At 40.0% G+C, this 109,271-nt stretch overlaps 2 protein-coding genes across 6 annotated transcripts; both read left to right on the plus strand.

Moving 5' to 3' along the window:
- The first annotated feature begins 12,006 nt into the window (after positions 1–12,006).
- LOC128608566 (mitogen-activated protein kinase kinase kinase kinase 4) lies at positions 12,007–92,645 on the plus strand. Of its 4 annotated transcripts, XM_053626383.1 has the most exons (32): positions 12,010–12,346; positions 12,715–12,780; positions 34,582–34,638; positions 44,122–44,247; positions 46,567–46,677; positions 53,327–53,417; positions 55,785–55,915; positions 56,366–56,420; positions 56,813–56,891; positions 60,047–60,222; positions 60,308–60,380; positions 63,928–64,138; positions 64,290–64,451; positions 66,448–66,534; positions 67,715–68,293; positions 69,050–69,232; positions 72,712–72,879; positions 73,142–73,248; positions 73,336–73,466; positions 75,555–75,649; positions 76,418–76,596; positions 76,755–76,857; positions 77,602–77,826; positions 78,675–78,786; positions 80,630–80,797; positions 81,138–81,281; positions 84,615–84,749; positions 86,293–86,393; positions 86,769–86,918; positions 87,036–87,195; positions 87,356–87,495; positions 88,806–92,645. In XM_053626383.1, exons 1-32 carry the CDS (start codon positions 12,290–12,292, stop codon positions 88,887–88,889), a joined length of 4,446 nt encoding a protein of 1,481 aa, XP_053482358.1. In that variant the 5' UTR covers positions 12,010–12,289; the 3' UTR covers positions 88,890–92,645. The 4 variants fall into 4 exon arrangements, 3 of the variants coding, with proteins under 3 accessions (XP_053482358.1, XP_053482359.1, XP_053482360.1); XM_053626384.1 differs by lacking the exon at positions 72,712–72,879 and having other exon boundaries at positions 12,011–12,346; XM_053626385.1 differs by lacking the exons at positions 72,712–72,879; positions 77,602–77,826 and having other exon boundaries at positions 12,011–12,346.
- A 3,243-nt stretch (positions 92,646–95,888) lies between these two features.
- On the plus strand, positions 95,889–108,869 carry LOC128608569 (interleukin-1 receptor type 2). 2 transcript variants are annotated; one of them, XM_053626389.1, is made up of 11 exons: positions 95,889–96,169; positions 97,016–97,075; positions 97,840–97,912; positions 98,984–99,239; positions 100,436–100,607; positions 100,758–100,935; positions 103,473–103,541; positions 104,343–104,408; positions 105,463–105,598; positions 106,783–106,916; positions 107,232–108,869. In XM_053626389.1, exons 1-11 carry the CDS (start codon positions 96,050–96,052, stop codon positions 107,372–107,374), a joined length of 1,407 nt encoding a protein of 468 aa, XP_053482364.1. In that variant the 5' UTR covers positions 95,889–96,049; the 3' UTR covers positions 107,375–108,869. The 2 variants fall into 2 exon arrangements, with proteins under 2 accessions (XP_053482364.1, XP_053482365.1); XM_053626390.1 differs by lacking the exon at positions 97,016–97,075.
- The last annotated feature ends 402 nt before the right edge of the window (positions 108,870–109,271 follow it).

Below are 109,271 nucleotides of genomic sequence, written 5' to 3' on the forward strand. Positions count from 1 at the left end.
CTTCACCTGCAGTAATCAGATGGGAGAGTGTGACACCTCATTAACCTCACTTCATTAACCTCACCACACACCAAACACACAGACAACACACACACACACACACATTGCACAAACAAGATACTGTTAACATTCCACCTACACCCACTAACACAACAGAGTTTACACCAACACAACAACATGTGGAAACAAACCCCAGCCCTTCACATGGACATGGAAAAAAAAGAGGAGATAAACAGTTGTGTGAAATGTTAAAGTAAATACCTTAGGGAAGGAGGTCTGAAGGTTTATTTGAATTGTTGTTCTCTTTGTAAGAATGAGTACAGTTTATATTGTTTATGTCTATATTGTGCAGAATGTTTATCTGCCTGGTGACAGGTTGTTGTTTGTTGTGCATGATAAATGTTGAATGTCTATAAGAAAGAGAAAAAAGAGAAAGAGAACAGGGAAGTTAAGACTTTTTTTCTTTTTTTAAAAAAAGGGGAGATATCATGTGAAGATATTGTTCATTGTTTAACAATGTCACTTTAAGTCTTTATGACAATGAGAGAGTGAAGTCACAAAAAGATGACACCACATGTTATGTAGAGACAAGGAGTTATAGAGAGCTGATGTATGATAATAAAACTGATTGTTAATAAATTTATCTGATTGAGCTGATTGTTAATAAACTACAGAGTTATGTTAGGAAACTCAGTCATTCTACATATTGAACCTTCTCAGAAGTGACCGTCCTTCCAAAATTCCTCCAAGAGTACAGCAACTACTCATCCAGGAAGTCACAAAAGAGCCAAGGACAACATCAAAGGACCTACAGGCCTCGCTTGCATCAGTAAACGTCACTGTTCATGACTCCACTATCAGAAAGACTCTGGGCAAAAATGGCATCCATGTAAGAATGGTGAGTCGAAAACCACTGCTAACCCAGAAGAACATTAAGTCTCGTTTAAATTTGGCCAAAACACGCATTGGTGATCCTCAAACCTTTTGGGAGAATATTCTGTGGACTGATGATTCAAAAGTGGAACTGTTTGGAAGACAGGTGTCCCATTACATTTGACATAAACCAAACACTGAATTCCACAAAAAGAACATTATAGCATGGTGGTGGAAGTGTGATGGTGTGGGGATGCTTTACTGCTTCAGGGCCTGGGGAACTTAATGATTAAAGATCCTAAAGGAGAATGTCCGGTCTTCAGTCTGTAAGTTGAAACTCAACTGCAACTGGATTATGCAGCAAGATAATGATCCAGAACATAGGAGTAAGTCCTAGTCCTAGAAGTATAGTAAGTGAAAGACTGATCTCCAGTTATTGGAAGTGTTTGGTTGCAGTTATTGATGCTAAAGTTGGCACAAACAGATTTTAAGTTTAAGGGGGAAATTAGTTTTTCACATTGGTGATACATGTTGGATAAACTTTTTGCTTCAATTAAAAATAAAAATAAAAACTGTATTGTGTGTTTACTCATGTTGCCTCTGTTTTATGTTGTATTTAGTTCGAAGATCTACACATGTATGAGATATACACAAAAAGAGAAGAAATACTTTTTCACAGCATTGTACATGCAATTTCAGTCCCTCGCTATTGTGCAGATGTGATGGATCATGCTGAAAAGTGCTGTAGTATTCCTTTAATTGCTACCCTAAAGATCTGCACACCACCACCATCTAGTGGAGGGGCCAGGTCCTAATGCAGAGATGCCTCTGGAATACATAACACCTTATGTGGGCTGTGTTTCCTTTGAACATTGCAAAACAGCCCCTCTAATATCTCTGCATGTTTGCAGCTCCAATAGTTGAATTGATGAGACATATGTACTGTAATGATTTATAATCCCACTATCCAGTGTCACCCAGAAGTGTGAGTTCTATTTTAAGTCTGGTTATTCTCAATAGACCTCATTACCAAGCTGGATACAAACTGATTTATTTGTAAATTGTCTGTTCGAGCGAATACCAAATAAATTCTTTGTCAGTACATGCAAATGGGCTGTGTTGGCTTTGTTGGCACTTTATGGGAGATCAAAATATGCATGCAAGTACAAAGAAAATCAGCGTTTACACAACTTTTGTAAATGCGTTGGAAAGTTTCAGTTTGGTCTGGCTTACATGAACATTTACACCACATTTCTAAAAGATTGATAACTGAGGCACAAGGTTTCTTCCTCAAGTTTTTCTTTGACACTGTTGTGTCTGGCTTTCTCATTAGGGCTCTAAAACTACATACACTCAGATTTATTTTGAAATTTACAGACAGCCCACCACAGCAGTATTGCCAGATTGCACAGGTTTCTTTGATTCACACAGAAATAAATGCTACATTTCAGACTGATTTAGTTAAATAACAGTCAATCAAACTGACAACCCTGCATCTTCATCTCACGATACAGAGGTTTTATAACTCACTTCACTGGCTCAAGTTTTTCAAACAAAGCCATTTAACATAACTAGACTGTTGGAAACTAAAGACAGGTAGCATTTAAGAAGATGGGTCTTAATTCCAGTTTTTGTTTTGCCATTGATAATAAACTCTACACATCTGCTAATTATTAAGTCATTTCAAAACCAAATAAGCTTTATGTTTGAGCCTATATATGGAAATGTGGGTGCATCATTGAGTCTGCCCTTAAGTCCATGTATGAAAATGTGGGTGTATCTATGTGTCCATTAGGCTCCAGGCTCCCCATGACCCTGTATATGATAAGCGGTACAGAAAATGGATGGCTGGATGTATCCATGTGTCCATATATTTTTTTTATTCAATTATGAAGAAATAAGTTAGTGCAATTTATTTATTAATTTATTTGAACAAAGATTTGTGAGCACCTGACCACCACACCAATGCAGTCTCAAAAGTCTCCATACATAGGGGAAATTGTGTATCCCTAATATTTAGTTTCCACAAAGTTGGGAGCACACAATTCTACAGAATGTCTTCATATGCTCTAGCATTACAATTTCCCTTCACTGAAACTAAGAGACCCAAACATGTTCCAGCATGATAATATCCTTGTGCACAAAGTGAGCTTCATGATGACATGGTTTGCCAAGGTTGGAGTGGAAGAACTTGAGTGTCGTGCACAGAGCCCTGACCTCAGCAGAATACCTTTGGGATGAACTGGAATGCTGACTGCACCCCACGCCTCCTCACCCAACATCTGTGCCTGACCTCACTAATGGTTTTGTAATTGAATGAACACAAACCTCACAGCCATGCTCCAAAATCTAGTGGAAAGCCTCTCCATAGGAGTGGAGGTTATTATAACAGCAAAAGGGGGAAGTACCTGTGAAATGGGATGTTCAACAAGCACATCTGGGTGTGAGAGTCAGGAGTACATATACAGGTGCATCTACAAAAATTTGAATATTGTGGAAAAAAAATTTTTTTCAAAAAAGGTTTTGTTACATTTTTAATCACCTAACCCGGTATTGTCAGGAGGAAAATGAGAGACACCAGACCCAACAACAGACGAGCTGAAGGCCGCTATCAAAGAAACCTGCGCTAAAATAATACCTATGCAGTGCCATAGGCTGATGTCATGCCGCATTGATGCAGTAATTCGTGCAAAAGGTGCCCCGACCAAGTATTGAGTGCATAAATTAGCATACTTTTCAGAAGGTTGACATTTCTGTATTATAAATTCTTTATTCTAATATTTTGAGATACTGGATTTTGGATTTCGATGAGAAGTAAGCTGTAATCATCAAGATTAAAACAAAAAAAAACTTGAAATATTTCACTTTATGTGTAATGAATCTAGAATATATGAAAATTCCACTTTTTGAATTAAATTACAGACAAAAAAATTACTTTTCCATGATATTCTAATTTTTTGAGATGCACCTATAGTGGTCATACATACAGGTCATACTCTTCTGCTTTCACAGATATCATTAAGATGAGTGTGTGGGGTAGGTGGCATTAAGCTGCATTTGTGAATAGAGAGTGGAGTCCAGGACTAGGACGGAGTAATTCCATGAAAGAACATACACCTGTGTGTGAGTAACATGACTCTATTCGCAATTGTGTGTCTTGCAGTGAAAAAAGAGAGGTCGCACAGGCAGTGGATAGAGAGCCAAGGACAGCAAAACCAAGTGGAACCGAAAGTAGAAAAGTGTGTTTGTGTGAATACTTAAACGTGCTCCATGTAACAAAAAAAAAGTGACAACTCAGTCATGCTCTCCAAAGACTGCATCTCATGGCCTAGACCCTGGGAGAGATCATAAAGACCCTTGCTGGCCTCCACAAACTCAACACCAGACCATCCCTAACCTGCAAGCTAAACAACAACAGTGTGTTGAGATTATCCTCTGGGTGGAGACTAAAGATTGACAGGTGCTGTCAGGTCCGGAGCTTGGTCCCACCCTGAAGTACTCCTGTGGCAGCTGTGGTGGCTACAGCACCCATGGCCCATGTCATTGTGATGAACATGGCACCACAGGATGATTCCAAAACATTCAATGAGTTCTTTGAGTATGTGATGAAGCACAGTGGGAGATCCAGCTGTTTCCCCTATTGTCAGGGAAAGTCCAGTCTCAACCCAACAGTTGCCCCTCACTAATCTGGTGGAGCACTTGGATCTAAAGAGAGAGATCCTGCAGCAAGTTGGCCATACCCCCAAACATAACCATCAGTGATATCAATCACTGACTCAGAACGAGATCGGACACCAGTCGAAGGAGATTGCTGGTTGAGAAAGTGACGCTGATGAAGTTGTGAACCTGCTGGTTCTGAGTAGTTCATTGCCTGACTGCCTCCAGGGATAATAGAATGGTTCTACTGCCATGGCAAAGTTAATGGGGGCAGTCCAACTGGCAGAGGATCACATGGTGTCACATGCAGCTCCTCTGTTTCTCTTTCCCCTCTCTCTCTCCCTTTTCATCTGACCCGTACCCTTTGCCTTTTCCTGCTCCTTGGAAGTAGGGCATGTTTCCCTTCCCTGTTTCTCTGTCTTTGTTTTCCTCCACAATCCTCCTTCTTGACCCTTTCAACTCCTCCCTCTCCCTGTATTTGTTTTAAGGCTAAAGGTGACCGGGCTTTCTCGATAGCTACTCCTAGGCTTTGGAATAGTCTTCCTCTTCACATTAGATCTTCCTCTTCCATTTCTGTGTTTAAATCCTCTTTGAATACTCATTTGTATTTTTTATGTTTTAATTGAGGATGTACATTTTTCATTGGTCTTTTCTTTGGTTTTGTTTACTCTTGTAATTTGTTTTAATTCTGATTTATATTAATTGTACAGCACTTTGGTTTCAACAACTGTTGTTTTAAATGTGCTTTTTAAATCAATAAACTAAACTAAACTGAACTACTCCTGTCTCTATTCCCACACAGGTCAGACGCTCAGTGTTCATGAGTGTAAGGCTAAGGCGTGGGTTGGTATGCTGCCATTCAGAGAAGTCCGGGTATTGCCAGGACCAATGCCACATGATGGAGGTCAGGGAACTGGTCCAGGTTCCTGGCTTACACCAGGGTTCACCAGACCGAGCTGGGATGTACAACATGCCTGTGAGTATTCAAGGGGATATTCAAGGGACAAAAACAGAGAATAGAGGCAACCAATCCTTGCGTCAACCATCTACTTACTTTAGGGACAAATTAGCTGGAATTTCAGACATTGTTAAAGGGAATGTTTGTGGATTGGCTTGCATTAGCGTATCATGGTGCGGGATATGCAAGCATTGGCTGGGGAGGCACTGCCTGTGTCGATTCCAGCTCTGCATCAGACAGAATTGGAGGGTGGTGGGGGATTCCCGTTGGGGATTTCCTCTTGGAGCAGTCACACAATGAAACCCTGAGGCTCACCTTCAACCAAGGGAAAGTAATTGATGGTCAGGGGATCCTGCCAAATGCTGCACTGTCCTATCCTTATTTTTCTGTTATTATATTATTATATTGAGTGATGCAGGACACTCAAATAAAGGAAGAGCAGATGTTGATCCCATGGAACCACAGGGAAATGCTTTTCCTTTGGCTATAATCTTATGGAAGGGCCTGTTTCTATTGGCTGGGCATTTGCAGTTGGGATAAGTGGCTTGAACCCTTGTTATTTGCAGTATAAAGGATCCTGCAAGCCTCCACTGGGTACTCCCCATCTGAATTATTATACGGCCAAAAGCCTCGCTGCATCTTAGATGTCGTGCAGGAAAATTGAGAGGAGGGACTTTTACAAAGCAGAAACTAATTCAATACATGATGGACCTGAGATGAAAAGTCCACACATTGGGACAATTAACACAGGAGAATTTGCTATAGGCTTAGAAATGTCAATCCCAGCTGTATAGCGGGTGCTAGGCTATGTGATTGTGGCAGGTGGTGGCATGGTTTAGCATTAAAGGCTTAGGTTAAATGCTTATAACATGCTGAGGTTTTTTTGGTTTGTTTGGAGACCCAGACATGTTTCAATGGATATAATTCTTTGGCCCCATGTCGCCTATATTGCTGCCTATTTGTTTGACATTATTATTTATAGTAATAACTGGGATGGCCATGGCAGGACCTTGATTTTGTGGTCAGTAAACCATTTTTGTGTTGATTTTGATGTATGTTTTGGATTATTGTCCTGCTGGAAGATCCAACCACAGCCCATTGCATGCTTTCTGGCAGAGGCAGTCAGGTTTTCATTTAATATCAGTTGATATTTGATAGAGTCCACGATGGCATGTCTCCTAACAAAATGTCCAGGTTCTCTCGCAGAAAAACAGCCCCAAAACATTAAAGAGCCGCTACCATATTTAAGCATGGGCATGAGGTACTTTTCCATATGGCTACCTTTCTGTGTGTGCTAAAACCACCTCTGGGGTTTATTGCCAAAAAGCTCTGTTTTGGTCTCATCTGACCATAGAATCCGATCCCATTTGAAGTTCTGAAACTGAAGATGCTTGAGTTTCAGATGAGTAGAGGCTTTTTTCTTGAAACCCTTCCAAACAACTCGTGGTGATGTAGATGGAGACTTTCTGAACCCAAGATGCAACTAACTTCTGCGATTCTCCAGCTGTGACCCCGGAGATTTTTTGGCCACTCGAACCATCCTCTTCACAGTGCATTGAGACAATATAGACAAACGTCCAGTTCCAGGTTGGTTCATAACATTTCCAGTTTACTGGAACTTCTTAATTATTGCCCTGATGGTGGAAATGGGCATTTTCAATGCTTTTGCTATTTTCTTATAGCCACTTCCCATTTTGTGAAGCTCAACAACCTTTTGCAACACAACACAGCTATATTCCTTGGTCTTACACATTGTTATGAATGACTAAGGGAATTTGGCCTATGTGTTTGGCCTCATATTTATACAACTGTGAAACAGGAAATCATGGTTGAACAATTTCCTGTTCTTAGTTACCCAGGTGTACTAAAAATGTAAAATATCAATCGGAATATACTTCAAATATATTTTTCTCATATGAATTCATGAATTAATTGTTGCAGACCTATATTTAACAAAGATATTTGTTATACAGTGGGGGAAATAAGTATTGAATGCGCCAACATTTTTTTCAGTAAATATATTTCCAGTGAGGCTATTCACATGAATTTTTCACCAGACTTTGGTATTAACTCAAGAAATCCACAGATATAAAGAAATCCAAACATTAAAGTCCATAAATAAAGTGGAATGACACAGGAAAAAAAGCATAAGTTAGCGTGTTCAGTACTTTTTTCCTGTGTCATTCCGCTTTATTACGCATAACTTTATTATGTTATGTGAGTTTATTATGTTATGTAAGTTAGCATGTTCAATAGTTTTTTCCTGTGTCATTCCGCTTTATTACACATAACTTTATTTATGGACTTTAATGTTGTGGATTCTTTATATTTCCAGATTTCTTGAGTTAATACTGATGTCTGGTGAAAATTTCATGTGAATAACCTCATTAGAAATACATTTACTGAAAAAAAATGTTGGCACGTTCAATACTTATTTCCCCCACTGTATAAAAATGTATTTGAGTGCACTCTCAAACTTGTTTGACTGGTGTGTCCAAAAGTGTGTGCAAGACTAAATATGGGCCTAAACTCATGCCTCGCATATAAGCTGATTCAGACCTGTTAGAGCATAGAAAACACGAACCGTGCAAGATATTAGTCATGGGAATGTGAGGTCATGATGACAGTGTCTTATGGGTGATCTTCCATTTTATTGGGGTAAGTCAGTCATTTAGTGAGATAGCCAGCCTAGCTAGGTGATGAGTTTTCATACAGAGTGAGTCTTCTGAGTGTTGAGTTATGATGATGGACAGCTATGTTTGTGTTATATACTGCACTGTGAGGTTACTCGACTGTTTATAGGTACTCTAAAGTGAATTAATTTCTCAAGTGAATTGATTTATTTTCTAGATATTGTGCAACATGAAATGTACTGTAATTATAAATATATAAAAAATATGCCATGTTCTATAATAAAAAAAAATCTAATAATTGGCAATTGATTATGGTCTGACGAATGTTGTAGTATAATATGAATAAAACATTTCAAGACATGTTATTGGAAATGATCTCAGGCCACATCGCACCACACTGTCTTTGATTATTTTACTATACTAGCTGTGTTTTATTTTATGTTCTGCAGTGTTTTATTTCTTACACAACACAGAAAGGAAACATTAATAAAATTGCTGCACTACATTGCATACACTGGTTTGAATGACTGTGTTATCACATTCATCACAAGTATGGATCCACGTTGTCAAGGCTAACCCATAAACAATGGCTTGGAATCCCTCTGGAGTCTTTAATGATACAACACATTCATAAAAAATCCACAGTTTGTAAACAAATAATTAACCCTGCCATGGTGGGAAAATACCCATAATGCAGTGCAGCTGCCCAAGCGCTATAGAAACTCCATTAGTTACTTCCACCAGTTAAATGCAAGTTTGATCGTAATCATTCCACCATAATGACTCAAAACTCACCTTGTATGAAAACATACATAAATGAATGACTAACCCCAAGAACACAGAAGATCACCCATAAGACACTGTCTTACTACTGTGGTCACATAAACATAATTGCTTTCACCAAGCAACATATTCAAGTCTGCGTCGTGATTCTTTGCAGAAGTGGCTGGGCCTCTGTACTTTTGGACCTTAGTTAAGAAAATAAACATAGTTATTTTAAAGTCTTTTAAATTATATAGCTTATTTACTTTTACATTTGCACATTTTAATCTTATTTAATATCATATGGGGCAGGGCTCTACGGTAACAATTTCTTTTAGAAGCACTTTTGCTTCTCATTACAAAAATTTAGGAGCACAGTTAAAAATTTAGGAGCACGGTTGAAGTTTATTTTGTTTTTTAGAGATGATAAAGTTAATGTGCCACAATATAACACACAAGTATGCATGAGAAAACTTGAGCTTGTCAATTATGACAGAATTTAGGAACAGAGTCTGAGCCATGACAAAATAATTTACCTTCTGATAAACTAAATATAATAAAAAAAAAAAAAAAAAATATATATATATATATATATATATATATATATATATACATATATATATATATATATATATATATATATATATATATATATATATATATATATTCAGTTAAATTTACAGGCTGTATGCAAAAAAACTACAACCGTTAACCTGTTCCACATTGTAAACAAATACAACAAACCTCAATGTTCAGTCTTTTAAGTCTGTTCCTCTTAAATATATTTAAAGCTACACTATTAGCCATTTTTGGCTGGAGCCAATTCTCGAACCACTCTGCATATATTGTGTATATATCTGAATAATCTCATATAGGATGTGATTGGGTGAGTTAATTTACCCATTAGATGCAAAGCACTTTAGTTTAATGGTGTTCATTAGGGACGCACCGATCAGGATTTTTATGACCGATACCGATCCAGATAGCAAACTTTTTTTTGTTTAAGCTTTAATCAGGAGGTCTATCATAATATGTTAAATGTAAGCTCTCTGCTCATTGTCACAGTTAATTGAATTAAAATAATAGCAATGAGAAATACCGTTGGTTAATTGATAAATAAACAAGCATAACATATTTATTTTTAAATATTTTAAACAATAAAGAGTCCTAATTAAAAGTAGACTAACACATCCATGACCCATATTAGGAAAAAGATTAATAGCTTTCTAAGGAGATAGCTTACTAAGCTTAATGTCAAACTGATATTAAATGCAACCCATAGTAATTAAACATCATTTAATTTCTCATTTTTTTTAATATTTTATGAAGTTATTATAATATCTATTTTATTATATTAAATTACTTATTTATAAATAAGCACATTTTCTGTCTTTACATTATTATTTTTTTGTTTGTTTGTTTATCAGTTGTTCCTTTTAGATCGGTCCCCCAGTACAGTGTTGCCATGTCTGCTGATAATATTGAGTTATTTTGGGGGATTGAATCAAAACATGGAAACTGGAGTTGACTTTTCTAGTGATATCAGGCAACCCTGAGTTTAAATGAAGTGAATGCGCTATTAGAGTTAGTGAAGGAGAACGGCAGTATGTGTACAGACTGAACAGTTGCTACGCTTGATTATGATTGGTGAGGAATTATTTAATAAAGAAGTTTGAATTAAAACCCACCTTGTAGCGTTAGCATTATTATTAATTTACCACTGTCTCTACACGAGCAGGTCGCAGGTGCAGGTCATTTTGTGGGATCAATAAAAGATGGCGGTTATGAGATCGGGAAGTTAAGAGGAGCAGATGATGTACAGAGTTACTCTCGTCATCATAATGGCTTCTTTGCAGTATTTACACACTTGTTTGGTTGACTGAGTTGATGAAAAGCAGTGTGAAAGTAACTGTTGCGCAGTGTAGATGCATTTTGGAGTTGTAGTTTTTATTCCAATTGCATTATACAACTCCGAACAGGTCACTCGCACCGGTGCTCCTAAATATTTTTTCACAGTCACACAAAGAATTTTTCAGTCACAAATGCAAGTGAAATGGTCGTACTGTAGAGCCCTGATATGGGGCATGGTAGCTTAGTGGTTAGCACGTTTGCCTTGCATCTCCGCCCTGTGTGCGTGGAGTTTGCATGTTCTCCCCACGCTTCAGGGGTTTCCTCTGGGTACCCCGGATTCCTCCCCCAGTCCAAAGACATGCACTGTATATTGATTGGCATCTCCAAATTATCCATAGTGTGTGAATGGATGTGTGAGTGTGTGTGTGATTGTGCCCTGCGATGGGGTGGCCACCCCGTACAGGGTATCCCCCGACCTGTGCCCTGAGTCCTCTGGGATAGGATCCAGGCTCCCTGCGACCCTGTGTAGGATAATGGATATATTTATATGCCACCTATTATTTTAAAGGGCACCTATTATGGTTTTGAATCATGCCTAATTTTGTTTTAAAGGTCTCATACAATAGATTTACATGCATCCAAGGTCAAAACCACTTTAATCTACTCATAATTTAAACTACAGCATTACCTTTTTTCCCCAGTGTCACAAACGACTCGTTAAATTATCCGTTCTAAAGGATTCATTCGAAACTCCTCCTTTCAGAGAGCATACTCTGCTCTGATTGGTCAGATGTCCCCGTCTGTTGTGATTGGTCTACCACTGTAAGCAAGCAGCCAATGAAGTCCAGAGGCGGGGCTTTTTCTTACAAACCTAGGTAGGTATGTACAGGAAGTAAGTCTGGAATTACTAATGACTCGTTTCAGCTGTTCAGAATCGGTTCCTTGTTTTGGGAGTCAATAACTCCGTTTGTTGTGAGTTTTGATTTTTATTTTTTTAAACTTTGCAAACGTTTTTACATTCACAAACAGCCATATAACACACTACATGAAAGGTAATGTTTGAAAAACCATAATAGGTGCACTTTAACATTTTACTATATACTTATGGATGTTTGACATAGTGCTTTTAAAATGATAAAATAACAAACCAAAAACGACCCCAACAAATACACTATAAAACATAAAAATAAAATAACAGACGAACAGATATCAGGATTCGTGCGTTTGTGTGAATCGATTCACCAACTGCCTGCACGGAGTCGTTCAGAAAAAGAACCGATTCTTTGGGACTCGTTGTTCCTCTGCTTTCCTATGTGCGGCGTCGTCCGTTATTCCGTTATGGACTAAAAGCCTCATATCTACTCCACCTACACAAACCGGGGCAAGGGAAAAAGCGGTGCAGAGCCTTGCTGCGTCCGGGGGGGGAAAAAAAGGAACAAAAGGGTAATTCCCAATCGCCAAAACGATGATATACGGCGTCTCGGATGCACCCTCGGTGTGAAAACTCAGTAGGAGCGTAAGCTAATATCGCAGCTCGGCTACAACAAGCGAGAAGATGGCGAACGATTCTCCAGCTAAAAGTCTGGTGGATATAGACCTCGCCTCTCTGCGGGTATGTGCGCACTGCTAGCTTTAGCCTCTTCTCTCCAGCCTGCTGCTCCTGTCTTACACCGTGTGTGTCGCCTCGAAACACTGCCTAAACCTTGTTAAAACAAACAAACAAACAAAAAAGGCAAAACAAATCTGCATTTGTTTTGTGTTTTTGTGTTGTTGCTGAAAGCCTGTGTGTGTGTGTTACTGATGTGGCTCGCCCAGGACCGAGTAGTCCTTTGTTTGCAAATAAAATAAAATAAAAGCATTTAGCTTTTATGCAGAAATCTCAGTTTCTCACTGTCACACATGCTGAATATTGAGGCTTGTATAGGCTGTGCATGATTGTGTGTGTGTGTGTCTGTGTGTCTGTGTGTGTGTGTGTTTCAGGACCCCGCTGGGATTTTTGAGCTGGTCGAGGTGGTGGGCAATGGCACATATGGACAAGTCTACAAGGTGGGTCTGGGCCTCTAGCCTCACTCTCTGCTATACAGCTCCATTTATTACAGCTTCCCATTAAAGGCAGTTTTTATATGCACCAGTTTGTAATGTTCCTAGCTAAAGCAGTGTTAGTCTCCTCCAGTGATGGTGCATTTAATCCAGCTGAGATTTTTAGGATCAGATGGGCAGTGCCCTATATTTCCACTCCCCGGGACTTGACACTAATATCGAACCACATACCGGCGTAAAACCGTCACCGTGATGCATCGTCCACGGCTCTGCTCCCTTTGCGCCAGTGGTGGGTGTGATCAGCTCTGCGCATTTCAGCTTCACTCTCTTACTGCAGCACCATACGGCATCACACTACTGGAGCAGGGCAAGAAGGCATTACCAACCATTAATACAGCCCTTTCAGCTGGGGTTCTTCCGCTTGAATAACGACTGCTCCCTGTTCGTCAGCGTGGGCGCTCTCAGGGCGACATCACATCCTGTCGGGAAGCCGCTGTGGAAAGTGATGGCGCCAAGTCCATGTGTGCGTTAGATTGAATAAAGTGCAGGTTTCTGATCTTGACAGGATCCCCTCCCCCCATCCTCAAATCAAATGCCTCTTCAGACTGGATTAGTTTTACACTAATGTGTCTCTGTGAGTTTAGTCCCATCTTTCTGAAACTCAATTCGTCTTGTTAATAGTTTATACATACAGCTTCTTCTTCTGTAAAATTTACCCCCCCAATAGCTAGTAAACAATCCCAGGTATTATATATTATGACATGCTGGAAAAGGTAGCACTATATGCTATGGGGAAAGTGTGGAAACACGAGAGGAAGTGGCCTTTTTTTTTTTTTTTTTTGGGTATTGTCTCTTATAGCTGAGTGCTAGATGATATATTACTGTCACTATCCAGGATTGCAGAGTAAAGTGTTTGTGTCTAGGGCTGGGTGATGTATCGTTATAATATCAATATCATAATAAATGATTATGCGATACAGATATCGTTGGTATAGTGATGCATTTTTTAAAATATTTTTAAATAATTTTTGATGTAAACCAAATTAAATTCGGTGTACTTTCTTAAAAACTTTGTCTTTGTAGGCATTAAGGAAAAGTATCGTCAAACTCGGTTAACCGTTTTTTGTTATTTTACTACTGTTTTGTGAACAGTGTTAGCTGAGTTACATATCGTGATACACATTGTGTATCGTAGAAATGCCCTCAAGTATCGTATTTTTGCCATATCGCCCTGCTCTTTTTGTGTCTCGTTTATTTGGCATCATCAGCGTTCGATGAGTAGCTGTATTGCTGTAAGTTCCTTTCTCATTCATATATTTGTAGAAAACTATAGTCACATATGACATATCAAAGATTTAAAGTTAACTATAGCCCATTTAATCAGCCTTTGGGATTTTATTTTCTTTCTCCTGAGAATACGCTCGCAGTGTAGACAGTATGGAGATGAGGTTTTATGTTCTTCTATGTTGTTGAAGTACTCTTCCAAAAGCATTCATCTCGCATTTTGCTGTGCAGGAGGTGGACACGTCTGCTAGGCAAATAAATATGGTGCTTAAATTTCATCCTGTCTGAATAGGGCCGTTGTCTATATTCATCTATAAATGTGTTTGCTTTTTGATAATTAGGTGCACTGATGATTAGGGCTTACAGCATACATCACATGTAAATGTGTAATTATGAGGGCTTTGTATGAAATATAAAAAGTTTTAACAATGTGTAGTTTCAGGCTAGAAACAATACAAAAATACATAATTCAACATTCAAACTAGTGTAGTCACAGTCTAGCCCTATAACCTACAAACCAACGTGTCTTCTTTTACTGCAGTGAAAAAATACAATTCTAAATGCTACTGACAATAGTGGGGGTGTAATGTTGCATGAAAAATATAATAAACAATGCAAAACTATGTGTATTTTTGTCTGTGTAAAACTAAATGCATCAAAACTTGCTACAAACATGTTTAATATTGTAAACAAAACGTACTACGGATTCACCATATCCTAAATGGTAAATTTATTTATAGTTGTATTATAAAAAATGATTGATTGAAACATAATGAGCTCCAAAGTTGGCTAAAATGCCGGTTTCCGCATTTCCGCTTCCTTAGGCAGCGTAGATCACTGAGGCGTGGGGATGGTGTTATAATGCGGTCGTATAACTGTATAACAGATAACCGATTATTCAGAGTGATAACGGCCGATGCAGATAGTTCTGCCTTTTATGCCTTCTTATAAATTAATAATCATTAATTCCACAATTCTGAAAGAAATGCAAATAAAAACTTTATTCTCTCCATTTCAAAAAGTTGATTCACAGTAACTGGTCTCATAAACAGAAAACACATTACTCTAACATTAACACATGAACTAAATTCTGAAGATTAAAGTAAGATTTCTTAACTTCTGAATATTATTAATTCATATTAAAAGAATTAATTGACTGAATTCTTAAAAAAAAAACCCCGGATAGACTTCACATTCACTCACCACAAACAAAAGCATTTCTACTTCTGTCACGTTACGGAAGGTAATGGAGGTTAGGATGGATGCAACTGCAGATAAGAGCTTTATTAGAGTAGAGACAGGCAGACAAATCCAAAACGCGAGACAATAGCGTGGTCAAAAACAGGCAGTAGGTCAGGCGATCGGCAGACGAGCATAAATAAGACTAAACAGGAATCGAGAAACGTGGACGAGAACAGGATCAAAACTATGACACAAAACACGATAACCAACGGCTTGGTACACGGAAAACTCACGTAATACAAAGAGACACGAGGGGTTTAAATGACAAACGTAATCACGGGTGAACACAAAACGACTGAGATTAATGATGACACATACGGGAAACAGCCAATAACAATACTGGGGCGTAGACAGGACATAAACCATAACAGATGCACGTGTAGAAAGTAAACAGTCAATGTGACTGAAAACCCGGAAGTGAGTGCTTACTCATCAGGGTGCGCGAGGGGAAATCGTGACAATTTCATTATTGAACATCAAACTGGTAATATATAATATAAACTTTTTTATATATTAACATTAACTGGATATGAAATGTACTACCCTACAAATATATTTTTCTGTGCAATATATTTTTTTGTCACCTCATCTTTATTTAAATCTTTCAACAGTGTACTGGCCCTTTAATTCAGCTCGAGCAGCTCGGCAAAAAAAAAATTGACTCGAGTCCGAAACTCCTGCTTCACTGCTGTTCACTTCCGGTGTAAAATTTTAGGAGTGTAGAGCTTACAGAGCTTACAAACTGTAGTTTTGTCATCATGCCACACAAGAGTCGTCTTTATGCACAGAACGCAATTGATTTTGATTGATTGACAGGATATAATCAGCCCTGATCATCGGATGTTTGTGAAAACAATTTAAACTAACATGAAAAATCGCCTTTATCGGCAGATACGTCGGTGCATCTCTTTTTTATATATATATATATATATATAAGATATACACACAGTACCTCTCAAAAGTGAGTACACCCCTCACATTTTTGCAAATATTTGATTGTCTTTTAATGTAACAACACTGAAGAAATGACACTTTGCTACAATGTAAAGTAGTGAGTGTACAGCTTGTGTAACAGTGTAAATTTGCTGTACCCTCAAAATAACTCAACACACAGCCATTAATGTCTAAACCGCTGGCAACAAAAGTGAGTACACCCCTAAGTGACAATGTCCAAATTGGGCCCAATTACATTTTCCTTCCCCGGTGTCATGTGACTTGTTAGTGTTACAAGAACTCAGGTGTGAATAGGGAGCAGGTGTGTTAAATTTGGTGTCATCGCTCTCACACTCCCTCATACTGGCCACTGGAAGTTCAACATGGCACCTCATGGCAAAGAACTCTCTGAGGATCTGAAAAAAAGAATCGTTGTTCTACATAAAGATGGCCTAGGCTATAAGAAGATTGCCAAGACCCTGACACTGAGCTGCAGCACGGTGGCCAAGACCATACAGCGGTTTAACAGGACAGGTTCCACTCAGAACAGGCCTCGCCATGGTCGACCAAAGAAGTTGAGTGCACGTGCTCAGCGTCATATCCAGAGGTTGTCTTTGGGAAATAGTTGTATGAGTGAAGCCAGCATTGCTGCAGAGATTGAAGGGGGGGTTCAGGCTGTCAGTGCTCAGACCATACGCCGCACGCTGCATCAAATTGGTCTGCATGGTTGTCGTCCCAGAAGGAAGCCTCTTCTAAAGATGATGCACAAGAAAGCCCGCAAACAGTTTACTGAAGACAAGCAGACTAAGGACATGGATTACTGGAACCATGTCCTGTGGTCTGATGAGACCATGATAAACTTATTTGGTTCAGATGGTGTCAAGCGTGTGTGGCGGCAACCAGGTGAGGAGTACAAAGACAAGTGTGCCTTGCCTACAGTCAAGCATGATGGTGGGAGTGTCATAGTCTGGGGCTGCATGAGTGCTGCCAGCACTGGGGAGCTCCAGTTCATTGAGGGAACCATGAATGCCAACATGTACTGTGACATACTGAAGCAGAGCATGATCAGTATGCAGTATTCCAGCATGATAACGACCCCAAACACACCTCCAAGATGACCACTGCCATGCTAAAGAAGCTGAGGGTGAAGGTGATGGACTGGCCAAGCATGTCTCCAGACCTAAACCCTTTTGAGCATCTGTGGGGCATCCTCAAACGGAAGGTGCAGGAGCACAAGGTCTCTAACATCCACCAGCTCGGTGATGTCGTCTTGGAGGAGTGGAAGAGGACTCCAGTGGCAACCTGTGAAGCTCTGGTGAACTCCATGCTCAAGAGGGTTAAGGCAGTGCTGGAAAATAATGGTGGCCACACAAAATATTGACACTTTGGGCCCAATTTGGACATTGTCCCTTAGGGGTGTACTCACGTTTGTTGCCAGCGGATTAGACTTTAATGGCGTTGTGTTGAGTTATTTTGAGGGGACAGTAAATTTACACTGTTACACAAGCTGTACACTCACTACTTTACATTGTAGCAAAGTGTCATTTATTCAGTGTTGTCACATTAAAAGATATAATCAAATATTTACAAAAATGTGAAGGGTGTACTCACTTTTGTGAGATACTGTGTGTGTGTGTGTGTGTGTGTGTGTGTATGTATGTATATGTGTATGTGTATATATATATATATATATATATATATATATATATATATATATATATATATGTGTGTGTGTATGTGTGTGTATATATACACATAAATATACTCATATACATACATACATACATACATACATATATATGCATATGTATGTATATATATAAGTATATATGTATATATAAATATATATATATGTCTATGCATAATATAAAATCTCATATACGCACACCCCAAAAGTTGTGGTCAGAAGTTTACATACTCATCATGGACATGAATGTCATGGCAATATTATGGGTTTCAATAATTTCTTTGAACTTTTCTTTTCTGGGGCAGAGTGATTGATTGTACAACATACATCTTTAATAAAATAAAACTTTTTATTTTTAGTAATTTGTGGTATCAACACAGGACCAAAATTATACATACAGGGTCAAAAATATACATACAAACAATTAGATTATTAAGTGGTGTTGAAAGTTCCAAAATGTCCTTTAATTTGCCAAGACCCAGGCCTCTTATTTTCCTGTTAGTGATCATGATTAACTACAGCTGGCAGCTTCTCTGTGCCAACATAAAAAGGGTTTGTGTGACAGCACTCATTGGATTGACTAACACACAGTACTATAGGAAAGTCCAAGGAGCACAGTGCAGATCTGAAAAAGAGCAGGGTGGATTTATACAGGTCAGAAATGTCTCTTGGGACCATTTCTAAACAATTGCAGATTCTAAGATCATCGGTTTAAACAATTGTATGTAAATATGTTATTGGGAAGTGTAACCACTTTGCCAAGGTCTGGAAGAAGACCCAAACTGTCACCCTCAGGTGAAAAGAAATTGGTTCCGATGGTCAGGAGAAATCCAGGAACCACCAAAGTACAGGCTTACCATGAACTGGAAGCTGCTGGAACATCACTGTCTACAGTCAAGTCAGTTTTACATCGCCATGGACTGAAAGGCTGCTGAAAGAAGAAGAAAGAAGCCCCTGCTCCACAATCGACACCTTCAAGCCCGTATAAAGTATGAACACCATATGAATAAAGAAAACGCCTTCTGGAGGAAAGTTTTATGGTCGGCTGAGACAAAGATTGAGTTCTTTGGCCACAATGACCAGAGGTATGTTTGGAGGAGTAAAGAACACTGTACCAACTGTTAAGCATGGTGGTGGTAGCATTATGCTCTGGGGCTGTTTTACTGCCAGTGGAACTGGTGTATTGCACAAAGTGGATGGAATAATGAAGGAGGACTGCCTTAGAATTATTCAGCATAATCTCAAACCACCAGACAGACGGTTAAAACTTGGACTTAATGTTGTATTCCAGCAGGACAATGACCCCAACCACACATCAAAGCTGGTTGTGGAATGGATAAAGCAAGCTAACATTAAGCTTTTGGAATGGCCTTCCCAAAGTCCTGATCTCAACCCTATCAAAAATTTGTGGACTGTGTTTAAGAGTCGAGTCAAGTCCAGGAAACCAACAAATGTCACTGAACTTTACCAATTCTGCCAAGAAGTATGGTCAAATATCCAACCAGAATTCTGTCAGAAGCTGGTGGCTGGCTACCAAAAGCGTCTGCTCGAGGTGAAACTTGATAAGGCACATTTAACTAAGTATTAGGTGTGCTGTATGTATATTTTTGACCCTGTATGTATAATTTTGACCTTGTATTGACTACAGAAAACCCCAAATAAATAAAAACTTGTGAACCAAATTCTTGTTTTTGTTTTTTTATTAAAGGTGTATGTTGTACAATCATTCTGCCCCAGAAAAAGAACAGTTTAAAGAAATTATTGAAAGCCCAATGTTGCCATGGCATTCATGTTCATGATGAGTGTATGCAAACTTCCAACTGTATATAATGATAATCAGCTATATCCAGGTGTGAAATACATACAGCGGGGGAAATAAGTTTTTCAGTAAATATATTTCCAATGAGACTATTCACATGAAATTTTCACCAGACTTTGGTATTAACTCAAGAAATCCACACATATAAAGAAATCCACACATTAAAGTCCATAAATGAAGTTATGTGTAATAAAGAGGAATGACACAGGAAAAAAAGTATTGAACACGCTAACTGAAATTTATTTAATACTTAGTGGAGAAGGCTTTGTTGGTAATGACAGCTTCAAGACACTTCCTGTATGAAGAAATTAATGGGCCGCAGTATTCAGGTGTGATTTTGGCCCATTCTTCTAAACATATTGTCTTTAAATCTTGTTCAATTGGATTCAAGTCAGGTGATTGACTGGGCCATTCTAACACCTTGATTTTTTTTCTCTGAAACTAATTGAGAGTTTCCTTCGCTGTATGCTTTGGATTGTTGTCCTGCTGGAAGGTCCACCCACGTCTCATCTTCATCATCCTGGTGGATGGCATCAGATTCTTCTCAAGAATCTTCCGGTAAAGGGCTCCATTCATCGTTCCTTCAATTATATGAAGTCTGTCAGTACCATGTGATGTCTGCCAGTACCAAGAGCCCCACACCATGATGCTTCCACCTCCAAAATTCACTGTTGGTATAGTGTTTTTACGGTGATGAGCAGTTTCTTCTCCAAACATGGTGTGTAGATGACATCCAAAAAGTTCAATTTTGCTCTCGTCTGACTTGACTCTACACTCCCAGTATTTCATAGGCTTGTCCAAATGAATTGTAGCAAACTTTAAACAAGCTTTAATATGTCTTTTCTTTAGTAATGGAGTCTTGCGGAGTGAGCGTGAGCAGTGGAGTGCATTGCCTATTATTTTCTCTGTGACGATGGTACCTGCTGCATCCAAGTGTTTCTGGAGCTCTTTCCGAGTGGTCCTTGACTCTTGGGCTACTCTTCTGACTTTTCTTCTGACTCCCTGGTCAGAAATCTTGCGAGGAGCTCCTGTGCGTGGGTGGTTGCTGATGGAGTGATGTTGCTTCCACTTGCGGATAATGGCCCCAATGGTGCTTACTGGAGGATTCAGAAGTTTTGAAATACGTCTGTATCCGATTCCATCAATATGTTTCTCAACAATAAGGTTACGAAGGTCTTTGGAGAGTTCTTTGCTTTTACCCATGATGAGATGTTTCTTGTGTGACACCTTGGTAACGGAAAGCTTTTTTTAAAATAGTTTTTATAGACCATCAATTTACCAATCCAGCTGATATTAATTTGCACAGATATGGGGTATAATTATTTTCTAAATACTTACGGATTTCAGCTGGTTTTCAGCTTTTCTTAAGAGAACAGATTTTTTTAGCGTTTTTGAATACTTTTTTCCTGTGTCATTCCAATTTATTACACAAGTTTATTTATGGACTTTAATGTTGTGAATTCTTTATATTTCTAGATTTCTTGTGTTAATACTGATGTCTGGTGAAAATTTCATGTGAATAGCCTCATTTGAAATATATTTACTGAAAAAAAAAATCTTGACATGTCCAATACTTATTTCCCCCACTGTATTGTTTGCACCAAAATATCATCAAAATATTGCGTATGGTACATATATACATTCTGTAGTGTGTATTGCTTGATTTTCTGTTAATTTCTTTGATTGGAAAAATGTGAAATCCTGGAGAAACTGACTGTCACACAATAGCTATCAACCAGGGAAGGTCTTTTTGAAGCTGCTGCTCATACGGCCTCACAGGGTGGCGTAACACACTGAGGAAAGCACTATCTGCCCTATTGTTCATGCATTAGCTCAAGGACACCCGTGGATGGCTGTGGCAGCTCGCAATTTCAGGATGATGGAGCAATCTTTTTTCCGTTCCACTGTTTAGGAGCTCTTGAATTCAAACATTTGAAAATATGGGCTCATCCCCAGTTTGAACAGAAAGGGTTAATGGAAAAAAAACAGGAAAAATGAAAAGATTTTACTGGCTCTCCCTTTGTTCGTCGCTAGTACATGACCACAAAACTACATTTCTCCTGTCTCGTGTTTGTGAGAGATTACATTTCTGTAATATAATTCAGTTCAGGTTCAGTGTGCAGTTTTGCTTGTAGTGCATTTCTGATCATTAAGTAATAAAAAAAGTGCCAGCACTTTAAAATCCTTATAAAGACAGCCTGAAGAGGGATTTTGTTGACTAATAGTTGCACAAATTTTTCTAACGAATGATGCTTATCTGCAAATGATTCATATTCAGTGTGCAATCAGAAAAATCTATTTTGCAGATCGCCTATTTGTTCCATTTTTTATATATTTATATATATATATATATATATATATATATATATATATATATATATATATATATATATATATATATATATGTATGTGTGTGTGTGTGTGTGTGTGTGTGTGTGTATGTATGTATGTATGTATGTATGTGTGTTTATATAGCTTGCCAGTTTATATTTATAATTTTTTTATGATATAAAATGTGTAGGAATTTGCGACAAAACACCTAAATATATTTGTCCTGTTGTGAAGTAGTGGTGCAAAGGCTTTAAAAAAAGATTTGGCAACATAATTTTTACTCTTCATACATGTTTACAAACTCGTATCCCACCTCTTCAATACCATAATATTTAAAGTAAATTGTTTGGGGGTGTTCTCCCTGTGCTACGGGGGTTTCCTCCGGGTACTCCGGTTTCCTCCCCCAGTCCAAAGACATGCATGGTAGGCTGATTGGCATGTCCAAAAGTGTCCGTAGTGTATGAATGGGTGTGTGATTGTGCCCTGCGATGGATTGGCACCCTGTCCAGGGTGTACCCCGCCTTGTGCCCGATGCTTCCTGGGATAGGCTCCAGGTTTCCCCGTGACCCTGAAGAAAGGATAAGCGGTATAGGGGATGGATGGATGGATGGATGTTTGGGGGTTAGGAAAGGAGATGTCACAATAATTAGTTTTATAACTGTTTTAGTGAGCAAATATTATATGCGTAGAATCTAACATACAATATTAAGTTGTGATATTTGCACGTCAATGCATTGTGGGTAAAACCTGGTCACCTTTTTATGAATATATCTGTATTTAGTCTTCTCTGGATTGAGTAAATGTATGCGTCTGATCTTTAGGAGAAGATGGTCATTATTTAATGAGCTACTTGATGGTGCATTCCTTAAATATACTAAAGCCTGTTATATTGTTGCACTCCATCAGTATACAGTTGCTGACTGTAATCTGTTACTGTGCACAAATGATCCTAATTTAACCCCCACCCCCCCCCCCCAATTCACCTGTGGTGTTATTTTTTGGGTTCCTGGTTTCCTGGTGTCCTGAACTGGCCATGAACTGGCGTCCCATCTAGGGTGTATCCTCCACCTCATGCCCAGTGTTTACAGGATAGGCTCTGGATCCACCACAACCTTGACCAGGATAAAGGGGTCAATAAATATGGGAATAAGGGAATGGTGCAGTACTATGAGCATACATCACAAAACAGCAGTTCTATGGGATGTAAATCTGATCCCAAAGTTCATTGAGAGTTTACAGTTTCCTGAGTTTTTATGTTTGACCTAGATTATGCCTGTACCATAGTCATTTGTTCATTCATTTATTCACTTTTGGCAATCGCTTTACTCTGGTCTGGGTGGTGGATCTGGAGTCTATTCCACCATAACACATCTTATAGTGTGTTTGTATTTTAGTCATAGAGGGGTTTGATTTGGTTGCAGGAAAGGCAGGGGTTAGATGCATGGTGAAATTTAAACTGATTTCATCCATGGAGCAAATGCTGAGGTGCCTTCACAGATGACAAGCTCATGCCGCTTTAGTGGCATGATGGAGGGCAGACTTCATCTGAAAAATCTGCAAGGAGAATTAAGACTATTACACTGGAGCTTTAGGAGGCCACAGATGATTCTCCCAGTTGGCATGTTCTTGACTTTGGCTGTTAGTCCAGTTCTTCAGACACCGTCTTTAGGCCAGTCATGTGGGTGGATCACAGTGATATCACTCTGCTTGTGTAGAGTCATCTACATAGGCAATGAGCATTGTCACGTTGACATGTCGCTGAATATAGTTGACGTGATATCTATCCGAGAGGGGTGGCTGCATCGCCTGCTCCTCTCCGTCAGTTCTGTGGGAAAATGTTTGGACTTCAAACTGTTTCTAGGTTGCAGGAGTTCGCTGTCCTGCATGTCCTTGACAATTACACACTTCTCGCAGGTAGGCCACCAGTTTGAGGGTGGTAGATTTGAGGTATGGAGACATTTCTCCTCTAGGTGCTTGCTTACCTCATCCCTCAGTTGTGGTGAAGGTGGTGCTAAGGACCATAAATATCTTGTGGATTCTGAATAACTTGTTTTGTTGTGGCTTTCTTAAGTGCCAGGCTTTTGGGGTAGCTTGTGGTTTATTTGATTGTCACCAGGATGTATTCTGACCGGGTGCTAAAAGCTTAAGAGGTTCTGCCTGCTCTGTCCACAGATGTTTGAAGAGCACCTTGATAGCTGTAGTTTAAAAACAAACGCATGTATAAGTCTCAGCCACCTAACTGGTGATCAACTTGTCCATTTAAAGCTGGTTAAATTTTTGCCAGATGTGTATCACTACACATAATGATGGATAATACCTTGTGTAAGGATTTTAGGTTTTAATTTGTTGTACACCCTGGTGCCAGGTACGTTTGTTGCACTCTTCTGGTGAGGGAGAACCCACTAAACTGGGTATGAATCCATGACTCCATCTTGTGATCTGGATTGAGCTTGGCGGATGCTTTCAGGTGGTGCTGGGTAACTGGATCCATGGGGAATTTGTGCTTCAGTGCAGCTTGAAGGGATTCCTTCCGTCGAGGAAATGCTTGGGTAAGCATTATAATGCTATTTTAGCTGCGGGCAAGGTGAATTTAGAGCGAGAGAGTGTTCGATTGTGCAGCTCTTTTTCCTCAGAGGTCTGACAAGCTCTTTGCCCTCCAGTTCTGAGTGATTGTGCCCAATACTGTATCTGGCACAGGTGGTACCGCTGGCATTCTGGGAATTGTCGCTGGCCTTGGTGCTGATGTGTTCCAGTGGTACTCCAGATGTGCTTACACTTCCCCAATGAAGCTTGACGATACCTTTTGTCTTGAGCAGCTGTGAAAAGTTATCTAACCTCAACAAGACAGCGTAAATGTAGACCTATATATGAACAGGTTTCTCCAGAACTCCAGAGAAATCCAGTTCAGTTAGCATGGCTGAATTGCCTTTTCTTAACAGTCAAGTCTCCATTTCTTTAAAGGTGTAAAACTGATTCAAATAAATAAATCCATCCATACATACATACACAAGCCACTAAGTCACCACAGTAAGGAATTATGTTATGTGTTGACCTGGTGTTCCATGTGGACCAAATTAGTAGCTGTGCTGCGTACACAGTAGGTAACGTTTTGTAACGTTAATGAATATACACCATACAGGCTTGTGTTTGAGTGTTGCTAAATATTTTCAGGTTTATTAAGTTTGATTTGACTTTTCTGATTTGTGTTTACTTGTGCTCGACCTGCCTGTGACAGTTTTGTCTATTTTATATGTAACTACACAGTGTTAAAATGGTTTGAGAGGTGAAATATTATTCCATATGTTGACCTGTTTCCTTTTGAAACAGGAAGTCAGGGAGTGTGTATGAGGGCTGGACTGATTTCCCATTCAAGGTACACCATACGTCACGCCGCATCTAAACAGACTCATAAGTGGCTTGACAAACTAGCTAAATAACAGAGCTAGTTTTCTCACTGCCAATTATCCTATTGCGACTTTGTCACGTTCAGTATCCAGACACAACTCCGGATTGGTACCAGGTTATGGCTCATTTTGTGCCTGCAGCACAGTTTTGCCTCTTTGCTGCAGCAGTGAGAGCATTAGGCAAACCACAGGAGAGAGGGAGAGACATTTGACACAACTTTTTCAGCAAAACTCGCACATGCACGCACGCACGCACACACACACGCATGCCTTGATGTATCTAAATGCTTACTCACTGCTTCATACACACACATTAGCTGTATGTTATATTATGTAACACATAAGGGATGGTTTTTAAGGGGAATTACATGTAGGAAGCTTCACTATCACAACTACATGAAAGACCCATGTTTGAAGCTATTGTACCTGCAGGGTCAGAGTGATACCTGCAGGGGTGTGTTTTCTGAAATGATGAACTGTAAAATAAAAATAGGACTATAAAACCTGTCAATCATATTTTAGATCTAAAATTAATTGGACAGTTAAGGAAAGAAAGGGGGGCTACTGGGGGGGTGTCTCAAAATAATGTCATTCTTAAATGTGGGTTGCAATCGCAAAAAGGTTAAGAACCGCTGCTTTAAACAGACACACACACATCCATGTTTATTGAGGTTTTTCGTCTGAGCCTGATTCCTCTTTCTCCTCCTCTTCTTCCTGGAGATGGGGCTGGGTGTCAGCTGACTGAAACCGAAGCCTGTGATTGGATGTGGAACAGTTTGCATTTATCCTGTAGCTAGGCAGACTCCTCAACTCTCATGAGAACCCAGGCCTAAATTCCACTCTATTCAAACTCTCTCTCTCACACACACATACAGTTTACTGGCACATTTAGTAGACAGAGGTAAATGTTTTCAGAGTTTTGATTTGCAGCACTCAAGCAGACAGCTGTGAAAGGACAGACTGATAGTTCAGGCTTTAAGCATGTTTACATGTGTATATGAATCTTAAACGGTCGTCCTTATGAACGTGTGATCTTTGTAGGACACCTTATGCCTGAATGTTTATTTGCTTCTTTGTGAGATGGGTATATAGGGTGTGTTGTTTTACTCATGCTGACCCAGCTCACACTCTCCCCTGCTTTCCATCAGCTTTTCTGACTTTGTAAAACGATGTGATCTTGTTTTGATAAATACAGTATATTTGTAGACACACAGAAGACATTAGTATATGTGGCCAAATGAGTAGTGATGCCGAGTATTGCATTTTTGACTAATGTAGGGTTTTTTGTTTGTTTGTTTTTTTGCTGATTATGTTTCTTGAACATAAAATTCATGTGAATATAATTAAAATGAATTGAATGTGCATAGATGAGTCATATGTACAAGCATAAATACCAATTGTTCATAGCATGTGCATGTCACTTATTTATATAAATATACACCCACAATTAACTGTATAAGGTATTTCGGCATCGCTTCAAAGCCTGCCATCGGGAAACGCACATGAATGAGTGAGTGCTCAGTGAAGTGGGGAGGAATTAAGCTGCACTCTTTAGTATTATTGTGTTTGTCATTTTTAATGTAATAAAATTTAATGTTGAACAGCAACAGATGTGCGTTGCTACTCCGCATGTTCACAAGAGGATACTGTTGGGATTTATGTAACTGAATTTATTCTCTAGTGGCGCTTTCACTGTGGCAAGAATGCAGTCAAGCTTCTGACATTGGGAAAACCAGCGATTGCATGGAATTCTGTTTCACATGTTTGTGGCATATTGGCCTGAGGGATATGGTTAAAACTCAGGCCAATAGAAATGATGACAGTCCAGTACTGCTGGTATTGTCCTTGTCAATAATGGTTAGAAAATACTCCCACTGCTCAAAATGTCTGTGCCAAAACACTGCTGAAAACACACATGTGCCTCGTTTCTCTTGACAGCTTAACTTGAGTCTGACTCAGATCTTCTAGCGATGCTTAGTCATGCTGATTGTACCCCATCTCCTGTGGGCGTGTACCATCCAGCTCCAGTTTTTCTTCTGAAGCTGACTAGATAAATAAGACAGTAATTGGTGTGAAACTGGTCATTTGATTTACATGTTATGTGCAAGGCTTCCTACTAGATTAGCAAAGCAAGCTTTTTCACATTTTCAGAATGCAAGACGAATGTAATGCAACATGTTTCACATGTAAGATAGTACACGTTATTACAGCCTAGTTCTTTTGTTCAAAGTAGTTATAGCGTTCAGAAACATTTTTGATCATTCGTGTTCCATACCTGTCCGTTATATAGTTTTATAAAAGTTATTTGAAAAAATCACAAACTATGAAAAGTAATTAAAAAATATACAAAAGCAAAAAAAAAAAAAAAATCTATCTATCAAAACAGATTATAGATTATGTTTATATATAGATAGATTTTATATAGATTAGATAATCATTACACCTGGTCTCCTCCAATATTTGGGGGGGGGGGGATGGGGTTTGGCTGGTGCCACATGATAAGGGAAGCTCGGGGGCTTTAGTTACAAAAGGTTGAGAACCTCTGCTGTATCTCATGGTAGGTTATTAAGGTTTGCACAGGATATAAAAAGAATGAAAAGGAAACAAATTCCCACAGACTTTTAAACCGTGTGATCAATAGCCATATCGTGACAGGTGGAATCTATTGACGATTCTCGACACTATTGTCAGTGTCCCATGCCTAGCACAGACTGTCTGTAACTCAGCGGAAGACTCAGTGCACAGTGTAGGTGTCCGAGAAGTCAGGACCAATGAGAGAAGAACTGCATACACTTAAATGTGCGTTTATTATTTACAACATATGCTCTACATGTTCACTCTTCCTCTCTACACATTTTCTCAGCTGCTGTATCATGGTTATGTGGGTTTTGCTCGATATATTCCCATTGGTTACTGACTTTACGGCCACCCCGTCGATTGCTTGGGCATAACCGTTTTATGCATTTATACAAAATCTGCATGATCCTGCTCATATAAAAAGTTATGCATGGGTAAGGTGAGGGGACTTTAGGCTTATAGTTTGATCATTAGAAGTCTAATGAAATTGCTGTGACTTGTTAGAGTTTTTTGGCATTGGATTGATCTTCATGTAGAATAAGCCTGCTTTCTCTCTCTTCTCCAGCAGCCCCACTGTTGTTTGTGTCTATGGTAACACCTCTGAGCTATTTCAAGCAGAGGTGATGGTGTGAATTAGCTGTGAGCTGGAAGCCTTCTCACGCTCCCTGGTGTTCCAGTTCAACTCGTTTATGTGGCTGCAGTTGAATAGAGCCGTAATTACAAATCAGTTGCATCAGGATAGATTTTCCATTTTATTTCTGCTGGATTTCTTCCTATTATTCTTATTATTCTTAATTCTTCTTCTTCTTCTTCTTTTCTTCTTTTTCTTCTTATTCTTCTTAATCTTCTTTTTCTTCTTCTTCTTATTATTATTCTTAATCTTCTTAATCTCCTTTTTATTCTTAATCTTCTTCTTAACCTTCTTATTCTTAATCTTATTAATCTTCTTCTTTTTTTCTTATTATTAAAAACAAACTTTAATCTTCTTATTCCTCTTCTACTTCTTGTTCTTCTTAAATTTCTTATTCTTGTTATTCTTCTTCTAAATCTTCTTCTTAACCTTCTTATTCTTAATCTTATTAATCTTCTTCCTCTTTTTCTTCTTATTATTAAAAACAAACTTTAATCTTCTTATTCCTCTTCTACTTTTTGTTCTTCTTCTTAATCTTCTTTTTAAAAAATTTCTTCTTCTTAATCTTATTCTTCTTCTTAATCTTATTATTCTTCTTAATCTTCTACTTAATCTTCTTCTTAATCTTCTTATTATTCTTCTTAATCTTCTTGTTAATCTCCTTTCTTATTCTTCTTATTCTTCTTAATCTTATTCTTTTTCTTCGTATTATTAAAAACAAACTTTAATCTTCTTAACAAACGCAATAAAAGATTGTAAAATGTCTCAGAGGTTAATAAACTGAAAAGTCTTTACTTTTGTGTTAAATGACAGGCACATGTAACTGGACACTGATCATTTAAAGAGCTGAGAATAAATAAAAGCAATGCAGAATGGTTCAGAGTGTTTTTAAATACACTAAATGGGCATTTTATGTTCAGAGTATAAAGACTCCACCCAGTAATACTATAGATGATGGAGTTTGTGTTGTGCTGGAAAACCAGTCTCATATATCTAGTGTTTATTTTAGGCCCATATCCTAAAAGATGCACAATATTTGTTTTGACAAATGAAGTTCTGTTTATAACTGACACTTTATTAGGACCACCTGCACATTGGTGCAGTTATCTTATCAGCCAATCATGTTGCAGCAGTGCAGTGCATAAAATCATGCAGATAATGTACAGGTCATGAGCTTCAGTTAACGTTCACAGCAAACGTCAGAATGGGGAAACCGTGTCATCTATGTGACTTTAACCGTGCCGTGGTTGTTGGTACCAGATGTGGTTGGTTTGAGAATTTCAGAAACTGCTGATCTCCATTCCATGGTTAAAGTCAGAGAGATCACACTTTTCCCCCATTCTGATGTTTGATATGAACATTAACTGAAGCTGTGCTTGCCCTTACACTTACTATAGTTTGCACATGCTGTGGTGTTATCTGATGAACTTAATTGGTACTGTTTTCTCAATAATAAGCAAATTTAGTATTTGAATCCTCTCTGACCCTGCTCAGGGTAAAGCACTTACTGAAAATGAATGAATGAAAGCAGTAAATGTGTCATTCTTTGTCCCTCGATCTTCATCAGACATGAAGCCCTCACGAATTGAGCGTGTGCAGCAGGCGTAATGTTTCACACACTATAGTGCTGTTTTAAATCTAGACAAGGTCCATCATTATACCTGATGGAGGAGAAAGGCAAGCTGTATGCTAATGTTGCGTTAGTAGTGCCTTGTAAGTGGTAATTTGCAAGTTGTTTCCCACCTCGGGACATGTGAAGTGGAGGGAAAAAAAACATGGACACCTCCACGAAAACGCATCTTTTGTTTTGCTCTGTCAGAGCACGTAAAGCTCGTAAAAAGCTACTTTAAGCACACTTTTACAGTTACAGTCCTGAGTGCCTATTGTTTCTGTTCCACTGTAGTGACCTTCAAACATTTTGGATTGAAATCTCAGCACAGCAACATCAGTGAACAATAGCGTGTAGCTTAGCTTAGTTGACTAACATTGGTGATGATGCTAACGTTGATTCTCAGTGCAGTGATTAGTCTGATCAGTGTTATAGGTTTAACCAAGGACTGTGGATGTTTATGAACTGATCTAAAGCCAGTTCTGCAATAAACTCATTTATAATTGGAGAAGGGGGACGTTAGACTGTTCAGAGTGAGCGGCCATGTTGGTTTGATGTCCCTCTGTTAACAGGGAAGGAGCTGGTGGTTGAGAAAACTACGGCAAGTGGACGAGTTGAAATTTCATGTTGAGGAGGCGTTTTCTGTGGTTTTTACCGGTTGTAGGCGCAAATCTACAAGTTGCAACTTCACCTGAAACCCAGCATATTTCCCATTCTTTCTTCCTGCGCTCTCCTTTTCTCACAATATACTGTAACCCTTCCATCCAAAGCTTCCACCAAATTCTCCGAAACCGGACATAAAATGCTAATAGTTTATATCATTTAATTGTTCTGTTGATATTCTGAAGAAGGCACAAGAGATGATGTAATTAAAATAGCGACAACCAAATATACAGTCATGGGGAGTCTGGAACACGCTCACACACGCACACACATGCTGTGTCACTGTTTGTTCCAGAAATCGCTTGCTTTCCATCACTCTTCACATTTTAGAAACTCCCCTTCTTTTTATCTCTTTTCTTTCTCATGATTTGTCTTTGTGCTTCTGTCTCCCGTTCTCTCTGTTTTTTTTTTTTTTCTCGTTGCCTCCTCTCCCTGCCCCCTCCGCTTCACTGACACGGTTAACTCTTCCTGTGCCGTGCAGTATGCCGGGCTGATGTGTGGGTTAACAGCTGGAGTGGACAGGAGCTGGTTAAAAAGGTTGCTATTTATAGCAGTGCTGCTGAGCTCTAAGGAACTGTAGTTTACTGTGTGCAGCAGGAAGCTCTTTAAATCACACACTCGCACTCTCACACACTCACAACATGGGCAATGGCAGGTCCTGCTCGTTTTCACACTTTAGTGAGAGTGTCGTATAAAAATAAGACGTGTATAAGATCATTCTTACAGCATTATATCAAAAACAGGAACATGTTTACTGCTAAACATTTGAAAGATGATGCACACTTTGTAGTGTATGTGTTCAGTTTTCACATTCTTAAGAGTTATTCGAATATTTGGAGATTGCCGATAAATCAGTCCCTCTAGGATTTTGGGATTTTGTGATGGCAGAAATTAACGCAAAATCGAGCCAACACCGCAATATTCGGAGGAGCTTGCAGTTTTTCAGAATTACCGCAGATTTGGGCCAAGACGTGTCGTGTGATGTCATCACAACACTCATTCAGCCTCTTCGAATTCACGTGTTGAACATGAGTACAGCTGAAAGGTCTCATTTACCAATAAACATCACTGTTAAAGACCGTGCAAAGTAATTTCGCCAATTCGAGTAGTTTTCCGACAAAAAAACCCCCACAAAAATCTCTCACAAATTTTCAAGCATTTTTGGCTGCAACAATCACGAAACGGTTCCGCAACATCCTGTACAGACTCAAAGATTAGGGCTGTGTTAACTGCTGGTGTGTGTGTGTGTGTGTGTGTGTGTGTGTGTGTAGGTAGGTTCAGGTCTTGATGCAGAACTCAGAACCGGCACTCCTCCCCAGCAGCATGATGTCTTACACCCGTGCTAATCACACAAAATTCTGTTTACTGTTAAATAATCAGGAACACTTGGCTACGATTAAAATTTTTCGTGAATATTCCAAAATTTTGATTCATCCATATGTTAAAAAGCATCATCTTCATCTGTTTTTTTTTTTTAAAATAGTTTTTTGTGTTGGGGTGCTGCGGTCCTGGCGGTATTCGCCTAGAACATATAGATCTTTCAGTGCAGCTTTGTGTACAAACGTTCCCGTAAACAGCGTACTGTAGTAACTTTTATCAGTCCGTACAGGATTCCAGACATTTTTTTGTGATTGTTGTGTGTTTTTGTGAGGTTTTTTTTTTGTTCGTTTGTTTGTTTTTTTTCCCCAAGAAAGCTACTTGAATTGGTGAAATCGCATGAAATTGTTTTGAACGCTCTTTCGCAGTGATGTTTGTTGGTAAATGAGACCTTTTAGCTGTACTCATGTTCGACGCATGTGAATCGAAGAGGGCATTGGCTGAATGCGCGTTGTAATGACGTCACGTGACATGGCTTGGCCCAAATTTGCGGAAGATCTGCTGAAATTTTTTAAACTTTGCTTTTGCGTTAATTTCTACGATCACAAAATCACTAAATCCTGGAGGGACTGATGTATTGGATTAAATCCATTAATGCATTTCAGTCTGTAAGTATGAAGGCATTTTCACACAGCCACAGATGGTTTGTGTCCTCGACCCTGGGAAGCCATCATAAGTGTGTACCTGAGATGACTACACATTTGCCTTCGTTGAAAAATATGTGAACTTGTGATGCAAATATAACGTCTCCTTTGGCAAAAAAAAAAAATTCTTACATTTATATAGATTTTTGGCTTTTTCCACCATTTTCTCCCCAATTTGAAGTTGCCAGTTCCCACCAATTAGCTAACTCTTTGCCATCAGATGAGAGCTTGCAGCCAGGGGGTGGTGTAAACATGTGCTTCCTCCAAGACAAGTGAAGCCATCCATCCACATCTTTTTGTCATCTTTCATCACTGCTGCTCAGGCAGTGTCACAGGGTGGCAGAACACACTCTGAGGAAAGCGCTATCTGCCCTCTTCTGCTGATAGACATGTGAATGGCTAGTGCTGCTGTGACAAACAGGGGAGTGAGACTATACTGTCCATCGCAGCCATTTTCTCTCTTGCACTCCAGGCCATGGATGGTTGTGACATCGTCAGGATTTGACCTCAAGATCTCCTGGAAATGGATGAAGGCTTCTGTTACTCAACTTGGAGGCCTCTTGGCCAACATTTCAAACATTTGCTAACTTTGGCTAACAAACTTGGTTGCTACAGAAACAAAAACAAGGGTATCGTGTGTGTGTGTGTAATATGTGTATGATCCTGCTCAAATAGTTGTTAAACCACAATTAAGAATGTACCATAATTTAAGTGCGCTTTTTTTCAACTGCTAAAAAGCTGTGCTGAGAGAGATTTCTGTCTTTTCATCAGTGAACCAGAGGGAAAGAGGGGGGGAGAGGGATGGAGGGGGAGAGAGAGAGGGAGAAAGAGGAGAGGGGGAGGGAGAGAGAGGAGGAGGGGGGGAGAAAGGGGGTGGAGATGGAGAAAATGGGGTAGAGGGGGAGGGAAAGAGGGAGGGAGAAAGGGGGGTAGAGGGGGAGGGAAAGAGGGAGGGAGAAAGGGGGTTAGAGGGGGAGGGAAAGAGGGAGGGAGAAAGGGGGGTAGAGGGGGAGGGAAAGAGGGAGGGAGAAAGGGGGGTAGAGGGGGAGGGAAAGAGGGAGGGAGAAAGGGGGGTAGAGGGGGAGGGAAAGAGGGAGGGAGAAAGGGGGGTAGAGGGGGAGGGAAAGAGGGAGGGAGAAAGGGGGGTAGAGGGGGAGGGAAAGAGGGAGGGAGAAAGGGGGGTAGAGGGGGAGGGAAAGAGGGAGGGAGAAAGGGGGGTAGAGGGGGAGGGAAAGAGGGAGGGAGAAAGGGGGGTAGAGGGGGAGGGAAAGAGGGAGGGAGAAAGGGGGGTAGAGGGGGGGGGAAAGAGGGAGGGAGAAAGAGGGGTAGAGGGGGAGGGAAAGAGGGAGGGAGAGGTGGAGCAGAGGGTCCTTTGCTGTGTGAATACATTTTTAATATAGACTTTAGCGTAAACAATAACTAAGATTGAGTCAAAATCTGTCAGAAGGAATGAACTCGAGCAAAACCCTGGTAGATTTCTAACGCATCATACAGCAGTCAGGATGTCGAGTCGTTTCGTTCGTGAAAACTTTCATGTAGCCACCTCTTAAAGCACCTCTTCATTCTCCATTTAATGTCTGACGTCACCTTTTCTCTTCTCTTGCAGGGTCGGCATGTCAAAACAGGGCAGTTGGCGGCCATCAAGGTCATGGACGTCACAGAGGTAAGAAACCGTTCGTGGTTAACCTAAAGACTGAATGTTGTATCTGACTGCTACCATATGCGTAATTCTCTTCAGTCAGAGATCAAACGTTATACAGTTTATTTTTCTTGATTCACTCTTCATTCATTTTTCTTGATGAATATAAAGCACATATTAGGGAATATTAGCTTGCTGGGACATGGTAAGACTGATCGAGTATACTACAGTATCTCACAAAAGTGAGTACACCCCTCACATTTTTGTAAATATTTGATTATATCTTTTCATGTGACAACACTGAAGAAATGACACTTTTCTACTATGTAAAGTAGTGAATGTACAGCTTGTGTAACAGTGTAAATTTGCTGTCCCCTCAAAATAACTCAACACACAGCCATTAATGTCTAAACCGCTGGTAACAAAACTGAGTACACCCCTAAGTGAAAATGTCCAAATTGGGCCCAAAGTGTCAATATTTTGTGTGGCCACCATTATTTTCCAGCACTGCCTTAACCCTCTTGGGCATGGAGTTCACCAGAGCTTCACAGGTTGCCACTGGAGTCCTCTTCCACTCCTCCATGACGACATCACGGAGCTGGTGGATGTTAGAGACCTTGTGCTCCTCCACCTTCCGTTTGAGGATGCCCCACAGATGCTCAATAGGGTTTAGGTCTGGAGACATGCTTGGCCAGTCCATCACCTTCACCCTCAGCTTCTTTAGCAAGGCAGTGGTCGTCATCATGCTGGAATACTGCCCTGCGGACCAGTCTCTGAAGAGAGGGGATCATGCTCTGCTTCAGTATGTCACAGTACATATTGGCGTTCATGGTTCCCTCTATGAACTGTAGCTCCCCGGTGCCGGCAGCACTCATGCAGTCCCAGACTATGACACTCCCACCACCAGGCTTGACTGTAGGCAAGACACACTTGTCTTTGTACTCCTCACCTGGTTGCCGCCACACACGCTTGACACCCTCTGAACCAAATCATTTTATCTTGGTCTCATCAGACCACAGGACCACAGTTCCAGTAATCCATGTCCTTAGTCTGCTTGTCTTCAGCAAACTGTTTGCGGGCTTTCTTGTGCATCATCTTTAGAAGAGGTTTCCTTCTGGGACGACAGCCATGCAGACCAATTTGATGCAGTGTGCGGCGTATGGCCTGAGCACTGACAGGCTGATCACCCACCCCTTCAACCTCTGCAGCAATGCTGGCAGCACTCATACGTCTATTTCCCAAAGACAACCTACTGAAGAGCTCTTTTTTACCGTTATAACAAGGTCATGCAACTGTATATTGTATAATGCTACGATGGCACAGGCTCACGTTACCGGTGTGCTCTCTATATATTTTAACTCTGGGACACACAGATTGGGGTCTCTGGTGTTGAAATAGTACACTTACATTACATGCATTATTAATAGAATGCTGATATCGCTCATTTACACGATGCAAATAGTCACATTTTTCTTGTAAGACCCAACAATTTCTTATGGAGATTGTCCAGTAATTTGAATTTATGACTTAAACAGTGTGTATTGTACGAGGGATGCTGACGTCAGTGGGTTCATCACATTAAATGGAGTCCACTGGGAACTTGATGTAAGTGATTTGGAACTATTTTATAGACTGTTGGAGGTTTTCCTTCACGACCAGAAAACATTGGCACAGTTTAGGCCATATGTTGCAGTACATCAAAGGATGATGGGAAAATAATTGCACGGCCCAGTTAAATCTTTTTTTTTTTCCCCCCGAAGAAAGTCCATCATTTAGTATCCCAAGACTGGAACCAACTGGAGTTTAAAGTCACTGGATTGAAGCTTAAAAAAAACTTGTAAGATATATGAAAACATATCTGTAAGTTAGGATTCAGACAGCGGGCACTTAAATATAGTATCAGAGTTTTTTTTCTCACTTGAAATGAAGTCAGTGTGGCAGAATATTAGATAACAGCGTTATACTATGTGAAACCTAGTGTACATGATCGCGTTAATGAACAGACAAGACAAAATGAATAACGTGATCTGGAGGTATTTTACGGAGTGAGAAAAGCAATCAAAGTAAAGCAGACAGCAAGCGGAGCGCTTTGAAAATATCAAGAGGAAGAGCTACAGCACCTTCCTACAATTACTAATAACCCGATAAAACATCTTTATGGCTTTTATACAGTAATAGAGCGCGTAAAGAGTGTTTAATAGAGCGCGTGAGGACGGCCGACCCGAGTGTATCGTTACACCCCTGTTAAACACCATAGCATGAACAAGTAAATTAAAGCAGGAGTCCACTGCTAGCAGTGACCAACATAAATCGAGCTAAATAAAATGATGCATGATGCCCCTGATTAATTAATATTAAGTATTCATTTCTGTATGAGTACTGGGATCTACAAGATCATTTTTTTAAAAACATGCACTGTGTTCACCTGTCCTCTTTCTGCCTTCATAAAAATCTGCTTTTAAAAAGCCAACCTGTGTTTTTAACAGGGGTGTGTAGAGTTTTTTTTTTTTATATCCACTGTAACAAGTAAGGAAAAGAAAATAATATCCGTTTTCAGCTGATCAAACAATTCAACGTAAGAGTAAAATAATTGCAACTTATTACTGACAGTGTTTTTATTGTATAACACGATAAAAGCTGTGATGGAACGTAACGGTCTGAAGCACAGGGGTTTCCCTGTCGGCTATTAGTTAGTAGCTCGAGGAGGGCGTGTGGTCTTGATTACATTGAATTATTTATTACACCTCACGTAATATAAGCTGACTTTATTCTGCAGTGCTGAATAATGATAGTCTTTATTGATCACATACACACCACAGCACAGTGAAATTCCTTTAATCGCATTCCCCAGCATGTCAGGAAGCCTGGGTCAGAGTGCATTGTATAAATGTATTGTATAAAGAGCCTCGAATCAAACAGAAGATACGATGCATCACATCATTACGACCCTCCTAAACACTCACTAGTAAAAATCCATGGTGTGTATGTGAAGTGACATGGTGAAATGGTTCCTGAAAGTGGACGAATGATGCAAAACGATGCAGATGTATGTTTGTTGTCAGTAATGATAACGCAGCAGAATGGCATGTTCTTTATACTGAACTTTTGCTCAGTATTCTGTTTTATTACAGTACAAACGCAAGGGTTTGGAACAACATGACGGCGAGTAAGTGATGACAGAATGTTCATTTTTGGGGGAACTATTAACTAACGACATCTGTTACTGTCGTTCGTTTCCTGAACACAAATTAAGGCATTTTTAATAAAATCTTGGTGGTTTCGGTCCCTCTGTTTACAGTCCAAGTAACCAAAACTTTCAAGCTCCAAAAAGTCATAATGGCATCGTAAAAAATAATCCATGTGCCTAAAGTGTTTTAATCCCAGGTTTATGAAGCAATACGAATACTTTTTGTGCGCCAAAAAACTAAAATTAAGTCTTTATTCATAAAATATCTTCACCTCTGCACAGATCTATAACGCGCGTTCACGAGAGAAGGGTTGTTTTGGTTTGTATGCAAGGAGGAATTGAAATTGACAAAATTGTTATAAATAAAACAGTTTGTTTAGTTCAGCGGCGGTGTTATCATTGTGTCGAAAACAGAAGTAAAACAATGAATAAATATCGGTTCTGCATACCGGCTATCGGCCGCATAAACATGCAAATGATCGGTATCGGTTATAAAAAAAAATATCAATATCGATTGGTCTCTAGAGTCAGCTGTGCTTCCTGAATAATTGTCAGTTTGGGTGCTATCAGTGGTTTTAGACTGACCACGTCCACCCATGTCTATTGATTTACACGCAGAACAAAAAACACAACAAGGACAACAGGAAGGTGCAGCGTGGCAGTAAAGTATACTCAAACAGCAAGAGGATCAGAGACCAAGAAAGTAATAGTGCGTGCGACCGAGACAGACTTGGTTTATCTTCCTATTCCAAAAATATTTGAAAATTGGGATATACTACTTACGGTAAAACCAGGTGAAACATCACCACAGTGACCGGAGCCTTCTTATTAATGTCTTTTTCTACAACATAGGTTCAACTAAGCTACTTCCGATTACTTCCATAGAACACCACGAATATTTATGCAACTCATTTAGTACAGTTGGGATACATGAGAGATCTACTTCAAGCGAATTAAAATTATTCTTACCTCTCAGTAGATATCTCAGACGAGCCCCCAGAAAATGGTTAGCAATTATGAAGAGATATCCCGGTCGAACCTCCAGAAAACTGTTAGGAATTGTGAAGAATCCCGGGTGAACCTCCAGAAAACTTAGGAATTGTGAAGATATCCCGGTCGAACCTCCAGAAAACTGTTAGGAATTGTGAAGATATCCCGGTCGAACCTCCAGAAAACTGTTAGGAATTGTGAAGAATCCCGGTCGAACCTCCAGAAAACTGTTAGGAATTGTGAAGAATCCTGGTCGAACCTCCAGAAAACTGTTAGGAATTGTGAAGATATCCCGGTCGAACCTCCAGAAAACTGTTAGGAATTGTGAAGATATCCCGGTCGAACCTCCAGAAAACTGTTAGGAATTGTGAAGAATCCCGGTCGAACCTCCAGAAAACTGTTAGGAATTGTGAAGAATCCCGGTCGAACCTCCAGAAAACTGTTAGGAATTGTGAAGAATCCCGGTCGAACCTCCAGAAAACTGTTAGGAATTGTGAAGAATCCCGGTCGAACCTCCAGAAAACTGTTAGGAATTGTGAAGAATCCCGGTCGAACCTCCAGAAAACTGTTAGGAATTGTGAAGATATCCCGGTCGAACCTCCAGAAAACTGTTAGGAATTGTGAAGAATCCTGGTCGAACCTCCAGAAAACTGTTAGGAATTGTGAAGAATCCCGGGCGAACCTCCAGAAAACTGTTAGGAATTGTGATCTTCGGGTTACGATTCTTAGGAAGAGAGAAAGCAAAAGTACAAGAGAAAAGGTGCCTTCGCCCCACTACACACTTCCTGCACCAAGTGCTTGGGAGAGCTGCCAAATGACACACAGACACCCGAAATTCAAATGGCAAGATCTCAGATTTATTCAAAGAAAAACAGAATATACGTATTGTGCTCGACACTCAACAAAGACAAGGGGTTAATTATTGATTGGCTAGGCGGAAAGGCATATTTGCATAAAACAGGAAGCATATCAATAGCTGCGTTTACATGGACAACAATAATCCACTCTTAACCCGATTAAGACCAAACTTTGATTAAGAAACTACCATGTAAACAGCAATTTTTACTTACCTTAATCTAATTAAGGTCATAATCGAATTAAACTCTAATCGAATTAAGACAGGTGGAGTACTCCTGTTTTAGTCGCATTATGGACGTGTATTACGGACATGTAAACACCTTAATCACATTATGAACATCATGTGAGAATTTTTACCGCATTTTGCGACAGGACATGATCACACACGTTTTACGTTTTACGGGGAACAAAAGAGTTCGGGTGCATCCCAAACCGCATACTTTCCTACTATAGGCCTGTAGTGGGCAAAAATACATGTATCTCGGCTACTATATAGACAGTAAGTACGCGGTTTGAGACGCAGCCCACGGCTTCAAGCAGTCGTCTGTTAGCACGTATAGCATGACAAATAATTAACTGCACTTAAAGCGTTCGTAAAAAAATTGAATAAAAACACCCAAAACTATATTCGGTACCATAACGAAGATGAATTGTATGTTGATACATGCAAATCTGGAGGGACGTCGGACGGCGTGGTGCGGTGACGTAATGACGCGGGCTGTTAATCTAATTATGCCCTATAACATGTAAAACCTGAACATGACAGGTGTATTCTAAAGCGATTCATGTAAACACCTTAATCACATTATTATCTTACTCAGATTAAGGTTAATAATTAGATTACTGCTGTCCATGTAAACGTAGTCAATGTAAGAGAGGAATAACTCCATATATGGTATTCAGGAAGTCATAGGAATGCGAGCAAATGGTATTCGGGAAGACATAGTGAGAGGCTTTATCTCTCTGTACCTGGTCGAAACTGGTTTTGTGCAGTGGTGGAAGAGTTAAAAAGGGAACAGAGAGGGAAGAGTGTTCACAGTAAACTTTTCACTCCATCAAAATGTTAGACAGTTACAGTCAGCTTGATGCTTTCTTGCTGTGCAGTTGTGTAACCGTTGTTTGGTGTGTTCTGGTTGAAGTGGGAAAATGTCTACGTTAATCTGATGGCCAGTCCCTTGTGCTCTTCAGCCAGTTGTGTTTCTTTAAGGTGGCTCACCTAATAGCCCTGGCTTTATTTAAATCTTTCCAGTGATTTCTTGATGATGATTTTTTTTTTTTTTTCCTGAAGTAGTCACTGCTTTGTTATAAATAAACAAAGGTGGCTTTGTGTCTGCTGTTTGGCAACAAAAACAACAAGAAGTCTATTGAATACCCATGCTTTTATTTCAGTGCAGGCTTTTACATAGTGTGGGATTGGTGTATAAAGGAAATGGAAGCCTGCCAGTGTACTGCGTACACTAAGCCCTGTTGTTGTGTTAGACACAGTCGTGTTAATGTGTGTGAAAAGCTCAGTGTGTTTAAAAGAACGGACAGTGTGTGTGTTCAAAACTTAAATTGTCATGCTGTGTGAATATCGGTTATATGGACACATGGGTTGCGTTTAGAGAGACACCGATATTGAATTTCTCCGACGGATACAATAACCGATAATTAGAACCCAGTTGTAACTGATACGATATTAATAACTTATCATTTTACCTTTTTGCATTTGAATGCAAGTTCACATTATATTCCAGATGTGTAGTGCAGTGAGCTTCAAAAGTGGATCTACTGTGGGAGAAATAAGTATTGAAGGTATCAACATTTTTTTCAGTAAATATATTTCCAATGAGACTATTCACATGAAATTTTCACCAGACATCAGTATTAACTCAATAAATTCTGAAATATAAAGAATTCACAACATTAAAGTCCATAAATAAAGTTGTGTGTAATAAAGCGGAATGACACAGGAAAAAGTATTGAACACGCTAACTGAAATTTATTTAATACTTAGTCAGAAGCCTTTGTTTGTAATGACAGCCTCAAGACACTTCCTGTATTCAGGTGTGATTTTGGCCCATTCTTCTAAACATATTGTCTTTAAATCTTGTTCAATTTGATTCAAGTCAGGTGATTGACTGGGCCATTCTAACACCTTGATTTTTTTTCTCTGAAACCAACTGAGAGTTTCCTTCACTGTATGCTTTGGATCGTTGTCCTGCTGGAAGGTTCACCCACATCTCATCTTCATCATCCTGATGGATGGCAGCAGATTCTTCTCAAGAATCTCCCGGTAAAGGGCTCCATTCATCGTTCCTTCAATTATATGAAGTCTGTCAGTACCATGTGATGAAAAACAGCCCCACACCATGATGCTTCCACCTCCAAACTTCACTGTTGGTATAGTGTTTTTAGGGTGATGTGCAGTGCCATTTCTTCTCCAAACATGGTGTGTAGTATGACAGCCAAAAAGTAAAATTTTGCTCTCGTCTGACCAGACTACACTCTCCCAGTGTTTCATAGGCTTGTCCAAATGAGTTGTAGCAAACTTTATACAAGCTTCGACATGCCTTTACTTTAGTAATGGAGTCTTGCGGGTTGAGCGTGAGCAGTGGAGTGCATTGCCTATTGTTTTCTCTGTGATGATGGTACCTGCTGCCTCCAAGTGTTTCTGGAGCTCTTTCTGAGTGGTCCTTGACTCTTGGGCTACTCTTCTGACTTTTCTTCTGACTCCCTGGTCAGAAATCTTGCGAGGAGCTCCTGTGCGTTGCCGGTTGATGATGGAGTGATGTTGCTTCCACTTGCAGATAATGGCCCCAATGGTGCTTACTGGAGGATTCAGAAGTTTTGAAATAAGTCTGTCGTCTGTATCCGATTCCATCAATATGTTTCGCAACAATAAGTTTGCGAAGATCTTGGCAGAGCTCTTTGCTTTTACACATCATGAGATGTTTCTTATGTGACACCTTGGTAATGAAAATCCTTTTTATAGACAATTAATTTACCAATCCAGCTGATATTAATTTGCACAGATAGGAGGTATAATTACTTACAGATTTCAGCTGGTTCCTTGCCTTACCGTTCCTTGGAGAACTGCTTTTTCTTGGCGTGTTCAATACTTTTTTCCTGTGTCATTCCACTTTATTACACATAACTTTATTTATGGACTTTAATGTTGTGAATGCTTTATATTTACGGATTTCTTGAGTTAATACTGATGTCTGGTGAAATTTTTATAATTTTCAAAATTACAGCAGATTTTCCGCAGATTTGGCCCAAGCCGATTCGTGTGACATCATCACAGTCAGTCAAAGCCCTCTTCGATTCACGTGTGCCGGACATGAGTACAGCGAAAAGGGCGCATTTACCAACAAATGTATCAAAATAATGAGAACTTTTTATATGAGACGCACAAGGCTTTTCAGGCGGCTGCTTTTTACTCTCTTGTGTTTTATGAGAACAGAATTAATTGCTGAAGTGTTGCGTATTAATGCTTATGATGACTCTGAGGGAACGTGCTGAAACGACGGTCTCTTTTCTCTCTGGGGAGAAACGGTGAGTGGATGAAGCTTCCAGTGGCTGTTGGAGATGTTTGAGTTTGTCCTTGAACAGACTGGTGCTAACTCTTCAGCTGCAGAAATGAAGGAGAAGTTTAGAGGCTGGAAAGAACTGAAACACTGGAGGAACAGGCAGGAAAAAACATTTAAATGTCATCTGAACAGGTGTGATATGAGGAGGCAGACATGCCACCTGGAGTGTGTGTGTGTGTGTGTGTGTGTGTGTAGCCACAGGAGTATGTGTGAATCAGATCCACTGATGCAGTCCTGCGCCTGACCCACATACAGTTTCCTGCTAGATTCACAGATAGAGACGTGTGTATGTTGGGGGTTATACATTTTTTCTCTCTCTCTCTCTCTGCACCCCCCCCCTCTCTCCACCACTCTCTCTCCACCTCTGTCCACCACTCTCTCTCTCTCCACCTCTCTCTTTGTCCACATCTCTCCACCTCACCTTGTCCACCCCTCTCCCTCTCATCTGTCTTTCTACTCTTTCATTCTCCACCTCTCTCTCCCGCTCTCTCTCTACCACTCTCTCCACCTCTTTCTTCTCTCTCTCTCTCATTCTCCAGCTCTATCTCTCTCTCTCTCTCGCTAAGAGATGAATTTTTCAGGAAAAGTAAAAGGAGGATGGTGTCACTCTGCCATATAGCCATATATCTCATCCCCCAATTCCTCTCTTTGTCTCTCTCTTACTCTCTCACTCACTCACTCACCCACCCACACACACACACGTGTGATCGATGTGTGGTCACACGTTTCTCTGGAGTCAGGCCTCATCAGGAGCCGCAGAAGCCTATAAAGAAGCTGACTCTGTGTTATGCGTGTAGAAATGTCGTCATTTTCTACAGAATTGTGTTTTTAGTTCTGTTAATCATGTGTAATTACACACTGTTCAACTTTCTCATGCTCTTCTTTGTAATTTGTGTCCAGGATGAAGAGGAAGAAATCAAGTTGGAGATTAATATGCTGAAGAAATATTCTCACCATCGCAACATTGCCACCTACTATGGAGCTTTCATCAAAAAGAGCCCACCAGGACATGATGACCAGCTCTGGGTCAGCCACCTTTCTCTCCTCACCTCTCAGAAACCTGCAGATTGTACAGAGCGCAGGGTGTAGAGTTCAGCGCTCCAGTGAAGTGTTGTGTTCAAGTCCAGTGTTACACTGGCAGCTTTTTGAAGCAATATAACACAGAGATGTTTAACATCACATGGTGTGTTCCTAAACTCCGAGAAAGGAGAAGAGCAAATCACTACATTGTCTAAATATTCTAAAGATGAGCAGGGGGGAAAAAGATAAGAACGTGATGTGCAGTGTGTGTGTGTACTGAGAGAGATTAGTTTGTTGTATGTTATTACGCAAAAGAGCAGCAGCAGATAGAACCACAACAAACAAGAACCAAACCCAGGAGATTCTGATCATCTTGCAAAAAGTTAACGGATTATCTAATATCCAGTGGGTGCTTATTGGTCTGATATTATATTCAAAGTATCAATGAAAGTCTTAGAAAGTACTACATTTAACTCTGCATCTGCACACTCCCTGGGTTAGGTGACGTCAATAGTAGAGTCCTCTACGCTTGGGCTGATGATGGCATCAGGAATCACTGATGGATTCCGTCTATCATGATGGTTATCAAGTTGCACAATTTAATGTCTGTTGGGAAACGTGTGTGCTAGGGTTGTCACGGTACCAAAATTTCAGTAGTCGGTACCAACACCAGTAAAATTCCACGGTGTTCGGTACCAATTTCAGTACCAAAGCAAAACACAGAAACATGCTAATTGAACAACACACTATTTTATTAATAAAGTTAAATACCAATATAAAATGCCTTTAATGTATAAATGTAATAAAATGTATACCTCAAGCATATCATTATTAAAGCTACTAGAGTTATCCAGCCAAGAGTAGAAATGTTTTTCTGACTGACTGATATTAAAGACATAAACAGTGCTAGCCACACACCTATTATTTTCTAATGCATACATTTCAGATATATAGGTACTCAAAAAGCCTCTGGTGTGTAAAATTAGTAAACCCCATCATGTCCTCCCATTTATTTTACCCCAATAAAAGTTTTAATGGTTAGTAAGGACTCTGGACCTTAATAGTGTTAATCGCGCATATGCTAAACATTAAGTAAGCAATACTACACTCGAATCAAACTATGCTACCACGTTCATAATGCAACCGCTACCATAATTTTAAACTCACCTGCTCGAACTGCTTGAATAAATACTGCGGTTAAGCAGCCGCTCTAACTGAAAGCACGGTTAATCTAGCCGCACATAAATTTTAGGGGCGCTGCTTTTACACACTTGGCGGTAATAGCAAGGAATGCGGAAAACGTGCACCCGAGAGAAATACATGTATTTCGCCTATTATTTAGTAGGTAAATATGCGGACGCAGCCATGTTGACGCTGCTTCTTTGGCTCCAATGTCTTCTTGTTGCACAGTGCACTCATGAAAAGTTCCCGACTGGACACCTGTGTCAGTCCCGGGTTGACCTGGTGCTCGGTACTACCGGTACTTATGAAAATCTAATACCGTCAATCTTTTTTTATATATATAATATATGCACACATACATACACATACATACATACATACATACATACATATATATATATATATATATATATATGTGTGTGTGTGTGTGTGTGTATGTATATATGTATGTATAAATTTTTTTTTTTTAGTACTGACTTGGTACCGAAGTACCGGTACTTTTGACAACCCTAGTATGTGCAACTTGAAGATCGACAAAAATACTTTGTGTTTTATCTTATAATATGTTTGTTTGTTTGTTTTTTTTGCCTATTTTGTATCCTACACGAACCTTAATAACCTGCCGTGTGACTTCAGAGCGACAAAACATCTTTCTCTGCTGCGTCTTAGCTTCCCTCTTCTGTCCTGCCAAACAGATAAAGCCGTAAATATCACGCATATTACACATGATCTCAGAAGCCTACTGTCCTCAAAAACCTATTCACATGATCACAGCTAGTCCTCAAGAACTCTTAAAGAACTATGTAGGGACTTTAATTTGAACAGTGCTAATTTAACTGGCAGTTACGGGTCTCCCTCAGAGGCGTGTTGAATTATATACTTTCCTAGAACAGAAATGTTCTTATTTGTTTTACTGACACTGCAAATGCAGCACAAACTAGGCTTTTGAAACGTAACAGTTATTTAGGCTTTACATTTTAATGCAGCTTTGTTATCAATGTTAATTTAGTCGTATAACAGTTTGGAAATTTAGAACATGTGTGAAAACTGCACTGATTTCATATTAAACTGTCTCTTCTTATACTGAGATTCTGATCTACTGAACATCCCTGTGTAATAACTGTGGTGTGTGTGTGTGTGTAGTTGGTGATGGAGTTCTGTGGTGCTGGCTCCATCACAGACCTGGTGAAGAACACGAAAGGAAACTGGCTGAAGGAAGACTGGATTGCATACATCTCCAGAGAAATCCTCAGGGTAGGGCACCGTACTCATTTATTCACTCATTCATTTACAAACTGTCTACTGACAAGAACTACTTTTCTGATTCTCCTGCATGATACATTTGAAATAATCACAATAAACCACACATGCCTACTGTTTAGTAGCCGAAATACATGTATTTCACTTCCCGTTATATAGAAGGTAAGGTTGCAGTTTTGGACGCAGCCGTGCTCTCTTATTTGCCGTCAAAAGGTTGAGCACTGCCGTGTTTGTGTTCTGTCGCAAAATGCGGTGAAAACTCCCACATGATGCTAATAGTGTGATTAAAGTGTGTACAAGTACAGAATGCACGTCGATAATGCAGCTAAAATAGGAATACTCCACACGTCTTAATTCGATTTCTTTTTACATTGAGTATGACTTTAGTCGTGTTAAGGTAATCAGAAATCGCTGTTTACATGGTTTCTTAATCAGAGTATTGTCTTAATCTGGTTAATATCGGATTATCATTGTCCATGTAAACGTACTGAGTGATAGTAAAGTAAAAAACAGGTTGTCTGCTTTAACTTGAGGTTACACGTATGTGTATTGGGTAGGTATGGGTCAGTATGGAGACAGTACAGCCCTGTACAGATTAGAGGTATACATGGTGTATTTGAATACCTGGTTAACTGTTTGTGGAGGAGATGGAGCACTGTTGTGGTGTGCCTCTGCATTAAAAGAAGCCTCATAGAATGCTAATACAGTCCCAATAACCCCGGGGCTCCTCGGGTATGCAGTTTAAGCTTATTAAGCAAAGACACACAATGGGCACGACATAATTGCTCTGGAGCAATCGTTATATTTATAGAAATATACAGTTCCATTCACTGATCAATTTATTAGGAACACTATACTAATATTAGGTAGGGCTTCAGTTTCCAAGATGTTAGAGACATTCCTTTGAGATTCTTGACCATGTTGACTTGATTACATCACAGAATTCCTGCAGATTTTTCAGGTGCACTTTCATGCTGAGGATCTCCCGTTCAAGCACATTCCAAAGGTGTTGTAGTGGATTCAGATCCAGTGACTGGGAAGGCCACTGAAAAACACTGAACTCATTATCATGTTCATGAAACCAGTTTGAGACGACTTTTGCTTTGTGACATGCTGCATTATCATGCTGGAAGTGCTGTGGAATTCAAGCACTGATGGATTGGTATTAACGGGCCCAAAGTGTGCCAAGAAAACCTTCCCCACACCATTACACCACCGTCACCAGCCCGGACACAAGGCAGGTTGGGTCCATGGATTCGTTCTGCTGGCACCAAATTCTGACCCTGCCATCTGTGTGCCTCAGCAGAAATGTAGATTCATCAGACCAGGCTAGGTTTTTCTGAGCCTGTGTCCCCTGAAGCTTCAGCTTTCTGTTCTTGGCTGACAGACGTGGACCCCGACATGGTCTTCTGCTGTTGTAGCCCACCTACCTCAAGGTTTGACGTGTTGTGCATTCTGAGATGCTTTTCTGTCCACCACAATTGTACAGCGTGGTTATCGGAGTTAGTGTAGCTTTTCTGTCAGCTCAAACCAGTCTGGCCAATCTCCATTGACCTTCTCTCATCGACAAGGTGTTTATATCCACAGAACTGCCGCTGACTAGATGTTTTTTTTTTTCTTTATTGCACCATTCTGAATAAACTCTACCTGTATTTAAAAATCCCAGGAGATCAGCAGGCATAGAAATACTCAAACCAGCCCATCTGATCCCAACAACAATGCCACTGTCAAAATCACAGAGGTCACATTTATCCCCATTCTGATGATTGGTGGGGAAATTACCCGAAGCTGCTGGCCCGCATCTACATTATTTTATGCGCTGCACTGCTGATTAGATAATTGCATGAATGAGTAGGTGTACAGGTGTTCCTAAAAAAGTGCCATATAGTACAAGTATAAAAACGTCTGTAGTGAATGTCTGATTAATATAAACATTCATTTGTCACTAATTACATAAAGTTCACTAATCCATTCTCTGTGTCAGTTCTAACTTTCACATCATTTGAGTTTGATCCGATGCCAGAGAATATGTTGCCACAACAGGCTGAAATCAGACGTTAATGTGCATCTTTTTTATTCCCTGAATTATGCCTGTAAAACATAAACGTGTGCCTACTGAAGGAAGTAACTTTCATTTCATATTACTCACAGGCCTGATGTACAGTATAACTCATTTAAAAGAACGAAGTGCTGCCTTGTTTACTGTTGATGCTGTGAGCAACCATGTTGATTTCACTTCACTTGTTGAATTCGGGGTTGTGGAGACCATCACGACTTTAAAAGAAGGAATTCTCAGTTGAGGGTTTTTATATTTTATTTTGGTTTTTCCTGGTCAGAGGCCATAAATGACAAGTTTCATCATAATTGCCTTTCTCTGTTACTAAATAAACTGATGGTTACATACGTAACTGCGGTTCTATGAATTTCGGATGACCAACAGAGACGGTGCTTTCAGCACCTGGATGTCCATCACGTTTACGTTCAGGTCGAGTGTTTGTATCAACAAAGTCACCTGTGATCTGGATGACGAATGCCTTTTGCCCCGGTACTAAAGGCATGTTCACCCCGGATGTGACATCTTGGCAATCTTCTCACGAATCTTCCGAGTGTCTGCCAAGCTCTTGTGGTCGTCTGAATTTCACAGAACCACGGTCACATGCGTACCCATCGTTCTATTTCATTTCTACTAATCGCCAGAGGCGGTGCTTTTAGCACCTGGATGAGTAATACCAACAAGGTCATGAGGAAGTTCTACGTGCTCCTTAAAAAAGGCTGTGATGCTGGAGGAAAAATGGCTGTTGCCTCTGGGTTGTGCGAGACCACATTAACCCTACATACTCTTGCGAATGTGCAGGTTGGTGCCCATGATGCGGCTGCACAAATATCTGAACGAGGGACCCTTGTAGGGCTGCCCATGAAGTAGACACTCCTGAGTGTGTTAGGGACCCAATCATCATGCCATCTACCCTATTATGCATGACTGAGATGGCAGCTATATATACCGTGATGGTGGAGGCTGCAAGGTCTCCATCAAGACAGGACTGGAGAAAGCTGAGGATTTCCGGTATGGAACAGTGTGTTGGTTCCTAATTTTGAGCTTGGCACCAATCAGAAAAAAGCTTCCATCTGTTAGCATACAATGCATTGATAGAAGGTGCACGGGAGTTGTGGATGGTCTGTACAAATGCTGGATCACACAGCCTTAATAATGGCTCTGGCCAGAGGCCAGACCCAAAGTTGCAGCCGGGGTGGGTTCTGGTGCCAGATTCGACCCTCCAGCTGTGAGAGCAGATCTTTCCTCACAGGGAGGCACCAAGGCTCCCTGTACAGTAATCTGCATAATATTGAGAAACGACCCTTTCCCTGGCCATCTGGGGACTACTAGTAGCACCTTGTGATTGCCCCCGAGGATCCTATCTAGGGTGAGGCAGCATCAATGGTAGTGGAGGGAAAGCATAAAGCAGTCAATTTGGCCATGCATTTGCTAGTGCATCTTGGCCCTAGGGGCTTGTTGGTTCCCCCAGTGAAAACCAAAGGGGACAGTGTGTCGCTAACAGTGAGGCGAAAAGGTCCACCTCTGCCCTGTCATATCTGTGCCAGATTGCTTGCACTACTTCGGGGTGCAGCTTCCATTCGCCAGGGTGGGGGATGTGCAGTGATAGGAAATATGCAGCTGTGTTTTGAGTGCCTGGTAAGTGCATTGCCCTCAGGCTCAATAGGTGAGACACTATCTTTTTTTGCGTTAATAAAATAAGTTGAATAGAATCCACTGTTCTGTAAAACGCTGCCTAATTGCTCAATGGCACCTTTCTTCAGGAGAGCCCAGACCTCCTGGCATAGGGCCAGAGCCTTCTTCGTGTCCTTGATTAAGGCCATTTGGACTCCATGGAACCTCGGTGGTCGACGTGTGAATTGAATGTTGTAGTCCTGTGACAGGGTTGATACAACCCAGGGGTCTGACTTAAATGCTTTACAGCACCTGAGCTGCTGGCTATTGAAGCACCCGACCGCGGGAGTGGTATGGTCATTGTCTACCCCCTCACCCCTTATAATTTCTGGAGGGGCGACAGCCAGCAGTCTGGCGTTGCTGTGCGAAGCGAGGGGGCTGGGTGGGGGCTGGCTGATGAAACCTCTCTGGCCGTTGTGCTCTTGGCTGGGTAGTCGGCCTTTTATATCTACTGAGCCTTATGTTACCATAGAGGGTTTCTATCTAGCGGGGTGTTCACGGCGCAGACTAGCAAATTGTTGTCTGGCCTGTATAACCTGTAGACTGCGCTCCAGGGCTTGCTGTGCAGCAGGGCCAAACAATTCCCCAGGAATGACAGGAAGAGAGTGGAAAGCTCTCCTGCAGGGTTCCAAAAGTGGAGACTGGGCCAGCCATATTTGCCGTCGAGTGAGGGTTAATAAAGACATTCGCCTACCCAACTCCTTGGTGGTATAGGCGAATGCCTGCAAAGAAGCGTCACTCAGGCTCTGGGCCGAAGGGTCATCCTCCGAAGCCATGGAATTCCCAATACCTCCCATACGTGCTGCTGTGTCATAGCTTCTCACAATAAAGTCATCTGTCAACCGGCACTGTGGCTGGGGACAGCGTGCATTGAGTCGAAATGCTTCATCAGGCGATAGCACAAGGGCGGCAACAGGCAGCTCTATATTAGGCGTGCGGTCAAGGCCAGGGCTGGATGCATCCTGCATATTAGCAAGTGCTCTACAGTCTGTTGGGAGATGAGAGAAACGTCTGGGGTCTGCCCAGCACCTCTGTAGCTCCTCGATATATGGCGCTGAGGGTAGGACACAGAGAGCTGCGGACCGAGAGGTCTTCCTGGAAAAAAAAAACGCTCTGAGGAATCACCTGGACAGGTGCTGCATTTAACCACAGACGTGCCAAGGCCATTTTTACCACAGGTCTGACTGGTCTCCGAGCCCTTCTGTGTACTGTGGCTCGTCCCCTGAGAATTGAGATGAGATGAATGGGAGCTTTCACCTGCCCCCTCCTCGTCATAACCTTCACCGATAACTAGGCTCTCCGAGGCCCTAGTGGAGAGAATGTCCTCTTCCTGGATTTCAAAGGCTGGTGACCGTATTAGAGGCAGCACCCTGGGAGGAGACTGCAGTGCGGCTGCAGCAGAACCACTAGCAGGCTTTGCACTAGGTGGTTGCAAATTAAGGAGGAGAGATTTAATCTCTGCAAACTCAGATGCCAAGGTGTCTACCTTCTGGGCTAGGGGATCTGCCTTTCTGCATTTACCCTTACCAGGGGCCCCCCGTGAATCGGTCTTTCGGTGCTTATGAGAGCTAGGAGACATGGCCTGCGTAGGATACGGTTGAGTGCCTAACCTTTCTTCTAGCTTTCCAGCCTGGCTGCCCGTGCCGTTCATGCATGCCCTCTCAGTCAGTCCCTCTCTTAAGTGGTCAACCCCCAGGCAAGGGGGACATCTCTTATGGCCATCCTCTAGTTCAAGAGGGGCCAGGCAATCAATACATGTCATAAACATGGGTACCAGCAGTGATTAATATCCACGTGGTTTTCTGTGTGGGAACACTTTGCCAGGTGGCAACTGAAAACTAAAGAGAGAAATATATTCCCTTTGCAGTATCTCTGTATGGTAACACAGCTTAGATCACTGAGATGCAATATGGTGCAGTTAAGAGCAACACTCTCTTTCACTGTAACTAATAAAGAAATCCACAAACTAAATCACGGGGACGAAAACAATCACCCATATCAATCAACCCCAATGAGGGTTGTTGTGTTGCCTGTCCTACCAACAACGGGTCAGTTATGAAACTGAAACAATGAAAATATTGGGGAATGATCCCTCTATGATCACTATGCACTGTGATGCAATATGGTGCCATTAAGCACGAACGCACCATAGCCAATAAACAAATTCATGAACTAAATCATGGGGATGGAAAACAGTTCAATGAAGCCCAATTGGGGTGTGTTGCTAACTGACAGTGCGTCAAAAAATGAAACTACCAAAGTCGTGGGGAATAACTCCATGATGCGTATAAGCGGAAAACTACGGGAGGAGATTCCAACCCGACTTCAATTATTTAGTGTCATGGACACTGATCATGGACTGTAAACTGCTGATTGCCGAATTAGAGCGTGCCCACTCCTAAACGGCGTTGATAGCATAGTTCACTTACCTCTTGCTGGATAGCGCACTATCTGAAGTTACATAATCACAAAAAAGGCTAGCCGCAGTCTTTGGAGGACGAAAGTTCGTAGCTCCAACCCTACTTCGGGTTAAAAGACTACCAGCGGTGCCTGCACTCCTGAAACCTGCTTACCAATGCAAGAAGATAACAAGAGGTCACCGGGGCAAAAGGCATATGTCACCCAGGTCACAGGTGACGTTGTTGATACAAGCACTCGACCTGCACATACACGTGATGGACATCCAGATGCTGAAAGCAGTCAGTATAAATGAAATAGAACTTTGTTTTCAAGATGCTGTACAGAATAGTCTATATTCTTCAAAACATGTAATTGTATTAACTACTTTTTATTGCTTCAGTTAATGCACTTTTTCCATTAGTTTAAAAATATTTTTTTGTCAAATATCTCTGATGCATGTATTTATTTTTTATTTCTCCAGGCTCATAATGTGTATGTGTGTGTGTTTGTCTAAAGGGCCTGGCTCATCTGCACGCCCACCATGTCATCCACAGAGATATTAAAGGGCAAAACGTGCTGCTGACTGAAAACGCAGAAGTCAAACTGGGTAAGCAGAAGTGTTTCTCGTGCTATGCTTACCCAGCATGCTCCACTACAGGAAACTTCAGCACAACAAAGCATCAAAAGTTCAGATGTTTCAGGTTCAGGATAGTTTACCTCAAAACTAACGAAATTTGACATTTATTTTAATAACGAACATAACCTGGAATCCATGCTGGAGTGAAATCACCTTTGTGAAATCCATGATATTATAATTGGTCACACTGCTTATAGCTGTTATAAATGATAACTGGAACTAAACTGTGTCGTGGACGTTCAACAACATTATATATAGCAATAAACTGTTTTAAAAAAACATCACATTGCTAATTAATAAATTCAAAATGGTAATTGTTGGCATAACAGGAGTAAAAACATCCAGGAAATGCTGTTATAGGAAAATAATTAACTCTGCTTATTAACTTAATAATTAACTCACACCATCCCACTCACCAATATTTTACAGTTTTATATGTAACAGTTTTCTACTTGATACTGTATTGTTGGAAATATATTAGATGTTAACTTAAAACATAAATATAAAACATTTTACTTTTCTAAGCTTTATCACCAGGGCCGTAACTAAATACCAGTGCCACCCTAGCATGAAGCATGGCCACCCCAGTAAGATATTATTATTATTATTATTATTATTATTATTATTATTAATAATAAAAATTATTATTATTATTATTATTATTGCACTAATCAAGGTTGTGATTTGAAACCAAATGACTTGGTAAAGCTCGCTGTGATAGGCTAGTTTGAATAAAAACAGGACACTCACTACGGTGTCTACTGGGAAATGTAAAAAGGTTATTTCATCTTTGTGCGATTGAAAAGAATAACAAAGTTTAGTAACACAGAAGTGAACTGTTTCCTGGTCCTGACCACAATAAACAAACAGGTGAGCCAGACTTTTTGTTGCCATGAAGGATGGTTATTATTTGGAAGCATAATGTTTGATTTCTTTAGTTTATCGGCTACCATTAGCTAAAGCTTTCAAATGTATAATTTTGTTGTACTGTAGAAGTAACTTAATGTTACGTTGCCATGAACCATGCAGAGTTGCAGTTAGCATTTTAATACCATCCACTGAGCAAATCAGGCAACGTATCGGTAACAGAGCGATGTAAGAAAGACATGAATCAAAAGTGTCAAATAAATAAATTTTAATCCAGAAATGCAATTAAACAGCAGGCTTAGAATCGTCATTTAAAAGACTGGTGATGTTTTAATAAATCTAGAATAATTAGAAGCAACGGGACGAAGCGGGGATTGTGTTCAGGTGGGTGTAGGACAGAGTTCAAGGCACTGTGACCTTGGGCATGAGTCATGTGTCCATAGCAGAAGTGGTTAGCAATTGTGGGAAATGGGGTTTGTGTTGAGAGTGAAGATCTCATGACGTATGTTAGCTATGAATTTTATGAAGCTTGACAAGAAACAAATGTTGCTTAGTCGTGGGCCTTTTATGTTTGATGCTGATTGTACTCGGGCTGTACACAAACAGGGAAAGTCACATGATTTCATTTTCTACAGATGGAGATTAGTGATTTTTATCCCACCCTCAATTGCCACCCCAATAGATTCACTGTGTCTAATCTATAGCCACCCCATTGTGAAAGGTCTGGCTGCGCCCATGTTTATCACCATATCGTTTATTTACGTAATTACTAGGCTGGGTAAAAAAAAAAATCGATTCTCCAATTTTAATCAATCTTCAATTTAACGAATAGATATCGATTTGGGAAATTGTCCAATCGATTCTTAATGCATGAGAGGATATGAATATTTCTCGTCCTGAGGATGTCGCCATCTTTCAAGTTTTGAATTTTGAAAACAGTTTTATTTATTAAGCATGTTTTAAGTTGTTAATGAATGTCACTGTTACACATTTACATGTTTATTTTTTTTATATTTTTTTTTCCCCCCCGAGTAATGTGCATTGCAGTTTGTGCTTACCTTGTGGGCATTGCATGCACATTTATGATTTCTTTTTACAATGTTTGTTACTCAAAATAAAAGTAAAAAGTAATTAAACATAATTGTGTGGGCCCTATTGTTAATGTAAATGTGTATTTCAGTAATATAAGGAGGAGAGTTTCGGTTACCAGCAGTTATATTAAAACATGGATTCCATGTCTTCAAAACTAACATTTTAAATGAAATATTGATAATCAAAATCATGTAAATAAGAATCAAATCACCAAATTGCTCGCAATACCCAGCCCTAGTAATTACCCAAAATCACTGAACTAATCCTTTAGAAATCCACATTTCTGTGCTTGAGTCACACTGGCCTCTGGAATACTTCATGGGTGAATGGAAATAATGGTGTGAATAGTTTGCTAATCCCACTGCTTGTTTGTTTCAGTGGATTTTGGTGTGAGCGCTCAGCTGGACCGCACCGTGGGACGCAGGAATACCTTCATTGGCACGCCATACTGGATGGCACCCGAGGTCATCGCCTGCGACGAAAACCCTGACGCTACCTACGACTACCGGGTAAGAAGCACACTTCGTCTGTGTGCACACCCGCACCTTACATCTGGCACCCACACCTTTAATTTGGATTTGGAATTCAGAAAGCCCAGCTGAAAGCTTTAGTTCGGGTGGGAATCTTTGGTGCTGGTGAGAAACTCTGCTTTCTGTCCGCTCCAGTGAACTGAATGAATCCATTTATTTCTTTCTTTCTTTGTTTTGGCGCACATTTCTATTATGATTAGAAATAATCTTGGCATTGTGTGGGCTCGCTTTATAGGACACTGAAAATTTTGCAACATATAATCTGATCATTTTGGAACTGATGTGTACACACACACACACACACACCGGATTCATGGCTCAGAAAGCTTTTATGATCACTGCTTGCTCACTCAGTGCATCAGTACATGTTTCTAAGCTGAATTTTTCCACTAATCGCAAAACATCTCTCTTTTTCTCCATTTCATCCAGAGCGACTTGTGGTCCTGTGGTATCACGGCTATAGAGATGGCTGAAGGAGCACCGCGTAAGTGCAGTTAGCTCAATTCTGCAGGCCTCTGTGTTTTCTCTCTTTCCTTCCTTGTCTCTGCAGCCTTCTGTCAAATGCTCCTCTGTAAAACTGCATCATCTACTGTATAAACTGTTAATGCCTTGTGAAAAATCAAACTGGGTAACACTTTAGATCAGGGTTGTTAATTGAGATTGTAATAACACGTTAGTGATATAAGCGTATCTTGATCGTGTAGTTATGTCGTGGAGAGTTTTAGAATGTCTCATTAGGCAGCTAGAGGATCTTTTTAAATACTGTTACTGGACTACAGATTGAATTAAAGTCCACATGTGAACAAAGTCTTCAGATCTTGATCAGTGAATGAATGTTTCTTGTAAATGTGCCTTGCTTTTTCTTTTGGCTGGTAGCGCTGTGTGACATGCACCCGATGCGAGCGCTCTTCCTCATTCCCAGAAACCCTCCACCTAGGCTCAAGTCCAAGAAATGGTGAGTGTGCTGCATATCGGTTGAACACCAGTTTGTGCTGCATTCAGTTCAGTACCAGGTCAGTACAACAGTACTGAGATTAATAATGATTGTGAGTGAGTGCCAGTGAGTAAAACATACTGTGTTAACAAACATCACAGCATGGTTTAAAAAAGGTTTAGGCAGTTATCACGGTATGATTATTTTAAAACTGCACATTCCTGCCTGTAGCTGGGACTGGGACGCTTATGGCAGGGGTTCTCATGAACCCATTTTAAGAGCCACTTTATTTAACACAGGAGTGTGCTGTATTAGATGCAGCACTGCTGTGGTCGGGTGTTAAATGATGACCTAAAGAGCAGTGCCAAATTGCATTAATAAACTAGGGTAATGACATTTTGAATAGTAAACAATAAACAGCTTACATTTTTCCCTAAGTCAGACTTACTTAGAACACCACAGATCACCATAGTTAATACTGGAGTCACAACCTCAAGTTTGAGAACAAATGACTTTTTGGTCTGAAAGGTTAGAGCAGCAGTGTCAAACATTGTTTCCCCAAACACAATGAAGGACTTTATCAGGGGGAAAAGTGGAAGGTTTTAGACTGTTCAAGTCAAACACCAGACCTTTACCCAGTTGTGCAGCATTTCACCTGCCGAAGAGGAGATTGAAGGGAGAAACCCCCCTGAAACAACTGAAAGAAGCTGTGGTAAAAGCCTGAAAACAGCATCACAAAAGAAGAAACCAACAATTTGGTGATGTCAATGAGTCGCAGGCTTGATACGGGTATTTCACTCAACTATTAAGTGTTAATTGCTTGAATTTACCGTAAAACAAATTTCCCTATTATTTTGCTCACTTAAAAATTGGGAGGTCTGCCACCAAATGAGCCATGTTCAAGTTTCTTTAAAAAAAATCTAGATGTAAATATTGAAATTCTGGTCTATTGTCTCCTATTCATCTTTTGATCTCAAACCCAAATGTTTTCAGTGTATAGCAGAAACAACAGAACGGGCCTTGTTGCTCCAATACTTTCAGAGGGAACTGTAGATCCTGTTTAGCCCAACTCCAATGTTTGAGGCTTGCTACCAAGCATTTTGCTGCAATTAATGTGTTGTGTATATCTCAATGTACCAAATACTAACTTGAATTTAAATATTTGAAAAAAGAGTATGTCTGTTATTCCACTAGGGGGCGGATTAGAGCCACTGTCACAATGTGCTAATGATTTCATTCTTCATTGGAAAGCTAAAAACCTGTTGCTGTAACCATGCCTGTTTCCAAATGAACCAGTTTAGGGGTTTCACACCAGCAGGGGTGAATACTTATGCAGTTTTTTTTTTTTTTTTTTTTTTTTATATAAATAATGTTTTTTTCTTGGTTTCTTTGGTAGAACTTCAATGGACAAACAAAACTTGAAACCAAGAAAAACAGTTAGAAGAAAACACACTGGTAGTCTTTCATCAGTTATTCTCAGTCAGCAACTTCCTACATCATCCAACACAGAATGGCTTCTCTTACACTTGCTTAACTACGTCAGTTTGGAGCTTTTTATTTTAATGTAGAAATTTTCCTTTTTTTCCCCCCATGACAATAATCCATTTACAGGACAAGAGCTACCTGTCTGTTACTAGAATATCCCTACTCATTGTTTGTACTTCCTTCTAAAATGGTTGTATAACTGAGCAAATGGTTTTCCACAGTGTCTCTAGAAAAGGCCTAGGTCTACTGACCCTACTTGGATCACTTGCACTTTAGTGGTTGTGAAGACTCTCATTTCCTTTCTTTTCCCCATTCCTATTTAATAAACATTGTATTATGTGTTTTCGATTCTTGGATGCCTGTAGAGGGCTGATATCAATTTTCTACTGCTATTGGTTCAATAGACATTGTAATAAACACTCTAGCATTATTTATAACAAAACTAGAAATAGGAATAGATGACTGGATATTTCTAAAACTTCCCTTGTTGATGTATAGTATAGAGACAGGACCATGAATCCCCCATCTCCTCCTTTCTTTTGCTCATTGAAGTGCCTTAAATCGAACTCTTTTAGTGAATCCTACTGAATCTTTTAGTTTTCAGGTGAATCATGAAATAAGGTTGTCCTGCTCACTAAACTGTTTCCGTGGAACCTCCACTGGTAGGGATTGGAATCTACAGAGTAGACTGATGTTGATTTTTACAGTTTCTGGGTCTAGTGGGAGAAAAGTCCATGTGTCTCTGTCTCTCTTTTTATTGCTTGGGTAGCAGGGCCACAGTTGCTCTCATATTGTGTAGCTATATCTCTGGGTGAAGTCAGCCTTAAATATTCCAAATGACTGGAGTCCGGTTTCTAAGCATTTCTCTCCTGTAGCTTCAGTGTATAAAACTTAAGAATATTTAGCTTGCATCCTGAATGATTTCCAGATGTTTCATGGGTAGCATTATTTAAAAAAAAATACATATACATTTTTTATAATAAAAAAAAAGACTAACTCATCTTTTATTCATTTAGTCTTATGTTCATCCCGCCTTATATATAATGTGTATTATTCCTGATCACTGCAAGGCTCTTGGTTACTTATTGGAAGGTCAGGGGTTCAAGCCCCTGCACTGACAAGCTGCCACTGTTGGACCCTTAACCCGCTCTGCTCCAGGGGTGCTGTATCATGGCTGACCCTGCACTCTGACCCCAGCTTCCTAACATGCTCAGATATGTGAAAAAAAAAGAATTTCTCTGTGCTGTAATGTGTATGTGACTAATAAAGACTCATTATCATTATTACCTGAGCTAACGGTTTTGTAAGACGAGTGAACAGGGCAGGAGAAAACAGGCAGAAAACGATACTGACTTTAATATTATTTAATATTTTGTGTTTGTTCATGACACAATCTCTGTTGACTCCATTTCAGTTCAGTCTGAAAAGTCGTAACTTCTGTCTTGTTTCCTTTTTCTCAGGTCTATTAGACTCTTTTTCTTTTATGTTGACTAGTTTTACTAAGAAATGCCTTTTTAAAAACTGAATATAAATTTTGATTCACTCTGCAAACATTTTGGGATTTCTGTGCATTTCACGATTGCCACAATAGGCAACAAATAGGGTTACTGCGATTGCATCTTCATTTAAGTCTCCCTCGGCTTTTATTTAATATTTTCTCTGTGTGTGTGTTGAATCCGTCTCTTTTTCAGGTCCAAGAAGTTCTTTAACTTTATTGAAAGCTGTCTGGTGAAGAACTACACTCAGAGGCCGACCACGGAGCAGCTGCTGAAGCACCCGTTCATCCGAGACCAGCCGAACGAGAGACAAGTGCGCATCCAGCTCAAAGATCACATCGACCGCACCCGCAAGAAGAGGGGAGAGAAGGGTGTGTATACACGCGGTGTGTGTGTGTGCGCGCCCGTGTGTGTTGATTCTGTGTAATATTCTGTGCTTGTTCTTTGCGATTTTAGACGAAACTGAGTATGAATACAGTGGCAGTGAGGAAGAGGAGGAGGAAGCTCCGGAACAGGAGGGAGAACCAAGGTACTGTCTCACACACACCTCACCTATTCACTTCATCTAGTTGTATTTACATGCTCATATGCATGTTTTTGTGACTATCAGCATGATTGAACTGATCGGTGTTGTGTGTTATTAACACAGCACTCAAGAAGTCTGGAAAAAAGTAAATTATAGACCATCCACATGGGACATTTACTTTAATGGGGCATCTTTTAATAGAATTGTTGTATAATTGAGTTCAACCAACAATTATCAAGGGTGATTACTGTGTGTGCGCGGCAGTAGAGCAAAAGTATGTGCACCCTTGACTAGGGCTGGGCGATAAAACGTTTATCGGTATTTATCGACGGTACACTTATCGGAAACAATGGAAAAAATGTTCGGTATAACGCTCGATAAAATGTAAACAGACATGAAGTTTGGTTGCATGAACAACCCTCAAGCGTGCGCCATTCCTGGATCATAAACAGCTTATAATATACCTTGATAAAGGAGTGTGCTACAAGTGACAAGCAAACAGCCAATAGCAAGCTGCGTATCTGTGGGGTTCGGTTGCTCCATCGCCATGTGACATCAGAACACGTAAACACGTGAAAATGAGTTCAGAGCCTGCCGAGGAGATTGTGAATAAAAAAGGACGTGGCAGTTATTTTGGTTTCTTTTCATTTGACCAACATCAGAACACCGATGTGTGTGAGCTTTGCAAAAAAAAAAAACGGCTCGGCCAAGTACAGAGAAACAAGCTGCGAGAGACTTGTAGTACGCGTGCACAGTGCTCTGCACATGTACAGTGCGTGTGACTCTGAACAGTGTGCAAGGGAGAAAGGTGACATTTTGCCGCTTTTTTGTTTTCTGTTAAAATGTCAGCTCTGCTCTGTCCTCAGAGCAGGAGTTCAACTCGTCAGGTGCGGACCTCTGCACAGTGTTATCCGGAAGTAAGTGTTGAAGTGGAAGTTATATACGAGACTAGGCTAACTATGCTAACAGGCTGAGCACAAACCAGAGCACCAGGAGTCTCATTCTGCACTATAATGCGATGTTGATCCCCCTTAAAGTTTGCCTTTTACATTGCACACATTTTGTAACATTTGATTTATTAAGTTCAAGACTTTCTCTAACACTTCTTTAATCTTCATGTAAGATATAAGAAAAGATATCTGTTTAAATTCTCTTTTGTTTTTGACTGTTAAAGCTAAAATTATTTGTTGTTCGCTTTAATGAAGTGGTAAATTAAAAATACAGTGGTTAAATTCAAACCTTTTTTTCTACTGGTCTTTGTTTTAAAAAAAAAGATTCAAATTTGTCAGTAATTATCGAAACCGAATGATATGAAGCATTATCGAGTGATACATTTTTGAGCTCTACCGTCCAGCCCTACCCCTGACCATCACACCCAGATGTGGTTCTTCCCCAAACTGTTGCCACAAAGTTGGAAGCACACAATTGTATAGAACGTCTCTGTAGGCTGTAGCATTACAATTTCCCTTCACTGGAACTAAGAGGCCCAAACCTGTTCCAGCATGACAATGCAATGGCCCTGTGCACAAAACGAGCTCCATGAAGACATGGTGTGTGAAGGTTGGAGTGGAAGAACTGGAGTGTCCTGCACAGAGTCCCAACCTCAACCTCACTGAACACCTTTGGGATGAACTGGAACTGGAGTCTCCTCACCATACATCAGTGCCTGACCTCGTTAACGCTCTTGTAACTGAATGAACACAAATCCCCACAGCCATGCTCCAAAATCTAGTGGAAAACCTTCCTACAAGAGTGGAGCTTATTATAACAGTGAAAGGGGAATAAATCTGGAATGGGATGTTCAACAAGCACATATGGGTCAGATGGACAGGTGTCCACATATTTTAGCTCTGCCAAGTTGAGACGCTCTAAAACTGAGTAGCTCAGCTGACTGTGTGTAAAATGCACGGTTGTATCTTAAGGCCAGCCTTTGAGAGTGATGCATCTGAACAGATCTGATTGTTGGTGAATATGACAAAATACTATTATATTCCTACTAAAGTAAACTGACTCATTCAGAAAGCCATGAGGTGCAGAGCTCTGTGTCGTCTTTACACAGGAGTAGAAACGGACGTTTCTCTAGAATTTGCAGAAGAACACCAAGCAATTAAATAAGGAAGTAAAATGTTACTTTTCAGTGTTTCATGACTTTTTCTTAGGGCAGCAGAAAGTTTTCAGAATTCTATAAATGATACCTAAAAGTGTCACTTTGTTGGTGCAGCCAGGCTAACACCTCTAATAAGTACAGTTCTATTGCTTACATAAATTTAAACATTGTTGTTGACCTCAACAATCTCTCTCTCTTAATCTGAAACAAGTAGTGTAGTTGTTGCACTCTTGACAAAAACATGATTTTAAAATGAAGGAAAACTTCACCCAGAAGCACATAGAATATGTTTATATTGAAATATTTGTGATGTGTTGAGTGATTCTGGAGTTAAATTTTTGGCTGTTGCTGTGTTTTCATTATTCCTCTGAGTTCCAGGGAGACGTTGCTAATGAGGCTAGAATGAAGCTCAATAGGAGACATTGTTTCTGCATAAAAAGGAGAGACCACATAAGGCATAACAATCAGGTTTCTCTTTTAACTCCTAAAAACAACAGCGCAAGGGCTTCTTTTCTCACTCACTGTTTTCTCAATGCTCTGTGAAGAGGATGGTTTGAACTATCAGAAAGACACTGGGTAAAAATATTATCCATGGAAGAGTGGTGAGGTGAAAACCACTGCTAACCCAGAAGAACATTAAGGCTCATCTGAATTTTTGCCAAAACACACTTTGATGATCCTCAAACCTTTGGGAGAATATTCTGTGGACTGATGAGTCGAAAGTGGAACTGTTTGGAAGACAGGGGTCCTGTTACATCTGGCGTAAACCAAACAAAGAATTCCACAAAATGAACATCATACCTGTGGTCAAGCATGGTGGTGGAGGTGTGATGGTGTGGGGATGCTTTGCTGCTTCAGGGTCTGGACAACTTGCAGTAATTGAGGGAAACATGAATTCTGCTCTCTACCAGAAAATCCTAAAGGAGTCGAAACTCAAGTTCAACTGGATTATGTAGCAAGACAATGATCCAAATCATAGGAGTAAGTCCTAGTCCTAGAAGTAAGTGAAAGACTGATCTGCAGTTATCAGAAGTGTTTGGTTGCAGATATTGCTCTAAAGTTGGCACAACCAGATTTTAGTTTAAGGGGGCACTTAGTTTTTCACATTGGTAATAGGTGTTGGAAAAAATGTAATTTTTTTTTGCATCAATAAAAAATAAATAAATAACTTATGTATTTTTGTGTGTGTGTTGTATGTTTGCTCAGGTTGCCTTTGTTTCATGTTGTATTGTGTTTGAAGATCTAAAACTATTTAGTATGAGAGAGAACAAAATCAGAAGAAATCAGGATCAATACATTTTCACAGCTGTGTACATACATGCATATAGTTGAAAGTCACACATTGATTATAAATATTGCTTTGCAAGTCATTGAAGGTGGATTGAGGACTGTTGTTTTTTTTTTTGTTCCTGTAGCTAGGCTAATGTTTCTCTTTTACAACAGCTCCATTGTGAATGTGCCGGGTGAGTCGACCCTGCGGCGGGACTTTATTCGTCTGCAGCAGGAGAACAAGGAACGCTCGGAGGCGTTGAGGAGGCAGCAGCTCCTGCAGGAACAGCAACTTCGTGAGCAGGAGGAGTACAAACGCCAACTGCTGGCCGAGCGCCAGAAACGTATCGAGCAGCAGAAGGAGCAACGGAGGAGGCTTGAGGAGGTATGGGAGTGCCAGAGAAACGGGACAATCCGTTGCCTTGTTCTAGTTGCCTTTGTTATAACGTGCAGGTTTCTTGCTATAGTACATGTACGGTGCATATTTCCTTGTCTTTTTTTCTCTCACTTTGTCCCCCTCTGCTGGCTCTTTACAGCAACAGAGGCGTGAGCGAGAGATGAGGAGGCAGCAGGAGAGAGAGCAGCGGCGACGCGAGCAGGAAGAGAAGAGACGTCTAGAGGAGATCGAACGCAGGCGCAAGGAAGAGGAAGAGCGCAGGAGAGCCGAGGAGGAAAAAAGGAGAGCAGACCGTGAACAGGTGAAGGTCTCGCTGCAACAACTGTTAACATGGCGTTCTGACAAGAACTTTACTGACATGAGCACAGGCATGTGTCACAAGTTTGTGTCAAATTACATAAATTAATAACTCATGTAAGGCTCAGTTAAATCAGCTGAAACCTGCAAGCTTATCACGGCTGTTCGCTGTACATGTGGAATTGCATTGAACCAATAAGATTGCGTGCCTCAAGATCCTGAAGCTTTTGGCCAGAAAAGATTAGAAAGCATCAGATGGTCCATGACCTGTGAGTGCTTCATTTAAGGGTGAATACTGTTGGTGGCTTTTTCTTTATTTATTTTATTTTATTTTATTTTAAAAAAAGAGAGAGAAGTGCAAGTGTTCTGACATCTCATGAGCATTTATACATACTTAATACTGTCTTTTAATCTGAGAATTACTGCATAGAGAAGCAAGAAGAAGAAAGCAGAGTACCGGATGCACTTGTTTATTAGTTCTGATATTACGATCAGCACTTATACCACCAGGTGTTGTTGTGTGGACAGATAGTTTACCATTATTCTCTTGGTGCTGATGATGGAAAAATTATGTAAATAATGATCCTGGGTAAGCTATGAAAGGGGGATTTTATTTCTTTGTTTATTTTTGAGATTCAAAATCTTCAGCAAAATCTCAAACTCATTATTGGTGCAGTGTAAAGATTACGATTAACCAAAAAGGTCACGACTTGTGTGGAGTATTGGATTACCTGAATGCACTGGTGTGAGGCATACAGCAGAAATTACTGAAACAAATGCTTGTCTCATCCGAAAAACAGTGTTGTTTTTACAGTATAGTGTCCCGGTCACTATACTGGGGCATTGTGGCCCCACACAGACCACAAGGTGAGCACCACCTGCTGACTTCACTAATACCACTTCCAGCAGCAACCTTAGTTTTCCCCAGGAGATCTCCCATCCAGGTACTGGCCAGGCTCAACCCTGCTTAGCTTTAGTGGGACACCAGGCGAGAACTGCAGGTTGATCAGGTCCTGTTGTTGGGATGGTGAGGAGGCTCCAGTTCCAGTTCATCCTAAAGGTATTCAGTGGGGTTGTGGTCAGGGCGCTGTGCAGGACACTCGGGTTCTTCCACCTTCTTCCAACCTTCACACACCATGTCTGCATGGAGCTCGCTTTGTGCACAGGTGCATTGTCATGCTGGAATATTTTTGAGCCTCTTTGTTCCAGTGAAGGGAAATTATAATGCAACAGCTTACAGAGACATTCTACACAATTGTGTGCTTCTAACTTTGTGGCCACAGTTTGGGGAAGAACCACATACGGGTGTGATGGATGAGTGTGAGTTCTGTCATGACAGGGATTGGGATGGAGCATGGAAAGAAAATGGCAGATTTACAGTTTCTTGCAGCCTTATTACATAAAGTTCACTTGCAGTTCTTGTTGTACTCTTTTTCCCACCGACGAATGGCTCAGATCTCCTCCCAAATCTCATCCGCTTCACCGTTTAAAGAAGCATTTCTTTAGGCATGAGGTCACTACTATTATACTGTTGCTGGAGTATCAATAATCTGACTTGGAGAACGTGTTATCGGACAGTCTGCTGTACAGGGTGTCTAAAACCTCAGGAACCGATGAGAGTAAAACTGCATGTACTTAATTTTATATTTATTATTTACTACATATGCTTTACATGTTCACCCTTACGCCCTACGCCTTTTCTCAGCCTCTGTATCGTGTTTTTGCTGATTTTGCTCGACATATTACCATTGGGTTCCTGACTTTTCAGACACCCTGTACAAGTCTGCCAAGATTTTGTCATCATTAGATCTGAGAATGTGAAATCCAAACCGGCCTTTCAGGCCAAAATCAGAATAAATTATAAATGCGTTTTTTTTTTTTAATGATTGATTGATTTATTTATTTATTTATTTATTTTTAAAAAGTGATCAATTGAGTTGATCATTTGCTTCCTGGGTAACTGAATGTTGAGGTAACGTGACCCTGGGCTTGTTCAACAGGAGTACATCAGGCGGCAGCTGGAAGAGGAGCAGAGACATCTGGAAATTCTACAGCAGCAGCTTCTGCATGAACAGGCCATGCTACTGGTGAGCATATGCCCGGTTTTTTCTTCTCTCTCGTTCTCACTCTCTCGCGCTTGTGTAAAAAAAATTTTTTATAAAGAGACTTCACTTTTCCATTGATTGTAAATGGAAAGGATGAAGGGATTATAAGATATCATAAACTACTATATTTAATATAGTAACCTAGAGTGCAGATGCTCAGTTTATTAGGTTAATTGTAGTTGTGTTATGTGTATTGTGTATGTCCTATATGTCATTCTATTTTCCTACACATTTATATTATGCATGTTTATAGCTTTGGGATGCAAAAAGACACGTGTTATGTTCTGACTATTAGTGCTGAGAGATTTCTATCAGAGCCCTGGCTGTTTATATTTTTAGACTCAGGTCTGTCTGTGCAAAAGGATATGTCTTAATGGTAAAGAAAGCATGGGCATCTAAAAATGACAGAGATGAGTTTAAACTTTTATTTGATTAAATATTTGAATCCAGGATTCAGAAGAGCATTTAGTCATTTAACAGTACGGTTTTGTTTTAAGTACAGTATAACTTGAAGTCTTGATCATTACTTGAAGGGAAAACGCTAAAACTATCTGAAGTAGGTCTGAGGAGCACAGTGTGATGTGAAACTCTAGTGTTTTTCACAGGTTTGTACAGGGAGTCTTGGGATGGTATGAAATCCTGTTTTCCTAATGTGGCTTATGGATCTACCGCTCTTACTACTCACTCCGTTGGTCATCTCACCTTTTACAGTGAATCATATACTTTGTTTTTCACTTTTGTTTTCTTGAGTGCTTTTTCACCGTTAAGTTTTATTTGCAGAGACAGAATCAGTGCAGTTTGCTGTTTGGGTCAGTTTCACGCTACACATGTAAATAAACCAAAAATCCACCAAAAAAAAAAAAAAAACCCTAAGGGATGAGTGTCTGTGCATCCCTCGAAGGTTCTCTTTAGCACCATGCCACAATGGCTCAAGAACAAGTGGTTGGTTATTTGTAGGATATATATGGAGTTATCTACGCAACAAGCAGATGAACTGATTATTATTGTTGATTAAAAAAAAAGTAGGATTTGCGAAGCAGTTATTAGCATTTGTGTGAATTAACCACCTTGAGGTTGAGACTAGGTATCATGAAAGCTGGACGTCGTATCAAAACTTATGCAGCACGTAATCCATGCGTCTTTTACGCACTGTGTGTGTCAGGAGTTTAAGTGGAGGGAGCTGGAGGAGCAGAGACAGGCCGAGAGACTCCAGAGACAGTTACAGCAGGAGCAGGCATATCTGCTTTCCCTCCAACAGGCTAAAAGTCTCCAACAGCAGCCTCAAGCACAGCCCCCAGCTGCAGACAAGAACAAAAACCCCACACAGCCCCCATCCTCAGCTCAAAGGAGCAAAATTCCCCAGCAGCAGCAGCCTTTATCTGAAAAGAGCAGAAAAGCTCCAGTGGAGCAGCACCAGGACAAGAGCAAGAACCAGCCACTGACCAGCCAGGAAAAGTCCAGAATCCCGCAGTTGCAACAGTCGGCTGTGGAAAGGACCAAAACCCCGCCGTCCACGCAGGATAGGAGCAGGATTCCCCAGCCACAGCAGAGCGCACAGGAAAAAAAACAAATCCCTCAGCCTCAGCAAGTTCCCACAGAGAAGAATCCTCTCACTCAAGACCAAACACGGAGGAGCTCGATCCCCCAGGCTGTTCCGCCTGCCCAGGAGCAGGGCCGGGCCAATCAGACACTCCCGTCAGAATCCCAGTGCTCCGCCCCTGACTCGGAGCCAATCAGAGAGGTGAAGCCGTAACCCACTGCTGTAATCTGGTTTGCTAATCTCTGTGTCTGCTCGGACCGATAACACTGCCTCTCCGCATAGACTGGTATTAACCACCACTATTGCCTCATGCTTGCTCGCCTGCACTAATAAATCCCGTTTCACGTGTTTATCTCTCCCTAACGTTTGTGCTTTTACTGATAAATTACAGGTAATTTGTGGTAATGAAGGGTGTACTGAATAAATTCGCAACAAGACGTCATGCCTACTGTAGAGCATCCATCTGAAGGAAACTGGCAGCCTTTCTTACTGCTGATTCTTTATTGTTTCTGATGGGTAGTTTTGTGGCATCTTTATGCAGTTGCACATTGTTACATTTAGTCATATAGTATGAGTTGCTGAGGCGATTTTTTTTTTTTTTAATTCTTCTTTGCTTATGCATTCTCTTTTGCTTAAATCACTAAGTTTTGCTGATTTTTCTTTCATTTTCTTGCACATTTTGTAGAATACTCATTTCACTTTGCTCTGTTCTGATCTCCCCTCACCTGAACGCATTTTGAAATCTGTTACTCACATGCCCATTTTTAACTTGTCTTGTCACTATTTTGTGCTTGAGACAAATAACTCTTGTCAAAATTCTGTTTACAGGTTAACCCAACTTTGCTTTGGCTCATGTGGATGTTCTTGCCATGTCCTCCTTTAAAGTGTTTATAGCTAAAATTGTTGCACCTTTTTCTGCTCATGGTTCACGTTGTACTGCTGCTCGTGGGTTTGCAGGCAGATGAGCGGCACCGCAGGAACGCACAAGGCTCGCCACAGGCCGCAGGGGCTCAGAAGCAGCCCCCCGCCGTAGGGCCTCAGAAGCAACCCCCCGCCGTCCCACCGCGCGCTGAAACCTTTTCCAATGGCAGCGCCTCCGAGTCGGCCCAGCCTGCCCTGCACCGCCCCATGGAACCTCAGGTAACCACGGTAATGCGTCACCTCGGGTACACCCCAAAAATCTCTTATCTACCAGACATAGCTGAAAGTGATGACGTTGCACTTTACGGGCTGAAAATGGACAAATTTTCCCAAAATTCACCGGATATGCTACAAACTTTTCATATAACTTGCCGTAATTGTTTTACTGAAGTCATTAACAATATTCTTGTGGGTCATAACAATGCTGATCTGAGAAGAATGTCCTCAGTCAAATCCTTCATAACAGGATGGATTTTTGAATAAAATTTAACTTGCGATATTTATTTATTTATTTTCGTAACTAAGGATTTGTCAAATAACCAGGTGTTAGGAAAAAGCCACAGCGTCGCTCGTTTGCCCCTTATTGACTGTGTGTTTAAGAGAAACTTTTTTCCTTGTGTTCTCTTTCCAGATCTCTTCTTTTAGTCATTCTTCCTCTAGCTCTGTGCACAAATCCACCTTTCCTAGCTCCGTTCTTCAATTTCTTCAGTTTCACTCTGAGGAACTTTTTTTTTTTTTTTTTTTTTTAATCATGTGAACTCTAACCTCTGCCATGTGAACTCTCTGTAATAACAGATAAGAATTTCAGCATGTTTCCCTGTACTGAGAAAATGACTGAAAACTATATGTAAACTATATAATGAAAGATAAATAATGAAAGTCTAAAGGTGATTATTCAGTTTTCCCCCATATTTTCTCACCATTTAGGGGCCCCACAGTTGTTGATTTTCTGTTAATACATTTTTTTAAGCAATAAATAACTGGATTTGTTAATTATTTCAAAATCCGTTTTACCTTTTTACACTTTTTCAGACAGAAGGATAGTTGTGTGCGAGTCACAATGGCGGGAAAATCGTACAAAAACCGAATGACTTTTTACTGTATGACTCAACTTTTGAGAATTTTGGTAAGACGTGAGTCTCGTGTGACTCATCCTCTGGCCTTTAGTGTTAGAGTCTGCTGGCTGCCATGTGTAATTTGTTATATGTAGTCGAGTTTAATTTAATAAGTGTCCTTAGATATCCATTATACGTAAAAGAGTAGTGTTTTTTTCTGTTCTTTTCTTTGTACAGGGAAATGTGTTGAAATTGTTGTCTTCGGTAAGCTCATACACAGGTGCATCTCAAAAAATTTTGAATGTTGTGGAAAAGTTAATTTTGTTCTGTAATTTGATTCAAAAAGTGGAACTTTCATATATTCTAGATTCATTACACATAAAGTGAAGTATTTCAAGCCTTTTTTTGTTTTAATCTTGATGATTACGACTTACAGCTCATGGAAATAAAAAATCCAGTATCTCAAAATATTAGAATAAAGAATTTATAATACAGAAGTGTCGACCTGAGAAGATCTCGAATCAGCGAATTAACTCAAAACACCTGCAAAAGTTTCCTGAGCCTTTAATCTCTCAGTCTGGTTCAGTACACAACCACAGTCATGGGGAAGATGGAAGTAAAAGTTGCATTTCATTTGGAAATCAAGGTCCCAGAGTCTGGAGGAAGAGTGGAGAGGAACAGAATCCACGCTGCTTGAAGTCCATTGTGAAGTTTCCACAGTCAGTGATGATTTGGGGAGCCGTGTCATCTGCTGGTGTCGGTCCAGTGTGTTTTCTCAAGTCGAGAGTCGATGCAGCGTCTACCAGGAGATTTTAGAGCACTTCATGCCGCCATCTGCTGACGAGCTTTATGGAGATGCTGATTTCCTTTTCCAGCAGGACTTGGCACCTGCCCACAGTGACAAAACTACTAGTAACTGGTTTGCTGACCGTGGTGTTACTGTGCTTGATTGTCCAGCCAACTCGCCTGACCGGAACCCCATAGAGAATCTCTGAGAGACACCAGACCTGACAATACAGACGAGCTGAAGGCCGCTATCAAAGCAACCTGGGCTTCCAGAACACCTCAGCAGTGCCACAGGCTGATCGCCTCCATGCCACGCCGTATTGATGCAGTAATTCATGCTAAAGTGGCCCCGACCTAGTATTGAGTGCATAAATTAACATACTTTTCAGAAGGTCGACATTTCTGTATTATAAATTCTTTATTCTAATATTTTGAGATACTGCATTTTTCATTTCCATGAGTTGTAAGCCGAGATTAAAACAAAAAAAAAAGTCTTGAAATATTTCACTTTGTGTAATGAATTTAGAATATATGAAAGTTCTACTTTTTAAATTAAATTACGGGAAAAAAATAATTTTTCCACCATATTCTATTTTTTAAGATGCACCTGTACACTACAGGTTTAAAAAAAAAAAAAAAAAAGCATTTCTTTAAATAGCCTTTTCCCTGCTTCACTTGGTCTCTACCTAGTTAATGCGGAGCTGTAGGAATTCTCCTAAATTATGCCAACATTTCTAATCACTTACAGCTACTAGGCCAAGTTAACGTCCTGAGATTGCTAACAGCTACTAACTACCTTTCACTTGTCATAGCTGTTTAATGCTCATGTTATGCAGCTTTGTCCTCATGCAGTTCACTGAATCGTGATGTACTTTGCTCTCTTTCTTGCTCTCTCTGGTAGTTGGGCTGTAGTCAAGTTGTAGGGGTTTGTAAGCTCTCTTTCTCTTTGCTTGCTCTCTTCTAACGGCCTCTTTCCAGCTATCAGATCTTACGGTTACACAGTCTGTCCGTTTGTCTGTCTTTCTTTCTTTCTTTCTTTCCTTTGTCAGCTGTGGTCTGTTTTGACTCTGGTGTTGTGAATGTGAAATGTACACGGGCTGTTCTCTGTTGTTTATTACTTCTGTTTTGCTCCATTTTGGTCACTCTGTTTTCTAGAAAATGGCTCTGCTGTGTTATACAGGGTCTGTGTGGTGTTCCAAACGGGGCATTACATGATTACAGTTACAGAAACAAAATATTCGCAAAGCCTGTCATTTGTACCTCGACTTCTTCGCCTGCCCGTCCATTTTCTTTTGGCTGAGTCATTCATCCTCTTATTCTCAACCCCCACCCCTCATTTGAATGATTCTACTTTTATGTGTTGCACTTATTGGTCATTTTCCAAAATGTCAGTCAAGTGTGCTTGTGTGTGTGTGTGTGTGTATATATATGTGTGTGTGTGTATATATATATATATATATATATATATATATATATATATATATGTATATATGTGTGTGTGTGTGTGTGTGTGTGTATTTTTTTTTTTTTTAACCTTTAAAAGGTCATCAGTTACAAAGTTAAGTATATTCTAGGTAGAATATTTTATTATTTTTGTTTTATTATTAAACATTTGCTAACCTTTTCCTGCATTCTTAGCCAGTTCATAATACCACGCATTCTGTTACTTCAGAGTTCTGAGTTAAAAGTAAAAGCTCCTTTTTTTTTTGTTTTGTTTTATTTCTGTTGTCATTGCTTTGTAACTCATACCTCATAACTCGTTCTGTTTTCTTCATCTTCCCCACCACACCCTTTCCTTCTTGTTCTGTGTCCTCCTCACCCTGCTTCATTGCTTTGTGCCACTCCGTCTCTGGAAAGGTGCAGTGGTCCCAGGTAGCCGCTCTAAAGAGCAGCTCAGCCGCTCCTCCCTCCATCTCCCGCACGCACTCGTTCAGTGAGTCCGCTCCCTCACTCGCTCACGTTCGCGCCCAGCAGCACCCACCATGCCCCGAGCCGCCGCCCCACACGCACGAGGAGCCTCCCCGGGTAAGCACAGGCCCAGATGACTCGGTCTGCGTGGGTAGTGTGCCAGATTGCACCAGCGTGCGCCAGCTGTTTTTTGCTTGGCTGTTTAGCCTGGTGGTCCTTTTTAAGTGTGTGTATGTATATGTTGGGAACTGCGTGACTTTGTCTTTGTTGACCTGCGGGAAATTAGTGATCCGAAGGTTAGCGTGTATTTGTCACATCAGTCCAAACACAGATGTGCACAGTATGCATCAACGAGTATCCCTGCATGTCTCCCTGGAAGGTTCCGGTAAGAACAACCTCCAGGTCACCAGTACTCTCTCGCCGTGACGCCCCTCACCAAGGCGGCGCACCACAGAGCAACCTGCCAGCTCAGAAGAATGTCGGAAGGTATGTGTGCATTGCTGTGTGTGCTGTGACTGTGTGTGCTGTGCATGTGGTTGTGTAGAGATCACACGCTCGTACCTGTCTCCGTAGTAACGCTGATCCGCGATTGCTCTGGGAGCGGGTAGAGAGGATGGCTCCCAGACCCAGCAGCAGCTCATCAGGGTCTAGTTCCACATCCAGCAACTCCAACACTGGGTCAGGAGAGAGATTCAGACCACGCAGTGAGTACACACAGACACAAAAACACAGGATCAGTTATTAAAAAAAGGCAGATCTACCAGATTAGGAAAATGTTATTCGTTTTCAGTTTTGCTGTTGGAATCCTAAGCCGTTCGGCTATTACAAGGGCCAAATTATTCTTCTGCATGTTTCAATCTTTGAACAAGTGCAGGCATCATGCACATACTTTCATGACATGCACACGCTGTCTCAGCTCCCAGCAGCCCTGAGTGCAAGTGTGTTGGGAGCCGAGAGTGAGCAATTACATGGGTTATCTGTTTTATCTGAACAAGGATGAACCAACATGCTATTTACTGAGCAAGTAGACTGTACAGTCTCCTCTGAAAGTATTGAAAGGACAAGGCCATTGTTTTTGGTTTTTTTCCTATACACTGAAGACATTTGGGTTAGAGATGGATAGATGAATATGAGACAATAGATCAGAATTTCTGCTTTCGTTTTCTGATATTTACATCTAGACATGTTAAACAACGCCTTTTGTCTGAATCCACCTACTTTTCAAGTTATTAAAAATATTGGAATATCAGACATGTAACTGATTTTTGTTACCCAGGTGTGTCTTGTTAGATTGATTGTTTAAACAGTTACTAGCTCTGAATGTCTACTCTTGGTTTGGTCCTGGGTTTCACCTCTGACCATTGCGTTTGTTGTTAAAATGGATGAACCAACACAAAGATTAGAGAGCTGTCTATGGGATAAAAGCAGGCCATGTTGAAGCTGAGATGAGGGAAATTCATTCAGTGCCATTGCACAAACATGGGGCATAGAAAATAGAAATCAACTATTTGGATTGTCCTGAAAAAGAAATCAACCACTGGTGTACTAACAACTAGACATGGAACAGGTCGGCCAAGGAAAACAACAACGGCTGATGACTAGCAATGAGAGCTGTGAAGAAAAACCCAAAAACAACAGTCAGTGACCTCACCAACAACTTCCACAGGGCAGGGGTGAAAGTATCACAATCCACTGTTTGAAGAAGACTTTGAGAGCATAAATATAGAGGACATACCACAAGATGCAAACTACTCATCAGCAGTAAGAATCAGAAAGCCAGATCGGAATTCACAAAGAAATACAGAGATGATCCACAAAAGTTCTGGAACCAAGATTAACCTGTACCGAAGTGATGAAGTGGGCAAAGTGTGGAGAAAGAAATGATCTGCCAATGATCCAAAAAATACAAGCTCATGTGTGAAACATGGTGGAGGTAGTGTCATGGCTTGGGCTTGCATGACTGCTTCTAGAACAGACTCACTAATCTTTATTGATGATGGAACTCATGATGGTAGCAGCAGATTGAATTCAGAAGTTTACAGGAACATTTTGTCTGCCAGTTTATAGAGAAATGTGTCCACATTAATCAGAAGGAACTTCATCATGCAGCAAGACAATGATCTGATACAACACAGGACTTCATCAGGGGGAAAAGTGGAAGGTTGTAGACTGGCCAAGTCAATCACCAGACCTTAACCCAATTGAGCAACGTTTCTCCTCCTGAAGAGGAGACTGAAGGGAGAAACCCCCCTGAAGCAACAACTGAAAGAAGCTGTGGTAAAAGCCTGAAAACCGCATCACAAAAGAAGAATGTTTGGTGATGTCAACGAGTCTCAGACTTGATGCAGTTATTGCAAGAAAATATTAAGTGTTACTTACTTGAATTTACTTTAAGACCATCTGTTCCAATATTTTTGCTCACCTAAAAACTGGATGGTCTGTCACCAAAGGAGCCATGTTGCAAACTGTTCAACATGTCTAGATGTAAATATCAGGAATTGAAAGCTGAAATTATGATCCATCTTCTCATTCATCTTTTGATCTCAAACCCAAATGTCTTCAGTGTATTAAAAAAATTTAAAAAACGCATTGGCCTTGCTGTTCCAATATGTTTAGAGGAGGCTGTACATATCTTTTCCCTAAATATGCTCACCTAATGTCTGAGACAGAAACACTCGATTGGTAGTAAGTGTAGCATTCAGCATTTGATTGGTTGTAAAGTTTAGAGAATGTGTTGGGAACGGCTCAGCAGCAATGTGCCCAGTCTTCAACTCATGTATCTCTTTCTGCAGCCTCTTCTAAGTCCGAGGGCTCTCAACAGTGGCCGGAGCACGCGGTGAAAAAAGCAGAGGAGAAGAAGGATGTAGCTCGGCTTGGGCGTCCGGCGGTGAGAGCTGTAGCAAAGGAGTGTGGAAGTTTGTGTGTGTGTGAAGCTTAGTGATTGTGTGTGTTTGGGAATTCCAAGCTTCTTGAATAGGGGCTGGTTTGCAGTCTGATTTCTCTTTTGGAACAGCTTGGTGTTTTGTTTTTTTTCCTCATGTTTGTCTGTGATGAACTGCTATGGACTGTGGGGTCTTTCTCCAATCCTCTGGTGTGGCTCTTATAGGCTGAAGTGGTAAGCATGATCCGGTCACATCTCGAACCTTGAGCAAGGATCTCACGTCTGATTAACCGACTTACTAATGGCTCGTCTTCTGCTAACAATCCATACTCTCTCTCTCTCGGGGTCGTGTTGTTGACTTGGCATTGTTTAACTGCATTAACACTTTCTGATCACTTCCTGTTCTCAGACTGCTCGTGTTCATACAGGCTGACTAACCAGTGAACTGGGTGCCCTTATTCGAAGCTGTCAATCATGTGCTCCGATTATTTCTTTTGTTTTTTTGCTTGTCTCTTTGTCACCCTCTGTCAAACTCAACGCTTAACCCTGAATGGCTACTAACACATTTTATGATGGGAGAGCAAAGAGAAAATTAAGAAAGAGCAAAGCAAAGAGAAAATGAGCAGTTTATTGTTACTGATGACATAATGCAAGATAATCTATTTAAAGATTGATGAGAGAGCAACAAAAGAGTGAAACGCAAGCGCTTGAACGGATTTGAAGAGTTGTACACTGTGTCCTGTCTGTGTTTAACTCATGGCTACTCAACTGTAGGATTTGACAGCACTGGCCAAAGAGTTGCGTGCTGTGGAGGATGTGAGACCACCACACAAGGTCACCGATTACTCTTCCTCTAGCGATGACTCGGGAACCACCGACGATGAGGATGATGAAGAGGTGGATCAGGAGGCAGGAGAGGAGTCTACCTCAGGCCCGGAGGACTCGCGTGGAGGGTGGGAACACCCAGAACACGTTTTCATCACTAGCTGAAAGAACAGCCGCCGCTAGTTAACACTACATATCCAGTGCTCGTTTTTAGTATAACTGTTTTCTGTAATAATTATAAATATGGTATTAATGATGTTAATTATTTGTCTGATAACTCGTCCAGACTAAGCAACGGTGAGACGGAGTCCGTGAAGACGATGGTTGTCCATGAAGATGATGATGCCTCCTCCACCCCGTGCAAAGACAGCACTCTAGTTGTGCGACAGGTGATTCATACATGCATGAAGCTGAGAAAGTTGTTTGGACAAACTTTGTGACACTATGAGATGTCACTACATACACCATGGCCGCAGAATGCTCTCACATCTCCACAGCCTTATTTAACTTAAACTCTAAACCACTGTTGTTGACACCTGCCATATTTTAGCATTATTTATTTCATATCCATTTCTTTACATTATGTTGATGTGTTTTTGTGTTTTGTTATTTGTGTTCTAGTATTTTCCCTTGATGCCCAAAGTTTATATTAGCCCATAGTCATAATCAGAATCTGATGGAATCGTCCAGTTTTTCTCTTCACACGTCACCCTACAATTTTTTTTAGCTGCTCTGCCCAAGATGATTAATCTCAAATTACTTTATTACTTTGTTACTTGTATATATGCTTTATTATATATTAGACAGTGCAATTACTGCTATAGAATTTACCTAGCGTATGTTTAATGTTCATATTAAACTGCCTTCATTATGTATTAGACTTTATTCACTGAAGTTATATGTTCCATACATAAATTATTAAAAAATAGCTTTTGTTTTCTATTAAATAATCACACGTTGTTGTTTGGTTTAAGCAGTCATCATCTTTTCTCCAAAGAATGTCTGATTTAGTTGGATTAAAACATTCCACATTTGTGATGAGCCACATTTTAGGAATTTCCACTCGCTTATTATCAGCTGGCTCCTCTCAGTGCCCAGACCTCCACAGACAATCAGCCTCTTCTCAATTCCAGAGCGCAGGTGATGTAAAAAAGCACCCAGTGCCCACATCGGCCTCGAGCTTTAGTGACCGGAATGGCTATTCGGGCCGAATTCACCTCTTGCCCGACCTGCTCCAGCAGAGTCAGCCCTCGCCCCCATCTTCCTGCCCTTCCACCCCCTCCTCCACGTCCTCATGCCACAGCAGTCCTGCCCTGTCCCCTCTTGCTACCCCGGACAGGCTGCCCTGCCCTATGGAGGTATGTCAGTGCACTCGTCTGTCCTGGCTGATTAACATCTTGGATAACTTCCCCTTATAGATGGCTTGAGAATAACAATGAGGACCCTGTAGTGTAGTTCTCTCTCCCTCATCTTCTTCCTCTCTTAGTGATGGTGGTGAGTCTAGATGTTCGCTTCATACTAAACACTGACCACATGGCTCTTAACACCTCCTCTAGGAAAAATGAAATGCGCCTCTGCCTAACAAGTCCTTATGGCATAATGATCTTTCATCATTCTTTACAATACTTTAATTCACATGTAGCCGACACATGAAACTGTAATCCAGCACATGTATTTCCTTTACACAGCCTCAATTATATCATCTTTTTAACACACATTTGAATGTTATTTTCTGTTTCTTTGCAAATGTTTTTCCCCTTGTGTTTGTCGCCTGCATGTCAAGTTTTGTCTTTTAACCACCACTGAGACCATCATGAATTTTTATTTTGTATGTGTGTAGTGTATGGTTTTCTGGTTCACATTAAATCAAATAATATAAAATGACCATCAATGAAATTTATGCGTAGTAACTTCTGGAGAGCTACATAAATTCTGGATCGAATACAAGACATCTCTGGATTAGTTTACTTTACAAGTTGTAAACTAAAACATTTAATTATACATCTCTAATATGTATATTACTATGTTATACCCGTGTGACTGCATGTTTAGACTGCAGCATTGTGTCGATATTTATCATTCTCGTCTGCATCTTCCAGCAAGATCACATGGCGACTTATGTTGCCGTATTTAGTATAATTACTAAATGTTTACATGCACTGAACATATGCTTGTATCTATTTTTCCGCTGTTTTTTGATGTCCAGTCACAGTCCGCCACAATGCAGAAGCACAAGTCCTCCTCCTCCTTCACTCCTTTCATTGACCCGCGCCTGCTCCAAGTCTCTCCGTCAACCGGCAGCGCTCTCAACAACGTGGGTGAGTTGAGTCACTGTGACGCACTCACTTTCCACTGAGGAATAGGAGAAGCAATCAATGTGTGCAGAATCACGCTGGAACAATAACAGTAGTGAACATAAGCTGTCTAAACAAAGAATATGTATATATATATATATATATATATATATATATATATATATATATATATATATATATATATATATATATATATACACACACACACACACACACACACACACACACACACACAGTGGGGGGAAATAAGTATTAATTCAAGAAATCCGGAAATATCAAAGAATTCACAACATTGAAGTCCATAGATAAAGTTGTGTGTTATAAAGTGGAATGACACAAGAAAAGAGTATTGAATACGCTAAGAAAAAGCAGTTTTCCAAGGCAAATATCAAAATATTACAATAAAGAATTTATAATACAGAAATGTCGACCTAGATGTCTCTATAGAGACCCCTCTCTCTCTCTCTCTCTCTCTCTCTCTCTCTCTCTCTCTCTCTTTCTTATCCTCGCCTCAGCTCACTGCAAACAGACTCACTCATTAATTGAATCCCACGCAGGTGTGCATTCCTTACCACTCACCTTCTCGAACGGGGAAAACCCTTTGGGAGGCTTGCAGGACTTCTCATACTGCAAATAACTGGGGCTCTAGCCACTTATCCCAATTTCATGCATCTGCTTTCGGATATCGTGTTGCCCTCGTGCAGTCCACTCTAATGGGTGTCCAGCGCATTCACCAGCTGACATTCCTGACATGCTGCTCACCACCTGCTAACATCGCCATGAATGCCCGATCAATAAAACCGAGCCATTAGACAGTTTAGTGTTCTATCCTGCCCTAAGTGCTCAGCCATGGGATTATAATGAGCCCCCTGGAATAACATTTCGCGACGGCTCTTTGGGACCAACAGTTGGGTCATTTCCTCTCTGATTTGAGTGTTCTGCGTCACTTGATATTAACCTTCTTTAATAATTGAAAAATAGGGGTGGGAGCACGCCCATCGATTACTCTCACTTGCTCGAAGGTGTGCCTGAGGGTCTCATCGTGCAGCTGCTCCAAGGGGGTATCCCAGAGATGCGAAGTGAGAAGTGGGGCACTCCTCACTCTGTGTACCCCTGACCTGGAGCTGACGTCGAAGGGCCTGGCACTGCCTCCCCAGCCAATGCTGTGCACATTCCACACTGTCTCTCATTACTTCAAGGCCCATGCACAAACATTTCTTTCGCTAATGTCTTAAAACCCGGCCAAGTGGTTCCCAGGATCAGTGGATTGGTGATGCAAGGACTAACTGCCACCTCCACTATACGTTTTTGCACCTGAATTGTAACGATGACGGGCACCAGTGGATATTCGTGAACATCCCTGCGCACACACCTCACCTTCACCAAACGTACATTCCCCAGTGCCTCACCTTGAACCAAGCACTGACAACGTGAAGACGTTTTACTGTAAGATTTTAAAATTATATGAGATAAATGTAGGCAAATTGTACCTGGTGATTATTTGACAGCTGAATATTAAAATAAGTCTAAATCTTTATCAAAATACACAGTATGATGAAATTGTACTGCTGCGGCAGACCCCATCATTGATTGTCCTGAAATGCAGCAAACAGAACAAGCAAATTATTATAAACCAAAGAACAGTTGTTTCTTCGTGAAAAAAAGGATAAGACATCCTTATTCATGCAGTAACAGGTCTGTTAAGCATTTGTATAGAACTCTAATCTGTACTAGCCTTTGATTAACAGACGATTCCTTCCCATCATTAGTTGTGGAGTGGTTTGTTAATAGCGCTGATCTGCAGCATGAGCTGTATTCGTTTGCGTTTGACCTTTTGGTTCCGTAGGTTACGGGAATGACGCAAGGCTGCAGGAGGCGCTGAGGCAGGATGCGTCACGCAAGGGCTCCGTGGTGAACGTGAACCCGGTTAACACTCGGCCACAGAGTGACACGCCGGAGATCCGCAAATACAAGAAGAGGTTCAACTCCGAGATCCTGTGTGCTGCTCTGTGGGGTGAATATTGTGTTCACACACGCACAGTGCACACAGAGTGTAAAGCAGACCTCCATCCTGCTTAAACTGATCGTTTGTGAATAAACTCTCATACAGCACCAGTAATAAGACTGCTTGTTATTTTTAGTTTGTGTATGTATGTATGTGCATAAATGGATTTCATTGCCATAAATGGCTGAGTTTAGATGCATGTAGCCAAATACCATCTGAAATTAATGTCTGATTAGTAGCTTGCTTTGTGATGTAGTCTGATCTGACTGAACGCTTTGTCAGTCGGTTTAACTTTGTAAAGTACTATGTAAGATTGCTCGTTTTCCATTCTTCACCTTTTCCCTAACAGGTGTGAATCTGCTGGTCGGGACAGAGAGTGGTCTGATGCTGCTTGATCGTAGCGGTCAGGGGAAGGTCTATCCCCTCATCAACCGCAGGCGCTTTCAGCAAATGGATGTCCTGGAGGGATTAAACGTGTTGGTGACCATATCAGGTACCCTTCTCATTGTCTTACCTCTTTCAGCTGGTTGATTATTTACAGGCTCAATAAAGAATGAATTGAAGTTTTTCTCCAGCAGTTTAAGTGTAACCAGACATGGTATGGTGTGCCTTGTGTTCTATGTGGGGGGAAAACAAGCACGTATCAGTATTTTTACTTTGTTTGTGCAATCTTAGAATGTGTGCGTGCATGGCAGTGTATAAATGCACTTGAGAAAGATGATGACACTTTTATGTTTCCGTTGTTTTGTTTTTTTTGCCACACCGCAGAGTTCACACTGTACCAGTTTTTATGATATGAGGAAAGAATTGCTAAAGCATATTACAACTTCCCAGCTCCTAAGGAAATTGAGCAAACCGTGCCACGCTCATGCACACCGCAGCATGTGTCGATTTACACACACAAACTGATTCCATTACATAAGTCACTAAGTGTTGTTTTTAAAGTGATGATTAGGAACTGACATCTCAAGACCAAATCTTAAGATAAAAGATTAGGCATTATAAAGAAATAACTTGTCACAGTCCTTCATTGATGGGAAATGAAAGCCAAATTTAGCATGTGATGCAGTCACACATTTTTTGGCTTTAGGGTTCGTTAAATTCCGTTACGTTTTGTTTATGTAACACTTTTAACAGTGGACATTGTTTGATTGATTTGATGTTTGTCTGTCAAAAAACAACGAAAATTTGTTAAGTAGCTCCTCAAACGATGTCTATTAAATTAACAATAATAAATACAATTAAAAAAAAAACACTAAAAATAGTCCTAAAAACCTACTAGTAAAATAATAAATACAAAAGTGACGAGTGCATGTAGGAATGGGAGGGGTTAGGGGGTAGAGTTTACAGCTCTAGGATAGAAGCTGTTCTTTAACCTGTTTGTGTTGGTTTTAATTGTTCTATGTCTTGGGTCTTTTGTAATATAACTGGCTTTCTTTTTACGTCGGCCAGTGTATATGGCTGTCAGGAATATGAGACGGGTCCCAATTATTCACTGTGCTGCTTTCACCGCACGTTGTAGATCTTTCCTGTTTTCTGCAGTACAGCTGCCATACCACACAGTACAACAGTAGATCAATAAGCTCTCAATGGTGGCCTGGTAGAAACTACAGTAATCAGCCGTTGTGGGAGGTGGGGCCTTAACTTCCTAAGGAAGAAGAGTCTTTGCTAGGCCCTCTTCACCTGGTGAAAGATGTTAACTGACCGTATAAGCGCTGATTCACCAGATGTTGAACCTCGTCCCTCTAGGCTGTTTCGTGATTATGCGTTATCAGTCCTACTATGGTAGTATTGCCTGCAGATTTAATGATGGTGTTGGAGGGGTGAATAGGAGAGCAGTCATATGTGAAGAGTGTGTAAAGGAGAGGGCTGAGGACACACTCCTGTGGCGCTCCCATATCCAGGATTGAAAGTTGACGAAGTGCAGCCTCCCATCCTGAGAGTTTTGAGGTCTGTTACTTAGGAGGTCCAGTATCCATAAGCTCAGTGAACTGTCCAAGCCCAGGTCCAAGTTTGTGATTAATGATGGTATTAAAGGCTGAACAAAAATCAACAAACAACATCCTCATATATGTGTTTGTTTGATCCAGATGTGTGAGGGCTGTGTGAAGAGCTGTTATGTGAACTGATGTTGGTCCAGGTCAGCAGGGATGACAGCCTTAATGAGTGAGAATCATCCTCTCAAAACATTTCATACTGATGTGGGTTAGGGCAACTGGACGATAATCATTCAGACTGTTCACTGCTGTTTTCTTGGGCATTGGGACAATTATGGCTGACTTAAGACAGGTGGGAACCCCAGCATGCTCTAGTGAGAGGTTAAAAATGTCAGCGAATACCTCTGCAAGCTGGTATCTGCTAATACCTCTGCTAGGTATAGTCACAAAGCAGCTTTAGATTAAGATCCCTAATGATCAAGCAAGGGCTGACTGTGACAACGAAAAGCCCAGAGACAACATGAGGAAGAAATGTTGAGAGGAACCCATCCTCTTCACCGGAAGTGAAAGTGCACCAAATTTTTAACTTTAAATCTATATTGTCCCTGTTTTCAGAAGTGGAATCTTTAGGTTATCCAAGTGAAACGATCCATAGCCATTTTTATGGTATTCATGGTGTTCTATCCACAGCAATCTCATGGCAGTCCTCAGCAAGAGCTGCAAGTGATTCTCAGATGGAGGAGCCTCCAAGCAGAAGTAGAGCATCAGTATGGGACAGCCAGAAGGTAGAAAGAGTCAGGGTCACAGGCATCTCGTCAGGCAGCAGGAGGAACACATGTAGCTCGAGTCGAAACAGAAAGAGAGAGGAAGAGAGAGAAATAGTGTGGGTTTTAGAACAGGTATGCTGTTGTCTTGTGGTTGTTTAAGAAGATGTACTTTGTGTGCAAAGTGTAGACAGGGTCTCCAACGTATGGTGGGGTCATAAAAGACCAAAAGTTAACTTGGGTATGCTTCACGACACTATTCAACGCTTTATAGGTTGTTATTAGTATTTTGTAATCAATCTAAAACTCTGAGACACTGTTCACCAAGAATCTTACTTTGCCTCTACAAGTCTGCTTAAACCTATCTACGAATCTCCTGAGAGGAACTTGTACTAAGTTATTTATAAAGGAAGGGCTGGGCTGACCTGCTCCTATATAATACCGATGGTGCTTGGCTGCTGCAGTATCAGGCTGTACTGTTCACTCATAATCGCTTGTCTTTCAGATTTTGATTTTCTCTTAGTGGCTTAGATGTCCTCTGGACTACCTCTACCTTTTTGACAGGTTTAGAACTCGCTTTTAGTGCCACCAGGAGCTCCTTTTTTTCCTGTAAGGAGTCTTTGTGAATGTGAAAGTGGACATGCTTGATGATAATCCAGTAACAGTTTCTCAGTCACTGTATCAGTGCAATCATTTGTTCCCAAATTTTGGCCCTAATTAGCCAATTGGGAGCTCAAATCATTGCCTAGATGATTAGCATTTGTTGTAGTGATTGAATTATGCTATCACTATAAAATCAATTCAGGCATTTCAGAATGTTTGAGTAGATTTGAGTTATTGGTTACATGGCTGTTATATCATAAAAGTTTTACTTTAGACAACTAATTAAATAGATTAAAATATATATAGAATTGCTGGATAATCAGTTGTCTTTGACATTTTATTGAATCAGAGTGAATCGACTAGCCAGTCCAGTGTTCCAGTCCTGCAGTAGAAAATTCTTGGTTCAAATTTTGTCTTAGTTTAGCCATAAGAAACTGTTCCAAAGGTCACTGAACATCTGCTCATTACTGCTTTTCACTGACTCTCACTGACTCTTTTCCTTCTGTACCTTGTCTTTTTTAGGGAAAAAGAATAAGTTGCGGGTGTATTACTTGTCCTGGCTGAGGAACAAGATTCTCCACAATGACCCGGAGGTGGAGAAGAAGCAGGGGTGGACCACCGTAGGGGATCTGGAGGGGTGTGTCCACTACAAAGTCGGTATGGTCCCTCTTTCTCCTCAGATGGATGAACTGTTGTCAGATAGCGAGGGTAACAAGAAACCGTTACTGATTAGCATTACGCTATCTTTTGGTCACATTTTGTTGTTTGAAGGTTTCCATTGCGTGACCTACAGCTGAGATGTTGAATGGAGAAGAGGACATGAATGTACTCAGTAAATTGATTTTTGTTTAACTTGTTCATTAAAGTCGATCAGCCTGTGTTAGTTTTCTATAATCAATATTATTGTATCGTAGTTTTTTTAAAGTATGTGCAGAGAAAACACTGATTTTAGCAGAACAAGCCACATAACCCTGGCTGCATTGGAATAGTTTACCGATGACTAGTGATCTAGGTAACTTTAGCTGCTTTTGTGGTGATGAGGTGACGGGTGTTTTTCATGTGCATGTATTATTAGTATTATTATTATTAAACACTAAGTTCACAGAAGTAGTTTAACAGCAGGCTTTTTGCACATTAAATCAAGACCACCGGAAGGGACCAACTATAATTTTTACAGGGTGTCCTTAAAAACTCTTAAAATGTCTTCGATTCCTTAGAGTAAAAACAAGGCCTTGATTAGCATTAAAATGTCTTAAATTCACGTTTCAAAGGTCTTAAAAATGCAACCGAACCGACACTGTAAAAAGAGGATTTAAATTTTATTTCAGCTTATTGCTGTTTGAGATGGTAAACCCATGTGACGGTGTTGCACTCCGATTGTGAGCGGCTCAGTGTTTTAGAGCGGCTCGGTTCACAATAAATGCCGCTCCACACCAACTTCATCTGTCTGTCTGTGGAAAGGAAATACTGGATGTTTTTTCTTTCACTGTTGGAGCAAATGGTAACGCAAAAAGGATATTTACTCTGGTCTCCCATTGACCTCTATAGAAGTTTACCCCTCTATAGTTAACTTAAACTAGAAATGGATGTATATGCATGAACATTATAGCTGATATATCGTGTCGCGTGATTGAAGTGATGTGCAGGTCTTAATTATTTGGAAATGTCTTGAAAATGATATTAAAAAGTATTAAAAGTGAAGTGTTGACACCTGCAGATACCCTGTTTTATAAACACAACTGATAAAGGGTTTCTTGTGTTATGTACGAGTGTACGCTTTTACTTTGGCTTTCATTTTTTGAAATTGTGTGTTGATTTATTTTTCTGACACCCATTACATACCTACCATTAGAGGCATTTCTACAAACATCACTGACCTATTCAATATGGATAATGAAAACTTCTGAAAAGGGATTATTGGGGCTGTTGATTGGCTAATAACACATCAGTGTGCTTGTCATGCAAGAACTGAGAGACCAAGGACCCTACATCTAAACTGGGATATAAAACCCAGTAAAGAAAGAGTTACAGTGAGTGTCCACTTGGCCTGATGTTCATTTTTGGTAAATAAAGCATTCTGTAAGAAAACCTTGTTTAATGTGATATGTCTAATATATGATATAGACACATGAAGGTATTTTTGTAAGATGTCAGCAGATCTGTCACCTTTACACTTATTCTTTCACTTTTTTATTTTCAGTGAAATATGAAAGGATCAAGTTCCTGGTCCTTGCACTGAAGAACTCTGTGGAGGTGTACGCCTGGGCTCCGAAGCCCTACCACAAGTTTATGGCTTTCAAGGTCAGTCAGATTAAATTTGACCACAACGTCGTTTAACTCTTAGAATTTTTTTTCTGATTTATTACCTGTGGAAACGTGGTGCTTTATTGTACAAGTAAAAAGGATTTACTTGTTACATTCCCACTATATGCTACAATCAGTTTTACACTTCCCCTTATACGTTTTAGTCAGATTTATGGACTTGCCCTTCAGCCACTGCAGTCAGACTCAATCTTTTTTGTGAGCATGCAGTATTTCAGGTGTTTGCTTGATTAATCACGGTTTTAGATTAGTCAGGATTGGTTTAACAAATTAAATTGAGTACAGTGTATATCGGATTCATTTGCTTAAATGAGTGCTCTCACCTATGATTATAATAAATCCCTTTTGTCTCAGTCATTTGGTGACCTGGTACACAAGCCCCTCCTGGTGGACCTGACGGTAGAGGAAGGTCAGAGGTTAAAGGTCATCTACGGGTCGTTCTCAGGGTTCCATGCCGTGGACGTGGACTCGGGAGCTGTGTATGACATCTACCTGCCCACTCATGTACGTGCCTGAACAAAAGCAATCATAATGAATAGTGACGGTTTTAATATTTTGATGTCTGTGCATACATTCGCACACATTCTGACTCTCGCACTCGATCTCTTGCCCGGCGTTTAGATCCAGACCAGTATTCAGTCGCATGCCATAATCATTCTGCCAAACACAGATGGCATCGAGCTCCTTGTGTGTTACGAGGACGAGGGCGTGTACGTCAACACCTATGGCCGCATCACGAAGGACGTAGTGCTACAGTGGGGAGAGATGCCCACCTCTGTGGGTATGTGACACACACACTTCTCCTTGTGCTAATGCGGTGTTTTTAATTAAATTACATTGATCGAGTGTTTTTTGTAAAAAACTGGAATCAAATAGATGTATTGTCACAACTTGGAACAAAAGAAGTGAAAGCATTTATTTCCTTTTTTTTGTTTTCTCAGCATACATTCGCTCCAACCAGATCATGGGCTGGGGAGAAAAGGCCATCGAGATTCGCTCTGTAGAGACCGGCCACCTGGATGGAGTTTTCATGCATAAGAGAGCTCAGAGGCTGAAGTTCCTGTGTGAACGCAATGACAAGGTGAGATTCGTTCTCTCTCTCTCACTCACTCTCTCACTCACTCTCTCATTCACTCACACTCACTCACTCTCTCTCTCTCACTCACTCACTCTCTCATTCACTCACACTCACTCACTCACACTCACTCACTCACACTCACTCTCTCACCCTCTCACTCATTCACTCCCTCTCTCACTCACACTCACTCACTCACTCTCTCATTCACTCACACTCACTCTCACTCACTCACTCACTCTTTCTCTTACTCACTCTCTCATTCATTCACTCCCTCTCTCACTCACTATCTCACTCACACTCTCTCTCTCTCACTTACTCACTCTCTCACACTCTCTCTCTGTCACTGACTCTCTCACGCTCACACTCACTCTCTCTCACTCACTCTCACTCACACACTCACTCTCACTCGCTTTCACTCACACTCTCTCTCTCTCACTCACTCACTCTCTCACTCACTCTCACTCACACTCTCTCACTCACTCTCTCTCTCTCTGACTTACTCACTCTCTCACACTCTCTCACTCACTCACGCTCTCACTCAATCACACTCTCTCTCACTCACACTCACTCACTCTCTCTCACTCACTCACTCACGCTCTCTCTCACTCACTCTCTCTCACTCTCACTCTCTCGCTTACTCTTTCTCTTACTCACGCTCTCACTCATTCACTCCCTCTCTCACTCACTCTTTCTCTTACTCACTCTCTCATTCATTCACTCCCTCTCTCACTCACTATCTCACTCACTCTCTCTCTCACTTACTCACTCTCTCACACTCTCTCTCTCACTCTCTCACGCTCTCACTCACTCACACTCACTCACTTTTTCTCTTACTCACTGTCTCACTCAGTCACACTGACTCTCTCACGCTCCCTCACTCACTCACGCTCTCTCTCTCACTCTCTCTCACTCACTCACGCTCTCTCACACTCACTCTCTCTCACACTCACTCACTCACGCTCTCTCTCACTCTCTCGCTCATTCACTCACTCACTCACACTCACTCACTCACACTCACTCACTCACACTCACTCACTCACACTCACTCTCACACTCACTCTCTCCCACTCTCTCACTCACACTCACTCTCTCACGTGCTCTCTCTCACTCACTCACTCACGCTCTCACTCTCTCTCTCGCTCACTCACTCTCAAGAAATCTCAGCTTGTTGAACTATTATTATTCCTCAGGAAAAAGTACATCATGCAGCTGGAACATGAACACAAGGCTGCATCTCACTCTCTCTCTCATAATGAAGAATTTGTAGAGCAGCATTAATGCGTTTGCACTTAATCATTGTTTTTTCCCCCAAGGTTTTCTTTGCGTCAGTGCGTTCCGGAGGTTCCAGCCAGGTCTACTTCATGACACTAGGACGCACGTCCTTACTCAGCTGGTAAACAGTCCCTCTCAGCCTGGAATGACAAATCCCTTTTTACATGATGACAGCGTTGGGAAAAAAACCTACAACCACCACACACCTAAAGTACAACCAGAGATCCTCAGTGTGATGAGCAGAAACCACATTAAGATAAACGACTCTCACCTGCTGTCGTGAACCAGACTGAGAAGCTGTATAGAAATTTCAATTTAGATGAAGGAGAAAAAAAAAAAGGAAAAAAAAAGCGTGTGTAAGAGAGAAGGTCTAAGGCGAGAGGCTTGATCTTACAGTATTATTGCTAGCCTGTGTAAATGTTTTCTTTCTGTAGAAATCTCTGATTGACCGAGTGGTAGAGTATGGGCGGACGCCGTATAACTGCTAGGGAATACGTGAGAGTTTCAGGGTGGAAGGAGAAATGCAGCTTGTGTGAGTGTTTTATTCAGTAGGTTCTGAGAAAGTAAAGTGTATTCACATTATGGACAGGTAGGTGCGTGATGCGTCTAGGACGGAGATGGACCATGAAAGAATATTTTAATGCTATTATTATTATTATTATTATTATTATTATTAGTATCATTATTATTATTATTATTACTATTCACTAAATATGTGGATTCTTGTAATCTTCTACCTGTGATTTCAAGGCTCGCACGTTCTCACTATTCCCAATAATATATGTATTTTTTTTTCTTTTTCATTTCACTGAAGCCCAAGTTGCCACCCTAATTGTTTCTAAAAGACCAGAGAGAGCAACAAGCATGGATTTTTGCATATTAATTAGTGGCCCCGCCCCTTCCCTCTCACCTGACAGTTGAGCGTAGGATCTCTGTCTCGCCTCTAGTTCGAGTTTTAGAGACTGTCTGAAACGATGTACCTGCTGTGAATACGTGAAGGTAGTAGAGATGTGTCAGCTCAGTGGTGTGTGAGCACGTGTCAGATAAACCTAAATATTCAGACCTCCCAAGATGTTGAATTGAAGCATATCTGACACTGAAAGGTTCTAGTCCTTGATTAGGTGGATGACATTTCGTTTCTTTTGCCCCCCAACTTTTGATTTTAGGATTCCCCCCCCCCCCCCCCACACCCCCCAATATATACGATGCACTAAGTGGGAATGTAGTGTGAAAATACTGTTCTTGTGCTTAAAATTGAAAGGCATGTGTCCCCGCTGTTTTATTTTCTTCCTTTTACAATGTTGAACAGAGTAACAATAACAAACTGAGCCTGTCTGAGTCTATTGTGCGTGACTTTGGAGTTGTTTGCCGTCGTACGCGGTCGTTTCTGTCCAGCATCGTCTCTTCTCGACACGAAGAGTGCTCCGTTTCAGTAAAATCCAGACTGTAAGGGTTTGAGTTTCACCTGTACGTCCTCAGTGTTCCATACATTCAGCATGATTGGTGTGGTTTTCTCCGTCTTCTCCGTGGGTTCCTGTCAGGTGACCTGCCGCTTGTTGATATTAAATGTGTTCCTTTAGAGCGTAACACACACACGGTGTTATGTTACTGAAGGCATGTCACCTGTACGGCTCGGTGTGACTCTGAGGAGAGCAATAGCAATCTCTCTCACTCACACACACACACACACACACACACACACACAAAACCCAATACTGTCCTGTTTCATTGCTCTTCTCTCTGTAGACCTCTTTCACATCGACCCTAAGTTTAAGGCTTTATAATTTTCCAACAGTTTATCCGTTCTTAAAAACAACACAACTGCTGTTACTCCACGTGGCAAACACTAATATGTGGTTTATATGTTTTTCTTTGTGCTTTGCGTTTCAGTCCTTCAGTTTGGACACAGATCTTTAGCAGTTAGCAGTTTTCTTTGCGTGTGTGTGTGCTGTATTTACTTAATGAAGGCTAACCCTGTGGGTTTTCTTGGGTCCATCATCACAAACATTTTTTTCATATTTACCTCGTCTTTTCCCGTCAGTTTTACAATTATGCTCCCACACACACACACACACACACACACACACACACACACACACTCCATTCACCACCATATTTTTTTTGTTAGGTGCTTTCATTTCATTTGATCGTTTGTATAATTTTATTTAAAGCTAATAAGTATTAATTATTGTTCAGGTTGTTTAGATTTCCTTTCAGCTTCATGCGAAAAGATTTACTGCTTGTGGTGTTTGCATAAGAAACTAAAATCAATTGTGCTATAGTGACAAAATGGAGAAACTTAAGAACTGATGTTAAGGAACCACTACATGAAATGCAAACGTTTTCTGTTGTTGTTGTTTTCTGTTTTTAAGAGCGTTGAGTGCTCCGGTTCTAGATATAGTTAAGAAGCTTAACTATAGACGTTTTTTTTTCTTCATTTTCTCTAACGTTATTTTCATTCTCTGCAGCCGTACAGCGATTATAGTGCAGTCGTAATCTAGTGCTCACTTAATATAATGTTCACCTGTTGAGGAAAATGTTTACAGAGGCAAAGTTGAGCTACACTAATTTTAATTTTATTTATGTTTTCTCTTACAGAACTCTTAGCTTTTTTTTTTTTGCTTTTTTTTTTGTATTGACTTATTTTGTCTGTATTTCTCTTCTCAGTTGTTTAAGGCTAATAACTCAGACAGATATGAATAATGACGTTTCAGAAACGTTCCCGGCTGATCTGGATGTCTGTGTTTCAGTCGTGGCACTGTATCGTTCGTCCTCTCTGTGTGTGGCAGGAAGTCTTGTATTTTCCTGATGGTCCTTTGTTTTTTCTTTGAAAATAAACTCCTAAGGTAATTTAAGGAAATTTGTGTGATTTTTACTTCTTTTTTTTTTTCCCCTCTCAAGGTGTTTAATGCTTTAGTTGTCATGTTGAAGGTGATGTACTGAGTGTTTGAACATTTTACTGGGGACATCATTGGCTTCGTCTTTATTATTTTGAGACAAGTCCCTACCCTGTACGAACAGGACTTAGTAATGGAATATCCAAATGTCCACAGCAGAATTCAGACACTGTAAAAGATCTGCCGAGTACCAATGACTTCTAAAGTAAAATAATCTAATTTGATAATGTATTTATTTACAACTAAGATGAATCAGTTTGTTATATATGTTTGAGAAATCCGCATTGAAATCTGTCAGAAGATGCAGAATACACGCGATAGTGGTTCCTCCGTGTTAATGTTCTTCCTGAGGGCCGTCAGTAAGGACACACTTTTGGACTTGACAACTGAACGACATTATCTCATTATATGAGAAATATCATTTGCCAAAATTGTGCTCATTTGTTGTGGAATAAAACCAGCTCTTTGTCGTGGAGTCGCATCTGTCAGACTCGCATCTTTGCATCAATGGCAAGTTCTAATGTTTTATAAAATCCCATTGAGTTAAACTCGACTCCGTTTCCTGAGTGTCTAAAAGCGGCTCTGCTGTCCTCTGATTTAATTAATATAAATTAAAAATAGTGAGTTGGTAAGAAACTTTTTTCTTAGATTTTTGCTTTGCTCTTAAATAAAATAAAAAATGCAGCCAATTATAAAATTGTACCAGTTTATATTGAAAATATTTTATCGACTTAATACTTTATGGTTGAAAATTAAGTAAATCTACTGGCCGTTTCAGACACGAGATGGAATGCTGACTGTTCTTATTGATGACATTTTTTTTTTTAAAAATGCATGTTTCCTTGACAACAAAGAATGAACACTTGTTACTTGTTACCGTCATTTGTTACACAATGTCACACGAGTTCCTGGTATGAGTGTGTGTGAGAATTTTCATCTTGATGACACAATAAGAGTCACTCGTATACAGGATGCCACAAGAAACTCTTGGAAGAATTCCCCCAAAGTGCAATTGTGTGTGCAATTGTGTGCCATCCTGCTCTGGATGGCAGCATATGTTGCTCCAAAATATGTACATATCTTTCTGCATTAATGTTGCCGTCACAGACTTGCAAGTTCTTCCCCATGCCATGTGCACTGACACACCCCCATACCATGAGAGACGCTGGCTTTTGGACATGAAGCTGAGAACAGCTTGGATGGTCCTTTTCCTCTTTGTCCCAGAGAACACGACTGCTATTTTGTCCAAAAACTATTTGAAATGTTGACTCGTCGGACCACAAAACACGATTCTGGACAGTGTTGATGTATGGCTACTGCTTTGCATAATAATGCCTTTACTTGCATCTGTGGATGCAGCGGCGAATGTTGTTGATTGACAGGTTTACCAAAGTATTCCCGATCCCATGTCAGGCTATCCATTACAGACTCATGGCGGTTTTTAAGACGGTGAAAGTGGCCTTGCCCTTTGTGCAGATTTGACAAGATTCCTTGAATCTTTTAATTGTATTGTGCACTGTAGAAGGTGAAATCCCCAAAATCCTACCGATTTGTCTTTGGGGAATATTGTTCTCGTGTTGGATTATTCACTGACGCTTCTGTTGGCAGATTGGCGAGCCTCGACCCATCCTTGTTCTTGAAGGACTAGGCCTTTTTTGGAGGCTCCTTATATTTTATGATTATATATTATGATTAGAGCCTCACCTGTGTTTTGGAACATGTTGCACACATCAATTTCAAAATAAACGTTTATCTTAAAAAAAAAAAAAAAAAAAAACGGCGTGCATTTGTGGATGAGATGTCACCAGGATGCACTATGGGATGATGGCAAGCTGGCAGCGGCAGTGTAATGATCTGGGCAATGTTCTGCTGGAAAACTTTGGGTCCTGGCATTCATGTGGAAGTTAATTTAACACGTACCACCTACCTAAACATTGTTGCAGTACACCCCTTCATGGAAACAGTATTCCCTAATGGCAGCGGCCTCTTTGAGCAGGATAATGCGCCCTGACACACTGCAAAAATTGTTCAGGAATGGTTTGAGGAACATGACAAAGTGTTCAAGGTGCTGACTTGGCCTCCAAATTCCCTAGACCGGATTGAGAGTTTGGAGGCCATGTGATTCATCAGACCGGGCCACCTTCTTCCATTGCTCCATGTTAGAGAGAAATATTTGGCCTGTTGGATTTCAGCTGCAATGATCTTAGTTTTATTGCCCATTAGTGAGATAAACGCTTCACATATTCCAGAGGACAAGTAAGAGGGCATACCTTTACCCTTCTGCCCATACTTCTTGATGTAAAAAAAAAAAAAAAAGGGTCAAACTCGGCTATCGGTTCAAGCAAACCCAGGTAATTCCCATCGTGTGGAGATCCCAGTATTTTTTCATGCTCTCGGAATGGAAGTCTCCCCCCTCCCAAAAACTTGACAACAGCTACTACATGCCTCAAGACGACCTCCAATAATTTTGTTCCTCCTCTATCTGCCATCAAAGTGAAGCATCCACTGTAGATAGATGTTTAGACCTGTTTAATAAAACAAGCATGTGGTGTCGGTGATCAGTGCTCTTTTCATGGTCAGATATCCTCTCGGAATGTTTCCAGTCACAGCTTGTTAATGAATGCATGACTTTGCAATGACAAATGTTTGCATGCATAGTAATAAACTAATCCAGTTGACGGGGAGTAAAGCAGCCATTGCCTAGGCACAATTTCTTTGTTTTGGAGACACGAATGTAGTAATTAGTTCGTTAGAGAACGTGTTCTTCCCCTGATTCCACAGTCATGTACAGATGCTGGATATTTGGCAGCTCGGTTCTGATAGGCTGCAGGCCCATGCGTGATTCAGGTCTTAAAGAAATAGTGCTTATGGACATTTATAGAATTTTTATTTTGTATTGGTGATTAAGCTGGTGTCCCTGTGAAGTCTTGGTGCCCCTGGGCGCTTGCCCAATTACCCATATGGTTAATCCGCCTGTGGCGCGTGGTTGGGGAAACTGGTGCAAGCTGCTTAAAAGGTTTAGTTCAATTATCAAGTTTATTATCATTATGTGCTGTATTTCTGAAAAATTATGATAAAATTTATTATAACGAAAGTGATCTATTAGTAACGAGGCCGCGTTGTTCCTAACTTGCAGTGTAGCGCAAGATCTGTAATGTGTAATTAAAACGGTATGCTCAAAGTAAACAGAAACCACAAGGTGCCAAGAAAGTGAGATTTTATTATTAATTTTAGGACTGTAGTTTAATTCACTGCATTTTTGTGCATATATATATATATATATATATATATATATATATATATATATATATATATATATATATATATATATATATATATATAAATATAAATGAATCATATAACTATTAGAAGTGTTCATTAATAAGTATCTATTCTAGTGCATGGTACTAGTAAACATTAGTATTGAGCATTTTCTCAGAAGATAATTCTTAGACTTTATGAAAACCTAAATATTATCAAGCTTAACAGTGTTAAACCAGTTTATTTTTAAATCAAGCTCTATTGCATAATAAACTTCATTCCAAGTATCTCTAAAATTGCTATATTAAACATTTTTGTGTGTGTGTGTTCCCTAATGTACTCTCTATATGAATATTGAACAATAGTAAAAGTTCCCTGAAAAGGCCAGGGATTTTACGGAAGCAGATATTTCAGCCAGCAGTTGCATTGGTTTTATAACACCGTTTCATATGACCACAAAATTAGATCCTTAATAAAAAATATATATATATATAAATAAATAAATAAATAAATTAGATCCTTAACTAAATTAGGATCCTTAGTGTAAGAGCACACAGGAGTATTATATGCATCAGTCTACTTCCCAGAAACAATACTGTTATTTATCTGTACATGAGTGTTGATGCAAAATTTTCACATTTTTTCTTTTTTGTTATCAGAATCTTTATCAGAATAACTTTATATTTTTATTTTTATCAGCGTTGTTTGTTTGCATCAGTTGTACTGTGCCAATTGAACAGTGTGCTTGTCAACATCAAGGTGCAGAATAATGCTGATGCCCAGTTTATGTACACACTTCTTCACCCATGTGTCAAGTAATGTGTGTGTGTGTGTGTGTGTGTGTGTGTGTGTATATATATATATATATATATATATATATATATATATATATATATATATATATATATACACACACACACACACACACACACACACACATATTACTTGACACACGGGTGAAGAAGTGTGTACATAAACTAGGACATCTGTACATGTCATGGAAAGCGTAGGAATTTCCAAGCTCATGTGAGGAACCTTAAAAGAGCTCCGAGTCAAAGGTTTCCCCAGCTTCCACCTACACAGTACACGCGTTGAAAGAAGAAGAAAAGGGGAACTTCTCATACCATATGTGCATATATCTGTGCATGTCTTCATCAATCTCTCTCTCTCTTTGTCAATCTCGAGTGCTCTGTCATCACCCTTTCAGTCTAATCCTTACCTTCACCATGATGACCTTCATAAGCCAGGTGAGAATGTTAGATAAATTAAATGTACTTTATTGATCTCTGAGAGGAAATTTGGGAAATTTTGGGAACGTGTGTGTGTGTGTTTGTGTACACATGAGTAAGAGAGGGCAGATGCGTGAATGTCCTCAAATATTCAATATTTGTTCTTTGATGATGCATTGAATTGCTATATAAACTACTTCTTTTCATTTTGATCAAGATTACTGCTAGTTATTTACCAACACTGTCAGAGTTTTATCGTCCTAAACTGTCACTTAAACATTCAGAATGAATGTAGAATTAAGTGCAGAATGTGGTGCAGTATAGAAATGACTGAACACTGTGAATCATTTACTTTTTTCAGATGATTTTGTTGTACATATAAAGGTTAACTATTTGAGTTAACGTTTCTATTAATATCACTACTGTAATATCGTTTACTTTATGCAAGTGACATTAAAAGTCATACAGCACAAGTAAATATAAATAAGTGAATAATGGTCAGAGCTTGATGTAGTAAAAGGATTTGTTTCAAATCTAAATGATTTGGGAGTACATATAAACTCACTGTCTTTATATAAACATGACTTGTAGCTTGTTTGAGCATTACAGATGATCAGCTGTCGTGAATTACTTTAGTGTGAAGAACATTTGAAGAAAACTGTATCGGAGACTACTCTTTCTATCTTAATAAAGATGACTTTAAGCCTGCTTTAACAACATATTAACTTTTGTCATTAGGACTATGATAATTATTCCATTAATAATAATAATTTAGGTTTTTGCCCTCTCATGATAGGTTCCAGAAAGTTATAGATATGAATAACTCATGGTCTTGTGCTCTTATTATACTGTTCTTTAAATTAGCATTTCTCCAAAAGATTGGGGTCAGGGGGTGTCCAGTGGTCCATAAAGCATAGCCAGAGGGTAAGTGTTTTTTCTAAATATATATTTTTAATGTAGTTAGACTTTTATCAAAGCTATTATATTAGCCCATTTATACTAAACCCTCAGAAACAAGTCAGATTCAACAGTAATGTGATCTGCCGGTGGAAAGTTCAGGAATAAAAAGCTCTGTAGTTCTAATAAATAGACAAAATATTATTGTACACATATAATTATGACATTTTCAAGTATATTGAATATTTTAGATAACTGGAGATCAATATTTTTGTAATAAACTTTAGTATTGACTGTTTTCTCTGAAGGTAATTCTTAGTGTAAAGTGTAAGTTGCTTGTATTTTCTCATTTGTAAGTCGCTTTGGATAAAAGCGTCTGCTAAATGAATAAATGTAAATGTGGTGAACCAGCTTCAAAACTTTAATTTCCTTCCTGACTAGGTTTAATTTTTAAATCACCTTGGACCCTAATGTGTTCAGCTGGTGGAAGATTCAGGAATAAAATTCTCTATAGCTCTAATAGATATATTAAATATATAAAAATCTCAATAGCTCTAATAGACAAAATATTATTGCACACATTTAAATAATATTACAAATAAATGTGCACTGAGGGTGTATGTGGGATTTATTTAAAGGGGTTTAGTTAAAGGGGCTGCAAAATTGTACAAAACCCCATGACTGTATCTGATCTGATCTTTTTCTATACCTAAGCTCTACGTGTGTGTGTGTGTGTGCTTGTGATTGTGTATTCAGCTGTTTCGCTCATGTCCACTCTGTTCTTCCTCCAGTGTGTCGTAGGTTTCTGCGTGTGGATTATCTTGTCCTGTGGACTCAACCCTGGCTGTGCAGTGCCTGTGAAAGGTAACGTGAGTGGAAAAGAAGTGTGCTGTTTATTTTCTCACCTTTGCTTTTAGTAATAGTTAAGTGATAGTTGAAGTATATCACTCTCTGGGATCTGTCCCAGATGAAGAAAATCTGGTCTCTGCAGAATCCCAGCCTCTGTATTCAGGGCAAAATCAGGACCATGCTTTTTACAGATACAAGTTGTAGGTGCAGTATTTATTTATTCATGTTTGTCTTTATCAAGCTATTTATTTATTTATTTATTTATTTATTTTAAGGAACTCTTGCTGAAAAGGTTTCATACTCCCATATTTTCATACAACTTTCATACATAGTACTTGCTAAGGACATGCCATGGACAATGTTCATTTACAAAGGAAGCACATGATTCCAAAAAAAAAAAAATATTAACTTGTACATTTATTGCACACATCATTCTTAAATCATCACTCTTCATTGCTATTAAACCAAGACAAATCCTCCAGATAAACCTTGTAATACAATCAAATGCTGCTTAAAGGACCCCATTTTGACTGGCAGCAGCACTGTGTCCAACTTTCTAATAACTACTTCTTTATTATGATTTGGGAAAAGGTGGTGGTGTTTTGAAAAGCAGGTTCCTAGCTTACACAGTCACATTAGTTAGAAAGCTTTCCAGAAAGGTCCACATGGTGTCTGGTTGAGACCGATGATGACCTTCAGTCAAGTAGCTGAGGAACTGTAGAGGTTCAGGAGTTCAATAAGCAAATTGCTATTTGTTGTTAGAATGAAATGATGTATTATTCAGACGTTGACGTATTATAGAACGAAAACCACTTCCAGTCTGGACTACGCCCACGTTTGATTTAAATCACAATAAATAAATACAAATATTGAGTATTATACAGATAATGTCACTGTGTTACACCCATGACACCTAACCGGTTGAGATTTGGTTAGACCAATGTACCGTTGTACTGGCATACTGTTACAACCAGATTTGTTTTGAAAAGCACTTTATGTATGTTCCTATGTTCTGTGACATTTAATGAAATGCTTATAGGTCCACATCGTTATCCCAAGACTAATAGACACTTGTGATTTTTCTAGCTGGTTGTGAGGTGATTGGTGAAGAGATTGAGGATTTCCATGCTCAGGGAGAAGCTATGGCCATCACATTCCCGTTTCTGGAAGCTAACATTTGGTACAGGAATCTGCCTGTAGACAACAGCACCACCTTCCAGTTGTTCCACAGCAAGCGTCATGACCTCAGAAACCAGGGTCACAGGGTCATACAGGAGGGTCGGGCCCTGTGGCTCCTCCCTTCTCTGCCCTCAGACTCGGGAACGTACACCTATGTGTTCAGGTAGGCTCGGAGAAACATATCTGGAAGACTGATATTTTAACCTTTACTCAAATGTTTTTATATGAATATGTCCAAGTCCAGGAACCATCATTTATCTCCATCTAATACTGATTTGTCATGTTTTAGGTTTTGAATCTTCACTAATTTAAAAAAAAATACTGAGAGCAGAACTATAGATAATTCTTAAACAAATAGTTCCTCCATAAATAGCAGTTTTAGTTTTCCGTAGACATGCTTGTTTTCTGAAGTGTGCTTTATTTTGTCTCACACTGGTGCTATGAGACTAATGTAGTTAGCAGCTAAGAGACGCGTTTAGCTGGAAGTATGTAACTGAACGTATAAATCATCACACACTCAACTCAAAGCACAATTGGCTAAGTTAACAAGATTTGCACATAAAATAACAGACTAAGCCTGTATTTTAAAGCAGATTTAAACATACAAATAGAAAAATTTTGAACTTTATTTTCAGCCGAAGTACTTTTATGTACAATTTCTCAAAACTTTTGGTGGCACAGTTACCGCTGTTATTTTATACATTTATAGTTGCATTTATTGTTGCAGAACGTTCGTAAGACAAATTAGGAAAACAACCGGGGAAGCTCACCTCCTCTGTCCTGAAGACTTTCCAATGGTGAACAATGTACTGACTGTTACAAAGCACTGACACTGGAGACTCATTCCATAAATGTCTAATAAACACCTCCTTAGAGGTCCATATCAACTGTTAGACATTTTTTTAATAACAAGAAGGTTTAAAAATGTAAAAAAAAATGTAAAAAAAACCCAACTATTTATTTCTATGCTTTAGATTATGTGGAACGTCCGCCATACAAGTCAAAGTAAACATATTGTTACTATAGAAACAATAATGTATTAGAACTAACACATTAAGATAAACCTGATATTTGCTAACTAAACTATTGTCAGAGCTAATTTTCTCTTTTAGAGAAATTAATTAGTCTGCACCTTCTGACCAATCAGAATGAAACAGTGCTGTATTGTTTAACTTTATTTAATACAGACCTATTGTGATATTTAATAAAACATTTGGACATACAGTTTACATGGTCTATAAGCTTCCGTACATTTGATAATCATTATACTCCAGAGACTTTCGGACTTGTGTTGGCTGTGCGTTCATAATGTTGCAGCTTATTTTTCTCACATACTGTATGTGTCTGTCATCCCTTTAGCAGCGACACATTCTGCCTTACTGGAAGCTTCACCATGACCATCTATGAGAAAGGAAGAGAAGACATGGAGATGATGTCACATCCTGTTTCTGCAAAGCCAGACAAGAACCTGACCATCGAATGTCCACATATAAATCATTTCAACAGGCTGGAAAGCCCACGCTGGTTCAAGGTATGTTTCTTTGTGGAGAAGACTTAAGGCCTTTTTAGTAATAGGAAGATAGACAGTTTGTTTGTCTAGACTAGGGTTGAAACACGATCTTGAAACTTCCTATAAGTATATTGGTGCTCAGTAACACACTGGTTATTTTGTTATGTCCAGGGTTTTCACGCTGGTGTCCCGTTAAAAAATGGGACTCGTTACGAAATTTCGTCAGGAGACGCTCTCACCATCAGAAACGTTTCCGCAGAGGACGAGGGCCTGTACACGTGCTGGCTGACTGTGATTTTCAACAATGCACAATACAATGTTAGCAGGACCTGGAAACTACAAGTGTTATGTAAGACAACAACCTCCAGCATTACACAGTCATATACACAACCGCTCACAGTCATATACACAAATCTATACCATGACAACATAATGGATAAGACTGGGTCAGTGCTGTACTGTTTACACAGCAGGAGTCAAGAACTAGTTATAATTAAATAGACATGAATGCAATTTCCATCAGTCATCACTAATAAATATAAATATATATATATATATATATATATATATATATATATATATATATATATATATATATATATAATCAGTGTAAATTTACTGTCCCCTCAAAATAACTCAAAACACAGCCATTAATGTCTAAACCGCTGGTAACAAAAGTGAGTACACCCCTAAGTGAAAATGTCCAAATTGGGCCCAATTAGCCATTTTCCCTCCCCGGAGTCATGTGACTTGTTAGTGTTACAAGGTCTCAGGTGTGAATGGGGAGCAGGTGTGTTAAATTTGGTGTCATCGCTCTCACACTCCCTCATACTGGTCACTGGAAGTTCACATATATATATATGTGTGTGTTACAGTACTGTGCAATTTTGTCTTCAGTACTTACATTTGACTTCTGCATTATTGGGTCAGTACAATTTTTTTAAAACACATTTACAACCATTCCAAACAATGTTTTATGTATAAACATTTCATTTCGTTATTTTTGAAGGCATCGTTGCTTTACAGCACTTCTTTGCATGTAAAGCAAAGCAAGACCTTTGCACAGTGCTGTAGGTTACATTGAGTTATTGAGTAAAAGCAGGAGGGATGATGATACATAAAGCAAGTCAATATCAGCTGTTAGTTGTTAAAGTGCACCTATTATGGTTTTTCAGATATTACCTTTCATCTAGTGTGTTATATATGTAACTGTTTGTGAATGTAAAAACATATTCAAAGTTTCAAAAATCAAAGCGCACGACAAACGGAGTTATCGACTCCCAAAAGAAGGAACCGATTCTGAACAGCTGAAACGAGTCGTTAGTAATTCCAGACTTACTTCCTGTATAAACCTACGTAGGTTTGTAACAAAAAGCCCCACCTCTGGTCTTCATTGGCTACTCACTGACAGACAGAGCTGAAACTCGTTATAGTAATGGGCGTTTCCTTTTCGACACGTGCTGACAGCAGTACAGTTGCTCACAACAGACTGGGACATCTGACCAATCCAAGCAGAGTATGCTGTTTGAAAGGAGGAGTTTAAAATGAATCCTTTAGAACGGATCATTTAACAAGTCATTTGTGACACTGGGGGAAAAAAAAAGGTGATGCTGCAGTTTAAATTATGAGCACATTAAAGTGTTTTTTGACCTTGGATGCATGTAAATCTATTGTATGAGTCATTTAAAACAAAATTAGGCATGATTCAGAACCATAGTAGGTGTAATGTGAGTTAGCAGTGTACAGTGTCTGACAGTGGAATGAATTGAATGGAATACACATAGAAAGAGGAAACCTAGATGTCACATTGGGTGAAAACTGACGCGTCAGCAGAGTCGCCGCTTTCGTGGAGGCAATTTTCCATTGAGTTGAAATGAACAGAGGGCATCCACAAAGATTTTGGAAAAAAAACCCCAGACACTGACACCTCAAAGAAAAACAGCAATAACGTACTTTTCACAGTAGAAAGCTCAGAGAATGTGTTCTTATTTGATTTTTTATTTTATTTGACAAAGTGTTCTAATTTCAACATGGTTTTAAAATATTCTCCAGTCTATTTTATTATTCTGCAGTTATTGTTCATTTTAATAAGTGTGTGCGAGATTTAAAGCTATCGATAGCACTAAAATGTTTGCTCAGAACAGGCACATTGGTTTATCATTTCTATCCCTCCATATGTTTACATTAGCCTACATCCCACTGCAATTAGACTCAATATATCAGCAGTGTATCTGTATGTATATGTAAATCCCCTGCAATATGCACACCTGTATCCATTCCGTAAAAAAAAAATCTAATTTTGTAAAAACCAGTTGAACATTAAAGGTGGACCAGCGTGCACTGTTTTTAGATTATTTACATTTACATTGATCTTCCTCGTTAAAAGTTTTTCATTTTCAAGAGATTCGTAGCAGAAGTGATATTTAAAAAATCATTACAAAAGAGGCTAAACAAACTTTGAGCAGTCAGATTGAAGTGTTTTATATTATATATGATGGATACTAAACTGAACGTTTGTGTTTGCTCAGATATTAGACATCATTAAGGCACTGAACCTCTTTAGTTTGTATTTATAACTGTTTTTTTTTTTTTTAGTCCAAGCCCTTAATATAATAATACCATTGAATAACTTGCGATACAAGTCATATTATAGAAGTTAACAGTTTCTCATAGAATAATGCTATGTATACTTACATAATGTTTCTGCAGAGAGGCTCATAAAGAAAGTATATTTCTTATAACTGTATAAATACAATGTACTGTTATGTTAGTACTGCGATTGTCCTGTGACATTAATGCTGGAGAATAATTGTGATTGTAATCTTTTTTCTGCACGTTGAGTTTTTGTGTGTTTGTAATATTTCCGCACACATTTTTTTTTTCCAGCTCCAGTCACCAGTGTACCAGAGTCTCACACAGAACCCACCACCAAATCACAAGACGTTACTCTGACATGTGAGTGATGTTAGACAGTTAAAATTGTGTGTGTGTGTGTGTTTATACTATAGTATGTGTACGCATTACCAATCAAAAGTGGTTTGTGCAGCCTTTGTACAAAATGATGACAGCACTGTAAATTAAGTTTATAGCAATAAGACATTTAGTGTCAGCTTAATAATGTTCTTTCAGTGTCACAAAATGATGTCAGTTCAAAAGTTTGCACCCTCTTTCTGAAAGTGATGGAAACATTCTCTGCATCATGGGTTCTGTCATTTTTGCAGCCATTAATGCTTTTAAAGCTGTAAAATAGATTTCACAGATTCCCTCAGTACAGGTTTATATTTCATGAACATAATCCAACTATTCAAATAATTAGGCTCATTATTTAACTGTGTATATTTAAATGATGTTTTTATTCCTGAGCCTTTGACCATCCAGAGTTATTGAGGTGTAGATGATCAGATCCAGCTAATAAGTTTAAGAACGCCATAATAAATATGATGCCCTTAATAATGGTGGGTTGTAATTTCCACCGCGGTAACTGTAAGTTTAAAAATCACAGACCCCCTGGATATGCTTCACATAACCTACTTTGAGATGCACTCTTCTATATAACTTTTACACCCAAATTCACTTTTATAGCTGCCTCTAACAGCTTTTCAGTTACAAGATAAACTTCAGTTCAAACTGCTTTCTGTTCTGTCTTGGACTTGCATAACATAAAATAAAAACCCAAAGGGGTGCAGACTTCTGCCCTGAACTGTATACTGTATAATGTGCATGTGGGTGTGTAATGTTGTGAATGTTTCCTTACAGCTTCCAATCTACTGCCCCCTCACATAACCACTCCTGTAAACGGCTCTGTGATTGAAAGTCGTCTTGGTGAGTTTCATCTCTTTAATAAATAACCAGACAGATAAGGTACAAGCTTACAGTGTGATAGGAGTGTACATGCATTAGTGTCTGAATGTTAGCAGTATGTATTGTGAAAGAATATATTACAGTGCTTGAAGTCTAGCATAAGAATAGTCCTGCATTCCAAAAAAAAAAAATTAAATCAAGGATACTCAGTGTTACTGGGAGAGGCTCTAGATCCACAGCATTGAAAAAATTATGAAACACTTTAAAATTAATTTTGTAAGAAATTGTGTGTGAACAACATATTCCGATACATTTTAATAGGAAGGTTTCTTGAAGCATGTTCTCAGGTTTGAATCATACTTCATTTAAGCAAGAAATGAAACACGTGAGGCATGCTGTTATAGGAAAACAATACACACCAGGGTTGTCCTGATTTGAAGTGGAGTCACCGTTACCATTATAAAATTCATTATTCTCAGCATGTCCCACAGCGATTTGCCAATTACGATTTTTTTTCTTTGTTAAATGACGACAATCTTTTGCTTTTTTATTCATTTACAGTTAATGTTGTGAATTGTCAACAAAACACCTTAGTTCCTGTTATGACTTAAGTTATAGCAGCTGTAAACAGTTATTTCTTCAGCAGTCTTCTTTTTTTTTTTTTTGCTCTGTCTTGACATTAAAAGACACAAAAAAACAAACAAACTGTAGCTTGTCATGATACAGAGAAACCATAGAGCCTGAACCTTCTGAAGACGTTTCCATGGCACAAAAAAAACCTCCAAAAACTTAGGTACAGCTTTACCTCTGACCATTAAATAAATGCTAAATAAACATCTGGAGAGCAGAAGGAGTATCACTGGTATCTCAGGAGTAGCAGGTAACACAGACATGAGGGCACCCTGAGACTTACAGGTTACAGAAAATGAATTAACACCTTCTGACCAATCAGATTTGAGAATTCAACAACACTATTCTATGCATATGCAGTTTGTGTAAAATGTTATAAAAGAGAATAAACATTTAAACGTGTATTTGTCTCATTGTGTTTGTGTGTGATGTTGCTTTTGTTCAGGCTCCAGTTTGGTGATTCAGTGTAAGGCGTTTGTTGGCGACCGATCACCTGTCATCACCGAGCTTAACTGGCTGGTGGACGGCCAATCAGTGGAAAGCTCTCATCTGCATGACAGAGCATTTCAGGAATCAAGGAGGTGAGAGTTCAAAAGCCTCTTCATTCACTTGTGCAACCCTGAGAGATGAACACAGAGAGAGATCTGTGCAAAATACTCTAAACTTTTATTTCATGTTCATTAGTCTGCATCACATATTTAATAAATGCAGCATTTGAGTAAATTAAGATATTGTTTTAGTGTCACGTTCAATATAATAATTAATATCAGAATGAGCAACATATATCCACACTGAATTTAAATGTCATTAGTTAAAATGATAAAACATCAGCTAAAAAGATGATCTTGATACATTTGAGTCTGCTTGAGTCTCAAGTGTTGCTTCACAACACTTAAGTAACAATTTAAAAGGTATATGTTAAGATATTAAGAGTGGAACAATTGAAATAATAATTCTGAAGGTGATATCAATACAAACCACTTCTAAGGACTTTTTAAGGTCTGCATTTGTTTGTTGTTGTTTTTTGCCTTTGTGTTTCATCTATTTCATTGTAATAGTTTTCATAAACAATTTCTCTGTTTTAAATCTCTTGACAAATATTAATATAGACACTATATGACCGAATGTTTGTGGACAACTGACCATCACACCCATATGTGGTTCTTCTCCAAACTGTTGTCACAAAGTCGGAAGCACACAACTGTGTAGGATGTATTTGTACCCTGTAGCATTAGAATTTCCCTTCACTGGAACTAAGAGGCCCAAACCTGTTCCAGCATGACAGTGCGCCTGTGCACAAAGCGAGCTCCATGAAGACATGGTGTGTGAAGGTTGGAGTGGAAGAACTCGAGTGTCCTGCACAGAGTCCTGACCTCAACCTCACTGAACGCCTTTGGGATGAACTGGAACTGGAGCCTCCTCACCGAACATCAGTGCCTGACCTCATTAACGCTCTTGTAGCTGAATGAACACACACAGCCACGCTCCAAAATCTAGTGGAAAGCCTTCCTAGAAGAGTGGAGCTTATTATAACAGCAAGGAGGGGACTTAATCTGGAATGGGATGTTCAACAAGAACATATGGTTGTGATGGTCAGGTGTCCACAAATTTTTGGCCAATTACTGTATATTTTGCGGGTTGCACATGTATGCACATAACTCTGTCTTTGTTTTAAAAATATAAACAGGAGAAAAATGATAGTAATGCAGCAGTGTAATCCTCCAAAGTGGGAATAAGTGGGTCTTAAACATGTGGCTGTTCACAGGGTGTCAGCTGGCCATGTAGAGGCGCTGCTGGTCTTCCTGGAAGTCTATGAGGAGGACACGAGGGCCAAGCTGAAGTGTGTCGCTGAAAACTTGTCAGGAAAACGGGAAGTTGTTATACAAATTAAACTTGAAGGTATGTGTACATTGACTGTGTAAATGAAGATCGAAAATGTGGAATATTTTTTAAATCAAAACACATATTCTTCTTTTAAGCATCACACTATGTCATCACACTATATCCTGTTATAGTTATTAAGTCATTTAGCTTTAATGGATGGAGTCTCCGCTTTGTAACAGTCAGAGGTAGGACGTTTTCTGACATGGGAAAAATATTTGCGCTTTCCCAGTAACATCACAAGCTGCATTTTTTTGTCATGTTAACATCAGTATTAATGCTCATGTGAAATAGTAGACTGCACAATCTAACTGTACTCTCTCCCCATTACAGACTCCATGTTGGCGTGGTTAGTGGTGGCTCCTGTAGCTTCCTGCTTCTTCATGCTGGTGGTGTGTGTGTTCCTGCATCTGCTGTGCCGCAAACAACACAAGCACAACGACTACATCCTGGCTCGACAGAACAGCACCTTTTAAATGCCGTAGTGGTTTCCAGCTCTTTTGAAATCGCGCCTTCTCACTGTTAAATTTGCTCTTTTTCTCCCCTGATACAACCTCATTTGTTAGAACAAAGTTAGCTAGCTAAATATGTCCATTATAGAGAACTCCTTGGTAAGAACATGACCTAGATGTCCAGCGTTAGAGAGCTAGTTGCTTGATGCAGGTTTTTTACCACGGAATAAATTGATGTTAAAGTTAGCTGAGATGAAGTGGACACTACATAGACGGGGCTTGTCAGAGCAATTATCCCTCCTAACTGCCTGTAACTACAACCGTCTTATGTTGGCTTAGAAAGGTATCTGGTTCGAGAGTGTGCTCTAAAAATCAGTGCGTTTATGAACACTTTTCCCTTTCTGACACCCAAAGAGCAAATTCTGGCTCTTAAAAATCACTATAGTCTCCTGCTTTATTTTTTCAACCTGGAGGCACAGGTGACATCAGAGTGACATGTCTCACTCAGGAGTCTGTTAAAGACTCAAACTCTCAAGCAGTTTATTTTTGAGCCATTGTGATCAAGAAAACACTTCTCACCACACCTTATTTTGATCTTTCCTGGAGCTTGAGAGGAATGATATTGGAGTGTTCATGAAGGTCATTAGCAAGAGTGAAAACCATGCGTAATTCAGATTATGCATGGATTATGCAAATCCATTATTCAGAAAACCAACGTTCAGAAATGGAAGGAACAGACAGCAAGAAAAATAACTGACGTAAACCTTTAAAGATTCACAAAAATCCAAAACAAGAGGAGACCTAGAAATGTCCTTGGGGAGAGAAGACTAAAAGGTCATGTTCATTGATTGTTTCACTATTAATGCATTACTTGTGATGATGAAGATACTTCTGTAATATTTAACTGTCGTATTAATGCTCATTAAAAACATTTTGGCAACAAAACCATTATCTGTTCATTAAAGAAGTGATGGCTACATGTGACTAGCCACTTGTGTGTGGCTAATTGACCAACAGGTTTGGGATAAACCAATTAAATTCAGTATGACTAATTGCATAATAATTAGCTATCAAGCAGCAATCAATGCAAAAACGTAACAAGCTTATTGAATATCTAATACAGACCAGGAGTACAATCTCATGAAATGTTCAGGTTTATGCAGACAAATCACAAACAAGTTTATATCTACAGCTTGATTATAAATGATCAATGTTTCAAAAGAAATGATGCAACTGAATTAGATAAATACTGACACTACTCATCTTTGCTAGTGTACCTAGCTTAAAACTCAGCAGTGTTGCAAAGCGCTTTTGTAATGGGTAAAGACCATAAAATGGTCATTTTTGGGCATCCCATGTAGTCTCTTACAGGCGTCACTCAGACCCTGTACCACAGAAATGATCATATTATGCCACCACGTCAATTTAGCCAGACATGTTCTGCTATTTCAAGTGAAAATTGTCTTCCTGAGTCTTCTGACTCAAATGTGTGATGGTTTAAATATGGTGTTTACCCGGTCTAAACCTCCCCCACTAGGCTTTTTCCTCAGGTACAAAGAAGCAATATTACTGAACTTGGCTTCAATATATTATTTAATATATTGTTGATTGCTATGCACACTGTATTTACCTATAGCAGCACAAGAGAGCTTGCTAGTGAAACTGGTAGGCAAGAAGTGATCGCTCAGTAGCTAAGGCTTTGGGTTACTGATGGGAAGTTATGAGTTCAAATCCCAGCGATGCCAAGCTGCTGCTGTTGGGTCCCTGAATGAGACCTTCAACCCTCTATTGTATCCTTTGTTTTTGGAATAAATTGCCAGCCAAATGAGCAAAAGTAAATGTAAACGAATAGCTAATATCAGATGGCTACGCCGGAGATGAAACGATAAAGTTGTTGGTCTGAGTTTGCGGAGCTGTCTGG

Source organism: Ictalurus furcatus, chromosome 6 (assembly GCF_023375685.1).
Source record: "Ictalurus furcatus strain D&B chromosome 6, Billie_1.0, whole genome shotgun sequence".
Lineage (NCBI taxonomy): Eukaryota > Metazoa > Chordata > Actinopteri > Siluriformes > Ictaluridae > Ictalurus > Ictalurus furcatus.

What these genes read in the sequence shown, in the direction of transcription:
- LOC128608566 (XM_053626383.1), top strand. Translation starts at nt 12,290, where the DNA reads ATGGCGAACGATTCTCCAGCTAAAAGTCTGGTGGATATAGACCTCGCC. An exon ending in ACTCGGAGCCAATCAGAGAG is followed by an intron (nt 68,294 to 69,049) that starts GTGAAGCCGTAA and finishes GTGGGTTTGCAG; the next exon opens with GCAGATGAGCGGCACCGCAG. An exon ending in CAGCGCTCTCAACAACGTGG is followed by an intron (nt 78,787 to 80,629) that starts GTGAGTTGAGTC and finishes TTGGTTCCGTAG; the next exon opens with GTTACGGGAATGACGCAAGG.
- LOC128608569 (XM_053626389.1), top strand. Translation starts at nt 96,050, where the DNA reads ATGTGCATATATCTGTGCATGTCTTCATCAATCTCTCTCTCTCTTTGT. An exon ending in ACAAGACGTTACTCTGACAT is followed by an intron (nt 103,542 to 104,342) that starts GTGAGTGATGTT and finishes GTTTCCTTACAG; the next exon opens with CTTCCAATCTACTGCCCCCT. An exon ending in GCATTTCAGGAATCAAGGAG is followed by an intron (nt 105,599 to 106,782) that starts GTGAGAGTTCAA and finishes GGCTGTTCACAG; the next exon opens with GGTGTCAGCTGGCCATGTAG.